Source organism: Cornus florida, unplaced genomic scaffold, assembly GCF_030987335.1.
Source record: "Cornus florida cultivar Cherokee Brave unplaced genomic scaffold, ASM3098733v1 CherokeeBrave_3.0.0_Hap2_Chr06, whole genome shotgun sequence".
In the NCBI taxonomy this organism is placed as follows: Eukaryota; Viridiplantae; Streptophyta; class Magnoliopsida; order Cornales; family Cornaceae; genus Cornus; species Cornus florida.
Window position 1 is genome coordinate 73,700,106 of NW_026775576.1, and position 121,053 is coordinate 73,821,158.

Consider the following 121,053-nt stretch of genomic DNA (forward strand, 5'->3'; position numbering starts at 1 on the left):
ATACACACACACACACACACACACACATACTTCCATATACGTACTTGGAGAAGGAAAAGGTTAAAAAAGCCCCAGCCAAGTTTTAATAGCTACTATAATTATAATAAATTCCTTTTCCTATTAGAATACAGGAGGGAAAATAAAATCGGAAGTGAGATGTGTACCGTGACACTAGGAGTATCACAATATTCCTTTTATGAATTAATTTCCAACATACTACGTATAGTAATTAGGTTTCAATTTTACAATTTTTATTTTTGGATACAATTTTAACTAGATAAATATTTTGTGTTGGGATGTTCAGACACACTTTAAGTCACACAATCCTTCTCAACATGTGTCGCTCTCAAGTTCCAAACGCGCTCTTGTTCTCACGCTCTGTGTGTGCTCTTATTTAAATTCTCACTACTCATTTAATTATGCCGCTCTCACGATCTCTCTGTCGAATACGTTCCCGCTTTATGTGACTTAGGACACATTACTAAAAAAAAAAAAAATTAAGCTGACTCTAATCTTCCCTTAAAGCACAAAAAGTGAAATGGTTTCTTTTTTTTTTTTTTTTTTTTTTTTGTCCTATCAAGAAAGAGCCAGCAAGCCATTACAGGAATAGTAAGAAGTAAATAAAGCATGAGAACATTACAAAAGAACCACAAAAAAAGACCGTCAGACGACTCCCAAAGAAACTTATGCTAAAGCTAAGACATGGCCACTGTCATGAGAACCAAAGCTTAAGCAATTTCTAGGGTAGGAGACCGTCCAGCCCCCACTAACATAGCAATCTTAGTTGCAAATGACTGAGAGGACTCGAAATTGAAGGAATCTGTTAATTAAGCTCCCAAGCCCCCAGAAGAACCTGAGTGAACACCAGCCATACTACTAGGAGGACTTAATGAAGCCATCTGGCTCAAATCACCCCCTCCCATTCCCTTTCGCCGCTTATCTCCTTTTTGCTGAGTTGCTGAAGACCCACCGGATAATGTTTGATGACGTTTGTGACCCTTTCGAGCCGGCAAGAAGCCCTGACTATTTGAAGTGGCAGGCGAATCCGAGGGAGAACCCTTTCCAGCTGTGGACTTCGCCTTGCCCTTCTGCCTACCTTTAACTATTTAGGCGCAACGCTCCTGCGGCAAAATTTGGCTTTTAATAGGAGAGGTAACTGGATTAAAGTTCGCTGTATCATCCACCTATATAGAAGCCACATGACTCTGGGTGGACGACCCTACCATAATACCCTCTTTAGGCACTGGCAATTGATCTGTCCCGGGATTAAAATCCACCACAACCCCCTTACCATTATTTTCCACAGCTGGCAGAATTGGTAAATCAACAACACCTGTAGACCCTTCACCATGACCCTCTCTACCTGGCATTCGATTTGGATCGCCCACATATGACAGAACAACCACTAGTGGTTGCAAAGGAAACATTTGAGGGAAAGAGTTTCTACCTAAATGGCTCCCAAAGATCCCATGAGAGTCAGTAGGCCATTCAGGAAAAGGACGAGCCAAGGAGGAGGAAGGGAAGTGACCCGCCTCGTCTACCCCATCAGAGTCATTATCCTCCATATAAAGCCATTGTTTTTTATTTTCACCCCTACTAACACTTCCATCCTTCTCTGGCTACCATAAATGCCGCACTATAAAGCCTTCGACCCCAAACCAATCCCCATACTCCTTAAAATCTGGCATCCCAGGACCCCTTTCCACAATAGAAACTTTTTAGTGATGCCCAATGATACCACATAAGAAACAAAAATAAGGTAATTTTTCATACCGAATTTGAGCCATGGAAGCCACCCCAGTCAGGTTATATAAGACCACATGACATCTAAGAGGTTGTAAAATATTCAGCTCCACCTTAATGCGGAGAACCCGATTATTCGCAAGACCTTTCTCTTTATCATCCACACCACTCTTGTCCCGTAATTCAACTTTTAAGCATTTACCAAAGGAGTTAGCAATTCGTTGGCCCACCTTTTCAGATAAGAAATTCGCCTGAACATCGAAAAGTTGTATCCAGATTGGAGAGACTTGGAACAGACCTTCAGAATTTAAAAGAGCCTCCTCTCACACCTTAATAACCACAAGGTGGCCATCAAATAACCAAGGGCAGCCCTGAATCACACCATGATGAACACCTGTGTTTGGAATAATCAACTGGAACAGGTTATGTGTAACCTTAAAAACCTGAATCCGCTGGTACAGGGGTTGCTTATGTTGATTCTTTGGCCACAATTTAACAAAAATATTTCCAAATGTAAACTTTGCACCTGCAAGAGTGATAGATTTAGAAGTCCAAACTTTGGCAAAAAGGCTCTCAGTACAAACTTGAACTCCTTGGCTATATTCTCGGCTGACAAGTGAATCGGCTCTTTCTCAGCCGGCATTAAAGTCAATCCCCCGAGCTGTGTCAGAATGTCATGCTCCATGATCCCCACAGAAAAAAAAAAAAACTATAGTTAAGAAACAAAGGGGATACGAATATTGCCCACTTTGGCAATAGAGAAATAAAGAAAAGAGATAAAAACCACACACATATGAAATAGTGAAAGAACAACAAAAAAATAGCCCAAACATAACCTAAAGGCCAAACACTGAGAAACTCAACCACTTTTCCACCACCATGGCAGTAGCACTGACTACGGGTAAAGTGACCGTCGTGCACTGCTCGAGGTAATAAACCCTCAGCAGTATCATATCGCAAAGTGTAGTAAAGACGGCTTATAAGCCCATCCACAAGCTCCATCACTGTAGCCTCTGGGAAGTGAAGAAACAACTTACCCACTAAAGGTGGGTATGCCTTAGTCAACGGGATTACGTAGTTAGGCAGAGACATAGGTCCCATCAGATAAACAAAATCGAGAACCTTCCCTGACGTTAGCGATGACGTCATCTTAACAGTGACCAACATCCACAACACTGACAGTAAGTGCTGACAACAAAAGGTACACGTGAGCACCCTTACCACCGCCGGAAAACCCCTTCCCCCCTCGACCATGGAACCAGTAACCCCCCAACGCCCACATAGACCCCCAATAAACCGTTAGTATCATGCTAAAAAACAACCATTTTCTTAGCAACCCCGATCCCAACCCTAGCGGACCCTCTCCAACCAGAGCCACCCAATTTAAAATAGGTCTTAACTGCTCCCTCGTTTCTTTCAACCAATACCACCAATCATCACTCCACGCATTGGACTCATAATAGCCCGCCAAAACAACGGAGACAGAAGTGGAGTCGGATTGGTACACCACCAAAGCACCCAAAAAAGAACTAGTGTACACATAAATTTTGTATCTGTAAAATAAAGAACAAAATATGAAGCAAATATCAATTTTATTAATTTTGAAAAATTCGGGTACAATCCTCTGCGGTCGATTCTATTACAACATAGAATCTTCTTCTAATTAAATCTCATTGGAAAGTTGGTGCAAGGGTTTCAGAAGCTTGATCTTGAACCAATGGATAAATGTTCTTCAAATCTTCAAGATTGAAGAAAACTTGATTAGATTTTTGATCGAGGGCCGATGAAGCTTGATCTCGAACAATGGATTTGAAGATCTTCGAAGGAGAACGTGTGATACCCCTCGGATCCAAGATACGGGTTGATCAGGCCCAGACCCAAACCCAAACCCGAGGGATATCAAACAATTAAGGTATTTTAAATCAAACACAGAATACAAAGTGAAATACGAAATAATATAATAAGCTGAAAAAAATTAAAAGAAAATCCTTATATCATAATTAATCAGATCTGATAATCCAAAACTCCATAAGTTTACAACTCGGGAATCCATTTAGTGGACCCCTTACTAAAAATCCCCACTGTAAATGAAACAACTGAAATAAAAATCCAAAGATGATAAGTAAGCAATCCTACGTTGTCGGTGGAATAGAAGTCTGTATCTGCTCTGCACGACCAAGCTCCAACCCTGGAACTGACGAGCACCTGAAAAATAAAAGAGTGGGTCAAGCCCACATGCAAGTCCTGATCTACTACGATCCAAACAGGAATCCGATACGCAGATACATCTTAGATAGACTCAACAATATCTAGAGTAGTCCATATATGCATATATTACACACTATAGGACTAGTCCAATAGGTCTGTCTCAGCCTGAGTAGAGATACCATACAAATCACACATTACGTGGTCATGTGTACCTAGACCTACCAGGGAACAACACCTCTGTCCAGCTATCCATCCTAGGCGATATATGCACCCTAACCATGGTTATGAGACTCAAGCTCATACCATGGTATCATAACATAAATATATAAAGTCTGTGTCCTCCTACTATAGAATATCATCCATTTGATATAGTGGCTCGATATCTGTATAACAATTCATCCCAGAAATCCAATTATGTCATTCAGTTACTTACTGACCTGACACTAACAGAAGTCGAACTTAACTTTTAGTGCTAATCCGAACCTCATTCCAAATTAGGTAGGCTTAGTGTCTGAACCAATCCATACCTAGTACGCCACCGTCCCATACCGGTGCATACTATCCTCCAGTTAACTTAGTTGACAAAAATAGTAAAATTAACTATCAACGCATTCCAAAACAATCATAAGTATAGTTTAACATGTGTGTCACTAAACCATGTCTCCACTGAAAATTCAGAATCCAAGTTTCAGTCTATTAAATTGATAAAATAGGTTTATGCAATGTTGTTTATCCAAACAGTACCTTGACTGGTGCACTTTATGTACAGATTTAAGCATCAGTTTAATCCAACTAAGCATATACATTATTAAATAAAAACATGCTTAAAACACAGTTGTAAAACATAATCCAAAACTTAAGACCATGCAAAAGCATCAAATCTCCTCCAAACAGTGTCCTAACAGAGATATACAATAGATTTAATTGTCCGTTAATTCCAACCAAGCATACCTATAATTCAATTACAGAATGCTTAAACCTTAGCTACACAACATAATTTAAAACTTAGGGTCATGTACAGGCATCATATTTCTAAAAAAGTCTGCACTTCAAATCAGTGGTTTAATCTTTCACATACAGGCCTTGTTTAAACTTATGTTAATTCTATCTTTTACTCCAGAATATAAGCTTGCTTCTCCATTATTTTATCAGTCCTAAGCAGTATATTACATCATTCAATAGCCTTTAAATAGTTTCAGAAACTCAGACTTAACCAACCAGACCATTTAAAACTCAGTATACGTTATATTTAAGAGAAAGAGAAGGCTCGATGTTTCAAAGAGCCTTCTCCAAATAAGTAGAGTCTTCTCCACTCAAGTAGAGCCTTCTCCACTTTAAGTAGAGCCTTCTCCACTTCAAGTATATGTCTGTTTTTCTTCTGTTGTCTTCTCCGACTCTGGTGGTTTCCAGTCATTGAACTTAGTTTTATTTCAGGTTTTAAGATCCCATCCACATCCCATAGTAATCACAAGATAGAGTTATATAAACAAGAATTTAATTAAACATCAGTTTGTAATGCAACGACAATCAGTTTTCAAACAGAACTTGTAAACTACTGATAAACAGATTAAACTTAATGATGCTAGAAACTGTTTCAACATGTATAAATGATGTAATTAAGTCTTACTTTAATTCCTGGAGTATAACTAAGCATGCACAGAACACAAATTTCCAAGAAAGAGAAGAACAGAAACTTGTCTGCAGTTTCAGATTTTGAAACTGTAATCCACCGTCTCTAAAGTTTCCGACAACGTCCTAGACTATCGTTTCACTCCTCCTGTGCTCTTGGTTCAACCCAGAAGCACTCCACTCCTTCCACCTTAAGCCTCTCTGTAAATTACTCAAACTTCCTCTCTGTTTCTCTGCCCTCACAACTCTCTGTGTGACTCTGTTACGTGAATAGGGTTAACAACCCTTGGCAGACGTATGTTTATATATTTATAGACTTTACTTGAAACCCTAAGTTAAATCCTAAACCAACTACAAGTCGGCTCAAAACCTAGACATGATGTATAACATAAAACCCTAATAATTAAACAGTTAAATTACATTTAATTCACAAAGCCACATAAGCACATAAATAATTAAAACACAATACAATTTAAATAACCAATTAAAATAATTTTAAAACACAATACAATTCCACATAAGCACATAAATAATTAAACCACAATAAAATTTATATAACCAAATCCGCAAGTAATTTAAATAAAAAGAACCAAGCAAGAAATCAATTAAACTAACAACAATTGCTATTAAATAATTTAAACAAAATGCCAAAATTATCCTTTTAAAATTAGGGGTATTATAGAACGACACTTGCGTACTTGTTGTTCTTCTGAATCTTTGAATGGCTTCAATGAAGAACGACACTTGTGTGGCTTTGTTGTTCTTCGTCTTCAAAATCTTCAAATGTTGAAGGGCTTCAATGAAGAATGGCACTTGTGTGGCGTCCTTTGTTGTTCTTCGTCTACAGAGATTGCAGAGATTCGGCAGGGCTTTGGTCTTCTCTTCTTCTTTCTTCGTCTTTCTGTGTCTGTTTCTATATCTCCTTTTCTCTTGTAAGGTGGCCTTGTATTTATAGGCCAAATAGTGGGTCGTCTAATTTGAAAACTCCGCAATTGTGCGATTTTTCCATAAATAAGGGATTTGTTTCATTTTATATTGAAATCAAATAAGGGATTTGTTTCCTTTAATATTGAAATCAAATAAATGATTTGTTTCCTTTTATATGAAAATTAATTCAAATTCAAATTTGAATTAATTTGAATTTAACTGCACTTTTCTTTAAAGGTATATGCCTTCATGATTTTGACACGTATTTATTGTTGGGACCCGCGATCATGAAATTTAATTAATCAGGAATGTTTTGATTTCTTGACCAATCGTACAGGTATTAGGCCATCACAAAATTTCAGTGTTTACAACTAGACAATGAAGAATGAAACGGAATCGAGAGAAATTACGAAACGAAGCCATACCAAACAACCGAAACTGGAGTAATCCAATCCCAAGCCAAACACTAAACACCCAGCATAAACCAAACACCAAACACCCAGACCGAGAAACAAAAGGAAACCCCAGAGATTGAAGGAATCCAGCCAGATCGAACCAAAACACAGCCCACCAGCCAGATCCAAGTAGACCACCCTCAAAAAAACGGGGAACAAGAAAAACCAGAACAAAAAAGTGAAGAAACACCACTCAAGGTGACCAAACAGAGGGACACAACACCCCGAAACTCTCGATACAACTAGAAAACTCTGATGCCTGACAAACCGTTGACGGCGCAAGGAAAAGGCTATCCCTGGATTCAGTTTCACCAGAAAGCCATATTGGATATCATGTATACTGTGCAATGAAAAAGTTTCTTTCAAATGTTACTTTAAAACTACTTTGGCGAAGCATTTCAAAAAGATCGACCTTGTCTGTCTAAGTCTCTCACACACACACATAGACATATATATCATCGGTTTTGATTACATGGCTAGGATCAATTCTCTCTCCTCCAAATAAATCAAAAATTTGCCCCACCAGCCCACATCACATGCATGCATGAAAATTTCCTTATCTGAAGACATGCAAGTGCGAGTACGGGCTTATGTCAACCTTCCAACTCAATGAATTTCTTTTTTTAACATAAATGAGAAGTTATATGGTGTCATCCAATCAGAAGTCTGCACTTCGGACTAAGATATTTGTGTAAGGGGGCAATAGTATAATTTTTTATAATTTCAGATTGCGATATGAAATTTTCATAGAAAAAAAAAAAAAAAAAAAAAAAAAAACATTATTGAGTTATTATTTGGGATGTGGGGTTGTGACTGCTGGGATTATATATATTGTGTACTCACGATTTGAGACTGCATTCTCCTTACAATCGGAAGAAATTTGAAAAAAAGAAAAAAAAAAAAAAAAAAAAAAAAAAAAAAGATAGGGAGTTTTATGTGTGAGCTGAATATATGATTTGATGAAAAAAGAAGAAAGAAAAGAATTGGGATAGATTTGAGAAGATATGGAAAGAAGTGACCGCCACTCTACTAGTACTTTCTAAACAAAGAATAGGCACAATCCATTTATAAAAAGATAAATAATAATAATTTAACTTTTATCCTTTTTTTTATAGCTTTTCTAACGGTATGTTAAAAAATTATTAAAAATTAATTTGTGTAAAATATATACTGTTACATATGATTTATAATTTTTTCCATCTCCAGCCGTCTGTTAAAATACACATCCACATCACCAATGTGTAAAAAGATTGTGTATTTCACACAACCACGTAAGCATATTTTCTCTCTCCTCCCCCTTTTCCACTCGCGGTTCTCTTTCTTCTCTCTCATTCCTTTACGCCTCTTTGTTTCCCACTTTTTTAAAGCGCCATAAAGAAGAATATGCAACTGGCAGTAAGATAAGAACTGTTCAACCATCTTTTATTTATTTATTTATTTTTAATAAATATAATTTAATTCATCATTTTCGTTTGATCTTATCTTCAACAATCATTACGGTAGATTCTAGGGTTTTTTTTAGATTTTTTTATCTTTTTACATTTTATTCTAATGAGATAAATATGTACAAGCTAGCCAAATATTAGATATATATTTTAATCACATTTTTATATAATTGTTGATATTAAACCTTTGATTATGTAGTTTTTACATACTTGAATCTTATTTTATTATTTGTTATTAAGTTAGAATTTTGGTGGCGGCATGAAAGGTTTGTTATTGGCGGGATGAGAAAGTGAAATATAAGGAAAAATTATTACTTTTTTCCTAATTGAAGAGGATTGGGACGTGAAGTTTAATCGCGAAAAAGTATAAAGTGAATCAAGTAGGTTCGCAAAAGTTATATAGAGTGTTGGGTATGACACGTGGTTAATTGTTATTGGAAGATATTTTTTTACAAAAAAAAATATAAAAAAATAAAAATAAAAAATAACCGCCGGAGTTAAAAATAGGTAATACAATTGTATTTACACAAAATTATACTTAAATACATAAAGGTCTGATTTTTTATTCTTTCCACTATCTTTTCTAAATAGTTTCCTAAAATAGTTCACTTTCCTTTGTCTGAAATCCTTCACATTATTCTTTTATTTTATTTTCTTTTTATATTTGTGTTCGTTTCTGATCTTTCATTTGCACCATATCAAACAACCATAATTCAATCTGTGACTTCTAGCTTCTGCAATCTCTCTGTCTGTATGTACGAGTCTTTCTCTCTCTAAATTTAACCTTGTATCCAATAAATTCGTCCATTGACCTTTTGCCCAAAATTTCTGCTACAGATTCTCTCTTGCGCACACACTACTCACTCCCGCCTGCACACACATATTGCATTTCCAAGTTTTCTCTGAAACGAATTCATCAATTTGAGTGTAAATTCTTCGTTGATTTGATTTGTATACTCATGCTTGTATATGAATTTCTTGCGGCTGTGGCTGTACGTGGTTTAGGGTTTTCTGATCTAACCTTTAACATGTATACAACTAATCCAATGGCTGAGATGAAACCATGACTTGGGCCGTTGGGCTTCTTTTTTATATGTACTTCATCTGTAAGATAAGATGGGCTTCTACATGTCTATTTGAGCCAATTAAACATACCTATGATTATAGGCTACAGAGAGTCTAGAGTGACTAGGTGTGCACAAAAAATCATTGAAATCGTAAATTGAAATCGTAAATCCGAACCTTTTATGATTATGATGACCGGTTGACCGAGCCAAAACGTAAACTATATATATATTTTTTATTTAATAAATTTTTGATACTTATTTTTAAATAAACAATTTCTGAGTCCATTAATTTTGGTGCTGCTCAAGCCATTAATTTAAATAAACAATTTCTGAGTAATCTCAGTTATAGTCTTATAGAACATATATATCATTTAATTCTTTGAGTTGGTGGCTAGAGGACAGCATTTAGTTTTCTAGCGGGAAACTCCTTATACCATGCCCGTTTGCTCCTGTTTCATTTTTGCTTTTAGATTAAGTTTATTATTGCCGAGTTGTTGTATAAAATATATAATTGTAATATATATATATTTTTCTTAGTTGATACTCACACAACACATGATCCATGGAGGCTAAAATTCTTGACCTCTTTTTAAAAAGTAAGAGTCTGATACCACTAAATTACTTACTCGTTGGTTAACATTGTAAATTTTGCTTTGCTAACCATGTGATTGGATTTTGTTCCCATAATATATATGTTTTTTTTTTTTTTTTTTTTTTAAAAAAAAAAGGTAAATAGACTGTTCCAACAATATTATTATTATTATAAGAGAAATAGTTCGGATCAAAGGTTGTAGTTCAAAATTTTTTTCGCATTTCAAAGAAAAATAAAGGAAAACATCTGGGGTTCAAGTCCCTATAAGGACATATGCACCCCTAGGCCCTAGCCTAAAATATATAAGTCTAAGGTTAGTCCGATCAACTCACCATTGATGCACTCTTCTACAACTTTCCGTTATGTAGATTTTGGTGTTCGTTTGAACATTTAGAATAATATATATATATATATATATATATATATATATATATATACATATATATAAAATTTAAGATGAGTACATTTGGATTCTTGATTTGTAATTGTTTTGTTTTCCAAGGTCTGGTTGGTTGCAGAGAAATGTAGGAAAAATGAGACCTTTATATATTTAATTTTTCATTGTTTGAGTGAAGCCCAAGAACATTTTTGGGCCTACTTGAGGTGTGTTTTCCATTATTTTGGAAACCCAAATATGACAAAACACATGCTTTAGATTTTCCACTCTTTGCTTTTATAAATGATCATTTTTAGAATCTAAAATCTTTTTGACACTCATATCTGTTATGGTTGGGTCTTTTTCTTGTTATGTGCAGCTGATAAACCCTAATTTTTGGTGATCAGGTAGGGTAAGAGAGGTCTGGTGAAGGAAGAAACAAAGAGTTGAGTGAAGTTTGAGTTCTTCATGGGTTCTTGTATCAGTGCTCCAAGCAAAGCTGAGACTCCATTTCAAATGGGTACATATAACTTTTCCCTGACTTTTTATTCAATTTTTCATAACACGTGTTATGATTTCATTGGGCCACATAACCTATCAGGACCCGAGTATTGTCCGTACAAAAACACATACAGTTATTTTAATTGGTATAAAGCAACACAGGTTTATGTTTTGCAAAATAAATAAATGAACATTGAATCACAATAACCACATCCTTAGCCGGGGCGTGGTAGAAATTCGGCGCTTGCACTTCACAGGCCAGTATTTCAACCTCCTAAGTCTCCTATGTTCTCGACTCATCTGGTGTGTGACTATGGGGCTGTGCTACATTATCCCCAGTTTGGCACCATGGGGTGGGGTCCCTAAGGAGCCTTATTTCAGAAAGTTCTGGGTCATCAAAAAAAAAAAAAAAAAAAAAATTAACCACATCCTTAAGTCTTGGGTTTTGTGTTTTTCTTTTGGATTAAGTGGAGCTTGTAATTATGCGAAAATCCATTGAATTCACATGGATATATTATTATTATTATATATATATTTGTATGTATATATATATATATATATATATATATATATATATATGCATGAATGTACGTACTTACATTTTCTTTTGGTTGATCTGTACAAATGCAGTCTATGAGCACAGAGCAATTCAATTTAATTTAATTCAATATGGCTTGTCCCATTAAAATGGATATGCAGTTAACCCAAATAAGAGACTTGATATATATCTAGAAGTGACTCAGTTAGTTTGTTGAGAAGTTCCATTTTCTGCCTGGCATTGTCTTTTGAATTAATGGATGTCTTTTGGGATTGATATTCATGTGCAGGGTTGAATTCAACCTTAGTGCAATTTACTCCTCTGACCGAAGGCGAGATTTTACAGACGCCTAATTTGAAGAGGTTTTCCTTTAGTGAACTCCAAGATCCACCATGTCCTTCTGTCCAAAGAATCTATTTGGTGACATCTAAGGGCTAGATTGATGAGGATACATTTACAGCTACCAAACCGGGGACTGGCATGGTTATAGCTGTGGAGATACTAGATTTTCCGAGTCACCTGGAATGGTTGGTAAGTATAATCTTTGGCTTTATTAGTTTATCTATATATGACCAGAATCTTTAAATTGGTATATCTAGTGTACAATGTAAGGCGTCACTACAATTTTGTAATAACCAAACTGTTGAACCTCGTCTACCATTTCCAAAAATACATTACTAGAATTTCCGGAATGAATTTTTAGTTCTGATGATCCTTGTGTACCATGTCAATAAAGCAATATTAGAATTTTCCTAACATTTTGGCTCCCGTGTTGGAATTTGACCACTTATTAATTTGTTACTCCTCTTCAACCATAGGCAGAAATTAATTATTTGGGGCAGCTGCATCATCCCAATCTCGTGAAATTGGTCAGGTACTGTTTAGAGGAGGGTCGTTTTCTGGTTCATGAGTTCATGCCGCAGGGTAGCTTGGAATATCATCTATTTAGGAGTAAGTTCTTGATGTCATTAGCTCTTCAACCATTTCGCTGATTTCTTTAGGTTGTGGGATGTTATTTACAGCATCCAATTCTCCTTATATATATGATTAACAGACCCTAGTATGTGTTGTTGGAATTAACAGGGCCGCCTTATGTTGAACTGCTTTCTTGGAACCTCCGTATAAAGGTTACTCTTGGCGCTGCGAAGGGACTTGCATATCTTCACGGTCTTGAAAAAAAAGTGATATACAAAGAATTCAAATCCTCTAATATCCTGCATGATTCTGAACGTGAAACAGGTTCAATTGTTGTTTTTCAATGCTTCTAAAAAGTTCGACTCTCATAAAATATTTCATTATTAATGAACAGGACTTCAATGTAAAGCATCTATTTCTTAGTCGGCCAAGGCCGGGCGACTAGATAAGGTTGAACCACCAGGTGATGAAATCCACGTCATTGGTTATAAACCTGCTACTGGTGAGAGCAGGGTTGATGTAGCTTATGTATCTCCTGAGTATGTGACCAGAGGTATTCTAAATTCTCTCACATTTTCATGTTTGCACACACTTATTAGGGCTTTATTAGCAGTCGAAACACGAGCTTTCAATTGACTAATCTTGTTCATATCCTCCCTTCTGTAATTCATTCTCTTCTCGTGAAGGAGTTTTATGGGCTAAGAATAACGTATATAGTTTTGGGGTGGTTTTTCTTGAGATGTTGACTGGGCGAAGAGCATGGGATAAAAACTGTCCACCGGGGAAATACAGACTTGTTGACTGGGCTAGGCCTTACTTGAAAGACAAAGGCAAAACTTTCTGAATGATGGATCCTCGTATGATAAGCCAGTATTCGGTAGGTGAAGCACTGAGAGCAGCTATAATTGCTATACAATGCCTCGAAAAAAATCACAGGTTGAGACCAAACATGAAGGAGGTGGTGGATGCATTGGAGCTGCTTCAGGAGCCCGAATCTTCCGAGTATGACTCCTCGTCGGAGATGGGAGGCCGTGGGTCATACTAGGCTTGTTCTGACTCCAAAGTGTTTAGTGTATATATTATAAGGGTAAGTGCAGAAAACACCCCTGAAATATATCTTTCGTAACACTTTTATTCTTATTTGAAAAAGTGTGCAATAAACACCCCTAATCATTTGATATTATGCAAAATTACCCCTTTGTGAGAAATCACATAAATTAGGGATGTAATACCCATTTTACCCTTTTCTTTTTCCCAAAATGCCAATACAATCATCCTTTTCACTGCAATCATCCTCTGTCGTTTGTGCTCGCCGTCTCCACCGTTGATCCATCCGTTTCATGCCGAAAATTTCAGTGTTCACTGCTAGCTAATCCTTCCGCCTCAATCCTGACCATGAGAACCACGGACCAAGGAAAGGCGAAAGCCCAGAGCAACAGTGTTACTCTCTCTACCATCAAGTCTCAACTCTCGCCATCACCACTCTCTTCTCACTCGTCCAATCATGCTCCCTCTCTACAAAATCCATTAGATTTAAGCTTAATGAAAGCACTCACCCCTACTCTCTCTCTTCGAAATTACATGTTCATTGGTTTAAGGTTAATCAAACCACACATATAGGAAGAACGAAATCACAATCAGTGGGTGGTTAGGGGTACTCATAGCACTCACCCTTTCCCTTCCTTTGAGGATAGCCGAGATGCCGCCACACCACACACTCATCACAATTTCTCAGCCTCAGAAACCAGCGCGGTCTCTGGCCGAAATCCGATTACAGATCCAATGTCATCATCGGTGTTTTCAAGACCGGAGTTTAGCCCGAGTGAAGAAGCTTCTCCGATCTGAATCTCGGCCGGAGCGACGGTGTGTATGATAGCGATGTCTTTGAAATCCCCAAGGAACATGCTGCCCCCACCAATCGCCACCATTAACACCTCCAGTACCTTCGCCGGTTGGTTTTCGCTGCTGCCAGTACCTTTGGCGGCGCCAGAACTCGCTGCCGTTGTTCCGCCATCATGCTTGCAACCGTCGATCTCTTCCCCGCACTTTGCACCTTCGATTAAGGTTCTGCCCTTTGCAACCGTCAATATTTTGCAACCGTCTCTGTATTGGGGTTGTAAATTATTTTGCAGAATAATGTTTAATGTCATTTTTGGTCTTTTTACAAAATATATATATATATATATATATATATATATATATTATTTTTATATATTTTATAAAATTATTCAATAAGAGTAATTTGGTCAATTTAAATTTTGAATGTGTCAGGGGGACCTAATTGCACCAAATTGAAACTTGAGAGATGTTTTTTTGCATGTGAGAGGTATGATATACACTATAAACGTACTTAAGAGGTGTTTCTTACACTTTACCCATATATTATACAATATGGTCCGTGATCAATTTCTTTTGTATTTGTTCCACTAAATTTCACATTCCTTACCTACATTATTATTATTATTATTATTATTATACTATCTATTGTTCAATAGTCTTAGGAATTGCTATTACGGAAATAAATAAATATATGTGTGTGTTATATGATGAGTAGTATTAAGTCAGCTTATTGTGTTGATATCAGCTTCTATTTTTTTATTTATTTTTTTCGAAAATTCATCTACCTCTAAATTCATAACACAAAAGGAGTAACAAATTGAATTAATGGGTGACAATGACATTTACCGAAGCTTTTAATCTTATTGATCTCGTTTCTTTTGTTGTGATCTTCATTCGTCAAGAAATCCAACACTAAGTCTTGCAAAGGTAATACGTTTACAGCAAGTATTGCAAAGGTAATTTGTTTATTTTGTTGTGGTCTTTATTTATATCAAGTTTGAGAGAGAATCCATCCCTTTCTTTTTGAGAATAGGGAGGCCATAGACTCGTGGCATTAGTAGGGTTGGCAGTGGGGCGGGGTGGGGATCTTATTTCCTATCTCTATATTCGGTGAATTTTTTCATCCTCATGTCCATCCCCATCTCCATCCCCGTTTAAAATTTCACCCCATCCCCATATTCGCCCCCGCCCCCATAACCGATTAACACACACTATAATTTTTGTTAGCACATAATTTTTTTTCTTTCTTAATTTCCAAAATTTAGCACAACCAAGTTATAATTTTTCTTAGTTGATTTTATCTATACTTAACCTAATTTAGTAATCTACATAATATATAAAGGTATTTTAGTAAATGTACACCCTAAAAAAGACGGGTGGTGGGTTTACCCTATCCCCGCCCCCACCAAGGTTTCAAAAACTACATCCATTCCTATCCCCATTTACATAAAAAGGGTCCCCAAACCCGTCCTAAATGGGGCGGGGATCCGCCGGGTTTGGGGATTTTGTCATCCCTAAACATTTTTTTTTCTTCTTAGAACACGTGTGTATCAGTTTCACAGTACACGTATCATTTAAGTCAGGAGTCCGGTTCAAAAGTGAGACTTCAGAAACTTATCTCCTGAATCCCTACCAACGCCATTATGACATAATGAACAATAATAAAAAAAAATTAAAAAAATATATAATTTCACCAATTTCATGACCACAATTTTTTTCTTAAATAATATTAGCTTTCTGAAAAAAAAAAAAAAAAACACCTAAGCCACTCAATAATTGAGTATCAGCATAAATTTTTCTAGCTAGGGCATATTGGCACAAAACTCAACTATATCAAGTAAAATTTGTCTAATTGAGTAAACCATTAAATTGACTAAGCTAAAGACAAAAAAAATTAACTTTAACAGAGAACAAAAATTTGTCAACAAGAACAAACATTATTTAACCATCCAATAAAAAAAATACCAACATTGCATTATTGCTCAGTCCCAATCATTCAATTGATACCAATGGACGAATTATTTAGCCGTTCTAGTAGGGCAAAAAAAGGGTGTACCTTTGAGGCAATAAAAAGGGTCATTTATGTTTTCATGTATATTGGAGTAAAAGGAAAGAATAAATATTTGGATGAACAATTTCTAACACTTCTCCTGAGAACAAGGGCAGAAAATGGCTGCATTTGGATTTTTGAATGACCATGGAGGATGTGATTGTGGCGATTTTGTAGGGTGTCGTGAATGGTTGCAAGAGGCATTGACAAACTATCATATTAGATGAGATATGGGTGCACAATCTCACATCATTTAGGTGTGCAAAGAAAAAGTGCTATATATGTAGGAATTGTATACTCCAATTGGTATGAAGCATTTTGGGGTTAAAACCAAAAACAAAACCTTGCAAGTTTAGATCCAAAGTGTAGTGGCCGAAAGTGCGGCCAACGAGGACATTGGGTCCCTAAAGAAGGGTGATTGTGATAGCCTTATGGGCGAATACATGCTATCACAATGGGCGAGTTAACAAGCATTATATTTTTGAAATTTCCAAATAAATTATAGTTGGATAATTTTTTTTTTTTTGAAAAGAAATTGATCATATAGCTGCGGTTAAGCGATTGACTTGGTGTAAACAAAATGGTAAGCCCTTTAAAACAATAAAATAAGTTAAAATTTATTGTATTACTGTATTTTGATAATTTTTTATATGATCCTAGAATTATTGGTATCAATGTTAAACAAGTTCAATTTGCTTTACATGATTGACAGGAATCATGTAATAGCTTTTGGTTCGTAGACCCTGTTGACGCTAAAATCGGCCAGCTAGAGCCAATCTTAAATTGATGTATAACGGGCATGCCAGAACCAATTGTATGGTTCGATTGTAAAATAGTCAACTGTAGTCTCTTTGGAAGATTGACTTTCAGGTGATATGAGGATAAAGAGAATAATGATACTCCTCTTAGAGTTCAAGAATTGCCTTAGTTAAAAGAACTTTTAATTGAATAAATTATAGTAACGTTTAGAGAATAAAAAAAAAGGAGAAACAGATATAGAAAGAAAGAGAGAGAAATAGATAGAGCGAGAGATTGAGAGAGATAGATAGAGAGAAAGAAGATATAACAAGGATACTATTCTAAGAAAAGCTTGAAAAAGAAAACAAATAAATTAAAGGATTCTGAGGATGCTGGACCTTTTCCTCAGCATGCCCCTTTGTTTATTTATAGAATAAACTATAAAACAATTCCCTAAATACAAGCATTCCAATTATATTGTAACTCTATAATACAACTGAAAAATTATTCAAATTGAACTAATCATAACTAAATACTAATTCTTAACTAAATACAAAAAAAGGATAAATACTACGTATAATCCTTATCTATCATATTTAAATTCAAACCTATTTCATCCGATCAGTAATACTCTTACGTGATCCAACCAGTAACGCCCTTGTGTAGAATCTACCATGCCTTTGCTTCTTCTCTTGGAATCTACTTCCATGTTCTTGGCCCACTTAAACCATATACCGAACCCAACCTCTTTCAGCCCAAACTCTTACCATATCATTGCATTATAGTTATTCTTTAGCCCAATATATTCTCAGCCCAAACTTCTACTGTATCACTGTTCATCAAGCCCAATTGGAGTCCAAACCTAATTACCAAAATGGTTGTCAACAATGCCCCCCAAGTTTTGGTAGCCATTTGGAACTTAGGCTTCTAAAATTTGAACTTAAACCTATTGTAACTTAATACCGTATACACCATATAAATTCCAAATCCCATCATGTTATCAGTTCCTAAAACTGTAGATTGACATTACCTATCTAATCCATCATTAATACTGCCGTAACCTCTTTTTCTTGTCATCACTTACGCCTCATATACACAAAACAACCTTTCATTCTCTGTATCAGTGAGACTCCTCTCATCACTATCTTTCATCTCTATCAAAATCGAACCCTCTTTCCGTTTCAATATGTCTTTGAAAACACAAAAGCAACACCCTGGTCTTAATTTGGAATCTCCAACACCAGAATCCACATCTCATACCCAAATGACAAAGATTGCACTCAAAACCCTACCATCCTCCAAACTGAATAACACCACACTCATCGATTTAGCAAATAATGCAAAAGGCCTCGGTCCAGTATTTATCAATCGATTTCCTTCATCCCTATCTCCCTTTTATCCTTAAAGGGAGGATCAACTTCCATTTCTCAAACCTATATACCAAACTGCTGAAGGTGAACGGTTGTCGTTGTCAATCAGGAATTGGCATCCTCCGATGCTTCAATGGAACGAATAGGTAGACCGCGTATCTGCAGCGAAATGTGATTTATGGAAGCGCATGGGCATCTTCAACATTATCCAACTCAGTAAGCTTTCTTTGACTCTAGACAGACCACTGTTTTTCGCTTCTTTACACTTTTGGTCACCTACCACCAATTCGTTACATTGGCGCTGTGGAATGATGACCCCTACCCTTAGGGATGTTTATTTTCTGACTGGTTTGAAGCCTGGAGGGGAAAATATCTGACGACGGCCGTTCCTTGTACGCCAAAATGATGTAGTGAATGTGCAGTTCAAGAAAAGCCTTTTAGGTCAAGTTTAAATTTATAAAAATCACTACCAATACTACTACTAACGTAGCAAGAGTGAGTAGGGATCGTTCCAAGGGATTATGAGGATCGAGCAATATCATGGAATCACAATTAGGGCTAGTAGGTCGAGTGATCAAACAATTAGTTGGTTGGTTAATTAAAAAGCAACTAAATTAAACTAAGTAATAGCAAAAGAGTGCAATTAAGAGTAAGTAAGAGAGAGAGAGAGATCTTGGGGTTTAGAGATCACCACCAAGTAATGCATTTCTATATCATTGACAAGTGATTAATGAGGGCAGATGGTGTGTTACAATATTGGTGTGTCTGTGTTTGGTTGATTCAACAAACAAGGATGACTAGTTAAGCATGTATTGTCTAAACATCATGTGAAAGGCACAATATATCTAAGCAATGAAGTATATATTGTCTAAACAACATGTAAAAGGCACAATAAATCAAAACAAGTCATTAATCATTTCATTAAGCTCACAATCCAAACACAACACAAGGATAGAGACATATGCTACTCTCATTCAAAAGCTTGGATCATCAAACAACAAGTATAGATTGTCCTCCCATTTAACATTACACTACAACTACACTACATCTACACTATTAGCATGAAAATAAACTAAAGGAGAGGCACAATCCATCAAGAGATAAGCATGGACCATCAAGAGAATCACAAGAGCATTCCTTTAAGCACTATGTTTTGACAATCTCCAAATCTATAGCATCAATACACATAGACATGCATCAATAACACAAAATCTAGAGACAAGCACATGAACATCTATTCTAGCATACATAGACATATGGATAGAATGAAATGACCAATTGGAAGCATTAAACCACATAAATCATTGAATAAACAAGATCTATATATATCAAAATGTCAAAACATCAATTACAATACTAATCCCTCAATAATACACAAGTTTAAGATATAGAAAGCATGCTTGGGGCTAACTCCAGCCCCAAGAGGATGTCTAGCCACTTATGGTGATGATGCTCCAACCCTCAAGGGCTAATTCCATGGTTGAAATTTGCTCCTTGTTGATGAAGAACTCCTATGGTGTCTCTAGCCTCCTCCTCCTCTAAGCTTGCTCTCCAAGAGATGATATGAAAATAATGTTGGCTCTCCTTGTAAAAAGTAATCCTTATCCTTATATAGGTAGGTCAAAATGACACCCAAAATGAGCTGGGGTCGTGCACACAATATTCCCTAATGATTGGATAAAGGACAACTTTCAATGAGATGGAATTTTAACTTTTTCGCACTGGAGGAAGTTCGATCGATCGAACCTTGGTCATGGATCGATCGAAAGTAAGTGAGATCGATCGAACTTAGGTTGGATCGATCCAACTGGCTGAGCTTTTTGGAAAAAGACAAATCCGAGATATTTATGGGAGATATTTATGGGAAAAGGACAAAAGTGGTTAGTGGGTGATACAGTTGTGGATAGGATCAATCATTTGAATAAGGACAAAAGTGTTCGATCGATCGAATGATGGTGTTGGATCGATCGAACTTTTGGAACTTTATGCTTTTGGGTCAAGGCTTGGATCTATCTTGAAGTGCTGAGATCGATCATTGTTCGATCGATCAAACCTTGAACTTAGATCGATCGAACTTTGTTGCTTGCCACATTTGGCTTCATTTGCTTCCTTCTTTCTCCACTTTGCTCCTTTCTTTGTTTAATTCCAGAATTACTTCAATTAAGCTCTTATTTGGCTGAGTTAGCTTATTTTCGGGATAAGTGCCTGAAAAAGGAAATAATACGAAATCAATCTAAAACAGTAAAGTATGATAGATAAATGTACTAGAATACCTAAGCTTAAGGGGTTTAATTACGCACTTTTCAGCGCTCATCACACCCCAAACTTAAATATTGCTAGTCCCTATCAATGAACTAGAAAGTAAAGGAATGAAATAAACAACTATACAACTATGAACTAGAAAACAATAAATGGATAATGCCACTTTCGTAGGGAGCATGATTGCATTTAACACATACAACAAACCTTTTAAACCCCTAGGTTACCCCTAGTGGACGAGTGAAGTCTCGTGAGGGTTTCTAGAAATGGTACCCACAAACATTAAGCTCATTCTTTCAAAAGAGGTACCAATATTGCAAACAAGCATTGGGAGAAAATTACCCCAAGTGTGCAATGTTTCAAACATTTCCAAGCAATCTCCTAAAATTTCAACATCAAGCAAGCAAGTATGGTCCTCCACATACCAAGAAAATGATCATACAAATCAAAACAACTCTAGAATCCTTTTGAGTGGACCGGCATCAAATGTGTTGCTATCTAAGCCAACTAAAGAATTAATCACATCCTTACCCTCAAACTAGCACACAAATCTAGTACCGATCATCATGACAAAAAGTGGACCTTTTATTAAAGCTTTATTCATCTAGGTGCACTTATTCTTTTCACTCGATTTTTTTATTTTATTTTATTTTTATTTATTGAAGACAAAAGATGGAAGTATAGTACAATATGTTGATCTCTTAAGCTTTCTAGCGATTCATGAGGTCGAGCGTTAGGTCAATGACTCCCAAACCAGACAGTTTTAGGGCATTAGGCATTCAAATACCCCTACGGACTTACAAGCTCAAATCAACTAGGTTACAAATCAAGACAACAACTATCTAATCATTTCCCACTTCTCACCTTTTGGGAGAAGTCTTCACTTTTTATTGCTTTTATTATTATTATTTTTTTTAATTCAATTATTAACCTAGAGTTTGGGCCCTCCACCTTTTGGCGCGAGAAGTTCAGTGCTTGATGAGGCTAGAATCCCGGCTACTTAGTGAAAAGGGGTTATTATCCACATTTATCAAGAATGAAAACTTTTAATGCACTACTAGTTCAATTGGGATATAACCAATTCAATAATCAACAAAGCATACCCCACAAATGAATGCTAGTGTGCGCCGGTGCTAATGTAGAATCCTAGAATGAATCTCAAAACAATCACAAAATCAAGATGATGTGGACCACAAGTGCAAGCATGATATCAATTTTTCAAAAAATGTACTCCTAAATGGCATTCATAAGGCATACAATGAGTATTGAACTCTCAAGTCAAGCAATTTTTAAATTTTAAGCAATATAATTCTCAAAAGATCAAAATCATAGCTAGAAATGGACCAATCATAGAAATATCCCTCAAATACACAATGCATGCTAAAAATTTGAATTTAAAGCTAACACTGTAGAACACCAACCCCCCCAAACTTCAATTGCACAATGTTCTCAATGTGCAAAGAGAACAAAGGAAAAAGTATACCAGTGCAACTAAGCAAGAATGATCGGGACTGAAGCATCCGAAGTGGGCGGCATGGCCCCCCCAAACTTAGGATGAACTGTGGTCTTGAAAATTGGCACTTGGATAAATTCATCAGATAACAAAAATGGGATAATCAGTGCACAGTGGTCATACAAGTGTAAATGGGATAAACAGATAAAGAAATGAGAGAGGTATAAGGCTGGTCCTGGAAATTGGATAACACTCTCTCACTGAAGTCACTATAATGCACCTGATGGAGTCAAACATACAGATATGAAAATATAATCATATGACATTCATAGCAAAAATAGATATATATAAAACAGATAAGATAGAAATGACTGGGAGCTCAGAAGGATGAGGTAGAACAGGCAGGTCTGGCTCCGCGGATGTCTCTGGATAAATCTCTGAACATAGTCGCGACATCTGTGCGAAAGGCAGCACACTCAGCTCTGTGGGCTGTGAGGTCAGCTCGGATGGTAACAACAGCATCCTCAAGCGTCTGCAGACGTACTCCAAAGCCGGGGGTCATATCTGGAGTCTCAGGCATAGATGAATCAGAAGAAGGCTCCTGAGTCTGCTCCTGCTCATGAATGGGTGACCTGGCTGAAGAGTCCTGCTCTGCATCGTCGGCAAGGCGCTCTAAGTTTATATCTAAATGCTCGATAGCTGGATCAACTGGTGCGTCGCCCACTGCATCGTCTGCTGCGGGATGTACTACTGTTGCCTCTGCCGGTGCCTCTGCTTGGGCCAGTTCCAACTCTACTGCAGCCAGTATCGCGTGGTCCTGTAATCTGGTAATAAGGAAGCGGTAGGTCTTATTCCAGTCCTTCTTGAGGTACTGACAGGAACCTCTCTCGGGGTGCTCCCGAGGATGGATGGGGTAGCGCTGGTCAATGAGAATCTGGGTGATGAGGTGACTGAAAGAAAAAGACTTAGCCCGTCCGGGCGTCTCCTTGCTGATGTACTCATCATACAGCTTCCTCATCACTCTCTAGATGAGCGCGGGAATGAACACCCAGTGCCCAGTGTAAAAAGAGTAAAAGGCTGTCAGATAATCGCCCCTCATCCAAATCTTATGCCGGGCCATGTAGATATTCCGGTAAAGAACGGAATCAGTAAATCATAGGTCGTCAGGAAGGAATGTCCGAGTGGCGAAAGTTTCACCACTGGCATGGTGACTTGTGAGGGAAACTGCCATGTCGGCATATAAAGGCCTGAATAGCCTCGGATATGTGTCCTGAAGCTCTGGGGGACATCTGTATGGACAGCGGCAAGAGCGGGCTAAAGTGTCCACTGTAATGGTGATCGGATAGCCATCGATAGAAGTGACCATCTCGGCTGTGGTACGCAGCGATGGTCAGAGGTTATAGTAGAACAACCGAACCAGCCGTGGGTAGATCGGCTCTATAACGGGGACAAGAATAGCGGCCAGGGCCCTCTAAATAATATCCTGGTAGGCGGATCGGGTCAGCACCGATCAAGAGAAGAAGGCCGTGTTAAACTCTGACTCATGGTCGAGTGTCATGTGCGCATATCGAGGCGTGGGCCTATCACGCCGCAGATGAGCTGGCTGAGGTAATATATGTGAATGCTCAGCTCCAGTCTGCGGTGGAGATGGTGATGGAGTGAAAGCAGGATGAGCCGCAGAAGTGGATGGTATGTGGTCATCCTCAGGCTCATGAGATGGTGATTGAGGCGGGGTAGCCTATGCTGGCTCCTGCTGTGCATAAGAGGGCTCTGCTGGCTCCTCTGTCCGTGGCCTAGTATGTCGGGTGGGCCCATGTTTCCTGTTGGCAACGGTCTTCCTCTTTACCATGGCCTACAAAAAGAAAAAGAAAAACTTGCAATGGGAGTTAGTGCCAAAATAAGAAATTTAAAAGCACGAAATAGAATCATGTATGTCAAGTGAAATAGACAAAACAAATATGACATGAATCTATGCAAGTGGTAGAATATGAAACATGCTAAACAATGTAAGTATGAAATGCATCTAATGTGGAATATAACAGGCATTGGGCATAAATATGATAGCATGAACATAAGATATGATGAATGAAGTGTGTGTGTGAGATCTGTGAAGTTCGATCGATCATAAAAAGAAATGAGATCGATCACAAAAGTTGGATCGATCGAAAGTAAGTGAGATCGATCCCACTACTTCTATCGATCGAAGACATGAGTTCGATCGATCGAGATACTAGTTCGATCGATCGAACTGTGCGACGTTGAAAACTCAAAGGTCACAGATCTGTGACCTTGGAAGCATGGGGCCTACAAGAACGTGTTCTTGGGCCCATCAACACAACAAATCACCCAATCCCATCACAAATAGAGGCCCATACTCCTAAATCAAATCAAATCATCAAAAATATATACACATATATACACATATATATACATATGTATAAATGCTTCAAGCTTCAACAATAGAGGATTTTGTCATGTATATAGCATGTATTCAACATATAAAACATGTATGCACAAGATTGAAGCTTAAATCATGAGGGACATTCTCGGATCTTACCTCAAACAATGAGAGAAGTGTAGATGTGGAAGAGTGGAGGTGAATCCGAGAAGGGAGAGAGAGATTCATGCTTAGATGCTCGCCGGAAAGCTTCGCCGGAGATGGTGAAGTGGTTGGACAGAGACGGCGACGAAGAGAGGTTAGGGTTTTAAGGATGAGGGTGAGTTAGATTGATCTTTATAATCGATCTCTATTTTTAAAAACATTCCTAACAGAGTTCGATCGATCGAACTCAACTGTGATCGATCTAACTTTGATGAACTCTCTTCAAAGTTTTTTTTTTTTTTTTTAATCAAATTAAATTGAATAAACACTTATATTTAAAAATTAATTAAAATAGAATATTTTTGAATTTTTGAAAACTTTTTTAAAAATAAAATAAATGAAAATAAAATGAAATACAAATGCAAATGTTTTTGGATTTTTGAAAATTTGAAAAGTCAAAATAAAGCCAAAATAATGAAATGAAGATTGAGATCGATCGAAACAAGAGTTCGATCGATCAAACAGAGAGCAAAAATATGCAGGTTTTTGGCTCAAAAAATTGGCTAAGTGTTGGAACATGAGATCGATCGAACTAGGAAGTTGGATCGATCGAAGAACTTTTAGATCGATCTGGAATGTTTCGAACGATCAGACAGAGAGCTGAAATATGCAGGTTGATGTAGGCTCAAAATTTTTCTAAGTGTTGAGTCATGAGATCGATCGAACTTGGAAGTTGGATCGATCGAAAGTCTCTTGATCGATCTAAAAGTTAGTTCGAACGATGGGACAGAGAGGTGATTTGGATGTAGGTTTCTGCAGGTCGAAAATTTTTCTAAGTGTTGAATGCAGAATGGAGTTCGATCGATCGAACTCAAGTTTGAGATCGATCGAACTATGCAGAATGCTCAATAATGACATGAAAGCTTATGCAATCCTCACCAAAGTTCCTTGAAATGCATATGAACCAAAAACAAGTATCTAGACTTCACAAGAAATGAAATGAAAGATAGAAATATGGGAGGAATATGGTTTTGACATCCTACGAATGCTTTTGCTAGTCTTTAACGTCTCTAGCAAGACAATGGGCTCTTTTAGCCCGGATAAAAAATCTTATAATGCATCCCCTCCTTGTTGGGGTGATAGATGCTTTGAACTCCTCCCAACAAATGGTTCTTTGAAGAACTTGTTGGATTAAACTCAATAGAAATCTTTGGTCCCTTGTTTATGCAATTAAAACCCTTGGGCTTCCATGCCCTTTGAAAGCAAGTGTTTGAAACAAGACTTTTAGAATGCAAGGTTGAAGATGATCCTTTAGAAGTTTTGGTTTTACACAAAAGCTCATTTCCTTGGCATTGAAGATCATGACATTCATCTACAACATTAACTTCTCCCTCATATTTGTCAAATGAATTGGGTGTGGGATTAAAGATATTCAACTTCACCTTCATGTGGCCAAATGAGATCTTCATTATCCCCGTCCTACAATTGATGTTGGCATTAGCGGTTGCCAAGAAAAGACGGCCAAAGATAACGGGAATTTGGCTCTTAGGATTAAGAACCGGTTCCGTGTCAATTACAACGAAATCAACCGGGAAGAAGAATTTGTCAATCTTTATCAAAACATCCTCAATTATACCCCTAGGCTTCTTAATGGATCGGTCGGCAAGTTGCAAAACTACCGACGTTGGTTTCAATTCACCTAAGCCCAATTTGACATAAACCGAGTATGGAAGAAGGTTAACACTTGCTCCTAAGTCAAGAAGCGCCCGATTAATGATATGATCACCAATAATGCATGATGTAGTTGGTGAACCGGGGTCCTTAAACTTTGGAAGAGTGTTATTTTGTAAAATTGAGCTTACTTGCTCGATCAAAACCACTTTTCTTGGTGCTTGGCTCTTGTTCTTCAGCTTTTGGGTGCACAAGTCTTTCAAGAATTTGGCATAAGCCGGAATTTGCTTGATTGCATCCAATAGTGGAAGATTAACTTTCACTTGCCTAAACATTTCCATGATTTCATTGGTTTTTGCCTTTTGCTTGTCTTTTGAAATGGATCCTTTTAAGGCATCCGGAAATGGAACCTTTGGTTCAAACACTTTTTCAAAATTTTCTTTTCAACTCTCTTCAACACAAGAAGTTTTCAAATCATTTTTTAACAAAACCTTTTCAACATCATTTTTCAAAACTTCTTTTTCAAACACATTTTTCAAGACTTTCTCATTTACAAGGTCATGTATATGCAATGAAGGAGGAATGGGATGTGAAACGGGATGGGTGACAACTTGAGGTTGCACCAGTTCACTCTCTCCATTGGACATTCCAACTTGATTATCCACAATCCTACCATTCCGCAAGGTAGTCACCGCATTAACATATTCAATGGTGTGGCCTTCCGATGAGGAATAGGTTTCCACAACACATTGTTGCTTAGGTGGGGCATTTATAGGCATCTTTCCCTTCTCTCTTGCATTGAGAGTACTAGCTATTTGCCCTACTTAGGTTTCTAGCTTTGCAATAGATTGAGAGTGAGAATAAAACAATTGAGTGTTAGCCTCTAAAGTGCCCAAAGCATTCAAAACTTTCTCTTCAAAGGCAGGACTTCTAGTATTACCTTGGGAATAAGATTGGTTGGGAAAATGAGAATTAACAAATTGATTCCCTTATGATTGATAGGGTCTATAACCTTGAGATCCATGGTTTTGAAGTGGAGGTGGAATGTACTTCCCTTGAAAACCGCCTTGGGGAGGGTTTGAGCCCTCTCCTTGGTTTTTCCAAGAGAAATTCGGATGATTCCTCCAACTTGGATTATAATGAGTACCATAAGGATTGTTCCCTTGGTTCACAAAAGCCGCATTGACTTGTTCATTAGGTTCACTTTGCACTTGTCCGTGAGGACAATGAGAAGTAGAATGAAGAACACTAGAACAAGTCATACATGTTGCATTTGATGCACTATGAGAATGGTTAGGGAAGGAAGATACTTAGTTCACCGAGTTTTGGTTAATCAAAAATTGATCAAACTTTTGAGACAAAGACTTCATTTCGGCGGCTATTTCATTTGAATGGTCGACTTGATGTAAGCCAACACTCTTCCTACCTTGTGAATTTCTACCATTCTTAGATGATAGTGTTCTATGCAAAGAATTTTCACTCATGCTTTCATAGAGACGCCACACATCATCCTTATGCCTATCAATGTATGAGCCACCCATGGAAGCATCAACCATACCCTTATAGTTGTCCGATAAGCTCTCAAAGAAATATTGAACTAATTACCATTTGGGCATGTTATGATGTGGACACTTCCTAAGCAATTCATTGAAGCATTCCCATGCCTCATGAAATGTTTCTCCATCCCCATGTGAAAATTCTCGAATTGAGGTTCTCATCGCATTAGTCTTAGAAACTGGATAGTACTTCTTCAAGAACTCTTGTTGCATTTATGCCCAAAAAGTGATTGAAAAAGACCTAAGATTGTTAAACCAATACTTTGCCTTGTCTTTTAAAGTGAATGGAAAAAGTTTAAGTCTTAAAACCTCTTCCGGCATGTCCGTATATTTTACAGTGGAACATACTTCAAGAAACTCATCCAAATGCTTGTAAGGTTTTTCACTTGGAAATCCATGATAGTTAGGAAGCATTTGAATGGTTTGTGGCTTAATTTCATAATGATGTGCTCTAAATGGGGGCAATTGGATGCATGTAGGTGCATTATACTCATTAGGCACATAATGGTTTCTTAAAGCAAGAGGTGGATTAGCTACTTGAGATGCAACATGAACACCTTGGTTTTGAATTCCTTGATTATTGATGGGAGGTTGTGGAGCATACATTGGCCTTGGCATTCCATATAGAACTTAGCCTTGTTGTTGTGGTGGTTGGTGAATGAATGGCCTAGGCATGCCTAATGGTACTTGTATGTTCTCATTGTGCACATTGGGATGAAGGATACATTGTTTATCTATGTGACCAAGGTCTTCAACATGATTATCATTATGGTCATCCATTGAAAGATTGGTTCTATTTGAACTTCCTCTTCCCCTAGGATTTCTAACGATAGATTCAAGATGCAAATCAAGAGGAACAAGAGTTGGTCTCAATGAACGGCGTCTATGCATGCACAATGCAAAACACAACAAACACAAAAAAATGACAAACACTATGCCTTCACAACAATATAATTAGACTTCTTCCACAAACATTTAATTCATGCTCCCATACTTTAACAACAATGATGCAAGACAAATAAAAATAAGCCTCTACGCGTGCCGACGATTTAACTAAGGGATTGAGTAAAGAAAATCCCACAAAGGTCCTTTAACACTTCAACTCCAAATTTAAAGCTTAGCTTAGCAATTTTAGAATTTTTAGCTTTTTACTTTCTTTGCTTGCTTGAATTGAATGCTCAATGGCTCCTTTGCTTGCTTCCTCTCCAACAATGCACCTAGTTAAATAAGAACAACATAATAAGTAACCAAAAAGAAAAATAAAAATAAAGTAAAGACACGATCAAAAGAGTACTAATCCTAGTCAATTCCACAAATTTGACGTTGCCAAATCTAGTCAACAAATCCCCGGCAATGGCGCCAAAATTTGACGATGGCCGTTCCTTGTACGCCAAAATGATGTAGTGAATGTGCGGTTCAAGAAAAGCCGTTTAGGTCAAGTTTAAATTCATAAAAACCACTACCAATAGTACTACTAACGTAGCAAGAGTAAGTAGGGATCCTCCCAAGGGATTATGAGGATCGAGCAATGTCGTGGAATCACAATTAGGGCTAGTAGGTCGAGTGATCAAACAATTGGGTGGTTGGTTGATTAAAGAGCAACTAAATTAAACTAAGTAATAGCAAAATAGTGCAATTAAGAGTAAGTAAGAGAGAGAGAGAGATCTTGGGGTTTAGAGATCACCACCAAGCAATGCATTTCTATATCATTGATAAGTGATTAATGAGGGCAAATGGTGTGTTACAATATTGGTGTGTGTGTGTTTGGTTAATTTAACAAACAAAGATGACTAGTTAAGCATGTATTGTCTAAACATCATGTAAAAGGCACAATATATCTAAGCAATGAAGTATATATTGTCTAAATAACATGTAAAAGGCACAATAAATCAAAACAATGCATTAATCCTTTCATTAAGCTCACAATCCAAACACAACACAAGGATAGAGACATATGCTACTTGCATTCAAAAGCTTGGATCATCAAACAACAAGCATAGATTGTCCTCCCATTTAACATTACACTACAACTACACTACATCTACACTACTAGCATGAAAATAAACTAGGGGAGAGGCACAATCCATCAAGAGATAAGCATGAACCATCAAGAGAATCACAAGAGCATTCCTTGAAGCACTATGTTTTGACAATCTCCAAATATATAGCATCAATACACATAAACATGCATCAATAACACAAAATCTAGAGACAAGTACATGAACATCTATTCTAGCATACATAAACATATGGATAGAATGAAATGACCAATTGGAAGCATTAAACCACATAAATCATTGAATAAACAAGATCTATATATATCAAAACATCAATTACAACACTAATTCCTCAATAATACACAAGTTTAAGATATAGAAAACATGTTTGGGGATAACTCTAGCCCCAAGAGGATGTCTAGCCACTCATGGTGATGATGATCCAACCCTCAAGGGCTAATTCCATGGTTAAAATTTGCTCCTTGTTGATGAAGAACTCCTATGGTGGCTCTAGCCTCCTCCTCCTCTAAGCTTGCTCTCCAAGAGATGATATGAAAATAATGTTCGCTCTCCTTGTAAAAAGCAATCCTTATCCTTATATAGGTAGGTCAAAATGACACCCAAAATGAGCTGGGGTCTTATACACAATATTCCCTGATGATTGGATAAAGGACAACTTTCAATGAAGTGGAATTTTAACTTTTTCGCACTGTAGGAAGTTCGATCTATCGAACCTTAGTCTTGGATCGATCGAAAGTAAGTGAGATCGATCGAATTTAGGCTCCATCGATCCAACTGGCTGAGCTTTTTAGAAAAAGACAAATCCGAGATATTTATGGGAGATATTTATGGGAAAAGGACAAAAGTGGTTAGTAGGTGGTACATCTATGGATAGGATTAATCATTTGAATAAGGACAAAAGTGTTCGATCGATCGAATGATGGTGTTGGATCAATCGAACTTTTGGAACTTTATGCTTTTGGGTCAACGCTTGGATCTATCTTGAAGTGCTGAGATCGATCATTGTTCAATCGATCGAACCTTGAACTTGGATCAATCGAACTTTGCTGCTTGCCACCTTTGGCTTCATTTGCTTCCTTCTTTCTCCACTTTGCTCCTTTCTTTGTTTAATCCCAGAATTGCTTCAATTAAGCTTTTATTTGGCTGAGTTAGCTTATTTTCAGAATAAGTGCCTGAAAAATGAAATAATATGAAATCAATCTAAAACGGTAAAGTAAGATAGATAAAGGTACTAGAATACCTAAGCTTAAAGGGTTTAATTACGCACTTTTCAATGCTCATCAATATCAATTACCTTCTCCAGGACTCAGAAACAAACTTCAATTTTCCTGAACAAGACGGCCCTAAACATCACGTCTAATCTCACGGACCGTTTCTTAAAGAAATGATTGGAGAACATGAAACTGAAGTAGGTGAACAAGAACATATAGGTTTTTTGTTGTTGTGGTTATGTCGACACTTTCTGTGTGCTCCTGCAATCCAAATTACTAAAGATATGACCCAATTAGCTATAGCGTTGTCTAAGGGAAAATCCATGGCATTAGCTTCATTCCTTTTAGCATCTTTGTACAGAGGTTTATTGGACTTCACTATCTCAAGCTTTTCTCGATTTGGAGGACCCTCTTGGCTTTATCAATTCTGGTTGCATGCTTACTTTCTTGAGTCATCACCTAAAATCCATCTCTCAGCCAATGATTCATTAATTTCCTTTGGATATACCCGAGTTAAACCCAAGGAACAATCAATCCTTGATTGTTTTCAATTCTTTTATCATCAATGTACCTTTTGAACCCGCTCTCAATTCCTTTCCTTTACAGATTTTCGATTAGCCCCTTCTTGGTTGCTTCCTCCCACTGTCGATTCCTCGGCAGAATAAATTGAACTATACAAAACTGCTTGAGGCCATTTCTTGACTGCAAGAGATATTTCTTGCAATACTGTTGCACCCCACCATGTAAAAAGCCAGACTGGGTTAGAGTTCTATATCCTTACACAATTGGCCAGGCAATTTTGATTGACTCAGTTAATTCCAATACCTCCTCATTCTTCATATAACAAGAATTTTCATAAAAGAGTGAAGTTGACAGATAGTGATCAAGCCCGTGATGTTACCAACAAATTTCAGAAACTCTTAAATAATTTTCAATATAAAGAATTTGCAGAGGACCCAGCCACCGACCCAAACTTTGAAGAATGGTGGTCTTCGTACATTAGCTTTACCAGGTCGAAAGAAGCCACGCAGCTTTTCAATACTCTCTTTGGATCCTACAAATTTATCTCTCTTTCCATTCAAGAAGGAGAAACCATCACACCTGTTGTTCTTGCCACGGCTCCCATACCAGAGAATAAACCCATCAAATCCACCAGTCATGCCCCACCTACAGCTGCAGCAGGTAGGACCAGATCACGCTCTCGGCAAAGTAAGTTGTGGACTTCTTATCACCTCATTGATTATCATATTCACCTCTTAGCACAGATTTGTTATTATTTCAAACTGCAGGTGCTCCACCTTCCATACCAGAAGAAATCAACTCAACTTTGTCAGAATCAACTCCAATTGATCTCTACGTTCCTCTTCAAAATATACCTCCTGTTACTTAGGTAATACTCACAACCAAGCCTTCACCACTCTTTTGATGCATATCATTTTACTTGCTAATACTTTTGATCCAGGGAAAAACAAAGAGGAAAACTGTTGGAAAGAAATCTATTAAAAAATCAAGAGCCAAGAGACACTTTGTCTTAATTGATGATGATGAAGTGGATGAAGATGAAGATGAAGTTATGTCCAAGAAAAGGAAATCTGCCACTAAATCTCCTAATGTAAGTTTTTTTGTTGCCTGATTCATATATTATATCTTTGTTCAAAAAATATAACTAAGTTGGCATTATTTTCAGAAGACTCACCTCTCTTTAGAACAAAAATCAAGTCGAGGAGTTACAGTGGACAATGTTGAAAAGGAAAAGATCAAAATTTCAATGAGACAAGAACAAAGGTCTCCTGAAAAGATTTCTCCAACTTCTTTTCAGCACCTAGCTGCAGCTCCAATGAATGAGCAAATTGGAGACTCTGAGGAAGTACGTTACGACTTTGCTTCGCTTGTTGTTGTATACCTGTAATGATTGAGACTAACCCAAAATATTTCAGGTATAAAAAGATTCAGCCACACCTTCTATGCCTGCCGATACCAACCCGAGTTCTCCTTTTGCAACCCTGGACTCCTTATTTGACTCTGTGTTTGACTCCCTAAATCCTGAACCTCCTGTAATCCCAACTAACCTAGCTTCTGAAACTTTTTTAGAAGTAACACAATGTTCATATTTTATCTAACATGGTACAACAAGACTTATTTTTTACCCCTTCGTTTAAAAATGAATTGACCGAAACACTCTCTTTCCTAAGTAGCTATCCAGGATTCTCCTTAAGTGACTCGGCCTTTTTCAAGAACTTTCAGCTTCAAATTCCTACCATGATCACTGCCTATATTGAATCAAACCAGGTTCTCCAACACTACTCCATCCAGTACCAAGAGAAAGAAAAGCTTGCCAAGATGTTGAAAATGGGAAAAGAGCTTCACTAACTCTGAAGAAAGAAGCTTCCGAGCTAGATACCCAAGAGAAGAAACTTCAAGCCGAGCTCGCTCAGTTGCAACTAGACAAAACCCAACTCAATGGCAAAGTAATGGAACTGAAAGTTCAAGCTGAATCTGCTGCTCCCAAATTCAAAGCATTGCAGGCCCAGCTACCTAAGTTGGAACAATCCACGAAGCAGGCAGAGACCAAACTCCAACAAACATAAACCTCTAGGGCCGACTTCCAGGCCAAGTTTAAAGATTATAATAAGAACTTTAGCTAATCTTGAATAATTTATCAATTTTTCTTTATCGTGGGTCTATAATATGATGTTTTGAACTTTTGCAATAATGTTTGGAATTTTAAATATGTTGTTATCTTCGTTATTGCTCAAAACTGAATTATCTTATATTCTCATAAGTTGCATGAAACAATTAAAAAAAAAAAAAAAAAAAAAAAAAAAAAAAAAAAAAAAAAAAAAAAGACAATACTTAAGAGCGAATACAACCCAAACTAATTTGACTTAGTAGAGTTTTTCTTTTCCTCCAAAAGTTCAAAAATAGTTGGTTTATATTTTTTAAGATATTTTCCACTTATTGGCCTTTCATGCACCTCACCATCCAAATCTTTCTACTTATAAGCACCTCCATGTAACACTTAGTGGACTATATATGGCCCCTTCCAAGTAGGGGACCATTTTCCATAAGTCCTATCCACCTTTCCGGGTAGAAGAATTGTTTGCCAAATCATATTACCCTCTGCAAATGATTTAAACTTTACCCTTTTGTTGTAAGCCTTCATTACCTTTGCTTTACGGACCATAAGATGGTCTAAAGCAAGTTTCTGAACCTCTTCTAAATCTTCCAACTCGGCAAGCATAGCCTCATTGTAATCGGCGGGTATAACATTGTGTTGTAGAGCTACCCTTACCGATTTTACATTTAACTCCATTGGCAACACAGCATCATGGCCAAATGTTAGCCGATAAGGAGTTGTTTATGTACTTGTCCTTTATGAGTTTCTGTATGCCCACAAGGCTTTTAAAAGGATTTCATGCCAACGTCTTGGTTTATCCTTTATCATTTTCTCTATAATTTCAATTACAACTTTATTTGAAACATTGGCTTGACCATTTCCTTGAGCATAATATGGCGTTGAAGTTAACATTTTTACTTGCATATCTCAGCCGAGTTGTAACACTTCACCTGCTCGAAATGTAGATCCATTGTCGGCAACAATTATTTCGGGTAAACCAAATCGATGAAAGATGTGTCGCTCCAAAAACTGTATCACAGTATTGTGAGTTACTGAGATATATTCCTCGGCTTCTACCCATTTAGTAAAATAATTGGTAGCTAAAATAATCCAATGATGACCCTTTGATGAAAGAGGATTAATCTTGCCGATTAAGTCCATGGCCCAACCTCTGAAAGGTCATTGTTTAACTAATAATTCCATCTCTATTGCTGGAACCCACTGCATTGGGCCATGCTTTTAACAATCTATACAACCCTTTTGCATAGGTCATACAATCTTTTCTCATTTCAGGCTAATAATATCCATATCGGCGTATCAACCATCTCATTTTTATGCCAGCTTGGTGAGCTCCACATATTCCTTCAGGTACCTTTGCCATAATCTTTAAACCTTCAAACATGATAATACATTGAAATAACAAACCATCGTCAGCCGATCTTCTATAAAGATCTCTATCCATAAGTACATAATCGACTGCACTTCTTTTTATTCTTCGATCGGCTTCTGGAGTTGGATATTATAAAAACAAAATGTAAGGGATCCGCTAATCACCATCATCTAACTCGGCAACATCAGTGGCAAAGACTTCTTCCATAACTTGATTTCTTGTTTTAGTCGATGGAAGAGATCGGCGTGTAATTTTCATTATCCTTTCCTTCATACCACTCGGCACTCTAATTCCTGAAGCAGTTTGTGCTAAATCATTAGCTATTTTATTCATGGCCCTTAGTCTTTATTCCAAAGTCACGTTGTGAAATTGGTTGACCAATTGGGTTGCCAAGGAATGAAATGGCCTTAATTGCCAATTTAGACATCTAAAGTCTTCTGAAATTTGATTAATCACCAAACTTGAATCTCCCACTTTGTGGACATCCTCGACTGCCATTTCTAGCAGAATTTCTAACCTGATAATCAATGCTTCATACTCGGCTCGATTATTTGAGCACCTAAAATCCAAAAAGAAGGAAAACAAAATTTGGTTCCCTGATGGGGATATTATTACTATACCAGCTCCAGAGCCTTCACTGGTACTCGACCCATCAAACATTAAAGTCCAAGGTCATGAATATGGCTGTCGAGTCAAGCTCATCAAACACTTGTGATTCTATTTCAGGTGAGGGATGATTGGCAAGAAAATCTGCCAATGCTCTTCCCTTAATTGCCTTTTGTGAAACATATGTAAAGTTGAACTCCATTAGGGCCAGAGCCCACTTGCCAATCCGGCCTATGATTAATGGCCTTGATAGTATATACTTTATAAGATCTGTTTGACAAATAATATAAACCAACACAGGTAACATATATACTCTTAATTTCATTACTTTAAAATACAAAGCCATACATAATTTCTCAATCGACGTATATATACACTTGACTGGAGTTAAAACTCAGCTGAGATAGTATATTGCTTGTTCACTTCTTGCTTCATTCTCTTGTGCCATCATACTTTCAATGGATTCTTCAGCAGTCGATAAATATAACTTCATCGGCCACTTCTTCCTCGGCGGCATCATCACAGGCAGACTCGATAAGTATTTTTTGATTTGTTCAAATGCCCTCTAATGTGTATCATCCCATTTGAATTCTTCCATTGGCTTCAACTTGAGTAAAGGGAAAAACACATGTAACTTACCAGCTGTATTGGTAATAAATCGTCTAAGATAGTTTACTTGACCAAGTAACCTCTGCAATTGCTTCTTGCTTCTCGGTGCATTAGCATCAATAATCGTCTTAGTTTTATTCCTATCGATCTCTATGCCCCTTTGGTGTACCAAAAATCCCAAAAAGTTTCCTGCCGATACTCCAAAGGCACACTTTATTGGATTCATCTTTAACTTATGAGCTCTCATTCTCTCAAAAGATGCTTTGAGATGAACTAAGTGTTCCTTTTTTGTTGCTGATTTTACCACTACATCATCAATATATACTTCCATAAACTTACCGAGCATATCATAGAAAATAGAATTCATAACTTGCTGATAAGTAACACCAGCATTTTTCAATCCAAAAGGCATTACTACCCACTCAAAAGGTCCAATCGATCCTGGACATCTGAAAGCTATCTTTGGGATATCCTCCTCGGCTATATAAAACTGATTATAGCCTAAGTGTCCATCCATAAAATACATGATTTCATGTTTTACAGCCACATCAATCAGTTGATCGGCTATCAGTATTGGATACTCATCTTTAGGAGTCGCCGAGTTTATATTCTGGAAATTAACACATATTATTTTCCATTTTTCTTAATAACATGAACTACATTTGATAGCCATTCAATATACTTTGTAGTTCGAATGAACCCAGCATCCAACAATCTTTCGATTTCCATTTTGACTTTATATACCACTTCTTGAGACATTTGGCGAGATGGCTGTTTATATGGCTTGTATCCGTCTTTAATGGGCAACCGATATTCCACTAGATCTCTAGATAAATCAGGCATTTCCTCATAATTCCAAGCAAAACAGTCACTATATTCTTTTAACATGCCGATTTCCTCGGCTTATAATTCTAGTTCTAACAGTGCACTAATGTAGGTCGATCTAGGTTTTGTATCAGTACCGAAATTCACCTCCTTTAATGGATCTTGAGTTTCTGCTTTAAGATCATCAAGCTTAGCTGGTGCTAATTCCAAGTCTTCTAATTGAATAACATCTAATTTTTCATTATCGATCTGATCAACTTCGGCAACACTAGCCGATAGCCTTGGGCTCTATTTTTGCCTCCCTTTCTAGTCATTTTTTGGCTATGTATGCTTGTAACCTAACACAAGCAGCCCTATAGGCCTGCTGCCGAGCTGCTTCTCTTTCAAGTTTCGCTTCCATTAAAAACTTCTTCTTCAACTATAGTCAACCGAGGGAGTTCTACCTTCGACCTAGAACTTTTCTACTGTAATTCGCTGATTTCACGATTAGCAAGAATTCTTCTCATAGTTGCTGATGTAGGTCTTCCATCGGCCCTTGTTCCCACAAATTGAATCGAAACACACTCTTCATCATACAAAATATCATCTGCCGAATATACTTTCGCCACAAATGGCTTATCATCGGCATTCACTATTTTTACTTTATCCCTATCCCAAAAGATCAGCATTTGATATAATGACAATGGGATGCACATATTTAAATGAATCCAGTCACAACCTAACAACAAATTATATGAGGCCGTGGATTTAATAATAAAAAATGTCGTGAATAATGTTCGTCCTCCAACTTCGACCTCTAAAGGAAGAATTCCTTTAGTGTTAGTAGAACCTCCGTTAAACCCACAAATTGCTACATCAGTGGGAATAACATCTTCCATACTCTTACCGAGTTTCATCAAAGTATTAGCTGGGATAACATTCAGAACAGAGCCATTGTTAACCAAGACTCGGTTAATAGGTTGGCCCTCTGCCCATACTTTGACATACAAAGGCCTTAGTTTTTGAGTCATCGCTAACAAAGGTTTCTCAAATACTACCTTTTCTGTTGATTCTAAGGAAAGAATTGATAAATTCTGAATCGACTGAGTTTCTTTCTCTTTATTTTCAGTACTTGCAGTTAATGTCGATGGGGCCTGGAACATTGCTGGTAATACAAATGCCATATTACATAACATTTCATCTAGGAGACTACTAAATCAAATTTTGAACTCATTGTTACGTCTGGGCCATGTCGGCTGATGTTCTTCATTCGTTTGATCTTTATCTAAAATGCTGATTTTCTCAGCCAACTCTTCTTTGCTTCCCTCCTCGGCTTTCATTTTTTCCTTAGCCTTTCTCCTTTATTCCCTACGTTTCTGAGATCGAGTAAGGCCTCCATTCTGATATTGTTGAACTTTAGGGAATTTTAGGTGACTGACTTGAGTCCATCTGTACTCCATTGAGTCCGTCCTTGGTTTTACAGTCCGTACTTTAGGTGACTTGGCTCCCTTTTATATCTAAATTTCTGATTGAACTGGCGACTGCCTTTTAAAACTAGTTTGCCAATTTTGGGAATGGAATCGGCTAGATATATATACTTGCCGATTCTGCTTTTCTGCCTTCAAATAACTACTGCTGGAATCATTCTGTCGAGGCTCTTCCCTAGGCTTAATTGGGAAAGTAAGCCTCTCAAGAATTCCTTTCTTCTTTGGTTGAATCTTCATCGGATCCTCTTCCTTAAGTTTCTATTTTCCTTTGTAATTTGGGCAACAACCTTGATCTATCAGGGCCAATTGAGCGTCTCTTAATTGTTTCTGCAATTCTGCTATCTTTTCTAGTGTCATACTTGATGATAGGAACTTATTTTGATATCTTCTCAGCCTCTTACTGATTTTCTCACTTGGCTAAGCTTATCACATTTGTAGACTTGATTGTAGGGAACGGATTAATATCCACCTTCATAGTGTCTGAAGTTTTCTCTGGGAATTTTAAAGTACCTTCATCAATAGATTTCTGCAATATACCTTGTAGAACAATACAATCATTAGTAGCATGGTTCCAAGAGTTATGATACTTACAATACTCTTTTCCCTTGAGGTCACTTGCTGATGGAATCTTATGCCCTTTAGGCAAAGAGATCATTTTGTCGGCCATCAAATGATCAAAGATTTGATCTGTTTTTGATAAGTCAAACGAGTAGTTTTTCCCTATATCAGCAGGACCTTTCCTTGCTGCCGATATTGATGTTGCATTGCCCCCCATGATTGACTTAGATTTGACCAATGCCTCACAGATGTATGGCTTCTTGATATTGACCTCAGCAACGTTAACTTCTAATTCATCTCCAACTTCTGCCGAGAATACCTCATAATTAGGGTCCTTATAATAAGTACCCTTAGAGGAATTCTTCCTCTCTTTCTCTTCTTTAAGTATCTCCTCAAACTGAGAAGCCCTGTCTACTAAATCAAAGAGATCTTGAAACTCAACCCCATCAAACCTCTTGCGATGTTCAATGTCTAAACCATTTAATGCCAACTTGATATATTCTGGTTCTGGCAAACTTACTCTGCATTTGAGTTTAGCTTTTCTGAACCTAGCAACAAAAGTTTCAATCGATTTGCTCGGCAACTGAGATAGTCGAGATATGTCTGCCAGCGTAGCTTCTATCTCTGTTCGGTAGAATTGAGTATGAAAAGCTTCTTCCATTTCATCCCTTGTCTGGATAGAATTTGCTAGTAAATTACTATACCATTCAAATACAGCCCTAGCAAGAGAGCTAGAGAATAACCTCATCCTCAACCAAGGATTAGGACCTGTTTCAAGACATTGTGCTGTGAACCTTGCAATGTGCTGCACCATAAAAAAATTCTCTTCGCTATAGTACATAGAAAAATCGAGATACCGATAATTTCTAGGCAACTCATGAGCATCAACATAATCAGGATAAGGCTTTCTATATACCGGCCGAGCACGTCTGCGACCTTGTGCCAATTCAGCTTGTATTAAAGCCAACATCTGAGCCCTATTGATCCTTGCGTTTCTACCTAGAGGATCATTTGGGTGCAGCAGAATAAATGGATTAACCCACTTTCATTATGGATCGGCATTTACTTGCCCCTCGGCAGTAGCTTGAAGGATCAATAAATTAGCCCTACCTGGATTTTGGTTACCCAACACTTCTTGCTGATCTCTCACTAGAAGGATCGGCTGCACATATGGACGCTGCATATTTTGATTATGTTGATTATTCACTGGTGGCTGATACACCAGCACTGCAGTTACTGCCGGCAGATCCGATAATATTGGTGGATTACCAATCAGCATGCCGAAAGTAGGATTTGGCACATTGCCGATTGTGAGGCCAAGTGTTGTGCTTGGCGGTATGATACCTGTTGATGCTGTTCGATGCCCTTGGGATATATGTATCAATGGTGCCAACATACGTTGAAATATGGATTCATTGGGATGAAACGTTTCGGCTTGGTCATGTCAATTTTGGTTAGCCAATATGTTGATTTCAAGCCTTTGACTCATCTTCTCCATTTGAGCATACATCATTTGATTTAACTTTCCGGTCATTGATCTTATCTCATGTATTTGAGAAACTAAAATTTGATTGGACTCTCCCATTTGGGACTTTACTTCACCAATCTGAGCTTGTTGGGCATCCATTTTCTGCATAATTGATTCCAATACCCAACCCAAAGGAGTGTCGGATGGAACTGATGAATCGGCATCATCGCCTACGCCGAGTTGCTGGTTTTCTTTGTCAGTATTGTCACCTGTAGTCACACCTTTCGAATTTCTTAGCTTTGGAGGCATATTTACTATAATTTACTCACCTGATGGGTCCCATTGGGCGTGATAAGAATGTTGACGTTAAAATCGGCCGGCTAGAGCCGATCTTAAATTGATGTATAACGGGCGTGCCAGAACCAATTATATGGTTCGATTGTAAAATAGTCAACTGTAGTCTCTTTGGAAGATTGACTTTTAGGCAATATAAGGATAAAGAGAACTGTGATATTCCTCTTAGAGTTCAAGAATTGCCTTAGTTAAAAGAACTTTTAATAGAATAAATTATAATAACATTTAGAGAATAGAAAACGGAATAAACAAATATAGAAAGAAAGATTGAGAGAGAAAGAGAGCGAAATAAATAGAGCGAGAGATTGAGAGAGATAGATAGAGAGAAAGAAGAAATAGCAAGGATGCTATTATAAGAAAAGCTTGAGAAAGCAAACAAATAAATTAAAGAATTTTGAGGGTGCTGGACCTCTTCCTCAACATGCCCCGTTGTTTATTTATAAAATAAACTATAAAACAATTTCCTAAATACAAGCATTCCAATTGTATTGTAACTCTATAATATAAGTAAAAAATTATTCAAATTGAACTAATTATAACTAAATACAAATTCTTAACTAAATACAAATATAGTTTGTGTGCTCTTTCTCCAAGTTATATTTCTTGAAAAAGACAAAAAAAAAAAAAAAAAAATGTATTCCAATTTCTGTCTTCCCAAAACTTCTGACCAGAATTGCATCTTTATATCATTATGTATCCAAATTGTTGGTTTATGATTATATTCTCTTCCCACTCCTATAAATATATATGTGAAATGAGAAAATATGACTGAAGAGACTCAATTTAATTGTACTGATTTGTGTATCATAGTAGATAGTTAATTAATTTTAAAAAATATTAGTATAGTTAATTTGCTGGTTTGTTAGTTTGTTTTTCTTACATTCAGACATCACTTTTGGGCCCCAATAATATATTTTTGTATCAGAAAAGGCTACGTCTCTTTTTCATCTGTACAAAAATGCCTTTATCACATATAATTTGATATCTTTACCAGTGTTATCCTTTTCTTTTCCCAAGGTCATCCCAATTAAAAAAATATTTTTTGGGAGCCTTAAAGTAATAGCACCTTTGGAAAACACGCAAAAAATATTAAATAAAGTTTACACATCTAGGATAGATATAAAATTGCAATTGATCCGAAACATAAACTCTGCTCACTTTGGGTCTGCTCTCTCTGCAGGTGAAAGGGAAAAAGGGGGCGTGAGTGCTTGATGGGTTCTTGTACGAGTTCTAAAAGCAAAGCTGAGACTCCTCGTCACCCAGGTTCACACAACTTTTTATTCAATTTTCTAGAACACGTGTCATATTTTTATTGGCTTGCACCACCTATCAAGAACTAACTTGATTATGATAGGGCTGGACCACAATGAAATCAACACAATCTCGATAACCAGACCTTTTCAGCCTTTGGTATCAAGTAGAGCTCGTAATTATGGTGCAGCTAAATTTGCTAGCATATCACGAAAATTCAATGAATTCACATGGATATATTCAGTGCAAACTGCAAACACTATATATATATATATATATATATATATATATATATATATATATATGTATATGTATATGTGCATGCATGAACCTAAATTTTCTCTGAGCAGAGCAATTCAATTCAATACCAAAGTTGTTAAATTCGGAATTCTACGCAGAATCGTTTTAGATTTCGTGGGATCGGAATCGTAAAATAAGATCGTGAATCGTAAGATTCTATCAAATTATAAAAAAATAATTGAAACTAACTTCTTAAACAATAAGATCGGTAAAATATAACAAAAATAAGGTCAAAACACACGATATTACACATCCATAAATTCACAAATCTCAAATCCTAATATTATTTCAAAGTCCGAATATAAATAATAAAAAAAATATAGCTCAAAATAACATGAGTTCACAAATCTCAAATCGTAACTCATCCATCTCCAAAGTTAGAAACTAAAATTACATATGCAATTTCTATTTTTTTTTTTTTTCCTCTAAAAGTGAAGAAATAAAAAGTCCTTTTTGTCCACCAATCCAAGTGTTATGGTGTATGTGACCTTATTAGTCACAAGTATGAAATTAATCAAGAGTTAGCATAACAAAATTAATGAACCACGTATTAACTCGATCCCATTATACTATCAGTTTAGATTACAAGATTATACCTTGACAGACATATCCGGCAAGTCGTACGTCTAAGCTTTTTAAATTATTTTTAATTTTAATATATATGATAAGCCTTCATTTAAAATAAAAAAAAAAATAGTCAAATATGCCTAAACTTGTTAGCCACGAGTATGCACCCTTGAGATATAATTGATCATTTTAATTTTTTATAATTAAACATAAAAATATATTATGGAACATCGACCTGCATGATAAAAATAATTGATATATATGCATATATATATATATTTCTTTTTCTGTCGCTAATGAAAAATAATTAATATTTATGTGACTTAATCCTAACCTGTTAGCCACGAGTATGCATCCTTAAGATATAATTAATCATTTTAATTTTTTATAATTAAACACAAAAATATATTTTGGAACATCAACCTGCATGGTAAAAATAATTGATATACATACATATATATATTTCTTTTTATGCTACTAAAGAAAAATAATTAATATTTTATAAAATAAATATTTAACTTTGTATACTATACTTGGGTCAGGCCTTTTTTATTTTATAGCCCAGAAGGAACTAACCCAAAAATAAAGGTCCAAACAACCAATTTTGTAGAATTGGTAGAATCTTGTACGATTCTACAATTTTACCCCGATTCTACCGATTCTACCCTTGGCCGATTCTACCAAATGAACAATTTTGCTAAGATTTAGATCGATTTTGGATTTTGAGTCGTAGAATTGTGCTTGTTGAGGCTGAAATTCGCGCAATCCGATACGATACCGTTTTCCTGTAAGGAAGAGAGGAGAAGATCGATGAACCTTGACGGCACCGGTGTGGTGCCTGCCAAGAGCTCTCCGACGATCAAATTAGTCACGGAGATCTAAAAAAAAGGCAGGGATTAATAATAGTTTTTACGTCGTACCTTCTTTAATGGCTTGATGCCCTATTTATGGCTGTCGATTGGAATCAAAATCGTTCCGCTGATATCGATGGTTGACCTTATCTTCCGCTTGTGCGAAATCATAGGAGATTTATTACCAGATTTGTCGGGATATGATTTAATCCTTTTAACCTCCTCTAGTTATAGCAGGATTATTCTTACTTGTTGAACCACGTCAGATTTGATTTCATTATCCTTGATAATGAAATCTAATCAATCTTATCGAGGGTAGGGTAAGTTTATATTTTTCCCTATCAGTTGCCCCCTATTCCCAAGCTTGCACGTCTAGCTTTGGGAATGTAATAAATAATAATAATACTTTTTCTTTTTCTTTTTCTTTTTTTTTTTTTTTTTTTTTATTCAACCCCTGTGAACAGTACCCGCGGGTACTATTCACGTAAATAGTAACTTAGAAACTTTTTTTTTTTTAAATACCTCTGTGAACAGTACCCGCGGGCACTATTCATGTGAATAGTAACTCAGGGTGTTTTTTTTTTTTTTTTGCACCCGAGGGAACAGTACCCTCGGTTTTTTTTTTTTGCACCCGAGGGAACAGTACCCGTGGGTACTGTTCCTGAATAGTTTTTTTTTTTTTTTTTGGCACCCGAGGGAACGGTACCCTCGGGTACTGTTCATGAATAGTAATAATAATTTTTTTTTTTTTTTTCAACCCCGGTGAACAGTACCCGCGGGTACTATTCTCGCAAGCACTATTCATGTGAATAGTAACTCAAGGTTATTTTTTTTTTTTTTACCCGAGGGAACAGTACTCTTCCTTTTATAAGGAAATAAATTATACGAGTTTCACTCCTTAATAAGGGAATTTACAAGTTTTACTCAGCTCGTCCCTTTAGTAAGGGAATTGAACTTTACGAGTTTTACTCAGTTCACCTCTTTAATAAAGGATTTTTATTTACTATCACTTATTGTAAGGGGATATTCATTATGAAATTCATCCAATCCAGGTCCTTGTAGTACAGGACATTCATTTATTATCCTTATATTACAGGGATATGGATTACGGGATTCATTCAACCCAGGTCCTGATAATACAAGATACTTATCCCCTATAGTCCAGGGATATGGATGACGGGATTCATTCAACCCGGGTCCTTGTAATACAGGACACTCATTTACTATTCCCTTATAGTACGGGGATACGGATTACGGGATTCATTCAGCCCGGGTCCTTGTAATACAGGACACTCATTTACTATCCCCTTTTAGTACGGGGATACGGATTACAGGATTTATTCAGCCCGGGTCCTTGTAATATAGGACACTCATTTACTATCCCCTTATAGTACGGGGATACGGATTACGGGATTCATTCAGCCCAGGTCCTTGTAATACAGGACACTCATTTACTATCCCTTATAGTACGGGGATACTGCACGTATAAACTAAAAGGAATTTTATTAAAGACCATCATTATTAAAAACAAAATAACACGTGATGGAGCTACCCTCCATTTAAAATGATTAACTAAGATGCCCCCAGTCTTTATTGTGAATGACTTGATAAGGCTAATTCCAGCCGCGAGACAATTTCTAATCGGTATACTCATCTGAGTCATTCTCATGATATGTGCTGTCACTCTGGCTGAAGAACGATTTCTTATATTTGGTATTATTTTCATCCCTGGCGAGAGGGGCTGGCCTCTTCTTGTCCTCTCCTTCCTTTCTTGCACTCATGGTGTCTTCAACGTTGATGTGTTTTTGCGCTCTGACTAGCAACTTTATCATGCTGGTGGGAGGTTCTTTTAATAAGGAGAATAAGAATCTGGAGGTTTGGAGTCCTCATATGAAAGCGGTCAAAGCTACCTTGTCGTCTGTCTCTTCTATCTGCAACATCTCTGCGTTGAATCGGGTGATGTATTCCCGAATCGACTCTTCCTTTTGTTGCTCCACGGTAAACAGGTAGGTAGCCGGCCTCCTATGCCTCTGACCTGCAATGAAATGGCTCACAAACTGCTTACTCCATTCTTCGAAGGTGTTGATGGTTCCTGGCTTCAACTTGTTGAACCAAACTCTCGCTGATCCCTTAAGTGTGGTGGGAAAAGCTCGGCACATGATTTCATCTGGCACAACGTGTAAATGCATAAGAGCTTAAAAAGTTTCCAGGTGATCGAGGGGATCTTTGGTCCCATCGAAGCTTTCTAACAAGGGCATCCTGAACTTGCTAGGTAGTGGACATTTCATAACGGCGGGACTGAAAGGCAAGTTGGTCCTTTGTACCAGGTCATCTACGGCGGCAGGACCTTTCCCTTTCATAACCTGCATTACATCTTCCATTTTCCCCTTAAGATCTTTGATCTGCAAGTCGAGATGGGTAACTTTCTTTGTCTTTTCCTTAAGACAGAAGGTTATGCTTTCAGGAGGTCGGGAACTCCGTAGGAGAGATAGGTGAACCACCTCTCTATGTCGGGTTCCCACTTGGCTTTGTTCCACTTCAGTCTCATTTTGGGGGGAATGATTATCCCTCTCTTCAAGATTTTCATTACCTCCGTTTGGACTTGAGAGATCTTGTCCGGGAAAGTTTTGTTGAGCCGGTGGAACAAGGTGTTGCAAGAGCGTTGCATTTTACTGGATCAACTGGTTCATACCCTGACTCAAAGTTTGAACCTGTAGTTCCAACGCTGCAAGCTGTGCCTGGTCATTTGGGACGTCCAGGTTTTCACCCGACTCTACCATTTAACCAGATCCCTGCGACGGTGTTCCTTCGGTAACCATACCGGACTGCAAACGTATATACCCAACGAGTAATTAATTGATTCAAGGGAATCGTGATTCCCACAGACGGCGCCAACTATTGAGGCTGAAATTCGCGCAATCCGATACGATATCGTTTTCCTGCAAGGAAGAGAGGAGAAGATCGATAAACCTTGACGGCACCGGTGTGGTGCCTGCCAAGAGCTCTCCGACGATCAAATTAGTCACGGAGGTCTAAAAAGAAGGCAGGGATTAATAATAGTTTTTACGTCGTACCTTCTTTAATGGCTCGATGCCCTATTTATGACTGTCGATTGGAATCAAAATCGTTCCGCTGATATCGATGGTTGACCTTATCTTCCGCTTGTACGAAATCATAGGAGATTTATTACCAGATATGTCGGGATATGATTTAATCCTTTTGACCTCCTCTAGTTATAGTAGGATTATTCTTACTTGTTGAACCACGTCAGATTTGATTTCATTATCCTTGATAATGAAATCTAATCAATCTTATCGAGGGTAGGTTAGGTTTATATTTTTCCCTATCAGTGCTCAATACGTCTTTTCACATAAAAATTGAATTGCTCTATCTTGTGATGTGGTTAACTCATAATCAGAGATTATGTAAATTTAAAAGTGATCGAATTTGTTTGTTGAGAATTACCATTTTCTGCCCAGCATTGTCTGGTGAATTAATGGATGTTTTTGGTATTGATATACATGTATTGGGGTCTACGTGCAATTTACTCCTCCGATGGAGGATGAGATTTTACAATCCCCTAATTTGAAGAGCTTTGCCATTAGCAAACTCAAAAGAGCCACCAAGAACTTCCGATCAGAAGGTAGTTCTGGTCTTGTCTTTAAAGGCTGGATTGATAAGAATACATTTAGAGCTACCAAACCAGGGACTGGCATGGTTGTAGCTGTAGAGAGACCAAACCCGCCACATAGTTTTCACAGTAGTCACCAGGAATGGTTGGTATGTATAATCTCTATTATCTGACCTTTCTACATAGTTTACAATACCTGGGATTCTTACAAGTGATGCCCCTCGCCAATAAACAAACATATAAATTCTCAATTTTTCGTGTATTCAGACAAATTGAGAGTTTTCATAATTGTTCATTGGATAGGATACCACATATACAATATCCTGATATTCTTAATTTTTTCACATATGATTAGAATCCTTAAATTAGTACATCTTACATTGGTAGGGTACAAATAAATTTTTAGTCTTGACAAGCCTTGTCTACCAAGTACAGGCAGAAATTAATTATTTAGGGCAGCTGTCTCATCCCAATATTGTGAAACTGGTCAGGTACTGTTTAGAGGACGAACATCAGCTTCTGGTATATGATGAGTTCATGTTTCCAGGTAGCTTGAAAAATCATCTATTTTCGAGTAAGTTCTTAATTATGACATTAATTAGCTCTTCAACCAATTCTCTTTATATATATATTATTCAGAGACCTTAGTACTTGTTGTTGGAATTAACAGGGGCTTCTTACGTCGAACCACTTTCTTGGAACCTCCGTATGAAGGTTGCTCTTGGCGCTGCAAAGGGACTTGCATATCTTCACAGCCCAAAAGCAAGAGTCATATATCGCGTTTTCGAATCCTCTAATATCCTGCTTGATTCTGTATGTGAAACACTTCAATAAATTTTTTTCAATGCTTCTTCTGAAAGTTCAACAATATATATTTGTGGACTCATAAAAATTTCATTGTTAATTGACAAGACTTCAATGTAAAGCTTTCTATTTCAGAGTCGACCAAGGTTGGGCCACTAGACAATGAAATCCATGTCATTGGTTATAAACCTCCTGAAGCGGCCATATGTACGGATGATGAACTGGCTTATGCATCTCCTGAGTATGTAGACACGGGTATTCTAAATTCTAGGTTTTATTCTAATTATCTAAAAACAGTTTTCTAACAAACCTAATGTTCATATCCTCCCTTCTGATGCTTAATTCATTCTCTTCTCTTGGGAAGGCCGTGCAACTACCAAAAGTGATATATATAATTTTGGGGTTGCTCTCTTCGAGATTTTGACTGGTGGACGAGCATTTGACAAGAACCGTCCACCGGGGGAATGCAGGCTTGTCGAATTGGTTAAGCCTTACCTAGCCAGCAAAGGCAAAACAGTAGTCCGTGTGATGGATGCTCGCATCGAAGGCCAGTACTCAGTGGATGCAGCACTAAGAGCAGCTACAATTGTTAAAGAATGCCTAGAAACAAAACCGATGTTGAGGCCAAACATGGATGAGGTGGTCAAAGCATTGGAGCAACTTCAGGAGCCTCACACAACGTGATCATTCCACAGGAAATGCAATTATTTGGCGATTGTTGCCATTTTTGTAAAGTACACAGAGAATTACTTTTATATTTAAACACCATTTCTACCAAATTTCTCTTCTACTTCATATTAAATTAACAGTTACCTTAATTAAATTAAATTATCTGTGTCTAATTTTGTTTTATAGGTTAACTTACAAGTCACGTCTATTATTCTCTAAACTATATGACTGTTGAGAGAGAATTACTTTTATATTTTGACAAGTCTCCTACCAAAATTCCTTTTCTACTCCATTTACATTTACTTAAGCTTTTGATCTTAACTTACGAGTCCCGATTATTATTTTAGTTAAAGTATACGTTATTGTTCATGAAGAAGTACTTTTATATTCAAACACGCGCGTCTTCTACCAATTTCCTCTTTTGATTTCTATATATTTGATAAGAATAAAAGAATAATGATATAGCGTCTGATTTAAATGTCCTGCTTTTGACCGGGTCTCGTTCATCAATTCTTTCCCTCTCTTCAACTATGACTTTGATTCTCTCTTTTTCTCTTTGATTTTGTATCTCTCTTGCAAATAAAAATCCTAATCTTCAATCTGTATCTAAATCTTAATTATAAGCCCTAATAATTAGGGGTGACACAGATCGAATTAGATTAGGCATCAATCCTAATTCGATCCGCTTCCAACGGATTAAGCAAATCTTAATCCATCACCAATCCATTATTCTACGGATCGGATCGGAACCGTGTAATAACGAATCGGATCAAATTAAATCCGCGTATTGAATTTTATTTAAATTATTTATTATTTATTATTTATTATTTTTATTTTTATTTTTATAATTAATATTATTTATTATTTATTTGTCTTTTAACCATAACCTAATAGATAAATTTTAATTTATTTATATTAATTCATATATTTAAATAATTATTAACTAATACATCATTTGAATCCATTAAATTATCATTAAGTAATTAAATTAACAAATATATTATTTGAATATATATATACATATATATTTCATGGATCGGATCGGATTTTTAACAGTCCAATTCGTGATTCAATCTGTAAGTTACGGAACTTACAGATTCGATTTTATTAAATTCGCCACTGATCATTGAGTGTAGCAATCTGATCCGATCGTACCGGATCAGATCAAATTCACAAATTCGTGGATTATTTGTCCACCCCCACTAATAATCTTCTCCCTTTTTTTCTTTTCTTTTTTTTTTTTGTATGTGTAAGTTAAAAAAAATAAAGGCTTGCTCCAACAACAAACTTGAATGCAACCCTTATGCTATATTTGATTGGAGAGAAGGATTGAGGAGGGATAGTTGAAAGGGGGATAAAAGAGGACAATACTTACTTACTCACCAGTGAGTAGGAAACTTATACTCACCACGTATACGGTGCATTGCTAAACTGACAAGTGTACTTACATTTTAAAAAATAAATAATAAATACTTATCAAAAAAAATAAATAAATAAATAATTTAATAACTATCTGATTAAACCCAAATGAATCTAAATCAAATTATAATTCTCTCTCCTCTCCCTCTGTACATTGGATTGTAATTACTAAAATTTGATTTTGGTCATATTGTTTCTTAAGAAAACATCATAATAATATTAAATTCCCACGAAAGTATTTGAGAAGTGCTTTCGCAAGTAAGAAGGGGAGGATTATGGTTTGATTTGAATCATGTTGGGTTTAAACCGAATAGCATTTTGAATTTTTTATTTTCTATTATTATTAGTTTATCATGGGACACTTGTCATTCAATTTTTGCGACACATCAATGGTGAGTGTGAACTTTCTACTCACCGATGAGTAGGCAAGTATTATCCAATAAAATGGGTTTTTTGTGTTTGGTGAAAGGAAAGGGAAAAGAGAGAGGAATCATTCCTTTGTAATTTGGACAATACTTGCCTACTCACCTGTGAGTAGAAAACTTATATTCACCACTAATGTGGCGTATTGCTAAACTGACAAGTGTCCTTACATTTAAAAAAATAAAAAATAAACAAATTTATCATATGATTTGCTCCTTTGACATGGTCAATACCAACACACAAAGAAATGAATTCATATACCACTTAAGGCTTTTGTTCATCTTTCTATAAAGTTGCTGGAGAAAAAAGACAGCTGAAACTTGAAATTAAATGGGGTTCTATCTATGCATGAACGAGGAATGAGACTACTATTGACCTAGATAGTGAAACATCATGGGAACTGGAACGACCCTTTAATTTGAGAATTACCTGATGGGGGATTGATTGCCACCCAGATGAGAGATATAGTAATTACAATCAAACGTATAAAGGGAGAGGATAGAGAATTATAATTTGATTCGGATTCATTTTGGTTTAAGTAGATAGCTATTAAATTTTTTATTTTTTATTTAAAAAAAAAAAAAAAAAAAAAAAGTAAGAAACCTATTCGGACCGAGTTCACATAAAATAGGTAGAGGACCACATTAAGAGTTACAACACTTGAGTCAATTTAGGGCCATGTAATGCCTCGGTTTATATTATAAAGCGTGTTTAAGATATTTTGTCTTTTATATTTTTTTTTCTAAACAAAAGTTAATTATAGGAGGTAGTTTGGTAAATACAAAATGACATCGGACGGAAAATGGTTAGAGGTGAAACGTAAGGAGGTAAGTTGCTCACTTTTGAAACTACCTAGACTAATTTGCTCACTTTTATACCATATAGGGGTATTGTGCTCCCTTGGTAAAATCTCAGGTTTCTTTTTTTGCACTTTTGCCAAATTCTTTTAATATTCCTCGTTACTTACAACATAGAAGCATTGTAAAGAATTGGGCAACATAACTGTAACGACTCACTCCACCACATGGTATGATATTGTCCGCTTTGGACCTGAGCTTGCACAGTTTTACTCTTGGGTTTTGCCCTAAAAAGCCTCATATCAATTGAAGTGACACACCTACATATAAGCACTTCACATTTCCCTTACGCAGACGATATGGGATTGTGCACCCGTAACTCGCTAGTATGGTAGCCTGACAGTGTCTTGTACCCGTCCACGGCACACCCGCCCACAGGGTCATCACAGTCCACTCCCCTTGGAGGTCCGACGTCCCTGTCAGCACACTTCCACTTGGGTCAAGCTTTGATACAATTTTTAACGACCCACTCCACCACATGGATTTTTCTGTAATTTTCTGGAATTGTTTTATAATTTCTGAAATATTTTTAGAATTAATTGTAATAATTTTTGGTAATTAATAAATTTAATTAAAGCATTGATACTCAAGGTAAAATCCTTATGAGTTATAAGAGGAAAGTTAGAAAAGAACTCGCCTAAAGGTTTCGAAACGAAACCGACGCTTCAAGCTTTAATTGTCTATTCCAATTCCGGCGTCCTCTTTCGTTGATCCAGCATCCTCCTTGTCAGTCTTATTTTCTTCTCTCTCTCTACCTTTCTTATTTTCTAATATGAAAAACTTTCAACAATAAAACCTTATGTGTATATTTATACACATTAATTACCCTAATCATATTCCTACTAGAATTACCAAATAAAAATAAAAATAATTATCTTTAAATAATTATTAGTTAATTAAATCATATATATCAATAAATAAATAAATATATATATATAAATAATTATTAGTTAATTAAATCATATATATCAATAAATAAATAAATATATATATATATATAATTATTCAAAAACGATCATTTAAATAATCACATAATCATGGGTCTTTATTAATTAACTCAACAAGGTTTCATCTAAGCCCAAGACCATATCCTTTGGTCTAACTTTCCTTAAGCCCTCCAATTTATTTAAATAAATAAAATAATTAAATAAACACTTAAATTAAAATAATTAATTACATAAAGCACATAAACAAACAAAAATTTACAACTAAGTCATACCATACCAATAAAATCAACACGTCAACAATTCAATCAATAATTAAGCACACACACAACAATCATTATATCAATAATTCATGAAATATAAATAAAATAAAACAATTAATCTAAGGACTCAATAGAACAAATCAATTAAAACTTAAAATAAACACAATTAATTCAAAATAAATCAAATAAATTATTTTAAAATAAAATAAAAGTAATCAATCCTAATTTAATAAATCATTTAAAATATCGGGGTATTACAATAACCCCTTTACATCATGGGCTTCTGGTATGAGCTTGTATCCTCCACTACAGGCTTGTCCGTAGCCTTTACTAGCAATTGGGTTAGGTCCAAAACAGGCCCATATGTATGCAAGGAAAGACTCATGCTAATTGGATACAACTTTTGTTTAATTTCTACTCTGATTATATATAGTACTAAAGGAATAGAGAGTTGACATCCATTCCATTTTTCTTCCTTTCGCCGTCAAGGGTCTCTGTCTTCACAATGTTCTCATTTCATCAAGAGATTGAGCGTTTTGCTCTTTTGCTCTGTCTTCAGAATGTTCTCGATTCATCGAGAGATTGAGCGTTTTGCTCTTTTGCTCTGTCTTCAGAATGTTCTCGATTCATCGAGAGATTGAGCGTTTTGCTCTTTTGCTCTGTCTTCAGAATGTTCTCGATTCATCGAGAGATTGAGCGTTTTGCTCTTTTGCTTTCACTCCTTCGCAAGTTGTGAGTGTTGATTTGCTGATCTGGGGCGATTTGTGCCCGGTTTTATTGTCGATCTTCCTTGGGTGTTGGTTGGGTGTGTTTGGCCGCTGTTGTTTCGCTTCTTGTATCATGGCAATTCAGAGGGGAATCTCTTGGATTCGATTCGTTGTGTCCTCCGACTTTTAACGTTTTGTTCTCCTCTCTATGCTTTCTTGCTCTTTTCTCCGTTCTTGGGTGATTTTCGTGGTTGTTTTTGGTTCTTTTTCCTACCATGCTGTCCTGGTCGAGTGTGTGTGGAGATTATGATTCGAGTATTGTTTGACCTGTTCCGGTTGTGCCATAACCTGCCCATATTTGGAGTTGGTGCTTCGCTTATTGGGCAAAACTAGTGTAGGAGACTCTGTGTATCGGAGTGTGGTAGTGGTGCTTGGTTTGTGCCGGCGATTAATCTGATCTGAGTTGAATTTGCTTCCCACAGAATTCTGGAAGTGTATGGTGTTGTCTTCTGGAAGAGTATCAGTGTTGGTCTGCCTCTCGTGAACGGTGATCTTGGAATTGATTGAAGGTTTAACCATGGCGGCTATGCAAGTTTCCTACTATAGTGATATGCCGATTCCTGGCTGCGATAAAGCTAGGACAACAGTTGTGGGCCTCGACTCTGGTAGAAATTGGGCCTCGATTGATGGGCCGAGTTTAAATATAAACCCTGGCTCAGTTAGGGGGTTCACTGATATGTCGCCTCTAAAGTTGGGCTACTCCTGTCTGGCCCAAAAACCCTTAATTCATCAGTGTCTCGACTCCATCTGTCGGCCAAGTCGGAGTAATCCAGGGTTTTCAGAACATACTTATTCAGTGACAAAACTTGTGACTACTCATCTTCCTTGTAATTCTGCTAGTTCGACTATTCGGCCTCATCCTCCACTTCGATTTTTGGTTTGGAATTGTCAAGGAGTGGGTAGTTGTGTCACTGTAGACAATTGCTGCATTTTTACCGCCATCACTGTCCGGATGTTATTGTCTTACTTGAGACCAAATCGCAATTAATTAAAGAAACTGCAGAGGCTTCGCCGACGATTAAAGGTGAATTTTGTATGAAATGTTGACTCGGTTGGGGTAGCTGAAGGTATTGCTGTGTTTTGGAGCCATCACAAGTTATTCCGTATTGTGAATTATTGTGAGTATCAAATTAGGGTTAAGTGCAAAAAATCCCGGATATATAGACTTTGTGCAGTCCTTACTTTTTGAAAAAGTGCATGCAAGTTCAAAAAATTCAAAAAAGGTGCGTTACCGGTCCCTCTGACAACTTTTTACAAAAAGTAAAACTTAAAACCCTATTTTACCCTTTTGTTTCCCATTTTGCCCCTCACAATTTGTGCAGAAAAGACCCTCAGTTTCCTGGCTTTCCTCACTTCTTCGCACCCTCACTTTCCTCACTTCTTCGCACCCTCACTTTCCTCACTTCTTCTTCTTCTTCTTCTTCTTTTTTCCTTTTCTTTCCCTTTCTTCTTATCTTATAAAGCCAGAGAAGTGAATCTGGTTCTAGAAGGTCAGAGCAGCAAACAAAAGATCATCAGCACATGCTACAGATGCTTCCATATGACTTTTGTGGATGTCTGTACAGTCACATGTTTTGATTTATGGTCTGTGTCCAGTTGAAGTGAACGTTGAAAGCCATAGATAGACCAAGCCCCTGTCTTGGACATAAAGTTCTATTTTCTACAAGCTCGAATGCTTAAGCCTAATGATATAAAAGATGCATGTGGCACTGTAAGATCAAAAAGAAAGTGTCACTGTGGTGGGCAACTGGATTTCTTAGTTTCAATTTTCTACTTCATTTATCTAGTACCATCTGTTATGGCATGCATTTGTATCTTATGTTACATGCTGCACGTGTCTAGAAGTTCGATTTGTCCAACTCTCATGCCTTACTAAGTAAGAAAACTTAGACACATCATTTAAAAGCAAAGCAGTATTTTCATGCAATAAACGAGAATGAGAGGCGAAGCATAACAGCCTGGCAAATTGGAATGTCTGAGAATCACAAGGGAGATATAGAACCCATAATTGGACCAATGTTGTGCCATGTTGACATGGGTAAGAATGGGTTCAAATTGAGAGTTGTGGGTTTCAGTCCGGTGAGAGTTCAGAATAGTTTCAGCGATCAACTCCAATAAACTACATAAAAGACTGAGTGCTATCCATGGTGAAACAAACAGAGGCTACAAGTTTCACTTGTTAGGGGTAATTCAACTAAGAGTATCAACAATCTTCAGTTCCAGTATGTTCTTGTTTTGACGGGATCCAGTTCTGTGTGCCGTAGACTCGTAGTTGAGTGGGGAGCCATGAAAAACTGTTCCGGTGAGCTTTCGACAGACCCAACCGCGACGATTTGTAGTGGCGACAATCTTATGCGACGTCAACGATCATGGGCGCAATATGCGGCGACGGTGTTTGGACGAAATCTGTGCAGTGATGGAGTATTGCAAAACTTTTCAAGCGTGCACTATCAAAGTTATTTCCCAAATAACAGGTCACCATGTAGTGCTCTCTTGGAAGGAAATTGATAAATCAATTAAAAGTGTGAAAAGCAATAAGAGGCAACTCCGGCGATCAAAAGTTGACAAATTTGAAGCTTGATAGACCCAGAAAATTCAATGAGAAAAAACCGACAAGAACCAGCGAGCTCCACCTTGTATTTTTCCGGCGAGCTGCATGAACAAGTCTGACGAGTTTCATTCTGCATCAACAGTTCCGGCAAGCTTGATTCAAAGACTGAACAACTCTGGTGTGATTTATTTAAGGGCAACAAATGCTCCAGTACTTCTCATCACCTGCAACATATATTTGAGGGAAATTAAAAGAAGCTTGACCAGAATCTTAAAAGAAGCTTGTCCAGAATATAAAAAAATGGCGAACCCAGCGGTTGAAGCTTGCGAACGGCAAACGGCGAACCTGAACTGGAACAGCGGGCGATGGAAATCGCCATCGACCATCATCAGAGAGTCAAAATTAACGTTACTGAAGTCACCATCGACCTTCAATATACCGAAATTGAAGGTGAACTTATCACCGCCGTTGGCAAGTGTCGTCGTCACCAGCATTGCTTAAAGCTTCGACATTCACGATAGACGAATTCAAAGCGTCTGATTCGTCCATCTGGCCTCCTCCAGAACCGTCAACACAAACTTCTCCACCATCATGATTGAAACCCCATTGTCATCAACACCGAGATTAAGATCCAACATGACTATCGTTCAAATGTGTATATATATATAAAGAGAGAGAAAGTTTCAATTTTAAGCTTCAAAGTAGTTTCTATTAAAATCGAAAATCATTCAACGCGTTAACTAAAAACAAAATTCAAACGAACCGATTAGAGCAGACAATCAATCCAATTAGAAAATTCAAAAATCGAAAAAGGATCAAAAATTAGAGAATCAAGTGATCGTAGGTAATCTTGTAGGTAATTATAGTATCAACAAGGTGATGATGGAGAGAGAATAAGATATTTTAAGAACTTTCTGTAAAAACACACACACATATATATATGTGAAGTCAGCGGAAAAAGCTCCGATGACCGGAGAAGATGAAGAGAGATGGTCGGTGAAGTTGTGGAGAGAGAAGTTTAAGGGCATGTTTGGTTTTAGATTTAATTATATTCAGGTTTAGGTTATCCCTATTTTATACAATTTGAGATTTATATTACCCTTCTGCCAAACAGACCCCATTTTATACAAATTTGGACAAAAAGGTCATTTTACATGGCCTGTATTATAATCATTAATTTATTCAACTGAAGTGGGGGTATTATCGTTATTTTACACCACCAGGGACCCAATCACACCAAATTGATAGTATAGGGGGTTTTTTTTACTACACAGGGACTGATATGTACTATATCGATAGTAGAGGGGGGTTTTTTGCACTTAACCCATCAAATTACGATAGAATTTTGTTTCACTGGTCAAGGTTCCTGGATTCTAACTTTTATTTATGCTAGTACCGATGATGGCATTCGAGTGACCCAGGAATATCTTAAACGAATGAAACATTCCTAGCTCTTCATTGGAGATTTTAATGATTCGTTATCAACTAAGGAAAAATGTGGGAGTAATCCAAAACCCTATTGGGTAAATTGAAGAATTTTCTGACCATGATAAATGACTGTGGGCTATTGGATTTGGGATTTGAAAGGTACCCTTTTACGTGGAGTAATCACCGGGGCAGGAAAGCTCATATTCAGGAACGGTTGGATCGAACCTTAGCTACTAAATCTTGGTGTCGGTTGTTTTCCAAGGTTAGCCTGCGACAATCACGGTGATTGGCCCTGATTATTGCGCTATGCTTCTTCAACTGTGATACCCCTCGATTCTAGAGTCACGGGTGATCAAGTCCGAGCACAGATCTGAGGGATATCAAACAATCAATATGTAAACAAGTAGGAATAAAAATTGAATTAAGAATAAAATAACAAAACGCTGAAAGAATTCTAAAATAAAAATCCTCAACTTAAAATAATAAATTAATATCATTTAAATCCTTCAAATCTATACAACTCGGGAATCCATCTAGTGGACCCTTAATAATTCCAACTGGTAAAACATTTACAGAATTATAATCCAAAACCAAAATAAGAAAGAAAATCCTATGTAGTCGGAAGAGTGAGTGACTGTATCTGCATCACTACGATCAAGCCCTAAGCCTGGTACTCATGAACACCTGAAAAATAAAGGTGGGTTAGGCCCACATGCAAGTTCCATCCTACTACAATCCTTACATAAACCCGATACGCAGATACATCGTAGATAGCTTGGCAATATCTAAAATAGTTCATATATATATATACACACTATAGGATGCTCACTAGCCTATAACATAGTTCAGCCTGGGTAGAAGGTGACATAAAAATACGCTTTTCAGCAGCCAAGTACCTAGACCTACCAGGGAACATCAGCTATATCTAGCTACCCAACCTTTGCGATATACGCACCCTAACGGTGATCAGGAAACTCAAGCTCGTATCATGGTACCATAAGTATATATATAAATTCCTTCCTAGTGCAAAAAGATAAAACAAATATCCGTTATGTCGTTCTATTTTAGTTGACAGGACATGCATCCATGTAGGATTTAATTGTTTTAATTAATCCATTCCTTAAAGGGGTAGGACTTAGCTTTTTTATCTAATCCATCCCTAATATGTTACCGTTCCATGCCGGTACATATAATGCAAATGATCCTTGAATGATACAACACTTTAAGCAGTTCATCAAATCATATCCACGTAATCCAAATAGTTAATATACAGAATTTAAACAGTTCATCAACTTGCCATCCAGAATCCATCCATGTAATTAGCGAGACAAAATTTAATAGTTCATCAAGTTAAAATCCAGAATCCATCCATGTCATTGACAATTTAATTCATTTACTTAAATTTCAACTAACCCATAGTACAGTCCACCAGTTGACAATATTAACAATAGTAAGAATCAATTATAAAGCTAAGAATGACAAACTATAATTCAGAAAATCCACAGTACTAACCAATAGTTGCTGAAACATATAGAACAGTTTAACCATTAAAATAACAATCTCCATTTAATTAATGAAACCTAATTTATTAATTCATTAATTAAAATCCAACCTATGCACAAATAAGGTCTACTAGATGCATGACCCTATTCTGTATGAACTAAGTTGCTAAATTAAATTTATACAACTAGATACTTTACAATCGCCAACAATGTGCGTCATTACTTAAAACTCCCACACTGTGAAAACCCTTAGCATATTAGGATAAATTATGCATTGTGAGTCCTAATATAGCATAATATCATGTTTAGATTCCATGCAACAGTCCGTTAAATTTTTAAAACAAAACTTAGCGCACTAGTCCTTCCTATCCGTTAGCAGCGTACAAAGTCGCTTATTTTTACACTGTTTATTCCATTTGTCCTATGGACCAAAATATACAATTAGAGGAATTAAAATCCCTTGAAATTACTTTTAGAATTCTCAATCTAGTCCTTGAAACCATTTAGAATTTCAAATATGGCCCAAACAGTGCCTAAACAGCTCCAGATTGCATCCAAACGTGACTTAACCAAGGGAGCCTGCTCTAAAATCAAAGAACAGGCTCTATGCCACCTAGAGCTGGCTCCCTAACCCCTTGGAGCTGGCTCTATGAAGGGGGAGACGGCTCCCACAATCTGGAGCCTTCTCTTCTCCTTTTTTGAGCCTTCTCTACTCCTCTGTTCGTCTTTTTCTTCCACGGCGAACTTCAGCCTTCTGTTCTCAGTTTTTTCTCTACAGTTTTCAGAGTTCAAACAAGGTCTAAATAGCCCTAGAAATTCTTTGAATTCCATTATAAATTGATTTACAGAGGTTTAAATCTGAATCGAAGCAGTCTATACAAGAAAGATAACACAGATTTACACAAAATGTAGAACAGATTTCAATTTAATTCATTATGCATAAATACTTGTTTTAAAGTTTTATTACATCCCTGGAGTCTATTTAGAATGCACAGAACACAAGTTTATAAAAAAGGAATAGATTGAAACTTGCCTTACGATTCCGATTTGAAATCTTCACCGCCGTCTCTAAGTTTCAGAATTTCCAAAACTGTTCCTTCCTCCTCTGTCTACTGCCCTCTACTTTGGTTACTCCTTGGCTTAATCCACGAGCAGTTCCCTTACTTAATCTCTTTTAGCCTCACCGATTATCATTCAAAACTCTCTCTGTTTTCCTCTCACCTTTCTCTTTGTTTTACCTCTCCAAACTATTACGTGAATAAGGTGTCTCACAAAACCCTTGTAGACATAAAGTTCTATATATATAGACTCTTGCACAACCCTAATCCTAATTCTAGCCTATTAATACGTCGGCTACCCTATTTACATAATTTAAAACCCTAAATTTAAATATACGCAACTACTGTAATACACATAAGTAACAAAACATTCACGTTCATCCCAACTATATCTGTATTAGAATTAACTAACTAATTAATTAATTACACTCAACCAAATTAAGGAAAACAAATAAATAAATAAATATAACTAAATAAAACACTTAAAATACATAAACAATTTCAAGTCAAATAAATAATAAAATACATACACAATTAGACAATACTAATTTAAATATACAATCAATCAATTAAACAATTAGGCAAACAAAACAAATTTACCAAGTAAAACAATTAATTTAAACAAAAACAAATAAATCATATAATTAAATAAAAATTGAAATAAAAATCAAAATTTTAAAATTAAATTCCCATTTTATCCTTTTGAAAACTAGGGGTATTACATCAACTCTCGCGCGGTACCTTTTAAGAAGTTTTGCCAATTCCATTTTGATGCCAGATGGGTGCCAGATCTTGTGTATGCCAATATCATTTGAGATGCGTGGGGGAGTGTCTATATATGGTTCCCGTATGTATCGGTGGTCAGAAAAAATTAAATCTTGTAAAAAAGCTCTATGTCAATGGGTTTGAACTAAAAAATTCAATTCTAGGCGCCAGATCGCCTGAACTGAAATTCGATTGAAACACTTGAAAGAAAACATGGAGGAATATGATGATGCTCAAGTGCTTCTGGAAGAACGTCAGTTGAATTCTTTGTGGAGGCAGGAGGAGTTGTATTGGTTTCGGAAATCTCGGATTGACTGACTCAGGTTGGGAGATCGTAATTCAAAAAATTTTCATGCCTTAACCTACCTTAGACAATGGCGAAATCATGTTTCTAGGGTTGAGGATTCCAATGGCCGCTGGATTAAGGAGCAGTCGCAGATTCAAGATATATTTCTCAGTTATTTTTAAGATCTGTTCCATACGAATAGGCTTACGAGAATTGATTATTTTCTCAAGCACATTCCGTCTCGTGTTTCTAGGGATATGAATCAGACCTTAATTCAACAACCTTCTGAAGAAAAAATACGCCGGGCACTTTTTGACATGCAACCATACAAAGCTCCAGGTCCAGATGGTTTGACTCCATTGTTTTACCAGCAATATTAGCCTATTATTAAGAATGAGGTCATCGATGCGGTTAGTAGTTTTATGCATTCAGGCCATTTATTATCTAGTATGAATCATACCAATATTGTTCTTATTCCAAAAATTAAGTCTTCCACTTCTGTGTCTCATTATAGACCTATCTCATTATGTAATGTTGCTTATCGTATTGTGGCCAAGGTGCTTGCTAATAAACTTAGACAAGTCATTCCCTTAGTTGTTAGTGAGTTCCAAAGTGCTTTTGTTCCGGGACGCCACATAACTAATAATATACTCATCACTCATGAAATACTTCATTATCTTAAAAATAAACATACAGGGCAGCAGGCTTTTACGGCCTTAAAATTGTATATGAGTAAGGCTTATGATAGAATTGATTGGAACTTTTTATTGACCATGCTTAAGAAACTGGGATTTCATCCACATTGGATTCAACTCATCCATGCGTGTATCTCTACGGTCTCATATTCGATTCTGATTAATGGTAGACCAGTTAGTATGTTTCGACCCACGAAGGGGCTAAGACAAGGGAATCATTTATCCCCGTATTTATTTATTTTGTGTGCCGAGGCTTTCTCAATGTCTTTATAGATTGATCTTCAGCATCGTGTCATATCTGGGATCCGTATATGTCCCCAAGCGCCTCCTCTTTCACATTTATTTTTTGCAGATGATTCTATTATTTTCTGTCAGGCATCTACTTTTGAGATTGTCTTTCTGCAATAGCTCTTAAAGCAGTATGAACAGGCATCTGGACAACAGATAATTTTTTAAAATCCTATATTTTCTTCTCTACAACTACAAGTACTGAGGATTGTGTTCGCTTATGTCAGCTGCTGGGAATTCAGGAGGAAAGGTTGTGTGTTAAATATTTGGGTATACCAGCAATTATAGGTCATTCTAAATGGGATGTTTTTTCCGTTATATTTCGGAACGCATTACTAACTGTATGGCCAATTGGAAGTCTCTGCTTTTATCTCCAGCAGGTAAGGAAACTTTAATTAAAGCAGTTTTAAATGCATTATCGATCTATGTGATGTCTTGTTTACAGTTACCCCATAAGCTCTGTGAGTCAATGAGAAAGATTATTCATGGGTTTTGGTGGGGTACAGATGGGGAATCTGCTAAAATTAGTTGGGTTAAATGGGATAGTTTATGCAAGGCAAAGGAGGAAGGGGGGTTAAGATTTCGTAATTTTGAGACGTATAAAGTTGCATTGGTGGCTAAGTAGGGGTGGAACTTTCAAGTTACTCAATAGGGGTTAGCGAAGTATTTGGTCTTCCCAACCTCTTTTGGGTGCTGGCTTTAGATGTGTGATGGGAAATGGTCGCTCTATTAATATTTGGAACGATCGATAGGGTTCCTGGTATTTCTGGTACCTTGCCTCGGCCTGTTTTTATGGTGACTCCAAATTTGGTGCATGAGCTTTTTAATTCTTTTGGGACTGGTTGGAACGTGGAATTGCTTAACTCTTTATTCCAACCGTCCATTATGGCTAATATTCTTGCTTGCAGTTTCAGTTTTTGCTCTAAGGAAGATGCGTTGGAATAAGCCGAAGAGTTTAATGTTCGGTTCTCAATTAAACCTGCCTATCATTTGGCTAACCGCATGACAAGGTCTCCTGATTCCCTATCTCAGGAAATCTTTACAGTTGATTCTCCACACATAGGATGGCACTGTTTGTGGAAATGTAAAGTTTCCCCCAAAATTCAGCATTTTATGTGGAAATGTTGTCAATCTGTTATTCCAGTGCGTAGTCTTCTCCAGTTACATGGTATGGAGGTAGAACCAGTGTGTCCTCGGTGTGGTGTGGTTGCGGAATCCATTGAGCATTTGTTATTTCAGTGTCCTCATTCTGTCCACGTCTGGAAATTATCACCATTAAGGTTGGATTTTATGTCTAATCCGCCTGTTTCTTTTAAGGAGTGGTGGATGAACTTGCTGATCCAATAGGGGCAAGGGTTTGACAATCAGGATTCACTTTGTTAGATGGCTTTTTGTTGCTGGGGTATTTGGAAAGTGCGAAATAGGTTTCTTTTCGAAGGTGAACTGTTTCCTCCTTTACGAATTGTTACCTAGGTTTCATCTAAGTTTTGGGAATTTAAGAACTCCATTGATTCTTCTGCCCATTCTTTGGTTACTACTTCGATGGGAGATGCTTCCATTCTACCCGTTCCTCCATCTTCTTCCCATTGGTCACCCCCTCCCATGGGTATTGTTAAATGTAATGTGAATGCATCGTTTTCCCTGTCGAATCAGGTTGGTGGTGGAGGGGCTGTTTTCCGGAACTCTCAGGGTCAAATTCTGCAGTCAGTGGTTTTCTCTCCTTTCACATCGCATGTGTTTCCCAGGCTAAGGCTATATTTCTCCGTAAAGCAATCTAATGGGCTTTATCTCAGTGTTATGATCAGGTTTGGTTTGAATGTGATTCGTTGCTGGTGGTGCAGGCAATAAATGGTGTGGATGGTGGTTCGGTGGAAATTCATGCTCTTTCTTTTGATGTGCAAGTGCTTTTGGAGCAGTTCTCTTTTTCTTGCCTTAGTCATGTCCGTCAGCATAGCAACGAAGTCGCTCATGCGCTTGCCAAGCTCTCTCGGCCTCATATTACGAGTGATATTGCTCTTGTTCATACTCCTGGCGATATTCTAGATTTGGCAGCAAAAGATTATTTGTGTTAATCTTGTTGCCGTTTGTTTGCCAAGGCAAAAAAATAAAATATTTAGTACTAAAAGTACTCAATCACAGCAGATTTGACCACAGAGAACAAAAGTACTCAATCACAGCATATTTGACCACAGAGAACAATACAAATTATGGCTAAAACATTTTTAAATGAAAATAATTTTCTATCAATTAGTAAAAGAAAATTACTAATTGAAAGAAAATTATTAGCAGTGGTCTGAAGTCTTTACAGGACATGTGCTAATAAAGCTTATAAAGAGAGCCGGTCCTTTGCCAAGGCCATCTGCTTGCTTAATAGTAGTTGTTGCTACAGAAAAATAATATCACAGATGGTATAAGGAGCGTGCAAATTCAGGAACTTGGACATGTATTACATGTCATCTAATGCAAATAAAGATTTGGCATTTTTCTCTTTGGAGGGCCAAAACATGTAAATAGACTGTATAAGCATTGGACAAAGGTTGGAGAGGAATAGTTTCTTATTCTACCAAACAAGTGGAAAAGACAACCTTTGCTTGATTGCTCTCTCTCACACAGACAAACAATGGGGTTGGTAAGGTTTGACACTCAAAAGGATTAATTGAGGTGTTTTTCACACTCATGGTTTTTGTAGTATAATTGGAAATATCACTCAAAACAATTAGCTTGTGGTAGAAACACACGTACGCGTCCATGACAATAAGGTGAAGCACTAATAGCATTTTGACTCGTCCACAACACTAAGGTGAAGTACTAATAGCATTTTGACGCGTCCATGACACTAAGGTGAAGTACTAATAGCATTTTGATGCGTCTATGACAATAAGACAAGTACTAATAGCATTTTGACGCGTCCATGACACTAAAGTGAAACAGTAATAGCATTTTGACGTGTCCATGACGCTATGGTGAAGTGCTAATAGCATTTTGCCTCAATTCTACATTTATGGAGACGACGATGAAAATAAATTCAGTGGTACCATGAGGTGCAATCCTCATGGTTTTTGTAGTATGACAAGAAATATCACCGAAACATCTAAAACCACTATGAAATCAAACTATATTGTCGTGCACGTCTAGAGGGCAATTAACATGAAGAACAGCCATGAACAGATTATTATCAAATCCCATAGCAGCTGCATAGGGAATTGGAACAAAATGCTATATTGAAGTAGAACTGAATTAAATTAGCAATCTTCCAGTAACATATATAATTCAAATGAAAGATTAAGAAGATCTCGCAAGTCACAGTTGCACAAAAAATAATAAATCATTCTACCAAATGCGTGCATGATTAATGAAAGATAAAATAGTGCTGCACAAAATCTCCAAGCCCTCTATATAAGGAAATTGAATAAATACTTGCCAAAGAAATTCAATTAAGATCAAAAAATTCAAATAGGGGATGTGTAAGTCACTTCAGTTTGGAAGTAGATATTTTACAACTGATATGTTCCACTTTTACCTTCAGTTAGGAAGTAGGTCCAATTTTTCTTGATATAATTTCAACAACTCAGGAGCTTCCTCATAACAGTTCACAAACTTCTTGAGGAAAACACTCTCTGTGGATTTCAACAATACCTCTGTACTAACAGGTTTCTTAATCAAACCTTTCAACAGCAAAATTGAAGTACTGAACACCTGGGAATTATCCTCTTACCCAAGCTCAGTGACATTAATTCTGGACGATGGGCAATTAGGGAAGACTCCCAACCCATTGTGTTGACATAGAAATTCAGCACCGCATTTATTTTCTCCTCTGATATCATCATACAGCACAGACATTTTGTAAAAGCCAACATTGTTTCTTCCTCATACCAACCCCACTTCTGATAAACCTCCATCCTCATTTTCAATGTTGTTTTGCTCATTAACTTCAAATTCAATGCTCGAACCACTATAACAAAGTTGATGTCTGTAGGGTTGAAACCCATTTTCTTAACATCCTCCACTACCTCATTGAATCTATCAGGCTTTACGTTGAGTGGCCTACCATAACCAATAAGTCCGTACATAATATTTGAATCGAACACGCTGTGTTGTCTCAAGTTTTCAATGTTGGAGAATGTAATATCACTGCGATAGCAGTCTACAATCCTAGGAAATCGTTTAAAGGCCGTGATAAACTTATCATTTGAATGAAATAAATTTATGAACAAAGTGAAAGATGGGATGATATGGTTCTCCAAGCTATACGTCAATATAATTGGGCTCATGGATACCATATTTGCGAGCTCGGTGCTGGAAATGCCAATGGAGTAAAAGAACTCGAATTTGGGTAAAAAGATTTTGTTGGGATCTGATAAGAAAAGTGTTGGGCGTTTTCTGATGAGATCTAAGATCTGGGTTTTGCTGAATCCATGGTTCATGAAGAAGTTAATAACTGAATCAGGTCTGTCTAGAGTTTTAGAATTGTTTTTGGGAAAAAGATTATTGTCAAAATCCATGGTTCATAGCAAATCTCTTTCTCTAGGGTTATGATTTGTACGACGCTCAGTTCACTTCGGCTGAAGCAGCACAAGAGTCACAGTAGAAGGGTAGAGATTAATGACAATAAACGACGACGTTTGACATAACTTTGTTCCTTTTATTTATTTATTTTTTAGGGCAAAGTGCATTAAACCCCCTCTACTTTCTACTTTTGGCATGAGACTCCCCTCCAAAATTTTCTTAACATAAAACCCCCCTAACATTTTTTTGTTGTTGCAAACTGCAACCTAATGACAAAAATGCCCCTTAGAGTTTTTTTAAAATGATTTTCATTATATGTTTTCTTTTCCATTTTAATTTTTTCTAAATAGAACTTTAAGTAAATTTTGAAAATTACACGCCATTAAAGTGATGTTATATTGACAAAATATAAATTTAAGAAAATTTAGGTTTCTTTAAAATAATTTTCACCTTAGGTTTTCTTTTCCTTTTTTATTTCTAAGAAAATTTGAAAAATCCAAGGTATTTTTATTTTTTTATAGATGCACTATTAATTTTATTTTTCGGAAATATTTTTTTTTAATAAAACTATGTTGAATGAGTTATTTGTATTAATTTTAATCTTATATTAAGGATTACCCTATTCTTAAATATTTGTATTCTCCGTATTATATTAAGGGGCATTTTCGTCATTAGGGGTAGTGTTGCAACAAACAAAGACCTTGGGGTGGTTTATGTAAAAAATAAATAAATAAGAAATAAAGAAATTTAGTGATGGTTTTCTGCCAAAATTTGAAACCAGATGTGGTTTTATGCAATTTGCCCTATTTTAAAGCCTAACTTTGGTCCTTTTATTAACTTCTATTTTGCATCTAAATTTTGTAGTACTCTGTATTTCTTTTATGATTTTTATATACACACATGTAGACATATGTGTATATATTAAGCATTTTTTTTCTTTTTTTTAATTTTAATTCTAGGTTAATATCTATATATAGGGGCTCAAAAAAAAAAAAAAAACATGGAGTGTCAAAATATTATTATTTTATTATTTTGGTTTATTTATTTATTTATTTATTTGTCAACGAGGTCTCTAAGGCTTAGAATACCCATAATTCACCATCGGACACATTTCTTATTCCACATGTACACGATAATTATTTGAAAATTTCTTACTAATAATCTCAAGCGGATTCAAGCTCCCAACCTTTATATTGTGAGGTTATCTTCTTGGGGTATATATATATATATATATATCTCAAAAATTGAGTAGGGCCAATTTTTTTATAATGTTAATTAATCATCTACTCAGTCTTGTGTCCATGTTAATTAATCATCTACTACGGGCTTGTCTGTGGCCTTTAAAACCAATTGGATTCGGTCCAAATCAGGCCCATTTGTATGCAAAGAAAGATTCGTGCTAGTGATTAGATACAATTAACTTTGTTCAATTTATGCTCTGATTTTTATATATACAGTACTCAACCACAGCACCATTTGGTCAGAGGGAACAATACTAATCATTGCTAAAATCCTTAATTCATTCTCTTCTTGCAATTGGGTTCTCCTTGAGATGTACAATGACTGGTTAGAACAATGAAAATTTTGTGAGAGGTACAGATTACAAGTATTGAAATTACGTCAACGGCTGAATGCAACTTGAAATAACCCTTTTGTAAATCGCAAGGGATGCTCTATTAAAGAAAAATTTAATCCTCGCCTTCATGTAAATATAATCTAAGAGTTAAAATTTTGTCCAGCAGAATTAAAATACTAAAATGACAAGATAGTCCTTAAATGACCACATGACTCATTTTAAAGGCACGTGACTTATAAAATAAAACCACAATGACATTAATATCCTAAATATAAAATAAAGTCAGAATTAAGACTGATATAAATGACTCTAGACCATAAATCATCACATCATCGGCTGCTCCTATAAATGGAAACTCTTCTTAGAATGTTCAACTATTTGAAGATAAGCCTCTAGCCTGAGCAAGCACATTATCCTAAAGTCTTTGTAGCTTCCCCACGTGCATGTGCTCTCTTCCAACATTCACGTAAAGCATGTGCTTGTGATCAGAAAGACTTGATCTTAAAGAGCAAAAGAGATAAAAGTAAAGTACCAAAACAAGAATGGAGTCATGCTTATGTAGGCACAACCCAAGGGCTTGTAAGGGCCAAATTATAATTCTTAACCAAATCAAATTCATTTTCTCCATTCATTCGCCAGGTGTCCAGTGCCAAGTGCTGTCTATAGCGTGTCAATATGGCACCACACGGGTCACAATTGACATTTGGTTAACTAATTAAATTTAAACCCACAAAAATATATTAATATATTACATAAAAATCTTAATACTAGCTTTAATTAAATTAATCCTCAAATGGATCAAGATAATCTAATAATTTCTCCAAAACCTTGTCCTATGTCTTTTAATTTTTTTTATTTTTATTTTTTTGATCTTTTTCTTTTTATTTTACTTTCTAAATTTGCATTAAAAATTGTCACTTATGGTTTTAGGGAAGTTGTATAAACTTTTGAATCGTTACAACAATAATGTGGTGTAACGGACGGTTATAAACATTTTAACAGAGTAAAGTGAACGTATAATAGAATCAAATTAAAAGCTGATATATGTAGGTCCACTTTGCTTTGGTGGAATGTTTATAACCATTCCGTACATCACGTCATCATTGCAACTGTTGCAATGAACAATTTCTCACTTTTAATATGGTATTTAAAAATCATTCTTAAATTAGAAAGCATTAAACACTTTTAAGAGTTTTTTCTAATAGAAATGATCTGTTCTTCATTGGTGAGTGATAAATTTATATACACATTGGATTTGATTGTTATGTTTTTTTGGTGATTATTATTTTTTACACTTAAATCGTATATTCGTATCTAAAGAAGGAAACAACTTTACTACTTTTTCTATTTTATCCAATAATTATGGGGAAAGTGTAAAAAAAAAAAAAAAAAAAAAAAAAAAAAAAAAAAAAAAAAAAAAAAAAAAAACTCATGTTATATATATATGCACACACACACACACCTGGTGTTCAAAAAAATTTGTACATTTTTAAAATTGAGAAATAAAAACATTTTCTCGATTTGACTATCAAAATATTTAAAATACCAAATTAAAAATCATTGTTTGTGACACATGTTTTACATAGTGTTTTGGGGGTGGGGAGGGGGTTTGCACTTTATCCAATAATTATTTAAACAACAAAATTGTTAAAACATGCAAACAGGTTAATATATATATATATATATATATATATATATATATATATATATATATTTGTTTGTGCTATTAGGAGTTGTGAAGAGTGTGACAATGGACTTATTTAATTTAGTTATCTAAAAGCAGTCTAAAGAATTGCGAAACAAATTTTTTTTTTTTTTTTTTTTTCCTACAAGAATTAGAAAAACAATTCTTCTAAATTAGAATCATTTTATAATTTTATATTTAAATTCCCAAAAATTTCTAACTAGATAAATTATAATATTATTCCTGTTTCTTTATCTATGAATTAAAAAATCATTTTTACATTACAAAGCATTAAACACTTTAAGGGCGTTTTATGATTTATCAAATTAAATAGACAATAACAAGACTGTTACAGCTTACAAACAAGTGAAAAAAGTTGATTATGTTACTAGTATGACAATAGTAAAAACAAATCTAGAACCCAACCCCCTTCCTCCCCTCTTTACGCGTCTGTTGACTTGACTCTTTTTTAGAACCCAAACAAAAATAGATATGCAAACACACACAAATATATATTAAAAACAAAGTCAAAAAAGGTAAAGTTGCAAATGGCAAATACCTTTTGACTTTTTAATAACTAAGCAAAATTAGAACTGCAAACTATTTCACGGGCAAAAAATCGAAAACTGAATTATATATCTAAAAAACTGAAAACTGGAAGTGGGGTTGTGAAAAGCTCTATTGAAAAGAATGGTTTCAAATTTTTTTTGGAATAATTACACTTTACCTCTTTTGAGATTTCCGTCAATTTACATTGACCACCCTTCTTATTTGTCATATTACACTCACCTCCCCTAACAAGCATATAAGATGGATGGTGTTAATGGAAATAGTATAATTACTAATTTACCCTTTGTCCTCTCTCCCTTTACAATAACATTACCGTGTGCTCCGAACACCATCTCTGACGAACCTAGTACAATCTGGTGAAAGCCACAGTGGTGACCGCTCTGCGACTTCATATATATATATATATATATATATATATATAAATCCACATATATACTGAGAAGCTCACCTTAAATGTGTATAGCTCTGCGAAGTTCCGGTACCTTGGCATATGGTACAAAAACAATCCATTTACAGTAATAATTGGGAGCTTCGAGTATCAGCAAAGATGTAAATCTTGTTCTACTTGTTCTACAGATCTTGCATAATGGGAATTTTGGTTTAGAAAAGGTAATGTGTTGAACACCAATTAAAGTGACCTGGCCTAGTGTTAAGAGCAACTCAATGAGTTAAGGAACTTTTGTTTTAAACTTCTTACCAGATAAGAACCACACGGTCACACACACATATTAAGCCATGGTGAGCCCTAAGTTCCTAGTTGTCTCAATTGGGAAGTTGTTAATGAAAAGGATGATTCTTTCCTTTGTTGATACCTGTTAAAAACCCATTACTCTAGAAACCTCATTGTCGATTTTATGAGTCCATGATTTGACCATGTGGAAGGAAAAAAACACTCAAACACAGAGACAATAATTAATCAAGCGATGCCCAATGATTCATTTATGTCTTTAATTTTCTGTATATTTTGGAACCCAACAAGAATAAGCCAGAGATTAATATGTAAACAAGAGATAAATTAGTAAAGAAAAATCAACAATAATGTTTGAATTCCTGTTGAAGAGCTTCTTCTAACAAAAATTCAGATTGACCCATCAAATCAGGGCTCAATCTGAACATGAGAACGCAGAACTCCATCTAATTGAGGGCTCCATCACCGTCGAAATCGCCTTCTTTCAACATACTCATCAGATCACCATCAATCAAGTCCTACAAACCCAACAGGGCAGAGTTCCTCTCGAGGCTCTCGAACGTGATGACCCCTATATCACCGTCCATCAACAATTGAAACCCATTGCCGAGTTCTCCGATCAAACCTTCCCCACCCAATTTATAAGAGAGAGGTGTGGTTTTATACTAAATTGAAGCTCGTCGGTTTCGGTGAAGATGATGGTCACCCAAACCGAAGCTCACAAGGGTAGATTGGGAATTTGATAAATAAAAATTATTGACATCATTATTTTCTGTCAAAAAAAGTATTTTTCTTTAAAGGAGGGGAGCTCTATGTTATTTATATATAAAACTCGAGAAGGAGGTGAGTGTAATATGACAGACAAGAGAAGAGGTCAGGAAAGGTCAGTGTAATTATCCCTTTTTTTTTATCTTAGTGTTATTAAAGGTCACCCCCTTCATGTGAATTTCTAAATCTGTCCCGATTAAATACAACATATACTGCGTAAAAGATAGGAAGGCTGAGTAGATATATGAACAAGGTGTTATTTATTTATTTTGAAAGGTAAAATTGTAAGTATTTCCAAGACAGGCTTTTAGCCCAGACAAAGAATGGCCCAAGCCCACCCAATAGTATGTACAATGAACCAAACAAAACAAAAACCCAAGAGCAAAAGATAAGTCGCCAATCGACTTCAAAAACACACACCTAAGTTATCTAACTAGCCCATACAACTATTAAAAGGGTATATATATATTTTATTTTTTATATTACTTAAAATACCTTTCTAAATTTAAATGGTTTAAATAATTGATAAAAGTGGTCAAAAAATAGATGTTCAGAGACCCAATAAATTAGGGTAAAAAATAAATAAAAGAGTGACAATTTTTATATCGGAGGTTTCTGACAAAACACCATAAATATAATTGTCTTATTTTTCTTTTCTGATGTTCATTTTTCGCGTCTTTTACTTCATTTTAAATTAACAGTTAATTAAATTATTTATTGGTCTATCTCTTGGTGATTTTGGATCTTAATTTACCAGTCACTATTAATATTCTCTAAACTACACGACTACGAATAAAAAAATTACTTCTATATTTAAGTAGGTCTTCTACTGAGTTTCTCTTATACTTCATATGAAATTAACAGTTAACTAATTAAATTAAATTATTAAATTATCTGTGTGTTTACTTGTGCTTTGGTGACTTTGGGAACAAGTCACAAGTAATATTTTTTAAATTATAAAATTGTTGATAAATATTATTTTTATTTTCAAACACGTCTTCTAATAAATCCCTTTCTACTTCACATTAATAATATGAAAACATGTTTAGAAGCAATGACTAGTCACTTGTAAGTCATTAATATGTGCATATAGAGAGAGAGAAAGAGGAGTGAGAAACAGGGTAGAATCTATTTATAAGATATGAGTAATCACTTTAGAAATCAGCTGTCAAAAAAAATGTTACAAACACACGCTTTTAAGACCAATGCGAAAACATTCTCATTTAAGCAAAGCTTAAGATTGGACTTGTTTAATTACCAAACAATTCTAGTTTTTTTTAGATATTGTTGTTACAATGCGAAAACAAGTAACAACTAAATGTTTCTGATTTTGATCAATTCTTTTTTATAAAAATACACACAATAGTATTTAAATTGCAATAAAAGTTAATAAACATATTTTTATGTTCTGCTTTAGTGCAGTGCATTTTTTGTTATATATGTGTGTGTGTGAGAGAGAGAGAGAGAGTTAAGCGGTGCTGTTATCGAAATCCATTGGATCTATGTTGGGTTAATCTGGACCCTTGAATTATCAAACTCCAACTCCCAATGTTCTATGCTTCTCACCCTAGAAGAAGCATAGCACAATCTAACTTTAGCTACTTCTCTCTCCACCCAAGTCATTCTCGCTCAACAAACTCCATTAAAAGCAACCAATTTTGTTATGAAGTTAAAGATTACACGGCACGTACTTTTAATACGTGGACCCCCTGTTCAACATTTAGATGAAATAGTGTTTCTTTTTTTGTAAGTGGACTCTAAATTATTTCTATAAATAGATAATATTCCATCATCTAATCCTCGGTCGTGTTATACAAAAGTGGGAATGTTTGGGACATTGAAGGCTCATAGTAGGGTTTTTTTCAACACACCAAACTTTGGGTGTCTTTGCGTAATGAGACGACAGTGTAAAATCAACCACACAATTTTTTCTTTTATCCACACAATAAATAGTAGTAAGCGATAGTTAGTGGGAGAAGGAATCGACCTGGGGTGGAGGGTATTGCTTGACTCTTTACCACACACTCACACCTAAACAACAACAGACTTAACGAAACTAACTGCGATTACTCCAAAGACTTTAATTCGGAAGCAATAAAGGTAAACTTGAAAGATGGTCAAGGGATGGATCCAGGGGATGGATCCAGGAAAATGAGTAGGGGGCAAAAGTGAAATATTTTTATAATTTTAGGAGGGGCAATACTAAAATGTTATTGGTATATAATTGTAATATGAAAAAATACCTTAAAAATAATAATAATAAAAAAATAAAAATAAAAATAAAAATTTGAAAGGGGGGCAATTGCCCTAGAGCCTCTTTAAGCCCGTCCTAACGGTCAAAGTAATTCGTTAAGATGTATGTCTGTAGGTTAAATCATATAATTTTAATGAGAGAATTAACAATTAATTTCAACAAAAGAATGTTTTATGTTGGCATGTGAATGGGAAGTGACATGTGTATAAATTGGTGGTATATAGTACTGTCCAATATGTTGAGCTTTTGGATAAATAGACAAGTGCCTACCTGTTACAGTTGGTGTTAGATTCAGACTCAATCTCTGATCCAATGCAACGTCAAGCGTCCGGGTAAGTCACATTGGATAGGCAGGGTGGCCCGACCGCAACGAGGCCGTTGCGAGTTCGGGTTGGGAGAGAATGTTATAAGGGGATATTTGTCTCACATAGGATCCGGATGGGAGAGTAATTGGATATAAATAGATGGGTATGCAGTACTACTCAACAATTTGAGTTTTTTGGTAAATAATCAAGCGTCCACCCGTTACACGCCAAGTGCCCGGCACAGAAGGCGTCCGGGTCTTCACCTCAGGTAGGCAGGATGGTCCGACCGCAATGAGATTCCCTGTCACGATGGTACATATAACTTGTCGGTCCATGTCACCTATCAAGACCAAAATCAAGTGGAGCTTATAATCATGGTGCAACAAAATTTGCTACCATATCACTGAAAATCCATTGAATTCACATGGATATATTGAGCATATATGATGCATACATACGGGCATGCATGAATGTACAAATTTTTTTTTTTTTTTTTTTTTTTTGCCGTATCATGTACAAATGCAATCTATGAGCAAATCAATTCAATTCAGAAACATGGTATATTTAAAAGAGATTTGAGTGTTTTTTTTTTTAGAAGTTCCATTTTCTGTATGGCATTTTCTAATGAAATAATGGATGTTTTGGGGATTAATATACATGTGTTGGGAAGACTTCAACCTCAGTGCAACTTGCACCTCCAACCGAGGGTGAGATTTTACAGTCCCCTAATTTGAAGAGTGTTGGAATTTTATTAATTTGTTACTCCTCTTCAACTATATATAGGCAGAAACTAATATTTTGGGGCTGCATCATCCGAATCTCGTGAAACTAGTCGGGTACTGTTTAAAGGATGAGCATCGGCTTCTGGTTTATGAGTTCATGTAGCGGGGTAGCTTGGCAAATCATCTATTAAGGAGTAAGTTCTTAATGCCATTAGCTCACCAACCATTCCACTGGTTTCCTAAAGGTGGAATATTATTTACAGTCTCCGATTCTTCTAATTTATAAATATGATTAAGAGACCCTAGTACTTGTTCTTGGATATAACAAGAACTTCTTCTATTCAACCACTTTCTTGGAGCCACCGTATGAAGGTTGCTCTTGGTGCTGCAAAGGGACTTGCATATCTTCATAGTCTAGAAGAAAAGGTGATGTACAGCACATTCAAATCCTCTAATATCCTGCTTCTGTATGTGAAATGTTTCGATCAATTGTTATTCAATACTTCTGAAAGTTCAACATTAACACCTGTAGACGTACTCTCATAAAAATTTCATTGCTAATTGGCAGCACTTCAATGCAAAGCTTTCGCTTTCCGAGTTGGCCAAAAAGGATAAGCATTCAGATGGGGTTACGCCACTAGCTGATGCAATTCATGTCTTTGGTTATGTACCTTCTAATATGCCCATTTTCTGTAATTTCGCTTATACATCTCCTGAATATATGACCGCATGTATTCTAAATTCTCTGTCTTATTCATTCTTATTAACTATTCATTTGTCATGTTAGATTAAATCAAGTTCATTTCCTCCCTTTTGATGCTTAATTCATTCTCTTGTCATGAAGGAAATATAACCGTTAAGAATAACGTATATAATTTTGGAGTTACTCTTCTTGAGTTGTTGACTGGTCGAAGAATATTATAGACTTGTTGAATGGGCGAGGCCTTACCTGACCACCAAAGCCAAAACTCTTCATATGATGGATCCTCATATCGAAGGCCAGTATTCAAAAGGTGGAGCACTGAGAGCTGCTGCAATTGCTAAGTAATGCGTCAAAACAAATCAAAAGTTGAGGCCAAACATGAATGAGGGGGTGAATGCATTGGAGCAGCTTCAGGAACCTGACACAATATGATCATTATTACTTTCCATAGGAGATGAGATGGTTAGGAGATAGAGCGACAAGAGAACGTGCCAACCGTGGCAATTGAGTCAACTCGTTGTAGATCATCGTGCCGGAGAAGCTTCGCCTAGCTAGAGATGGGATTGTTGGAAACGGGAGCATTAAAAACATAAACTTTGGATGAGTTTTTTAATAGATTCCGCTAAGAATTGTTTGCGGAACTATAGACGAGCGCGTTCCTCTCCGCAAGAAGATGAACGTGGTATATTTACTTTCTCAAATTTGTTTCTGGGTGAATGAAAAATTATCTCCAAAGTAAGGTGTTTGATAAGCCTAAATGGGTTTGCAATATTAGTCCCACATTGAAAAAAAAATTAAAACCTAAAGGCACCATGAGGCCTATATAAACCCCCCCTTGGGTTCATTCTAAAGCGCTTCAATTCAGAATTACAGTAATTCAGAATCCTTTGCTCTAATTCTGAATCATCTCCTTCCTCTTCTTCTATAAGTGTTTGTGGGTATGAGCCCTTATGTTTGGGTTTGAGCCTTAGCCCTTATATTTTTTAAGTATCGGACGGTTCCAGTCTTAGGGCTTGTCTGGGCCGAGCAGAAACGATCATTCACTCTACCGACGACGTAGGATTTCATTCCATGTTTTAGATTTTGATTTTATCTTCAGTTGATTACTTTTCAGTTGGAATTTTGTTTAGGGGTCCAATAGATGGATTCCCGAGTTGTACTCTTAGAGGTTTTGGAGAGTTGGATTATTTTAATCTTTAAGGTTTAAGGGTTTTATATTAATTAATTCTTTCAGCTCTATTCTTTGTTTCTTAAATCTTTTTGTATTCTTGTTTGTTTATATATTAATTGTTTAGTATTCCCTCGGGTTTGGGTTTGGGTTTAGGTTTGGACCTGATCAACCCATGTCTTTGAGTCAAAGGGTATCACAGTTGGTATCTCAGAGCACTCCAAGTTAAAGTGTCTCTAGGGTATTTCTTATTAAGACTTCCGTGTAACATTTTCTCTTAATTAGAGCTTAAGTTTAGGTTTCATTGTATCCTATACGGTTTGTTTAAATCGTACTGATGTCTGCTATATTGGTAAGTTCTGGTTTAACCCAGAATTTGTGGGGGGAAGATTTGTTTTCTACTAATTATGTTTTCAACAAAATACCTCAAAAGAAAACAAATGTGACACCTTATGAATTATGGAAAGGTTAAAAACATTCTTATAAATTCTTAAAAGTGTGGGAGTGTCAAGCTAAGGTTGCGGTTCTTACTTCTAAGAAAGGATAGGACCAAAAACCTTTGATGGTATTTTCATAGGCTATGCACAGAATAGTAGTGCATATCGTTTCCTTGTGCATAAATCAGACATTCCTGACATCCATGTCAATACAATTATTGAGTCAAGGAATGCTTGTTTCTTTGAGGATATATTTCTTTCTAAAAATCCTCTTAAAAGAAATCATGATATTACTAATAACAATATACAAGAGAATTTAGACCAAGAGTCTATAGATGATGAAAATAAGGAAGAACCTAGACATAGCAAAAGAGCTAGAACGTCTAAGTCATTTGGTCTTGATTTTTTGACATATATATTAGAGAATGAGCCACAAAGTTATAGGGAAGTTATGTCTTCTCCTGAAGCTCCTTTATGGAAAGAAGCCATAATTAATAGTGAAATTGAATCTATCATGCAAAATCATACGTGGGAGTTGGTGGATCTTCCTCCTAGTACTTAACCTTTAGGGTATAAGTGGATTTTCAAGAGGAAAATGAAGCCTGATAGTTCAATAGATAAATATAAAGCTAGGTTTGTTGCTAAGGGATACAGGTAAGAAGAAGGCTTAGATTATTTTGATATATATTCATCAGTCACAAGAATAACATTCATTAGATTATTACTAGCTATTGTGGCATTGCAAAATTTAGAAATACATCAAATGGATATTAAGACTGTATTCTTGAATGGTGAATTAGAGGAGGAAATCTATATAGAACAACCTAAAGGTTTTATTGCTTCAGGAAAAGAAAATAAGGTGTGCAAACTTGTAAAATCCTTATATGGATTAAAACAAGTACCTAAACAATGGCATGAAAAATTTGACAAAGTGATATTGCCAAATGGTTTTAGAATTAATAAGTGTGATAAATGTGTTTATGTGAAAAACACTCAACATGGATATGTCATTGTATGCCTATATGTAGATGATATACTAATAATAGGTAGTAATGATGTTATAATCAAATCTACTAAAAAAATGTTGACCAAAAATTTCGATATGAAATATTTAGGCATAGTTGATGTCATACTAGGAATCAAGATTTCTAGAATATCAGATAGTCTAGTATTATCTCAATCTCACTATATTGAGAAAATATTAGAAAAGTTTAATAAAGAAGATAGTAGTCTTGTAAAGATTCCTGTTGATGTAAATCTTTATTTATCGAAAAATACTGATCCTAACATATCATAAGTTGAGGTATTCTCGCATTATAGGAAGCTTAATGTATTTGATGAATTGCACATGACCAGACATAACATACTCAATTAGTAAATTGAGTAGATATACAAGAAATCCAAGAAAGAACCATTGGACTTCAATAATCAGGGTTCTAAGCTATTTAAGATATATCATAAATTATGGATTACATTATTCTAGATATCCAGCAGTACTTGAAGGATATAGTGATGCTAATTGGATATCAGATACGAAAGATTCTAAATCCACCAGTGGCTATGTCTTTACTATTGGAAAAGGTGTTATATCTTGGGAATCTTCAAAACAGACTTGTATTGCCAGATCTACTATGGAATCTGAATTTATTATTTTGGATAAAGCTAGTGAAGAAGTTGAGTGGCTTCGTAATTTCTTAGAAGATATTCCAAATTGGTACAAACCTATGCCCTCTATATGTATACATTGCGATAGACAATCAGTAATTGGAAGGGTATAAAGTAATGTGTATAACGGTAAGTCTCGACATATACGTCGATGACATAATACCGTTAAACAATATATTGTTCTCAAGTGGGATAATCTCAATAGATTATATCAGGTCAAAAGATAATTTAGCGGATCCGTGTACAAAAGGTTTGACAAGAGAGAAAGTGTGCAGTTCATCCAGGGGAATGGAATTAAAGTCGAAAATTAACGAGTCATCTTAATGGAAACCCAACCTAGTTAACTGGAGATCACAAGATCTAGGTTCAAAGGGACAACAAAAATTCTGAAAGGCTCACTAGAAGCACTGGGAAGATTTAATCTTTAACCCATTTCAATGATGAGACAGTGATACCTACAGCGATGATTAGGATAAGCTATGCTTTTAATGACTCTTATACCTTGAAAATTCAAGTGGGGTATAGTAGGATACTCTTAATAAGAAGTCACCTATATAAGTGTGAAGTGGGGCCGCTTCTATGAGAACTTCTAAGGCTAAGTTTTCTAAAGCACTCATGAAATACCAGGAATTATTCAGGGCCAAATGAACACAACCGTAAGAATTGACTTTGTGCGGGAAGGAACTGTGTGTTTACTATTGTCTTGGTTTACATCAACGGCTGAACAATTCAAAACATCATGTTCACTGGTTAGCCAGTAAATCCGATAGTAATAAACTAGGGAAAGTTCAAGGCCAAAAGCTACCTATCCCAATGCAGTTACTTTCCAATAGTACTCTCTCTAGTGTCTATATCTTCTTCAATATGTAATTTACGCAAATTTTCATTCATGTGGGGGATTATTAGAAACGGGGACATTAAAAACATAAACTTTTGATGAGTTTTTAAATAGATTCCGCTTAGAATTGTTTACGGATCTATAGACGAGAGTGTTCCTCTCCGCAAGAAGATGAACGTCGTATATTTACTTTCTCAAATCATTTTCCGGGTGAATAAGAAATTAGGTCCAAAGTAAGGTGTTTGATAAGCCTAAATGGGTTTGCAATATTAGTCCCACATCAGAAAAATATTAAAACCTAAAGGCACCATGAGGCCTACATAAACCCCATTTTGGGTTCATTCCAAAGTACTTCAATTCAGAATCATTTTCTCTAATTTTGAATTTTCTCCTTCTTCTTCTTCTATAAGTGTCTGTGGGTATGAGCCCTTGTCTTTGGGTTTAAGCCTTAGTCAGTCACCCCTAGTCCAAGTTTAGTCAGTCATTTAGAGTCCGAGTTCGAGTCAGAGAGTACTACACCGAGCTGATTTGCCTATTCCTTTGGTTTGCAGTGCTACTACCGAAGGAAGTAAAAGTTGTTATATCCTGGGAGATAGACGCCACTGAATCCGTTAGCACCATAACGGGGCAAATCTATCTTAAGGACATATAATCAAATTCTAGCCTCAACTTATTTCCGGTTCTTTTATTTTGTTTTATTTTATTTTAAGATATAATATATATAGATTATTATTTTATAATAATAATTATATATATACACACACATTATATTTATGCATAATATTTAAATAGTAATACTAAGTGTATGGTATACTTAAACCATATTTTGGACTACAGTTACGCCACTAGCTGATGCAATTCATGTGATAACCCTCGGATCCGAGACACAGGTTGATCAGGCCCAAGCCCAAACCCGAGGGATATCAAACAATTAATATGTAACCGAACACAGAATACAAGATAAAATAAGAAATAAAAATAATAAGTTGAATAAGTGCTAACTGAAAATCCTTAAAATATAAATATTGAAATCCAATAATCCAAAACTCCATAAGCTTACAACTCAGGAATCCATCCATTGGACCCCTTATTAAAATTCTCCAAAAGATACTGAAATAATAAAAATAAAATCCAAAACTAACAAAGAGAAGATTCCTACAGAATCGGAGGAATGAATAACTGTATCTGCTCTGCACGTCCAAACTCTAACCCTGGAACTGACGAGCACCTGAAAAATAAAGAAGTGGGTCAGGCCCACATGCAAGTCCTGATCTACTATAATCCAAACAGTAATCCGATACGCAGATACATCCTAGGAAGACTCAACAATATCTATAATAGTCCATATATGTATATAGTACACACTATAGGACGCTCACTAGTCTAAAAAGGTTTGTCTCAGCCTGAATAGAGATACCATGTAAATCGCACATACTGTGGTCATGTGTATCTAGACCTACCAAGGAACAACACCTCTGTCCAACTATCCATCCTAGGCGATATATGCACCCTAACCGTGGTTCTGAGACTCAAGCTCATGCCATGCCACATATAATAAATATATAAATTCCATACTCCTCCTAGTACATAATACCATCCATCTGTGTGGTGATCTGGTATATGTATATCCATCCGTCCTGAAACCATATTAAGTCATTCAACTATTTTGTTGACATGACACAAGTAGGTGATGGACTTAACTCATAAGGTTAATCCATACCTTAATCCAAATTAGGTAGGATTTAGTATTTGACTAGTCCATACATACTATGTTACCGTCCCATACCGCTACATACAAATCCTCCATATAGCATAGTTATTAAAACAACATTATATAATCAACAACCATACTCCAGAATATGCATTTGTATAAATTCATACATATATCAATATTAGGTATTCATTACAAAACCTAAATATCATGCTCCAATCATTTAAACTGTTAAAATAAATCATAACGTTTAAGTCCTCCAAAACAACCGATAAATTGATACAAATTAAACAAATTAAATATCAATTAAATCCAAACTAAGTATAGTTAAATATAATTAATTTACCATACTTATAACACTATAAAAATATAGGATTATATATAATTAAATTATATATAAAAACTTTGCCAAGTTCCAGTCATATAAACCTAGTAAAAACAATGCTACGTATAGCCATTATTTGAGTTGGTCATTGTTCCTTTCCTTAAAGCATTATTGTATTAAATGTTTTTAATATTTATTTAAGTCCCTAACATTTAATTACATCTCACAGTAGCTTTTAAACAGCCTTAGAAAACACTGTGCAGCCCAAACAGCTCTTAAAACTCATTTTAGTGCGTTTCAAGAAAGAGCAGGCTCAACAAAAACATTGAGCCCGTTCCACTTTTGACTTAGAGCTGGATCCTTCAACATTGAGCCGACTCCAAGTCCCTAATAGAGCCGGCTCCATCATCTTTGAGCCCGCTCTAAGGTAATTTTAGAGCTTGCTCCTTCTCATTTGCAGCCGTTGCCCAATCCAGCTTCGTCTTCTCCAACTCCAGTGATTACAGAGCCTCTGTGGTATGTTCTAATTCTTATTCTAGGTTCAATCTTAGTCCTAAATAAGTTTAAACCACTGAGATCCAATCCTAACATGTGTAGAAACACAAGTTTTTAAAGCAACAATTACAACACCTCTGTTAACCAATTTTAAGCAAGCTGCGACAGATTTAATTCAGATTAATTTGATGCAATTAAATACTGTTCTGAGCACCTGTTCTAGAGTTCAAACTTAGTCCTAGATTAATTACTAGGCAACCATATAAATCGTTGATCTCAATTAAACAAGAAAATAAACATGTTACAGGAGAAACCAACTAACAGAAACCTAAAGAATTTTGGTATAACAGTTAAATTCAACGAAGTTAATTAGCAGTTTAAACATGCATAATAGATTGTTTAAGCATTAGTTTAATCCCTAGAGTCTTCCTAAGCATGCACAGAAAACGAATTAACGGGAAAGAATAGAACAGAACTTACCTTAAAATTCAAAGTTGAAACATTGAATCCACGTCTCTAAGTTTTAGTTTTCCTTGCTCTGCCTTCCTATGCCCTCTCTATAAATTACTCACTCTCGGTTTCTCTACCCTCACAACTCTCTGTATCACTGTATATATGACTATGGTGAATAGGGTTTACAAAAACCCTTAGCAGATGCATACATATGTATTTATAGGCTTCAGTTGAAACCCTAACTTTAATCCTAAACCACCTACAGGTCGGCTCAAACTAAAACACGATAAAATTAACCAAACCCTAATAATTTAAAACAGTTAAGTTGCCTTTAAAATAATTAAACCAATTTCAAATAAATCAATTAAAAAAATCAACAAAAATTTAAGCAATATTAACAATTAAACAGACAATAAATCCAGTCACAAAAATGTAACACTTAATGTAAGTTAAATAAGTCTAAGAATTTAACAATTTATTAAATCAAAGAAAACAAGTAAACCAAATAATTAATTTAAATAATACAAATAAGTCAAGTAAGTCAAATAATGCGGAAACAATTAAACAATTAAAAAGTCAATTAAGACATAATTGAAAATTAAAACATAAATTAAATATCAGGACTATCCTTTTGAAATTAGGGGTATTACAATTCATGTCTTTGGTTATGTACCTCCTAATGTGCCCATTTAGTATAATTTCGCTTATGCATCTCCTGAGTATATGACCACAGGTATATATTTTAAATTCTCTGATGGGCGAGGCCTTACCTGACCACCAAAGCCAAAACTCTCCATATGATGGATCCTCATATTGAAGGCTAGTATTCAGAAGGTGGAGCACTGAGAGCTGCTGCAATTGCTAAGCACTGCATCAAAACAAATCGTAAGTTGCGGCCGAACGTGAATGAGGTGGTGAATGCATTGGAACAGCTACAGGAACCTGACACGATATGATCATTATTACTTTCCATAGGAGATGAGATGGTTAAGAGATGGAGCGACAAGAGAACGTGCCAGCCATGGCAATTGAGTCAACTCGTTGTAGATCATCGTGCCGGAGAAGCTTTCCCTAGCCGGAGATGGGAGGCTGTTGGTCATACTAGGCCTGCTTTGACAGTTAACTTGAAACTAATCCAAAGTGTTCTTCTATGTAAAGCTAATTAATGTTCAGTGTATTATACAATTATGGTCAGTGATAAAGAGAGATAAAGAAGAAGAAGAAGAAAATAGAGAAAAGTAAGAGTATAAAAAGAAGAGTGTGATTCAGTTTTTAAAAACAGTTTCAAGAAGAGAAAAATGTATTTTGTTTTTTTTTTTTGTTTCATCAGTAAGAAACTCACCCACTCATTTGTCCAACCCATTTATTCCTACAGGACTTGAACCCTCACTATTATTTTAAGAGGTAAAGTAAAATACCCTAAAAGACAATTGTCTAAAAATCAAAATTTTAGAAAAATAGTTTTCAAATAACTACTTAGTTGTATACAATTTTTTACTTTCAGCTCTCTAAAAATAGAAAATTATTCTAAAAAAATTGAACCAAACAAACCCTTGAAGCCTGTGATGAAAAGCTTGGTAAATTTAAACCTTAGAGGGGACTAGTTAGCTAAAAACACATTCTACTCACCAGTGAATAGGAATTTGAGATGTTAACGAGATTTCAATCAAATCTTAATTGAACTTTATTGCTCACACTATTATTGCTAACCGAAGCCCTAATCTATAACTAGTGTAGTAAAAGTTTAGTCATTCGAAGTAGATTAGCCTTCAAAAAGCAATCTTGTTTTTCGTCTGATCTTCATGAAGCACGGCCGCAGTACGTAGTAGATGTCAAAGAAGAATAAACATGTACACCTTTGGTAGCCACACCTCCCCAATGGCTTATGGTACCTCTGAGAAATAACTCCATGCCAGCCATAGTGTAACAAGTACTTTAATGAACAATTTTATTCTTTCCCACGTGAAAAAAATTAGCAAATTACTTAGGTTCTTGTGCTTGATTGATAATATGTTTAACTTGATTCCCTGTATAAATCCTTAGACTATAGGACTCAATAGATTCCAAAGTGAAATAAGATCACGAACTAATAATTTGGATGAACTAAGATTAGTAAATATACGTTCACCATCATTATTTCTTCAGGTTCTTGGTCGTGAGAGACGATTAGAGAAGGCGTGAAAGATAGAGTTAGATTAAGATTTGATTAGATTAGATTATGATTTAATCAGGATCCTATTGGATTTAACCTGTTAACCTCTCAAATTTTTTATATATTTTTTTATTTTATATTTAGGGACACTCGTCATTCTATTTTTGTATCATATCGGTGGTAAGTATGAACTATGCGGGTAGACAAGTATTATCCAAATATTATTATCTGAAAACATATATATATTTTTTAACTAAGTTTTCATGAATTTTAAGACATGAACATATATATATTTTTTTTAACTAAGTTTTCAATATTTTTAAGGTATGTTTGGTTTGTAACTCTAAAACAGTTCTAAAAAATTCAGAAAATAGAAAACAGTTTTCAGATAACAATAAAAACAGTTCTCTGGAAATAGGCTTTTTTATATCTGAATTTTCAAAAAACTGATTCAAACAGAATTTTTTGTATAATTTTATATTTTCAATTTTCTGAAAACAGAAAACTGTTATAAGAATTGCAAACCAAACAAGCCCTTAATTCTTTAAAAATAAAAAATTATTCTAAAAAAAACTAAAGCAAACATGTAAATAAATTTCAAAAACACATATCTAACTAATCTATACGTGTATAGATTTTTTTTTTTTTTTACTAACACTCTATCGTTTATGACGAGGGGACGGACTTAAGTAGAAGTCCCTTGCGCGCGCACACCGAGGGCTAAAATATTTTTATATTTTTTTTTAGTACTAAATTTTTATTTTTTAAAAATAAATAAAATTATTTTACATATACTTCCTCTGGAGTTGAAACAAAAAATAATTATTGCCCCACTCTTCTCACGCGTGGACCAAAGGTGGTTAGCCATTATGAAGGCCTCAATATATATATTCATATTATATTCTTCTTAAATTTTTTATTTCCTTCCTATTATCACTCCAGCTAATAAAAAGGCCACAAAATTTCTATTTCCTTATAGTATAACTTTCAAAAAAAATTATTTGTTTATATTATTACCTTCCTAAGTATATTATTTCCTTCTTATTATTAAATTCTACCCAATAAAAATGACCAAAATTTTTTTATTTTTTTATTTCCTTATATTATTCCTTAAAATTTTTATTTGTATGGACTATTAGACCCTTAACCAATGGAGATTTAATATGGGCCGAAAGATTTATATCTTTATCTTACCTCTTTTTTTATTTATTTGCTTCTCATTTACATTTCTTCTTTTTTTTTTTTCCAGAATTTGTAAAACTTTCTATATTCTTATTTTAACTTTTATCCTCTTTGTTTTGTGTTTTTTTTTTTTTTTTTTCGTTCTTATTTCTGACATACCCCCTAGCATGGACTAGGCATGTTTGAATCACTTTGTTAAGGCTTGATGCAAAAACGGAGCTCAAGATTAGGCTGAGCAGCTTTGAATACTATGGGCGGAAGTGTTTTGATGAACCAACTAGCCGGAGTTAGAGTTCCGATCCGATCTATAGCCTCTACTGAACACCCTTGCCAGGTTATCAAAGATTAAAGCCTCTATTGCACACTGACTCGGCCACTCTTCTCGCTCATTAGTACTGTAAAAAAAATCCCCCTCCCTCCCTCCCCAAAAAAAAATTAAATTTCTGTCCCTGTTTATGACCGGTGACAAATAATTTACTTCTATATTCAATCGCGTCCTCTACCAAATTCCTCTTCTACTGTCCCTGTTTATTAGGGATGGCAACGGGGGCAGGTTTGGGCGGGTGTACCTTCCCCCGCCCCCGCAACCGTTTAAAAATCCCGCCCCTGTCCCCAACCAAAACTGTAAAAATAGAGGAACTTTCCACCTCATCCCCGTAACTGTTTAACATTTTTACCCCTGCGGGTACCCGCTCTGCCCCGTTTAAGACCACAACTTATTTATTATTGAAATAGATTTGCTCGTTTTTTTCCCCTCATCTTCAATTATTCACCATTGCAAGTTCCTTTTAATGAAATTCATTTGTTACTTTAATATTGTTATATAGGGTACTTAATATATAGTGGGATATATATATATATATATATATATATATATATATATATATATATATATATATTGATGAAATAAAAGTACTTAAGTAATTTGCTATCTAAACGGGGCAGGGCGGTGCGGGGCGACCTCCCCCGCCCCCGCATCAAACCCGCGCGGGTTTTTATTACATCAAACCATTCCCGTCTAAATAAGCAAAACGGTCCCCCAAAACCGTCAAAAACGAGACGGGATGGAAGTAATCGCGGGAACGGGTCAAAATGCCATCCTACCGTTTATGACTGGTGACAAATAATTTACTTCTATATTCAATGGCGTCCCCTGCCAAATTCCTCTTCTACTGCGTATTTAATTAACAGCTACCTTATTAAATTACTTATGATCTAACAAAGAATTGTTTTTATGTTCAAACACGTCTTGTACCCAATTCATCCTCTACTACATATTAAATTAACAACAATCCAATTAAATTAAATTACTCGTTGTTCTACCCCTTCTATGGTGATTCTAGATTATTCAACCATTCAACAAAGTAAAAAATAATCCAACATTTCAACACTACTATTTAGTCAATCATTCATACCATTCGACCAAATCAACTAACAGTGTCTCTATCTAACAGCATCTCTAACAGTTCATTAATTAATTAATTTTTTTATTTATTTTTTTTATTTTATAAAATATATACTACCACATATAATATGTGTAAAATATAATATTTTACATAATCTTTTTACACAGTCATATTAACATATTTTATTTCTCAGAAATATATTTTTACACAAAAAATATAAAATATCAATTGGAGTTAAAAATAAATAATTCAAAATTTTGTACAGATCTATCGTGATACATCAAATTTACGATGCTCTAATTATTCAAACAAGCCCAATCCAAAAAAGAGTTTGTGATCCCCATGTATTAGCCGGAAAAGGAATGAATAAGTGTGTGAAGGAGATTTATCCTGCAAAATGACTTGAATTTTCCAAAATAACTCTAATTGTACCCTATCTTATAAACTCTTTGTAATTAAGAAACTAATCATATTAATTTCAATTACGAAACTGACCAAGAGATTGACTCGCTATAGTAAAATAGTGAATCCTACAAAACAATAAAATAAGTTAAAAGATGCTTCACTTTTCTGCAATGGTACTCTAATGCTAAAAAAAATGACACATTTAACCCTAATTTCATAAATAAATTATTAATTTTTCAAATACCATTACTATCATTTTAGCTATGGAAAGATCTTTTCATTTATATGAAAAGATCTTTTCATCTCCCCCTCTTTCTCTTCCATTAGCATTTTGAACTTTCATTATTATTATTATTATTATTATTATTATTATTATTATTATTTTCTTCGCTTGCTCTTTCATACCATACAATAAGTGTTAATGAGTATTGTTCAATGTTTACCAAATATCAATAATTTAAAGTGGAAAGAAAAAGAGAGAGCGTGTGTGCCAATAATAATCCGCACTTGAACACTTTCGAGATTTCCAGAAAATCGGGGTGAAAGACAATGAAGAATACCTCAAAAATCCCCTCCACCATCTTCTTTTATTTTTAAATAAAATGAAAGAGAGCTCCAAACACAGCTAATGAATTGAATTGAAGAACATAGCTTGTTAGACAAGAAAGAAAGAAAAGAAAAAAGAAGAAAAAGAAGATAGAATTGAATAACCATTCATTTTCTAGAGAGAGAATACATATAGAAAAACACAGATGACCAAGATTTCCTTTAATATCAACTGTTTCTAATTTGCTAGTAAAATGGTGAAATTTTTTTAGCTCTTTAACAAAAAAAAAAAAAATTACTAAAGGAAGTAAAAATAGAGTGTCAATTGTAAAGTGGAATGCAAATACATTCCACGTTAGTTAAATTTCATAATATATAATTAATATTAAAAAATATATATATCATTATTCTACACCTATTAGTCAATAATATTGAGATTTGCGCGCTAGTAGGGAAATACGGGACAAATTTCTTTTTTCTTTTTTTCATAAAGTAATTGTTTTCAAATTTAGATATGATTGTTTCCCATTTTGTTAATCCGAGTTTCTACTATTGCACAAGTAGCAATGATATAATATATATATATATATATATTATTTTTTATTTAAAGTTAATAATACAATTTCAAGTAGGAGAGGAATGTTTGATGTTTCCAAATAAACTGTAGTTGGACCATTTTTTTCTGAAACTCTTTACAATTAAGAAAGTGATTATATTACCTGCAATTTAAAGAGATTGACTTGGTGTAGACAAAATGATAGACCCATCAAAGTGATAAAAATAGTTAAAGTTTAATTAATGATACACTTGTTTTATTTTATTTTATTTTTGACTTTGAGCTTGTTCGGCCTTGGTCAGTTTGGTCTCTCGAGACCCATAAAGAATTATTTAATGGGGTCTGCTGAACTGAAGTGGATTCCTCATTCCTGCTATGGTCCCACGCTATATGTCTCTTTAGTCTTTTATTTAACCAAGGGTTTTTTTATCTTAAAATTAGAATCAATAAAATTGAAAAAATAATTAGTTGAATTTTGTTAATTGTTTTTTTTTTTAATTTTATAAATTTCAATTTAAATTTTTTAGAATTTAAACCAATCATTCAACATTTATTACTTTCAAAATTTTCTTTATCCATCCTTCTATTTGTCAATGACCTTAGAGTGACTTTCAATTTAAAAAACCTGTAATGTCTTTATATTACATTTTCTAAAAAAAAAAAAAGATATATTGTTATTTTATAAAATTTGGTAATAGTTTTGTCAGAAAAGAAAACTCTGTAAGTGTCCTTAAGTACAAGCATCAAATCTCAAGATATCAAAGTAATAAATGTTAAACGGTGTATAATTTATTCACAAAAAGAAAAAAAAAAAGTCATGTAATTTACCCATAAAACTCCCACCGCCTTTGTCTAATTCAATAGTTTGAAACTAAGTTACATAAAGTGTGAGCGGTAGCGAGAGCGAATTCGAAAGCGGGAGCATAAGAACGACATAATTAATTCATAAGTAGTAAGAATTTAAACGAGAGCGCGCGCAGAGCGCGAAAGAGAGAACACGCTCGGAACGTGAAAGCGACACCTGTTGAGAAAAATTGTGTGACTTAGGCATGAAAAACATGAATGTCAATTTCAGTAATAAATATATATAGCATATGCATGTCATTGTCAGCAATAAATAAATAAATATATATATATATATATATATATATATTTATATATATATATATATTCCTAAAGAAAGGCTCCTCTATCACGTAGTATACAATTGCACTATATTCTTAAATGTAATGACACATCTAATCTTAATTATACAAATTAATAATTATTTTTTTCAAGTTTCACATTCACCATTTTCAGTTTTGGTAAAAAGAAAATTTTGTTTCTCCCTCTTTTCTCAGTTAGCCTTTTTTTATTTATTTTTTGTTAACTCATTTTTTTTTTAGCCTCTGTCAACTCTTTCTCTATTTTATATTAACTTTCTTTTCTCTCTCATTTGAGTGGTCCTTATGAATAACAATGAAAGAACTCACAAATTAAAAAAAAGGTAAATTGTATTGACACTCTTTGATGTTTTGGTCAATGTCACTCAGATATAGGTCAATGACTTTTTTAACAATGACACCACATATGATTTCAAATGTCATATTTATCCCTAATTATTTAATTGAATTAATTTACAAAATATCAACCATATCAATTAACAAAAGTATCACATCATTAAGTCTCTTTCTCTACCTTAATCTTTAAATTAATTTTTTTTTTTTTGGACATGGATGCCCTTTTTTTTTCCCTGTTGTGGTGGTTTTGGGCTAGCTATGACTGTTTTTAAATTTTTTTTCCCTACTCTGGTGGTGGTGGTTGTGATGTGATTTAGGTGTGATTGTGATAGTTATGGTAGTGTCTAGGTTTTAAAGGTATTTCAAAAAATCTATTTCTATTTTTCTATCGTGGTAATGGTGGTGGTTTCAGTAGCGTCTGGGTGTGTTGGTAGTTCTGGTAGCATTTAGGACGCATAAGTATGAATTGACCATGATTGTTTTCAATTTTTTTTTTCTACGTGTTTGGGTGTGGTGGTGGTGGTGGTGGTTATGGTGGTGTACAGTTATCTGACTATTTTAAAAAATATATATTATTATTTTTTATTTTATATTTTTATTTTTAAGATGTGGTGGTGGTTATGGTGTTATAAGTATTATTATGTATAAACTATATTTATATGTATAGAAGAGATGAAAATATTAGTTTTGTCCATTAAATTTAGTTAGGGGGTTAAATTTTTAATTCCATAATTTAAATGAAGTTGTTGACAAGTCAAAAGGTTAAATAGTAATTTCATATGGTTTCAGAAGTCCAAAAATAATAATAATAATAATAATATAATAATAATAATAATAATAATAAATTAAATAACAAGAATATCCCTAAGCTATTATGTAATTCCCTTTGATCGCCCCCCAATTCCTCGCCCGGTTTTTTATTATTTGAAAGGCGGTTCTGATCAATTGTTACATTAAGAGGAATGAGAATTTGACCCAGCACTTGTCATGACATGACATGACTTGTAACTGCTTATCTCTTCCTTCCAGCCGCACGGTCTTCACAGTTGACAGAGAAAGAAAGTCTAGAGAGAGAAAAAAGAAACCCGCAGTATATACACTACATAAGGCTAAGGTTAGTCCCCCACCACAACCTTCCTCCTCTCTCTCTCTCCTTCACTTTCTCTCTCTGAAACTTTGGAGATGCAGTGAGTAACAATTAACCACCAAAGTCATACATATATTCTCTCTCTCTCTCTCTCTCTCTCTTCAAAAATTAAGCTTAGTCGTTCTCTGGAAAATCAAATTTTCAGGGAGGACTCAACTTATCGAGCAGGTCAGCTTATGCGTTTGTCATTTTGAGCTAGAACACCAAGATTTTAGAGTTAATTATATATATATATATATATATACATACACACGTATGTATTGGAGATAATCACATTTATACTTTTGATATCTAATTGTTTTATTTTCTAAGGTCTAATTTGGTTGCAGAGAAATGTAGGAAAATGGAAGAAATCAGACTTTTTATTTTATTTTTTTATTTTTCATTGTTCGAGTGAAACCCAAGGTCATTTTTTGCAGAAACTAATCTTTTTTGACACCCAGATCTGATTTGGTTGGTTCTGTTTCTAGATCTGTACGGGCAGCCTGATGAACCCTATTTTTTGGTGACCATCACTTTTGGGCAACAATAACAGATTTTTGTATCAAAAAACTCCCAGCATGGTTAGGTCTCATTTTCATCGGTACAAAAATGCCTTAGCGCATGTGATTTGGATATCTTTTACCAGTGTTATCCTTTTCATTTTCCCAAGGACATCCCAATTAGCTATCCCCTCTCTCTCTCGCTTTATATATATATATACACACACACACACACATACACACATGTACGTTCTAGCTTTTCCTCAAAGACTCTCTTTCATGTTTTCTTTATTGTACAAAAAGAAATGTAAACTTTTAATGATTTTGAACTCAGAATTTATCGTATCACTACTCAGAAATTTTCTTCATTCACACACACACACACATATATATATTGAGATGCTAGCTAGTAGATCAGTTCCCATCCAAGATACATGTTCATTTCAAAAAAATTATTACATGGTCCCTGACACGAGTGGAGAGGCCCACCACTAATTGTGGGAGAGTTGGAACAATGAATATTTTCTTGCGAAATTCGTAGAATATGATTGAAACTTGTATGTAGATTTAATGTATATGCTCTCTCCGCAGGCGAAAGAGAAAAAGGGCGCGAGGGCAGTTTGAGTACTTTGATGGGTTCTTCTATGAGTTCTAAAAGCAAAGGTAAGACACCTCGTCACCCTGGTTCCTATAAACTTTTCCTCAACTTTTCGTTCAATTTTTTTTAACACCTCATATTTTTATTAGGCCATTTCACCAGCACCAACTTGGTCCTCGTAGACCAGGATCACATACAGTTGTTTTGGCTGTTATCCCTATGAAATCAACACGCAATCTCAGTATTATATATATATATATATATATATATATATATATATATATATATATATATAAATCAGAGATTGGGTATATATTTAAAAGTGATTTGAGTTTGTTTGCATGTTGAGAAGTTCCATTTTCTTTCCGGTATTGTTTGGTGAATTAATGGATGTTTATTGTTAAAAATCATCCGACAGAGGATGAGATTTTACAGTCGACCCCTGATTTGAAGAGCTTTGGCTTTAGTGAACTCAAAAAAGTCACCAGAAACTTCCGTCCAGACGGTGGTTCAGCTGGTCTTGTCTTAAGAGGGTGGATTGATGAGAATACATTTAAAGCTGCCAAACCAGGGACTGGCATGGTTGTTGCTGTGGAGACACTAAACCAGTCACGCGACTTTCACGGTAGTCACCAGGAATGGCTGGTATGTATAATCTCCGCCGATATGATCAGAATCCTTAAATTGGCACATCTTGTTACTTTGGTAGGGTACAATGTAAGGCATCACTAGATTTAATTTAGCATGTAATAACCATATATAATTGAATTTTTTATTCTGATGAGCCTCATCTACGTACCATTTCAAACACAAGAATTTAATAGTAAATTAATTTTGCATGTAATAAATAAAAATGAATTCTTAACTCTGATGAGCCTCGTCTACCATTTCAAAAAGACATCACTAGAATTTCCGGGATAAAACCTAATCATTTTAGTTATTAATTTGTTACTTACAGGCAGAAATAAATTATTTGGGGCAGCTGTCTCATCCCAATCTTGTGAAACTCCTTGGTTATTGTTTAGAGGATGAACATCGGCATCTGGTATTTGATGAGTCCATGCTGTGGGGTAATTTGAAAAATCATCTATTTTCAAGTAAGTTCTTAATTAATTAATGTCATTAGCTCTTTAACCATTCCGCTGATTTCCTAAAGTTGGGATGTTAATTACAGCCTCCAAATATTTCTCTTTATATATATACATACATACATACATATATATATATATATATATATATATATATATGATTAAGAGAATGTGTTGTTGGAATTAACAGGGGGTTCTTATGTTGAACCACTTTCTTGGAACCTTCGTATGAAGGTTGCTCTTGGCGCTGCAAAGGGACTTGCATATCTTCACAGCCCAGAAGCAAAAGTCATATATCGCATTTTCCAATCCTCTAATATCCTGCTTAATTCTGTATGCTTCTTAATTCTGAAAGTTGAACAATATATATCTATGGACTTCCACACATAAATTTTCCATTGTTAATTGACAGGACTTCAATGTAAAGCTTTCTATTTCAGAGTCGACCAAGGTTAATGATGAATTTCATATCATTGGTTATATACCTCCTGATCTGTCCATATGTAATGGTAAGGAAGTGGCATATGCACCTCCTGAGCTTGTAATCACAGGTATTCTAAATTCTCAGCTTAATTTGTTCGATCATTAACTATTCATTTGGCATTCCGGATATCCATCAATTCATTCTCTTTACCTGTTCTGAAGGCTGGTCAACTACTAAAAGTGACATATTTGGTTTTGGGATTGTTCTCCTGGAGATTTTGACTGGTCAAGAAGCATTTGGGTATTGCAAATTTGTTGAATTGGTAAAGGCTTACATGGCCAGCAAAGGCAAAACTGTGGGTCTAATTGATCCTAGCATCCAAGGCCAGTACTCGGTAGGTGCAGCACTAAGAGCAGCTACAATTGCTATGCATTGCCTCCAACCAAATTCCAAGTTGAGGCCAAACATAAATCAGGTGGTGAATGCTTTGGAGAAGCTTCAGGAGCCTCACACAACATCATCATTAATCCACCAGGTAGGAGATGGAGTGACAATAGAAAGGTGACTAGCATCTCTCTTACTAAATATTAGTTGTTGGAACTTGTATTGACGACTGAAGTCGTGCCATGTACTTGTCAGTAGCGATTGTAACTAACATGTCTCTTAATATATTTATTATACAATTATGTCCTTGACAGTGGATTCAATTCCATTTATTCCAGCCAAGGGGTTGACTCGAGTGGTGAAATCTCCTATAATTTATTGTCTCGTATGTGAAGCATTAAGTCTGGATCCGAATCCTTTCGAGTGTAATCAATTCTTTAGGGGTCATGATCACGGACATAATTCGAGCTTTACTCAATTTGTATGCAAAAGTCTACTTGAACTACTTCCGTGAATTAGTTGAAAACACCCATTATCGAAAAAAAAAATTAAATCCTTTGGGACATATTGATTTTCATATAAAACGTATTAGTGAAATCACGATCCTTTAATTAATTAGCACAAGCAAGCCATGTGTGATCAATTGATATTCATCATCCCATGTGTGGCATTATTGACACTATCATAAAAATCAACTGTCGGAAAACTAAATTAAACACCATTGTGTGAGTTAATTTTGAGTTATGAACAACACAGAGAAGTCAAAACATATATGGTCATATATGATGTAAGCCTCATCATGTGATCACAGTTCTTTATCACTAATGTAGCCCCAACATAGCAACACCAATACATAAAGTCTCACTGCACCTTATTTGGTGTAGCGCCATCTTTTAATATATATATATATATATATATTGTCATGATTCTGCATTACATATATCATATAATGTGAAAGCAACCAATTAGAAATTGTGAGTACTAATATGAAGCCAAAGGACATGGAATGGTAGATGTGTTCATAATTAAGTTTATGAGACAGATCAATCAACAATATATAAGCTAATTTAATTATATTTAAGCAATTGATTATTTGATATAACATATATAAATAAACGGAGAGACATAAAGTAACTATACATGCTGTTGAAAGAAATGGTATTTGTAATTTCATTCAGCTTTAATGAAATTATTGTCTCAATTGTTATATTGAGTTGAAGTAAATTAACTAGATATAGAGAAACTATTATATGGTCTAGTTTCGAGTCAATTACATGTTAACAAAAAAGCAAATGTGTTGAATTTATATTAGTTTTATTTAATTTTTTGCTTATTTGTTAATTAGTCAACACATTTATTTGCGTGTCAACTACTGATTGGCAATAACATATAATAATTTCTCATAAATATATTCAAATGAAAAATACTTCTAAAGTCAAAAAAATGATAAAGTATTCCTTACTGAATGTTTCTACGCTCAACTCTTTGGCCCGAGTAACACTATTGTATTTGAATTAATTTTTTATGTTGGCTGACTTTAATATATAGGTGAACAAATTGAGGACCTGAAATGAATGAAAAGGCAACTAACATGGCGAGAAAAGTTTGGATAGTTTATTTTTTTATTTTTTAACTTTACATTTTAATTTTGAATAAATTATATTAGCCTCTTTTGATATTTGAACTAATTATATATATTGATAGACGGTACATTGTTTATTTACTTTCACCTCCCTTAAATTTAGTGTGTATGCTCAATAACATTTTTTTTTTTTTTTTCAACAAACTTCTATCTTGACCAAATTTTATAAAATAATAATTTTGTCTTTCTATAATATAAAATACACAATATAATAATATAGAATATTATTAAAGTATTAATTATTGAACCCGCTATTTGTATATAATTTAGAAAGTCTATGTAATTTACCTTCTAATTTTTTATTCTGTTTGGATTTTCTCGTCACGCTTTGAGGTAGACCAGTCAATTTTCTTTATGGGCAAGAAGGGCACGCTTCCTAAAATATCATCACTGGGTTTGACATCTCATGACCATAAAGACTTGTAATGGGGTTAATTTAGAATTTGACCCACCACATGACAAAGACATTGTTGGTCCGGTATTCCGATATGAAGCACCTCTGCTCCTCACAACCATAATTAGTAAAATACGATATGAAAAAAATACGGATATAAAAATGTATAAATATAATTTAATATTTTTAAAAAAAAACATTTTAAAAAAATAAAATTATAAAAATATGAATACGAATCCATGTGTATAATACATTATATGCACTAAAAGTTGGAGACCAAAAATTCAGCTATACGCATCTTTTTATTCTCTAATATACCATATATTTGTAAGGACAATTAAAAATATGTAACAAATAATAAAATAAATATATTACAATTAGCACTATCACAATAATCATAATAGAAATAAATTATCTAAATATAATTAATCAATAACCATAGGTCTATAACATGATCAATTCATCACAAAATAAATGAAAAAAATTCTAATTTAATTAATCATAGGTCTATGTTGCCTAAATTAAAAATAAAATGCAGCTGCTTGAACCTCTAAGGGTACTTTTGAACAAATTTCAATATCTCTACATTTTATCCCGATAAATGTGATTCGACTATTGAAATACCTCGACATGATCCCAAAATGCATTCTTTTTTTTTTCTTTTCTTTTTTCATCTTTCCTTGATAACCTATATATTTATAATAAAATGTATAAGTATATGGCGTAATACTTGTAAAAATATCTTTATATTCTATTAAAACAACTAGTGAATGTGGTGATTTACAAACTTCCAAAATAATAATAATAATACTAACAAAATTTAAAAGATCTCAAAATAAAATAAAAAATTTATAAATGTCTACAAACATCAATAAAAATCTATGATTCTTCAAAATTCTAGTGTTCCATAATATATATATGTGTTTCATTACTTTGTGATAGTAGAACAACTGAGTGGTCACAGCCTTTCTCGAGATTGCATAACAAATAGTATTATATTGATAGTGTGAAAGAAAAGGACTATACAAAACAAAAGACGCTAGTTTGAGTTAAGGATGTGTGTTTTAGAAAAATACATCATTAGAAACGTGAACGAAAAAAAATAATAAAAAAAAAATAGATTACCTTAAAGTATAAACACGAATTAAACGGGGCAACCAAAACAAATAAATGAATAAACGCAATACATACGGGATGATGAAAAAATCGCCTTTTTTATCGTATTTTTCAATTCTGATCAACAAACGAGAATATTTTTCCAAAATTCATACATACGCGTTTAGTTCACTTATGGTACACAAATTTACTAACTAGGCCCAAACATACCATACTTGATCATTCATATCATATCTCTCTTTTTTAATTTTAGTTTTCCACCTTAAATACACAAAAAAAACTTGATAGTGATTGTCATATCAATCTTGTTACTACTATTTAATAAAAATTATAAATATTATTAAAGTATCATTATTATAAAGTACATTAAACCTCCTTCAACTATTCTTCATCTGCAACTAACACCTCAATTATAAATAATATCCTCCAACTATTAAATTGGTTAAGTTTTAAGACAAAGAAAGTTTTTTGGTCCATTGTTGTTGACGAAAAATTTAAAAGACTCTTTTACCCCTTTTCAAAACTAAGTCATTTTGAAACTTAGTCACTCAAATAAATGACGTGGCAACTCGCAATCTCAAAGACGAATACAATATACTAGGGGTGGCAAAAGTTGACACGACTCGTCAACACGATTCGAACACGACACGAATTAAACGGGTTTGGGTTGACTTTAAACGGGTTCAGGTCATAAACGGTCGACACAATTAACCCGTTTAATTAATCGTGTCGTGTTTGGATTGAGTAGTTCAACCCGTGTAACCTGATTATACACGTTTAACTATATATGTCGTAAATAAATTTCTATTTAAGTTCTAAAATTACTATATAAACTTGTGTCTTATAATTTAATCTTTTGTAAATTAGAAACTATTTAGTAATTTGGTTGATTAAAACTCTTTTTTTTTTTTTAGTATTTATTATTTTATTGAGTATTATTAATAATTTAAATAATATATATTGGTAAATAGGTCATTAAACGGTTTTCATGTGTAACCCGTTTAATAAACAGGTCAGGTTAGTGTTGAGAATTCCTGACACGATTATTAAACGAGTCGTGTTCGGGTTGAGCTGTTTAGTATACTATCCTTAAGTTGACACGACATGATTACGACCCGCGAACACAAATTGCCACCCCTAAGTATAACCGCCATGAACACAAACATCATATTGATTTTATCACATTTTTTTTTAATTATTATTGGTACTTTTTTTTTTTTCATTTGAATACGTGTACCAACCCCACAACATACAGACCATTCAAATAAAAAGTGCAGTTCAAAAGCGAGATCTCAAATACTTACCTCCTGGGTACCTGCCAACACCGCTATGTCCGTAGGGACTTATTATTATTACTACATTCAAAACCAACATTACATGCATATGTTTATATTCTATCTTCTTCTTCCCCAATATCTACCATGGTCGACCAACACCACCATCTCTCTGCACCAAGATCTCCATCGCCATTTAAGACTTTATCACAACCATGTGTATATATACAAGTGCCACACTGACAGATTCCAATGGCGACAGTAAAAATTAGTTCGGTGATTGAGTTTGCTAGTGATTGGATTTTGCTTGGTGATCGGTGACAAAATATTCATGGGGTTTTGTGATTAGGTTTGCTTGAGATTGGATTTTTCAAATCAGTTCTTGTAATTGGGTTTGGCGAGGGGATAAGAATTTTGCAATTTGGTTTATTTATTATTAGGGTTGAGAATTCTGCCGCTTGTGCCACTGACTCCCGAAATTGGAGCTGTCGCAGCGAAGCCAAATACGGCGGCCAGTGGTGCTCTGGATTTGCAGGAGACCAGAGTCCGACTTGTCCATAGCTTGATGGCCTACGTCGAGGTGGTCCAAGAAGACAATTGTGATACCCCTCGGATCCGAGTCACTGGTTGATCAGGCCCAGGCCCAAACCCGAGGGAAATATCAAACAATTAATATTTTAATGAACACAAAATACAAGATGAAATAATAAAAAGTAAATAAAAATAGCTGAAATGAATTCTAATGAAAAATCCTCAAAATAAAATTATTAAAATCCAAACTCCAAAACCTCCAATTAATTAACAACTCGGGAATCCATCTGGTGTACCCCTAATAAAAATCCCAACTGTAAAATGAAATAACTGAAGTATGATCCAAAGCTAATAAGTAAGTTGTTCTACGTAGTTGGTGGAATAGAAGTCTGTATCTGCTCTGCACGACCAAGCTCTAACCCTAGAACTGACGAGCACCTGAAAAATAAAAGAATGGGTCAGGCCCAAATGCAAGTCTTGATCTATTACGATCCATCCAAACAGGAATCCGATACGCAGATACATCCTAGATAGACTCAACAATATCTAGAGTAGTCCATATATGTATATATTACACACTATAGGACGCTCACTAGTCCAATAGATCTGTCTCAACCTGAGTAGAGATACCATGCAAATCCCACATTACGTGGCATGTGTACTTAGACCTACCAGGGAACAACACCTCTGTCCAGCTATCCATCCTAGGCGATATACGCACCTTAACCATGGTCCTGAGACTCAAGATCATACCAATGTACCATATAATAAGTATATAAAATCCGTGTCCATCCTAATACAAAATATCATCCAACTATTGTAATGGCTTGATATATGTATTACGATCTATCCCAGAAAACCAAGTTATGTCATTCAGTTATTTACTGACCTGACACTAATAAGAGTTGGACTTAACCTCTATGGTTATTCCACACCTTAATCCATTTTAGGTAGAACTTAGTATCTGAACTAATCCATCCCTAGTATGCCACCGTCTCATACCGGTGTATACAGTCCTCCAATCCACATAATTGATAAAAACAACATTTAATTAATTTATCAACAATTCTTCGAAACATGCATCAGTATAGTTTAATACATATGTAATGGCATTAGGTATTCACTACAGAACCTAAAAGTCAAGCTCCAATTATTTAATCTGCTAAAATAAACCATAGCATTCATATCCTCCAAAACAGTTCATAAATCGATACAATTATAACAATTTAAGTACCAATTAAATCCAAACTAAGCATAATTAAATATAATTAATTCACCATACTTATAACACTGGAGAAAACATATGATTATATATAGTTAGATTATATATAAAACTCTTGCCAAGTTCCAGTAGATAAAATTAACATAATAGTGTACAAGCTACAAATTTCCTCTTGGGTTTTTCTTGCTCTATTCCTCAATCCAATTGTTAATTTATATTTTTCCATCATAATACCAGTCTTATACAGTCATATACATCACTTAAAACAAATTAAATTAAGTGCATATACCCAGAAAACCCAAACAGTCCTTAAAATCCTCGTTATAATGCCTTTTAAGAGATAGCAGGCTCTTAAAATGGGAGCCTATTCTATTTTTTCACCTAGAGCCAGCTTTATGCTCTTAAAGCCGGCTCCAAGACACTAAGAGCCGGCTCTAAGAGGTTTGGAGCCTTCTCTCCCTCCTCTTAGCAGCCCTCGTCCGTTCTAGCTTCGTCTGCTTCAACTTCGGTGATTTACAGTACCTCTATAATGTGTTCTAATTCTTATTCTAGGTTCAATCTTAGTTCTAAATAAATTTTAGACCACTGATATCTAATTAGAACATGTATGGAACACAAGTTTTAAAGTAACGATTACAAAACCTCCGTTAGCAAATTTTAAGCAAATCACAACAGATTAATTCAGACTAATTTAGCGCAATTAAACACTGCTCTAAGAACTTGTTCTAGGGTTCAAACTCAGTCCCAGATTAGTTACAGGGCATCTAATCACATTACTAATCTCAACTAAAACAAAGCTTAATCGTAAACCACAGAAGAAACGAATAGCAGAACATCAAAGATTATTCAAAGTAGTTAATTCACAAGATTAAACAAAATTCATGTATGCATAAAATACATGTTATTATGATGGTTTAAATCCGTTTTAGCCTTAATTAAATCCCTGGAGTCTAACTAGGCATGCACAGAACACAAATTAAAGGGAAAGAGAAGAACAGAGACTTGCCTTTGTGTCTCAAATTTGAAACGTTAAATCCACATCTCTGAGTGTTCCCTTGGACTGCTTTGCTAATCCCCCTCGTTCATTCTCTGTTTCTCAACACGGGAGTAGAAATTCTTTGCTTTACAGACTTAAAGCTTATGTTTCTCTAAAACCCTAAACCCCAATATTCAGATGTATTTATAGGCTTCAAGTAACGAAACCATATCCCTGTTCTAACTATGAGTCGGCCACATTAAATCCTAAACCCTAAGTTACGCTAAAGAAAATAAATACACAATGAATTAATTAATTAAATCAATTAAATAAGTATGGTAATTAAAACAGTAAAATACAACTAATTAATTAAAAATACTTAAACAATTAATTCCAATTAAATAATCCATTTAAATATTAAATCAATTAAATAATTAAAAACACTTAAACAAGCAATTCCAATTAACAATTACAAATAACACAATTAATTTAATTCAATCACCACAATAAAACAATTGAGCAATTAATCAAATAAAAATGCAATTACATCATAAATTAAATACCAGAAATACCCTTTTGAAATTAGGGGTATTACATTCTTCCCCCCTAACAAAAGAAATTCCGTCCTCGAAATTAACTCTTACCTTCTTCCAATATTTCAGGAAACTGCGAGCGAATGACATCCTCCCGTTCCCAAGTGGACTCAGCCTCATTGTGATGACTCCACTGAACATGAACTAATGGAATAACCTTGTTACGAAGGATTTGATCCCGCCGGTCGACAATACGACACGGTGGCTCCAAATAAGTTGCATCCGGCTGCAACTCAATCTCCCCAACATCAATATGCTGATACCGATTCTCATCTCGCAGAAATTTCCGCAACATGGAAACATGGAATACGTTGTGTACGCGATCCAAATTATTCGGAAATGCCAACCGATAAGTAACAGCTCCAACTCGATCTGTAATCATAAATGGACCGACAAATCGTGGTGACAACTTCCCTTTCTTCCCAAAGCGCATGACTCCTTTCATATGAGACACTTTGAGTAGAACCTGATCCCCAACCTGAAACTCCAAAGCATGTGTACGACGATCAGCATAGCTCTTTTGCCTACTCTGGGCAGTGCGTATGCGCTCCCGAATAAGAGCTATCTTCTCAGAAGTATCCTTAATGAACTTAAGACCCAAGAATCTGCTATCGCCAACCTCCATCCAACAAATAGGTGATCAACACGGTCGGCCATACAATACCTCAAATGGTGCCATCCCAATAGTCTTCTGAAAACTATTGTTATATGCAAACTCCACAAGTGGCAAATAATCCTCCCAGTAGCCCTTGAAATCAAGAATGTATGACCGAAGCATATCCTCCATTATCTGATTAACCCTTTCAGTCTGTCCATCGTCTGAGGATGATAAGCAGTGCTAAGATGTAACTCTGTACCCAAAACCTGCTGAAAACTCTTCCAAAATCCTGACACAAAGCTCGAATCCCTATCCGATATAATAGATAAAGGAATGCCATGTAGCTTCACAATCGCGGTAATGTAAAGTCTCGCCAACTGCTCCGAAGTAAAGTCAGTGCAAATAGGTAAGAAGTGAGCTGATTTCGTTAGTTTGTCCACAATGACCCAAATGAAATTGTGATCTTTGAAGGAATTTGGCAACCCTTCCACAAAATCCATAGAAATACTCTCCCATTTCCACTTCGGTATCGGCAGTGGCTGTAAAGCTCCTGGTGGCCTCTGATGATCAATCTTGACCATCTGACAAGTATTACATCGTGAGATAAATAGAGCAATGTCCCTCTTCATACCGGCTCACTAAAACTGCCACTTCATATCCTGATACATTTTGTTGCCTCCTGGATGAACAAAAAACTCAAAGTGGTGAGTCTCAGTCATCACATCCTTCCTCAACTCATTAGCAAAAGGTACCACTAACCGTCCCTTGTACCTCAAACCTCCATCAGCCGCAACATATTAAAATGGAACCTCTCCGGAAGCTATGTCTGCAATTTTGTCAATGCACCGCTGATACGTGAATTGTGCCTTCAAAACCTTGTAAATGATAGAAGATGTAACTACCATGTAAACCATGAAAGCATTTAACAACTCATCCACTGTCTTTAAAGCATTCCACTCAGTAGTGAATAGAGTAGAAAGACTACCAACAGGTCGGCGATTGAGTGCATCCGCCACCACATTCGCCTTCCCTGGATGGTACTGTATGGAAAAGTGATAGTCTTTCACAAACTCCAACTATCTGTGTTGTCTCATATTCAACTCCCGCTGAGTGAACAAGTACTGCAGACTTTTGTGATCGCTAAATAACCTGAAGGACTCACCCAACAGATAATACCTCCAAATACATAAGGCAAAGACCACAGCTGCCAACTCCAAATCATGTGTTGGATAATTAAGCTCATGAAGCTTAAGCTACCGAGATCCATAAGAAATCGGTCACTTCTCCTACATCAAAACACATCCAAGACCCTGCAACGAAGCATCCGTGTAGACCAGATACTCTATCCCGTTCTGTGGGGTAAACAAAACCGGTGCAAAAGTCAACTTAGTCTTCAGCTCATCAAAAGCTTTCTGACAATGCTCATCCCACACGAACCGTACACTCTTCTTAGTCAGATGAGTGAGTGGTCCCACTATCTTTGAAAATCCCTGGATGAACCTCCTGTAATATCCTGCCAGACCGAGGAAACTCTGAATCTCGCTAGATGAAGTAGGTTGTCCCCACTCAACCACTACTGAAACCTTAGCTGGATCCACCGCTATTCCTTTTTCTGACACCACGTGACCCAGAAACTTCACCTCCCGCTGCCAAAATTCACACTTCTCAAACTTGGCATACAACTGGTGCTCACAAAGCGTCTGCAAGACTATCCGAAGATGTCTAGCATGATCATCCTCTAACCTTGAGTAAATCAAAATATCATCTATGAAGATAATGACAAATTGATCCAAGTAAGCCCTGAAGACTCTGTTCATCAAATCCATGAAGACCGCTGGTGCATTAGTCAACCCGAACGACATCACACGAAACTTATAAGATCCATATCTAGTGAGAAACGCTGTCCTCGAAACATCCTGCTCTCGAACCTGAAGTTGATAATATCCAGACCGCAGATCAATCTTAGAGAAATAAGTAATTCCCCTCAACTGATCAAAAAGATCATCAATCATTGGCAAAGGGTACTTGTTACGAATGGTAACCTTGTTCAAATCCCTGTAATCTATACACAACCGAAGTGAACTATCCTTCTTCTTCACAAATAGCACTAGTGCTCCCCAGGGTGAAGTACTCCTACGAATAAAACCCTGGCTGAGTAATTGCTGAATCTAATCCCTCAGTTCTCGCATCTCCACTGGTGCCATCCTATACGGTGCCCTAGCAATAGGCATAGTGCGTAGAGCTAAGTCTATCACAAAGTCGATCTTGCGACTAGGCAGCAACCCTGGAATCTCCTGAAATACATCCAGGAACTCCTGTCCAATTGGTAGGTTATCTAATGATATAGAAACCTCCTCCTCCGTTTCCTCCTCCACATGGAACAAATAGGTGCTAGTGACCCCGCTAGTACGTGACATAGCGACGACGTACATGTCCTGACCAGGTATGGTGAACACAATAGACCCATCCAAAACAAATAACTTGAGCATGGCAGTGATAACCAATCCATCCCACATCTAAGTGTGCCCGTCCAAGACCAAAAGATTTGTTAGAAATCTGAGTCTACCAATATCTAGTGTCACAGGTCCATCCTATATGGCAGTATTGCCTAAAAACAAATATCCTAAGGTCTATTGTATAAGTGTATCACCAACCAATCTATATAAAAAATTTCCTATTTCTGAATACTCCGTAGAGTAAAATCCGTAAAGTAAGCAAAAATACTCCGCAATCTTCCCATTTTTAGATTATCAATCTATCCTGGGAATTCCTCCTTCCAAACCAAACCTACTATATCGACTTACACAAGTTCGTTTATAAACTCATTGGTAATCATTATGTCTCAACATGACGTACCACAAGCAAATATCTGTTTGCCTGTTCAAAAACCAAACACTCCACTGTGATAGACATCTAATAGCCCAACATACACATTCTAATACAGCTTAATAAAACCATATGTGTATAAATCACAAAAATGCCATCACAAAACACAATAAAATAGCTAAAACCGTTAGTTCACTTTATTAAGAACTTTTCCAAACCAAAACTGTCAAACAAATAACCGTAAAATATTCTTTAACATAATTCTAGTGTACGTGATTAAATCCGTACTACATTCTTACTAATACCTCCTCCACTACTAGTAATTATCAGTACTCCTAAAAGAGCAGTCACCCTTGAACTGTAGTGCCCTCCATCGCAGATGCTCCGGTATCTCTTTCGTCCTGATCTTCTTCGGGGTCTTCCTCTCCGCTTGGCTCAGCTTTGAGCACCACCGAAGTTGTGTTAGGTCCACAGTATGGTGGCCAATCCCGCACGAAAGAAACTTTCCTTGACTTGTACTCCAATGCAACGCCTATTGGAATCAACTCCCTGGTCTCCAATTCCGCTTTCTTGGTCGGCCTTCGTAGGGGAATCATCGGAGTAACCTTCCTCTTCCTTGGGTCCTTTTTTGCTTTCATCGTGGACCACAACCTCTTCCTAGTGCCAAACATTCTAAAATTAGAGAATAAACTTGACATCAGTACTTTCTAAACGAACCGTAAGGAATACAATAAATCCTAAACTTAAACTCTAATTAAGAGAAAACGCTACGCGGAAGACTTAATACGAAACATCCTAGATACACTTGAACCTGTAGTGCTCTGATACCAACTGTGATACCCCTCGGATCCGAGTCACGGGTTGATTAGGCCCAGGCCCAAACCCGAGGGAAATATCAAACAATTAATATTTTAATGAACACAGAATACAAGATGAAATAATAAGAAGTAAATAAAAATAGCTGAAATGAATTCTAATGAAAAATCCTCAAAATAAAATTATTAAAATCTAAACTCCAAAACCTCCAATTAATTAATAACTCGGGAATCCATCTGGTGGACCCCTAATAAAAATCCCAACTGTAAAATGAAATAACTGAAATACGATCCAAAGCTAATAAGTAAGCTATTCTACGTAGTCGATGGAATAGAAGTTTGTACCTGCTCTGCACGACTAAGCTCTAACCCTGAATTGACGAGTACCTGAAAAATAAAAGAGTGGGTCAGGCCCACATGCAAATCCTAATCTACTACGATCCAAATAAGAATCCGATACGCAGATACATCCTAGATAGACTCAATAATATCTAGAGTAGTCCATATATGTATATATTACACACTATAGGACGCTCACTAGTCTAATAGGTCTGTCTCAGCCTAAGTAGAGATACAATGCAAATCGCACATTACGTGGTCATGTGTACCTATACCTACCAGGGAACAACACCTCTGTCCAGCTATCCATCCTAGATGATATACACACCTTAATCATGGTCCTGAGACTCAAGCTCATACCATGGTACCATATAATAAGAGTTGACTTGTACAATCCCGCACGAAAGAAACTTTCCTTGACTTGTACTCCAATGCAACGCCTATTGGAATCAACTCCCTGGTCTCCAATTCCGCTTTCTTGGTCGGCCTTCGTAGGGGAATCATCGGAGTAACCTTCCTCTTCCTTGGGTCCTTTTTTGCTTTCATCGTGGACCACAACCTCTTCCTAGTGCCAAACATTCTAAAATTAGAGAATAAACTTGACATCAGTACTTTCTAAACGAACCGTAAGGAATACAATAAAACCTAAACTTAAACTCTAATTAAGAGAAAACGCTACGCGGAAGTCTTAATACGAAACATCCTAGATACACTTGAACCTGTAGTGCTCTGATACCAACTGTGATACCCCTCGGATCCGAGTCACGGGTTGATTAGGCCCAGGCCCAAACCCGAGGGAAATATCAAACAATTAATATTTTAATGAATACAGAATATAAGATGAAATAATAAGAAGTAAATAAAAATAGCTGAAATGAATTCTAATGAAAAATCCTTAAAATAAAATTATTAAAATCTAAACTCCAAAACCTCCAATTAATTAATAACTCGGGAATCTATCTGGTGGACCCCTAATAAAAATCCCAACTGTAAAATGAAATAACTGAAATACGATCCAAAGCTAATAAGTAAGCTATTCTACGTAGTCGGTGGAATAGAAGTTTGTATCTGCTCTGCACGATCAAGCTCTAACCCTGAATTGACGAGCACCTGAAAAATAAAAGAGTGGGTCAGGCTCACATGCAAATCCTGATCTACTACGATCCAAATAAGAATCCGATACGCAGATACATCCTAGATAGACTCAATAATATCTAGAGTAGTCCATATATGTATATATTACACACTATAGGACGCTCACTAGTCTAATAGGTCTGTCTCAGCCTAAGTAGAGATACAATGCAAATCGCACATTACGTGGTCATGTGTACCTATACCTACCAGGGAACAACACCTCTGTCCAGCTATCCATCCTAGGCGATATACACACCTTAACCATGGTCCTGAGACTCAAGCTCATACCATGGTACCATATAATAAGTATATAAAGTCCGTGTCCATCCTAATACAAAATATCATCCAACTATTGTAGTGGCTTGCTATATGTATTACGATCCATCCCAGAAAACCAAGTTATGTCATTCAGTTATTTACTGACCTGACACTAATAAGAGTTGGACTTAACCTCTATGGTTATTCCACACCTTAATCCATTTTAGGTAGGACTTAGTATCTGAATTAATCCATCCCTAGTATGCCACCGTCTCATACCGGTGCATACAGTAGTCCAATCCACATAATTGATAAAAACAACATTTAATTGATTTATCAACAGTTCTTCATGCATCAGTATAGTTTAATACATATATAATGGCATTAGGTATTCACTACAGAACCTAAAATTCAAGCTCCAATTATTTAAATTGCTAAAATAAACCATAGCATTCATATCCTCCAAAACAGTCAATAAACCAATACAATTATAACAATTTAAGTACCAATTAAATCCAAACTAAGCATAGTTAAATATAATTAATTCACCATACTTATAACCCTGGAAAAAACATATGATTATATATAGTTAGATTATATATAAAACTCTTGCCAAGTTCCAGTAAATAAAATTAACATAATAGTGTGCAAACTACAAATTTCCTCTTGGGTTTTTCTTGCTCTATTCCTCAATCAAATTGTGAATTTATATTTTTCCATCATAATACCAGTCTTATACAGTCCTATACATCACTTAAAACAAATTAAATTAAGTGCATATACCCAGAAAACCCACCCAAACGGCCCTTAAAATCTTCGTTATAGTGCCTTTTAAGAGAGAGCAAGCTCTTAACATGGGAGCCTGCTCTATTTTTTCACCTAAAGCCGACTCTATGCTCTTTGAGCCGGCTCCAAGACACCAAGATCCGGCTCTCCCCTTTGGGAGCCGGCTCTAAGAGGTTTGGAGCCTTCTCTCCCTCCTCTTAGCAGCCCTCGTCCGTTCTAGCTTCGTCTGCTTCAACTCCGGTGATTTACAGTACCTCTGTAATGTGTTCTAATTCTTATTCTAGGTTCAATCTTAGTCCTAAATAAATTTTAGACCACTGATATCCAATTAGAACATGTATGGAACACAAGTTTTAAAGCAACGATTACAAAACCTCCATTAGCAAATTTTAAGCAAGTCACAACAGATTAATTCAGACTAATTTAGCGCAATTAAACACTATTCTAAGAACTTGTTCGAGGGTTCAAACTCAGTCCCAGGTTAGTTACAAGGCATGTAATCACAGTAATAATCTCAACTAAAATAAAGCTTAAGAACATCAAAGATTATTCAAAGCAGTTAATTCACAAGATTAAACAAAATTCATGTATGCATAATATACATGTTATTACGATGGTTTAAATCCGTTTTAGCCTTAATTAAATCCCTGGAGTCTAACTAGGAATGCACAGAACGCGAATTAAAGGGAAAGAAAAGAACAGAGACTTGCCTTTGAGTCTCAAATTTGAAACGCTAATTCCACGTCTCTGAGTGTTCCCTTGAACTGTTTTGCTAATCCCTCTCGTTACTCTTTGTTTCTCAACACGGGAGTAGAAATTCTTTGCTTTACAGACTTAAAGCTTATGTTTCTCTAAAACCCTAAACCCCAATATTCGTATGTATTTATAGGCTTCAAGTAACCAAACGTTATTCCCGTTCTAACTATGAGTCGGCCACATTAAATCCCAAAACCCTAAGTTACACTAAAGAAAATAAATACACAATGAATTAATTAATTAAATCAATTAAATAAGTATGGTAATTAAAACAGTAAAATACAACTAATTAATTAAAAACACTTAAATAATTAATTCCAATTAAATAATCCATTTAAATATTAAATCAATTAAATAATTTCAAACACTTAAACAAGCAATTCCAATTAACAATTACAAATAATACAATTAATTTAATTCAATCACCATAATAAAACAATTGAGCAATTAATCAAATAAAAATGCAATTACATCATAAATTAAATACCGGAAATACCCTTTTGAAATTAGGGGTATTACAACAATCTCAAGTTCGCCGATGCATTGATAAAGCATATGTAATACCCCTAATTTTAAAAGGATAGTCCTTGTATTTAATAAATTGTTTAATTGCATTTTTAATTTTTTAATTGTTTATTTGTATGTTTATTTGCATTAATTGATGAATTGTTTTATTTAATGGTATTTATTTGAATTAATTAATTGTTTAATTGTATTTTGATTTTTCTGTAATTACATTAATTGTATTATTAGTATTTTCTTTCATTGACATAATTGTTTTGATGAGTTAAATGCGTTAATTGTAATTTAAGGTTTTGTTTTATTTATGAAATCACGGGATTTAGTTTAGCCAACTTATAATTAGTGGGGAATTAGAATTAGGTTTTCATTGAGGCCTATATATATATCAGTTATGGGTTTGCAAGGGTTTTAGAACCCTTTTTCCGTAACTAAGGAGGCATAGAGAAATAACTGAGAGAGACTGGGGAGAAACAAAGAGAGGCTCAAGTATGAAGGAAGGGATTGTTTCTGGGTTGAACCAAGAGCAACGGAGGTGAGGAACGGCAGTCTAGAAGGTGGTCGGAAAACTCAGAGACGAAGGTTTATGGTTTTGAACGGAAACCTAAAAGTAAGTCTCTGTTTTAACTCTTTCCCCTAAACCTGTATTCTGTGCATACCTAGGTAGACTCTAGGGGTTTAATTAATGCTAAAGCAAATCTTTTATGCATGTTTAAACTATATTTAATCTCGTTAAATTAAACTGGTTTGCAAATTCTTAAAGTTCTGTTAATTGGATCATGTTGTCTTTGCATTTAAGATTGTTTAATTAAGATCGTTGATGCATATCGATGTCTTGTAAATAATCTAGGATGTTGAATGAATACTAGAATAAGTATTAAAAGAATTACAGAGGCCCTGGATATCGCCGGAAGAGAAAAGGCTAACGATTTCAAGGAGTGAGAGAGCAGGCTCCCAAAAGGAGGGAGCCAGCTCCAAGGAGTGTGAAGCCAGCTCCCAAGGGTAGGGAGATGGCTCCCATGTTAATGGAGCAGGCTCTCAATTTGTGAGAGCCTGCTCTCGCCCAGAATTGCGTATTAACCTATTTTAAGCTGTGTTTGGGCTGTACAGAGTATTTTTAATCCATTTAAATTGCATTAAATGGTGTAGGTAAATGCTATGGATCTGTAAAAATATAGGGAAGCATTAATTCATAAATGGATTAAAGAATGGACAGTATGTATTTAGGAGAAATCCTACATGTTGCACACTGGTTGTTAATAAATTTACATACTGGAACTTGGAAATTCTTTTATAGATGATTTAATACTGTTTAATCATGTTTAAACAGAGTTATAGTATAGTGAATTACTTGTAATTAACTATGCTTGGTTGGGATTAAATTGATATTTAATTTGATATTGACTGTATCAATTTATGGACAATTTGGAGGATTTAAATGTTTAGATTTATTTTAGCAATTTAAATAGTTGGAACATAATTTTTAGGTTCTATAATGAATGCGTAATATCGTTATATATGTATTAAACTATATTGATGCATATTTTGGAGAATGGTTGATGAATACCTAGTGATGTTTTATCAATTAAACTATTTGGAGGATTGTATGCACCGGTATGGGACGGTGCCATACTAGGGATGGATTAGTTCAAACACTAAATCCTACCTATTCTGGATTGAGGTATGGATTAACCATAAGGTTAAGTCCTACTCATATATGTGTCATGTCAACAAACAATTGAATGGCCTACTTTGGTTTTTGGATAAATTGTTATACATATATCAGGCCACTATACCAGATAGATGATATTCTGTATTAGGAGTATACGGACTTTATATATTTATGTTATGGTGCCATGGCATGAGCTTGAGTCTCAGGACCATGGTTAGGGTGCGTATATAGCCTAAGATGGATAACTGGACATAGGTGTTGTTCCCTGGTAGGTGTAGGTACACATGACCACGTTATATGCGATTTGCATAGTATATCTACTCAGGCTGAGACAGATCTATTGGACTAGTGAGCGTCCTATAGTGTGTATTTATACATATATGGACTATTCTAGTTATTGTTGAACTATTTAGGATGTATCTGTGTATCGGGTTTCTGTATGGATCGTAGTAGGATAGGACTTACATGTGGGCCTGACCCACTCTTTTATTTTTCAGGTATTCGTCAGTTCCAGGGTTACAGCTTGATGGTGCAAAGCAAATATAGACACTCATTCCTCCGACTATGTAGGACTACTTTCCATGTTTAGCTTTAGATTTTATTTCAGTTGTTTCAGTTTCAGTTTGGGATATTATTAGAGGTCCACTAGGATGGATTCCCGAGTTGTTTATTAATGGAGGTTTTTGTATTATTGGATTTCAATTATATTATTTAGAGGATTTTTAATTTAGAATTCTTTCAGCTTATTATTTTATTCTTATTTCATTTTTTTTTTTTTTTGTATTCCGTGCTTATTTACATATTAATTGTTTGGTATCCCTCGGATCTGTGCTCGGACTTGATCACTCGTGGCTTTAGAATCGAGGGGTATCACAGTATATAAGGTTGTTAGCAATGTCACAAAATTACCTATATTTAAAAAAAATTAGCACAAAATTTCCAATTACCGATACCATCATCTCCTACATTAAACCAGTACTCCTATCAGAACCCAACTAGGCTTCACACCATTCGCCAGAGTCATCGTGTCCAGTCGCCGACCACAACTAGTTCCCAATTGCACACCTTAAAAGTCCCAACCCATCTCACCACTGACATAGCAAACCACCAACCTCATCGTGGCATCAACCGGAATCGTGTCAGCATTTTGGATTGTCAGTTTCTCATCACCAAGCATTGCATCGTCGTCGCCTGAATCTTCTCTTACCATCGTACTCACCAGAATTGCATAATGACAGTAGTGTTGAAGATGATGCAAAATATATATGTGTGTGTGTGTGTGGGGGGGGGGGGGGGGACAAAATGGTGTTATAGTTTTTTAACTCTCATAAAGGCTTTTTGGTCATTTAATAAAAATAGTCCATCACGTGAGGTGCAAAGGGTTAAAATTCAACCTCCGGTTGCCGGATTGGGTAAACTACAACAAACAGCATAGTTTTGGGGGGTTTTCTGCTACTTTAAAAATTCAGGGGGTTTTGTGCTTATTTGGGTATAGTTGAGTGGGTTTAATGCATTTTACCCTATTATAAATTATGAATATTATTTAAGTATTATTATTATTTTATTTACTCCTATTATTATTATTACTTTAATATAATACTGTAGTGTCCCAGATTTTTTCCAGAATTTTTGGAATTCTTTTTATATATTTACTATTTTCGTGCATCATTTTGAGTGTCACGTGAGTCCTGGCAATTATTTGGGACATTTATTCGAGTTTAGAACTCTTAAAAATGTATTTGTGTGCATTTACACATTTTTGAGTTTTTGGGGTCACGACTTGTCGTGTGGGCTCATAGGCTGGATTTTGGTGTTTGGGAATATCTCCGAATTTTATTTGCATTTCAATAGTGTATTAAATGAATGTGATTATGTGAAATTGTATATGTGTATATGTGATTACATGTTGTATCGAATTAGATGTATTATTGTATTGAAGATGGGTTACTTATGCAATTTATACGTGCTTTGGGACAGGTTTATGACCAATTGGGGATCAAGGGGGTTGGGGAACCATTTCATAGTACATGGCAATTGAAAATTCAAATTTTCAGGGCCAATGCTCGAGCATTGGGTGGTAGTGCTTGAGCAAGGAAAATGAGTAAACTCAACCATCTGGGTCAAAGCTTGAGCATTTTTAAGCTAAAGCTCGAGCACTAAGTTCAGATCTCGAGCACAAAAAGGTTGTGCTCGAGCACTATACTATTCACCCACTTGTTTTGCAACCTAAACTTCAAATGATCATAACTTTCTCATTTCAAACCCAAATTGGGTCGTTCTTGAGTCCAAACTGACTGGCTTGAAGTCAGTTTTCCAATAATGTCAACTCCATCCTCAAATTCAATACTTTTTTTTTTTTTTTTTAATTTTCCATAGTGGTAATTTGTTTAATAGAAATTACATTATAATCATCTTTCAGAATGTCCAGAAGAGTATTATAATTATTGTTTTTTTTTTTTTTTTTTTTTTTTTTTTTGAGTGTGTAATACACATGTGGGCATGTATATTGTACGAAAGGTCCAGATGTGCTCGTTACACGGTGCGACTTACGCAATAAAGTTTTTCTCGAGTAGAACAATAAAATAAAATAAGAGATCTCGTTATAGATAGTCATCTGCCACGTCATGCCCCATGAGGCACTTTCTGTTAACAAACTACACCTGGACAACTTTGATAGGTCTATCGTTAGTCCCATTTGGCACTTCCTCGATAAAGCCAGTAGTCTCGAGCTATTAGGCCTTCGGATAACGAATGTTGAACTCGCAAGGGCAAGGGGTTGCTACCCTTCGCCCTCTTGTGGAGATACCCCGCTTCAGTCGGATGGGTTCTTCCATCCCCATTGTTGAAGCTCCCTTCTGCAGAATAAGCTTATTACTTATTAGAGAGATTCCCCATCTCGAGCACCCTTGTAGAAGGAGTGATCGAGGTATGGGTAAAGAAGGAAGATTTGAGAAAATAGAAGGTAGGCCCTAGCTCGAAGAGTCATCCTCCCCCTCTCTAATCTCGGGAATCTGAGAAACAGTGGACGTACAGGTAGCTGTAATTCAAGGAACCGCCTCGACTCGAGGTCTGCACGAAATGGGAGAGATTATTCGTTACCTTTAACCGAGCTCTTAGGACTGGACACAAGTAGCGCAATAAAGGCTCTATTTCATTGACAAAACCCAAATTAATTCAGGTCATAAGTACCACCTCGATTACAGGCACGAGTTACCTCATGCCACTTACTGGTGTCCCACCTGTCTTAGGATGAAACCTTCGGCCCATTGGGTAAACAGAAGGACCAGTCTTGTGACCTTGTCACCAAAAGCCTTTGACCAAATAAAAAGTAATCCCTCCGTCGTACAATACATGTCCTGTATGGAGAATCCAACTTTTTATGGTAGTGAAGTTTTAATAGTTTTTTTATTGTATTGATAAGAGTGAAGTTTCAAATATGTCCTTACTAAAAGACAAAATAGTGCTCCATAATTAGTGCAGTTATTTAGTTAAAAGAATAGTTTGGGAATGTTATAAAAAATAGTACATTCAATTTTGGAATATGACATATTTTTTGGAAAATTCCAAAATGGAAAGATGGACAACTATTTTGGAACGGAGAGAATAGTGTAAATAGGGATAGTAATTAGCCATAAAAATGGACCACCAACAACATATGACAGGTAGAGATAACTCATGAGCTCGAGCCACCACAGGGTAATGGAACCGCCACCTTCTCTCTCTTAATCTCTTTGAGAATCTCTTTTATAACTTATTTTCTCTCTTAGATACTCATCTCAGCATTCTTGACACGTGTGAAACAGTCTCCTCACATTATAACGACATGTCATCTACACTAGTATTCACCAACGAATTAGAAACTGCGGTGTCACAAGTCACAACACAGTGCCATACGAGCAAATATAAAACTGTGCCTAACCATACAAAACCTTGGTTTCACTACTTTGTGCAAGAGGGTCTAATAATTAAGCATAGGAACTGGGAAGAAGTATATTGCAAGCTCTGTTCGGATTGGGCTTCTATGTGGATTTTACCCATTGACTCAAAAACCTGATGAGATAGTTTTTGGGGGTCAAAACATAGTGAACAGAAATGACAGCATATCAAAGTATTGTGCACATCAATTTTTTTGGTTCCAAACCTGTCCTTCCTAAGCTGGTGATGGGATCATGGAATATTATATGAATTGATTGAAAACTAATTTACAACATATAATAGTCAAAATTGAATTCCTACTTTTTACATTCTTAAATTAATCATATGTGATGACATGATTGGGTGAAACAATGCTTTCCGAACAAATTTCGGCTTCATGAGCTCTAAAGGTACACAGACATTTATGACTACACGGAATCTCTATATAGCTATTTGTATTTTTTTCTAAATGATATGTAAGCAACTTTCGATGCGTTAGAAATTGAATTTTGTCATCTTTGTTTGACGAATTCAAAGGCTTCACTTGATAATATGGAAACGTTGCAGCAGCTTTGGCCCAAGACTCTCTCTTGCCGTATTCTTTCATCGTTCAAACTTCACAAGAATACGTATAAATTGAATGCGTAAAAATTGAATGTTGATTTAATCGTTTACCCCACACCGTGATACAGAGACATCCATTGACAAACTCCCATGAAGTAAGTAATAGTTGGCTGTTCAAAACAAGGTAAGAGAATTTCTTCAAGGGTCTCTTCGGCTAAATGAAAAGCAACTATCTTACATGATTTATTGTCTTCATAATCATAAGTCAACCAATGAAGAGCTCCATTGAAAATTATTCCCCGATTACCATTAAAACCCCAAAAACTGCTACAGAACATCATCGTATAAGGGAAGTCATAAACGCTTCTCCAAGTACTTGTTTTCAATGTATATACACTGATGTTGCTTCTACGAGAAGACCATGAAAACTCCACAATCTTGTAGTCGTGAGCAGACACATCATAGACAAATCCATACGAAACCGTTGGGCTCCATCCGATTGATGGTGAGTTTCGTAATCTGTTGACTTGTCTAGTTGAAGGATTGAACCGGTTAAGAGTAATGGATGGAAAAGTTAATAATAATATCAAACCATCACAAGAACCAAAAAACTTGACCGAATGAGTACGAGAAGGAAGTGGGGAATCGATGTGAATCGGTTGTTTTGGATGATCATGTTGGGATTTATATGCCCTGGCATAGCAAATTCCTATCTGGATTGTATTGACATATGTTCCTGACATATCTGAAATATTTATGATTTATATAATTGGTTAATTCAATGTATTATGTTTCGATTCACTATGAAATTGATAGTGTCCATTTAATTACAAGAAATATTTATATATATGTATGTGATGACAATCAATGCATGATATATAAATAGTAATTATAAATTGTTCATAGTCGGTAATTATGGATGGACTCATAATTAATTAAGACTTGAACTGGATCCGCGTTAGGTTGAGATATATTGCGAGAGCCGTCGTATGCAATTACTCCCTATCACCGTCATGGCATTTGACTCTTAAGCATGAGAAAAGTATAGACTCTTTTATTAATTAATAATTACTTTGATTTGTTCGGCGGATTCTTCGGGATCCTTAGACCGACACTTTGGGTAGTTATGTAATTAATAGTTAGAGTGTTATATTTTCAATATTTGCATCATTGCTACTTGTATTTATTTTGTATTGATTATGGTTGATCACAAAGTAAATTCGAAGGCCTTCGTGTGTTTTTAGACAAAATGATTTATTATATATTTATTTATTTAAATTATTATTTTTGTCAAACAAATGTTTTATTGTGATCGAGCCAGAAATAATCAAAGGTACCAAAATAAATATATTAATTAAGTAGTCGGATTGATGGCTATATTTATCCGATAACTAATTATGCATAGAGGGGTCAAAGTGCAATATTGACTTAGAGGTTATTTATTATTTAATTGGAGTTCAATTAATTTCTTTTAGTGGAGTAGAAATTAATTTATGAATTAATTGAATTGGGTCCATGGACCGGGCCAATTATTAATTCATTGTAGCCAATAAAATAATAGGCCCAATGGATTCTCACTCATAGCCCAACTTGATATTGGAATCATATTAGATTTGAGACATATGAATTAGAGATGGAGAAGGATTTGTTGTTTCCTTTTATTTATTTTTATGTTGCCTATAAATATACATGGTCTATGTATATTTTAGGTGGTGATTTTTATGAGAAGGAAAAAGGAATAAATTTTCTCTCTCTAGAAAATTAGGGTTTATGGTCTCATCTAATAGAGGCTCCCATAAGCCTAGTTTTCCAAGGTAATCCATGGAGGCTTATGAGTGATTCCTAAAGGCAAAATAATTACCAAGAAGATGGAGATCCAAGGAGAAGGCATCTTGCTAAGGGATCTACAATAAGTGAGAACATTCACTTTAGAGGAAAGTTTTAAAGGTTTACTCAGACCTTTGATGTAAGTATTCAATCCATTAATTGAATGATACATCATATTTTTATTTTTGCATAAAACTTGTCTCTATGTGATGAATCAAGATCTATGAATCAAAATCCCTCGAAAAGTTTTTAAAACTTGCACGTTTCCCAACAGTGGTATCAGAGCATGGTTTGATTCATTACTAGAGATCATGTTTTTATCAAAATCATCATCATGGATCCAAATTTATATATGCATATGTTTATATTGTTATATGATTATGATGTATGTATAATTGTGAATGAATGATGATGAATGTTTGGGCCATGGATGAAGCTTATAGGTTATTGGAATGTAATTTTATCTTTAGATGAATGTAATTAAGGCTTTGATTTAGCCGTTTGAAAGTTCAATGATGTAATTTAATTTTTTCCATTGTATTTCAAATTGTAAATTTATTTAAAGCCATGTAATCTTCATCAAAGGATGTTATGAAGCTTCAAGAAGGTCCGAGAGGGTTAAATTAGGCTTCAGGAATTTTCTAGGATTTTTTAGAAATTTTTCAGAATTTTTCTGGAATTTTTTAAGGCCTAATTTAATTTCTGGAATTTTAAAAATATTTTCTGGAATTTTCGGCGATTTTCCGGCGACCGGAGCAATGCCGGCGGCGAGGGACAGTGCCGGAAGATGGACGTATAATCCAATGTAGCAGCACCCATGGTGCACTGAAGAGGACAGCCAATGGAAAAGCGCGTGTAGTACACGCGCTAACAAGGTCAGCATTCTGGCGCGTGAGATACACGCGCCAGACAAAGTCAACCATCCGGCGCGTGAGGAACACGCGCCGGACAAAGGAACCTTCCTCACGCGCGTGCCGGTGCGTGGCAGCGCGTGGCATACACTGAATCATCTTTCCAGCGCGTGGGAGCGCGTGACACGCGCTGGGACTCTCTAGAGGCGCGTAGGAGCTCGTGAATGACCTTCCAAGTGCGTAGCAAGCCTCGTTTTGCTTCTCCTAGCGCGTATCAACCTCCTGCGGGTGTTTTCATGCTGATGGAAGACCATCATGCAGTTATTAGAGCAATTAAATGTTAAAAGCTAAATCCATTGGCCATTTAAATTGCTTCTGTCTGTTATTTATTTATTTAACTGATGCATGGAATAATTAATTGTTTATTGTATTCATGCATTGGATCCATGATATTTAATTAAATGACTTGGTTTATATTAATTAAATTATGAAAATTAATTGGATTTGATTGTTAATTAATTTGAGGGCATTTATTGGGAAATAGAAAAATTATTTTTAAAGTGTGCTTCAAATTAAATATTAGTGAATCGTTTAAAGTCCAAATATTTTCTAAATTTAATTGGATTAAAATCAAGACGTTTTGCATGCATTATATCATGTAAATGAATAAAATGAAAACCCTAATTATGAATGATTAAAAATTGAGTGGGAGCGGGGATTTTTATACATTACCCCATGGCCTTCGTTATTAAAACCATTGTAATTAGATCTTCAAAAATAAGGCCTCACGCATGATTTGAAGAGTCTTAATATTACAAGAATGGTTGTCTCATGAAAATAATAATATTAAATGTTCATTGTACTTAGATCTTTAAAAATAAGGCCCTACGCATGATTTAAAGAGTCTAGATTATAATGACAAGATATTTAATATTTTATTTTTCATTAGAGCATTAATAACGTTATACACTCAATCTAAAATCAATAGTGTTAGCTCCCTAACGGAGTGGTCTACATTAGGTGATTTTAGAAAGGCTAAACATAATCGGGAATCATTTCATATAGATAGACAAGGCATCGTCTTAAGAAATATGGAGATGATGGGATTTGCCCGCTAATAGCAATAATGAACTTCGCCAACCGAATAAGTTATTGGTGTATTGGTTATCCGATTTTTCATGCAGTGGTTAAGGGACCCACATACTATTTTAATGGAAGTGTTCACCTAATAATAAATGAATCTCAACAATAGTAATAATGAACTCCTCCAACAGGATAAGTTATTGACATATTGATTGGTTGATTTATTATGCTACAGAGTTGAGGGATCCGCATTAACTAAAAGGGATTGTTCACCAATAATGATAATGATCTCTTGTTCGATTGAGATTTA

At 35.5% G+C, this 121,053-nt stretch overlaps 5 protein-coding genes, 1 non-coding gene and 1 pseudogene across 6 annotated transcripts; 5 read left to right on the forward strand and 2 right to left on the reverse strand.

Annotated features, from left to right (window-relative positions):
• The first annotated feature begins 6,379 nt into the window (after nucleotides 1-6,379).
• On the forward strand, nucleotides 6,380-13,240 carry LOC132314339 (probable serine/threonine-protein kinase PBL10; annotated as a pseudogene).
• A 14,692-nt stretch (nucleotides 13,241-27,932) lies between these two features.
• Nucleotides 27,933-28,039, forward strand: LOC132315351 (small nucleolar RNA R71). The gene has a single exon (XR_009483629.1). It is a non-coding gene; the product is annotated as a small nucleolar RNA R71 (small nucleolar RNA).
• Nucleotides 28,040-39,025: 10,986 nt separating this feature from the next.
• On the reverse strand, nucleotides 39,026-40,570 carry LOC132314340 (uncharacterized). Its single transcript, XM_059813215.1, has 2 exons — nucleotides 40,285-40,570; nucleotides 39,026-40,173 (listed from the first exon to the last, which is right to left on the reverse strand). The coding sequence occupies exons 1-2, from the start codon at nucleotides 40,568-40,570 to the stop codon at nucleotides 39,026-39,028; spliced, it is 1,434 nt and encodes a 477-aa protein (XP_059669198.1).
• Nucleotides 40,571-45,744: 5,174 nt separating this feature from the next.
• LOC132314341 (receptor-like cytoplasmic kinase 176) lies at nucleotides 45,745-49,084 on the forward strand. The gene is made up of 7 exons (XM_059813216.1): nucleotides 45,745-45,921; nucleotides 46,430-46,776; nucleotides 47,499-47,745; nucleotides 48,032-48,170; nucleotides 48,267-48,409; nucleotides 48,523-48,655; nucleotides 48,765-49,084. Exons 1-7 carry the CDS (start codon nucleotides 45,745-45,747, stop codon nucleotides 49,082-49,084), a joined length of 1,506 nt encoding a protein of 501 aa, XP_059669199.1.
• Nucleotides 49,085-63,857: 14,773 nt separating this feature from the next.
• Nucleotides 63,858-64,387, forward strand: LOC132314342 (uncharacterized). The gene is made up of 2 exons (XM_059813218.1): nucleotides 63,858-64,025; nucleotides 64,109-64,387. Exons 1-2 carry the CDS (start codon nucleotides 63,858-63,860, stop codon nucleotides 64,385-64,387), a joined length of 447 nt encoding a protein of 148 aa, XP_059669201.1.
• Nucleotides 64,388-65,837: 1,450 nt separating this feature from the next.
• LOC132314343 (uncharacterized) lies at nucleotides 65,838-66,817 on the reverse strand. The gene is made up of 2 exons (XM_059813219.1): nucleotides 66,031-66,817; nucleotides 65,838-65,980 (listed from the first exon to the last, which is right to left on the reverse strand). Exons 1-2 carry the CDS (start codon nucleotides 66,815-66,817, stop codon nucleotides 65,838-65,840), a joined length of 930 nt encoding a protein of 309 aa, XP_059669202.1.
• A 25,262-nt stretch (nucleotides 66,818-92,079) lies between these two features.
• On the forward strand, nucleotides 92,080-95,406 carry LOC132314926 (probable serine/threonine-protein kinase PBL10). Its single transcript, XM_059813697.1, has 7 exons — nucleotides 92,080-92,244; nucleotides 93,150-93,221; nucleotides 93,575-93,801; nucleotides 94,115-94,253; nucleotides 94,435-94,577; nucleotides 94,657-94,795; nucleotides 94,890-95,406. The coding sequence occupies exons 2-7, from the start codon at nucleotides 93,191-93,193 to the stop codon at nucleotides 95,231-95,233; spliced, it is 1,023 nt and encodes a 340-aa protein (XP_059669680.1). The 5' UTR covers nucleotides 92,080-92,244; nucleotides 93,150-93,190; the 3' UTR covers nucleotides 95,234-95,406.
• Nucleotides 95,407-121,053: the final 25,647 nt, after the last annotated feature.

Bases quoted from the DNA above. Each gene is read 5' to 3' on its own strand.
- LOC132314340 (XM_059813215.1), bottom strand. From the start codon at position 40,570: ATGTTGGCACCATTGATACATATATCCCAAGGGCATCGAACAGCATCA. The intron at 40,174-40,284 runs GTAGGGCTAATT...ATGATCCTCTAG, and splicing joins GTTGGGTAACCAAAATCCAG to GTAGAAACGCAAGGATCAAT.
- LOC132314341 (XM_059813216.1), top strand. From the start codon at position 45,745: ATGGTGTCTTCAACGTTGATGTGTTTTTGCGCTCTGACTAGCAACTTT. The intron at 46,777-47,498 runs GTAACCATACCG...ATGTATTGGGGT, and splicing joins CCTGCGACGGTGTTCCTTCG to CTACGTGCAATTTACTCCTC. The intron at 48,656-48,764 runs GTATTCTAAATT...TCTCTTGGGAAG, and splicing joins TCCTGAGTATGTAGACACGG to GCCGTGCAACTACCAAAAGT.
- LOC132314342 (XM_059813218.1), top strand. From the start codon at position 63,858: ATGGGAGATGCTTCCATTCTACCCGTTCCTCCATCTTCTTCCCATTGG. The intron at 64,026-64,108 runs GTTTTCTCTCCT...GCTTTATCTCAG, and splicing joins GTCAAATTCTGCAGTCAGTG to TGTTATGATCAGGTTTGGTT.
- LOC132314343 (XM_059813219.1), bottom strand. From the start codon at position 66,817: ATGGATTTTGACAATAATCTTTTTCCCAAAAACAATTCTAAAACTCTA. The intron at 65,981-66,030 runs GTAAGAGGATAA...TGCTGTTGAAAG, and splicing joins ATTAATGTCACTGAGCTTGG to GTTTGATTAAGAAACCTGTT.
- LOC132314926 (XM_059813697.1), top strand. From the start codon at position 93,191: ATGGGTTCTTCTATGAGTTCTAAAAGCAAAG. The intron at 93,802-94,114 runs GTATGTATAATC...TGTTACTTACAG, and splicing joins GTAGTCACCAGGAATGGCTG to GCAGAAATAAATTATTTGGG. The intron at 94,254-94,434 runs GTAAGTTCTTAA...TGGAATTAACAG, and splicing joins GAAAAATCATCTATTTTCAA to GGGGTTCTTATGTTGAACCA.